This window comes from Molossus molossus, unplaced genomic scaffold, assembly GCF_014108415.1.
Source record: "Molossus molossus isolate mMolMol1 unplaced genomic scaffold, mMolMol1.p scaffold_m16_p_1, whole genome shotgun sequence".
Taxonomy (NCBI): domain Eukaryota; kingdom Metazoa; phylum Chordata; class Mammalia; order Chiroptera; family Molossidae; genus Molossus; species Molossus molossus.
The window spans coordinates 194,172,580-194,316,758 of NW_023425344.1; the positions used below are offsets into that span (position 1 = coordinate 194,172,580).

Consider the following 144,179-nt stretch of genomic DNA (forward strand, 5'->3'; position numbering starts at 1 on the left):
ATAAAGAAAGGATATTGATTTATTTTCAATAAATTGTGTTGGAAAATTTAAGACAGCCACATACAAAATAATGTAACAACCATTATCTTACACCATACACAAAAATGAACTCAAAATGAATTAAAGACTTGAATGTAAGACCTGAAACCATAAAATTAGGTAAGCTCCTTGACATTGATTTTGGTGATGATATTTTTTTCTATTTGAAACCAAAAGCAGAGGCAACAAAAGTAAATATTAATAAGTGGGAATACACCAAACTAAAGAGTTTCTGCACGGCAAAGGAAACCATCATATGAAAAGGCAACTTACTGAGTAGAAGATATTTGCAAGCAACATGTATGATAAGAGATTAATTTCCAAAATATATAACGAATTCATACAAGTCAACAGCAAAAGACAATCAAAATAATCCCTAAACATTTCAATTAGACTATCCTCAATAAATCAACAAACAAGTGCTGGCAAGGATGTGGAGAAAAGGGAACCCTAGTGTACTGTTGTTGGAAATGTAGACTGGTGCAGCCACTGTGGAAAATGGTATGGCGTTACCTCAAACATTAAAATGGAACTGCGTTTTGACCCAGTGATTCCACTTCTGGGAATAGATTTATAGAAACTGAAATACCCTATGTTCATTGCAGTGTTATGTACTAGAGCCAAGATTTGGAAGCAGCCCAAGTCCCCATGAGTAGATGATTTAAAAAAACTAGTACACTTACACAATGGAATACTCAACTGTTAAAAAAAAAAAAAGGAAATCATACCTTTTGCAACAGCATGGATAGACCTGGATATTAGTATGCTAAGCAAAGTAAGCCAGTGTGAGAAAGGTAAGTACCATGTGATCTCATTTACTTGTGGAATCTAATGAACAAAATAAACTGATGAACAAAACAGAAACAGAGGCATGGATACATGAAACAGACTGTCAAAGGGAAGGGATGTTGTAAGGTTGGAAGAAAGAAGGTAAAAGGATTAAGCAATATATATAAAATCTCTCTCACACACACATAGATAAAAACAGTGTGGTGATGGCCAGAGGAAGTGAGGTGGGGGTAGGCGGAGGTGGGCAAAGGAGGGGAAAATGGCAATGTAAAGAGACTCTGCTTGGGGTGATGGGCGCACAATGTAGTGAGCAGAGGATGTTTTCTTGAGTTGTACACTTGAAACCTGTATGATTTTGTGAACTAGTATCACTCCAATAAATTCAATTAAAAATGAGGAAGATTTGAAAAGAGAGATTTTTCCGAAGAAGATATAGGAACGGCCAAAAGGTACATGAAAAGATGCTAAACATCCCAAATCATGGAAATGCAAATTAAAACCCCCATATAAGCTCACGCATTAGAATAGCTATTACCAAAAAGACAAGAAATAACAGGTGTTGGTGAGGACGCAGAGAAAAGGGAACCCATGTGCTCTATTTGTGGAAATGTACATTAATGCAGCTGCTATGGAAAACAGTATGGCAGTTCCTCAAGAAATTAAAAACAGAACTACCAGCTCAGTTGGTTGGAGTGTAGCCTCATGTACCGAAAGAGGTTGTGGGTTCGCTTCCCAGTCAGGGCACATACCTAGGTTGTGTGTTTGATCCCTTCTCTCTCTCTCCAAAATTAAAAACATATCTTTGGGTGAGGATTAAAGAAAACAGAGCTACCACATGATCCAACAATTCCAATTCTGGGTACTTATCTGAGAAAAAAAAAAAAAAAAACCAGAATTTTCTGCTCCATTTTTGGAAAAGTCATATGATCCCAGATACACCTGGAGCATTTTCTGGAAACCAAAATCCATGGTCACTTCTGTGATCATCAGTTATCAGGCGATTAACATCTGCAGCTATAGTTTCATTTATATTTTGATTCAATAATCTTCATAATGATGACACCCTATATAATCAAAGAAGGCTAAATTATGCTTAGTATATTCTTTTAAATAATGAAAGTGATTTAATATTTAACAAGCAATTGTAAATTACCTTTAGCGCACTGGCTGGTCTTGCTCAGTGGTCAGAGGGGTCTTGAGTTCGATTACCAGTCAAGAGCACGTACCTGGGTTGCAGGTTCAATCCCAGGCCCCAGTTGGGGTCATGTGGGAGGCAACCAACTGATGTGTCTCTTTCACATCAATGTTTCTCTCTCTCCCTCCCTCCCTTCCACTCTATCCAAAAATCAATGGAAATATATCCTGGGGTGAGGATTAACAACAACAAAAAAGTTACCTTTAGCGAACTATAAAAGCAATTTCACCCAGGATAACTCGCCCTTGATGTTGTCATCGTTGTTGATGCAGATATGTTTAATTTTTTACAAGATGATGTGAATGAAGTATCTTTCAATTTATAGTTTTTAAGTTGAAAATTAAACATTGCCATGACTTTTAAAAATCTGACTATTCATTTTGTCTGCATGGATCTACATGTGCTTCAGTTAAAAGAAAAAAAAAAAAACACAAAAAAAATAAGTGTTTCATTTCTTTGCTGAAAAACAAGTCTTAGTGTTACAGTAATCTAGTAAAATGAAATACTTGCAATCCTTTTTTAGTGCCTATATATAATACAAAAGTCCTGTTTCATTGAAGTCAGTAGGAGTGATTGTTATTGGAGTAATATTTTGAGGAAACAAAAATGACTGTGTCAAGCATGGAGTAAAAAAACGACATTACAGAAGACTACAAAAATGTAATGATGTTAACACTTCTACAATTATTATGTAAAGTATATCTTTAAATTATATGCTGTCTTGAGTGTATAAAAAAGATGTTGTACATATACACAATGGAGAACTATGCAGCTGTAAGAAAGAAAGATCTCTTATCCTTTGAGACAACATGGAGGGACCTGGAAAATATTATCCTAAGTGAAACAAGCCAAGCAAAAAAAGACAAATACCACATGATCTCACTTATATATGGAATATAATGAATATAACAGTCTGAGGAATAGGGTAGACCCAGAAACATGGAAGTAGGGTACAGACTGACAACCCTCAGAAGAGGGGGTAGTGGGGGGTGGGAATAGATAAACCACAGAACTTATATGCATGTATGCATGACCAATGGACATGGACAACAAAGCCAGGGTTGGGGAGGAGGGTGTAAAAAAGGAGAAACATATGTAACAAAAATAAAATTAAAAAATGAAATTGAAAAAAAAAATTATATGCTGTCTTTACTATTAAAAAATTATTATCAAATCCCTCCTCCTGAGGTAAAATTTCTCAATTCCCACTAAAAAAGATCAGTAGGTCCTTTTCTGTAGGTTAGGAAGTCTTCCATTCCATATACACACAATCACTGCATAAATAATAAAACAAACTATAATTGTTCCATCAATGGGAGGGTTATTTTTTTAAAAATTTATTTTAAAAAGCAACATTCAATATAAATACTGAGAACTACAGGTATAACAGAATATAACTTTAGAATCAGATCAAATTGATTTCAAATCTTTGTAACCTTAGACAAATATTGCCGAGATATTTGATGCCCTCATCATTTTACTTCTAGCAAAAACAAGATAACTCATATCTTGTCAGTTCCTTTAAAAAAATGTTTAGAATAGTTCTTAAAATTTTGTATAAGGTGAAACAATTTTCAATTTCTTTTCTAAAACATTGGAGAAAGGCAGAGGAAGAAATAAATAAATATGGCATTTAAATTATCAATGTAAATTAAAGTACATCCCACAAAATCAATTAATGTCACTGAACTACATTTTTAATCTATCATAATTCTATTACTAGATAACAAGGAATTGCCCTGGCCGGTTTGGCTCAGCAGTAGAGCGTCAGCCCATGGACCAGTGAGTCACAGGTTCGATTCCGGCCAAGGGCACGTGCCTCGGTTGTGGTTCATTCCTGGCCTTGGTCAGGGTTATGTGGGAGGCAACCTGTCGATGTGTCCCTCTCATGTCAATGTTTCTCTCTCCTTCCCTTTCTCTCACTCTCTCCCTCCCACTCTGTCTGAAGATAGAGAGAAATATTCTCGGGTGAGGATGAAAAAAAAAAAAAATAGATAACAAGGAATCATAACATATTAAGGCACTAGTCATTAGTTGGTTCTTAGGCAAGTAGTCACTAAAGTGCATTACCAGCTTCATAATCATATCAAGGGAGTCTAAACACTCCAAAGCAGGCAAACTACAGTTCATGGTCCAAATTTAGCCAACATTCTGTGGTTTTTTTTTTAAAAAATGAAGTTTACCGAAACACAAATAGACTATTATTTACATATTATCTACAGTTGCTTTCATGCAACAAGGTAAACTTGAATACCTGTGACCACATGGCCCACAATCAAGCCCCGTAACAGAAAGTCTGTAGTTTAGGAAGTTCCACTGTTCTAAAGCACTGCTACTTAAAGGTTTGATTTACATACCTGAACTGTTTGTTCCTGATCAGAAATGACAAGGATATTGTGTGAGACTATAAACCGATTATGTTACCAAGTACAAGGTCTATTTCAACTGTTTTTGTTTTCATTACCAGACTTTCTCAATAAGGACTTAGTCTGGTGCAGGTTTCTTTTCTCATAGTGGATAGGTATAAACAGTTCACTGATCAGCTACTTTGAATACTACTACTCTTAAGGTATATAGAGACTGGAGAAGCTCAAAAGGGTGTATTATAGTGTTACTGAGAGACTTATTTTGGCAAAGTGCTCTAGGATTTTGTAGCATAGGCTTGGCAACTAATTGAATGTTTTCTACTCCTTGCTCTTCTAAGATTTAAATTATTCCCCAAATCTTTTCTGCTATATAGAGTTATATTTCAATAATGTGAAGGGTGACAGCTAATAGGTCCATTTCTACTTATTTTTTCTTGGGAGCTGAAAAGAAGAAAATATTTGTAGCCCCCTACTCAAATATTAAAGAACATAAGTTGAAAATATATTTTGCGTATTTAGCCCCTTTAATGTACTGAACAGGTAGAAAACTATAACATCCAATTATTTCTCTTGAAATGAAAGGATTTAGAAAACAAATATATTCTCTGTAAATATTAGCATAGCAGTATTTTCCCTTATATGTTAAGTACTAATTTAAAATATATCATACATCAATTAAAGAATACAGAATAAAATCCTACCACTAACTTTAACATGAAATTTCCTTGAACAAATAGTTTCTAAAGGTGCCAAAAGTAATCTGACTCAGTTTTCTGAAAAATAAAATTATTCAGGGACAGATTTTTATTGCAAATATTTACTCAAAAACTCCTATATACAGCAGAATTTTAATAGACATTTAAAACATTTAATATTCAGTGAAACGAAATTTAAGAATTCAAAGCACATTTTAAGAAGTAAAAATGTAGCATTTTAAATAAAAGTTTATTAGTACTTCAAAGCAAACTACTGTTATTCATTTTATTCATTTCTAGATCTATTATTTTCTAGATGATAAAAAACAACTGAAAAATCAATTTAGCAGCCATCTGATAGATAAATTAGACTAAATATCCCAAACCAATTTTTTACATCACTGCTTTCGGTCCCATTTGAAGTTCCTATTTTACAATTAAAGAAAAAGTCACTTAAACATGGCTGAATTCATGCCAGGACATGTTTTCAGTGTACTGCTTTACAATATCTACATTATACCATACTTTGGTTTGGTTTCCAGACCATTTTTATGGGTCTACTTCTAAAGATCATTAAAATAATATTAAAAGCATAATAGCTACAAGAGTTTTAACAACGAGTTTCTACTTTATACAACTAGTACATCAAGGGATTTCTGCACAGCTCACACTGACAAAAAACACAAATATAAATTTATATTTTAATAATTTCACTTTCACTGAAAGTTTTATTAAGATAAGCTTACAGCCTGGCAGGCTAACACTTGTATGGAGGTACACAGATTCAAATATTCTGTTTACATGCTTCTGACAGTCTGGAATGTTATATTAAATCCAAAATTAAGTTTATGTTTATCAAAATTCTCAATAGATTCATCAATTTCACACTCTAAGCATTTACCAGCGTCATACCCCAAATAAAGCTTTCCTTAACAATGCCAATTAGCCTTTATTTTAAAATTCCAAACAGGGCCCAGCTGGTGTGGCTCAGGAGATTGAGCTTCATCCCATGGACTGAGAGGTCCCGATTTGATTCCCAGTCAGGGCACATGCCTGGGTTGCGGGCATGCAGGAGGCAGCCGATCAAAGTCTCTCTCTTACATCAATGTTTCTCGCTCTCAAAAAAAAAAAAATCAATAAAAACATATTAAAAATTCCCAAAAGGTATATGATTTCCAAATTTCTTCCTTTAAGTTAATTGAGAAGAATATATTGGTAATAAGGATTTTTGGCTTAGAACTGATGCAAGTTTCAATGCTTTATAAATATAACTAATATTTTAATAATCAATTCATATTGGCAACCAAGTTCCATTTCCTTGAGAACTGTTAAATTAAGCTTTTCTATTGTAAGCTTACCTTTCATTAAAATCCTATTCATGTTTTAAAACCTCTTGGAAAGCCATACTAATCATATTATTGAATTGATTTCTGTAATAACCTAGGTTGAACATACAGATGAAGTGCATGAATGACCTCCCTCATATTTTTCTATTTCTGAACTCCACAACAGCACTGCTGAGCTCACCTGATAGCACTGTTGCAAATGCTCTTACTGTTGGTACACTAAAACTGAGAATGACTTAACTAATCTCAACTTCTTTCTTTTTCATCTGCCAGGTCTACTGTTGTCTCTGTTGTGCTAGGGCTATCTCTAGGAACATCATCTGTTTGATCAGACGCTATTTCATCGGACTTGGCTGAAGGATCACCACTACCTTTCTGAAGAATCTCTGTGGCTTCATACTCAAGTACCTCCGATGGAGTCAAAGGTTCCAGATGAACACTGCCTTGCTCACTAACATCAGAACTAACAGATTCAGGTTCATCTCTTTTTCTCAAAAACTGATCAATGCTAACATCACCAGATGTTAACCTCAAATCCTTAATATTCTTTGAAGAAGACCTAGCTTCACTGGAGTTTTGATCTTTAATCTGAACACATGAAATTATGTTTTCTGAACTTTGGCACATCTTCAACTCCGTTTCCTGATAACTGTGCTCTAGTTGTTTTTCCTTTTCCACTTTATCTTCACCAATATTTGAATCACAACTGGAGATATTCTTTGAGTCAGTTTCCTTGTCTTCAAGACAGGTATTATTTTCTTTATCTGAAACTATTGTGCTTTCTTCACTTTTTGTTGCTGATGATCCTTCAAATGAATTTGTATCACACCCACTTTTTTCTTCTGAAGTTTTATCAGGTGTACTGAAAAAAATAAAGCCATTTATTTACTGCTTCATAATACAAAGTTTTTGAACATTATAAAAATAAAGACATGCTCTAAAAAAATTTTTTAAAGCCAAAGCTCACTTGCCCCCAATAACAAAAAAAAAAAAAAGAAACAAGTCATTAAGTCCTTGACATAATGTTACAATTTAGAAGACAGCCCTTTTCTTAGGCAAGAAAGTGAAAAACTCCAGAATCACATATTAAAAGTAGACCTGTAGAGTCTATCAGCTCGTTTTAGTCCTGGTTATCATTTTCATCTGTTAACATCCTTGCCTGTTTTTAGTTAAAAGTTAAGCTTTATTAATTTCTGAGAGTAGTTTAAACAAGGAATTAATACATATGAAAAAAAACATTTTTCTTTTATGACTCATATATCCTCTTACGGTTACAGTGTCTTTCCCTATGCAAAATCAGATAAGCATTCACAAATATTTCCCTAATTTTTAATAGCCTAATTTAAGAAAACACAAAAACATGCCTGAAAAAAATATGTAAATATACATACATATATACATAGGTGTGTGTCTGTGTGTTTATCCTTACCCTGATATGTTAACAGAAACTATTTAGTGAATAATAAAACATTAGAAACACAAGACTTCTAAGAGGATTTCCAGCCCTTTATCTAGATATAAAAGTGCTTATTTTAGCAAAAATTAATTTAATGATAACACATGTCTTATTTCTTACATTAATCTACCTGGAACTGAGACTTTTTCAACGGACAAATATCAAGGCAATGGTATCAAATATTTATTATTTAACTAACTTATATTTATAAGGTCATTTCTCTGCTATGTATTCTGTTCTGTCTTTACACAAGTCTTGAGCCAGTACCACACAGTCTAAACAATTATAGATTAACAATGTACTTTATTATCTAATAGAACAAACTGCCTACATTATACTACTCTTCTCCCTAAATTTAATCATTTAGAAATGTACAAGATATTTGTACAAGGATGTTCATTAAAATAATGTTTCAGTAGTGAATACAGAAACAACCTAAAATCTAGCAACAGGGCAATAATTAAATAAATTATGGTATTAATAAATAAAAATATATGAATCTTAAACTTTGTCAATTTCCAAACCAAATGCCATTGAAATTTTCAACTAAATGTTCATTAAACCCATAAAACAATTTTGAAAATGGCCTATCATGCAAGTTAGTAATATATTATTTTCTACCTTAGTAAATTTTTGTTTTTCATTTAGATCTTACACATTGCTCATTTTTGTTAATAATGTAAATTAACTCTTTTGTCCATTGTATTTTGTAATCATGTTACTGGTATAGAAAAAAAATTCTTAGCTCATTTACTTAGATCTTATAGGTCAAATACATTATCTGAAGAATATTGTATTTTCCGCATTTAAATTTGTATAATTGTTATTTCTGTTCAGCTCTTATTAAATTAACTTCAAATTACAGAAAATGTTAAATAATACAGATATAACTAATTTGCTTTTTCCTTTAGTTGAATTTTAGTAACTTCTTTCCCCTTCCCTCCAGGATTCTAGTTAAAATGCTAAGTTAAGTCTAAGAACTTCATAAAGCCTTATTCCATAATTTGCTTTTTAAGGGCAATAGATTAATTAATTGCATGAAATTAACAAATAATCTACTGTAAAATATACAGTATAAAAATAGAAATGGAGAAATCACTTAATTTAAAAGGCAAAATAAAATTACCTTTATCTGGAAAAAGTTCTAATTAGAATGTTGGAATTATTTTCTAAAAGATTGTGAAAGGTCTTGTGTTCTTTAGTATTCTACCTGACCATTATATTTTTAAAAATCAATTCTTAAATTTTGAAACTTTTAAGTTGAGATGCCACATAAGTAGCTTTACAGCTTTTTGAAAATATATATTTAAAAAAAGATTTTAAAATTATATATTTGCAGTAATTGTCCACATGTTGTAACCTGTAGCATATTGTAACTGTTTTCATTTAATAGAGGCAATCAAAATCTGTTACCATTTTACTTACTAGTAAGTACTTCAAAAAAATTTAACAACTTTATACTTTACATTTATAAAAGGACTTCAAAACTAAGGACCTGTAGTATATTCTTGCTGTATTAAAATTTCAAATCTTATTTTAATTAAAAGCCATTACTAAAAACACTATCATATACAAACATTTCAATAGTCCTTTATAGATTTAATTAAATAACACAACTCAAGTATCACTTTATATACATACTTGGATTTGAGATTCAGTTTTTCCTTATATTTACCTCTCAGAATTTGATCTTTCTGTTTCTCCTTCAGCCATATTAGGTCTTGCAATTTCCTGAAATGATGAATAATTTTCTTTTATATTTGTGGATAAGGTTAAACTAGTTTTATTATACTAAACCTTCTGGATAAAAGAAATTTAAGTGTGCAACCTTATATACTAAGGAACTACAAAAATTTCTTAATCAAAAATATGTACTAGAATAGTTCATTATCAAAAGTATGATTTTAACAATTCTTTTTAAAGAAACCTCTAAGAGAAATTCTTTGTACTACAAGTTTCTGACAAGGTCATGAAACAGTTACCCAGTTATAATACCTGGTTTCCTTAGATTCTGTTTCAAATATGGGCCATAATTACAATCACAGTTCCTTGAACACAGGTTTGAACTGTGCGAGTCCACTTTTATGCAGATTTTATACAGTTGGCACTCTGTATCCCTGTGTTTCGTTTCCGTGTATTCAACCAAAACAGTATTTTCAATCTGCGGTTGGGAATCCATGGATGTGGAAGTCCAACTGTATGCAATATTTTATGCCATTTTATATAAGGGGCTTGAATATCCATGGACTTTGGTATCCTTTGGGGTGGGAGTGAGGTCCTGGAATCAATCCCCTGCAGATACTTAGAAACAACTGTACTATAGCTAAACTTTGACTAAGTCTAAAGTTATACATGAATTTTCAACTGTGTGGGGGTCAGTGCCCCTAGTCCCCAGGCTGTTCAAAGATAAACTTTACTTGAATAGAAAATGAGTTAAACACAACTTAAATTTGAACAAATTGCATTACTAGTACTTTATACAAATATATTAAGTACCTAAACAAAGACATTTCTGCCCTGACTGGTTTGGCTCAGCAGTTAAGAGCATGGGCTTGTGGACTGGTCACAGGTTCAATTCCTGGTCAAGGGCACGTACCTCCGTTGCGGGTTTGATCCCCAGCCCCAGTTGGGGTCGTGTGGGAGGCAACCAATAAATGTATCTTTCTCATATCAATTTCTCACTCTCTCTCTCCCCCTCCACCCCTCCATCCCTTCCATTCTAACTAAAAGTCAATGGAAAAATATCCTCAGGTGAGGATTAACAACAACAACAAAGACATATCTGAAATTATCATTTCACATTTGGAGTCAGTTTCACTGTAACCCTTCCACTGTCAAACTACGTAACAGTAAATAATAGACATATTAATTTGCTTACTTCAAATTGTCTATGTGTAAGGAATATAATAAAAACTCTTTGCCAGAGGCCAGCATAACAGTTTATAACAATTACCAATTATTGAGGGCATATGATGCATGTAGTACGTGAAGAACTTTGCATTCACTACCTTATGTAATTCTCATATTAGATATCATAAACCCCATTTTTACAAATGAAAAATAAGACTGCATAGGTTAAGTAGAGAACCTAAAGCAATGCCACAGTAAGTGGTAAAGATTCAAATCCAGATCTAGCTGTTAACAAACTTTTAAATGGAAAGTGGCTGGAGGAGTGGAAACTGACATCACAGTGTGGAAGAAGTTGCAATAAAACATCCAAGTGGGAAGTGTAAGAAGAGAATCAGTCTGCCCAAGCAACCCAAGAAATCCGGAATTTGGAGGAATTCAGTACAATATTCAGTACATTCAAGGTAAAAATGAAGCACAGAGACTGTTGAGAAACCTAAATTTTCTACAACTCATACAACAGACACCTAGTCTTACCCTACCACAGGGACTAAAGGTTAACTCTGGAGACAATGTAAAGTTGTGAACACCAGGAACAGCAAAGGGCAGGCATGAAATACTGAGAGGAAAACAATAAATTAGTAAAATATCCATACATATATATTTTTTTAACTTATCTTTATTGTTGAATGTATTACAGATGTTCCTCATTTTTCCCCCATTGTCCCCCTCCTCCCCATTCCCGCCCCTCTCCTGCCTTTTCCCACAATGGTGTCTGTGTCCATTCATTATGCATATATACATATAAGTTCTTTGGTTTACTTCTTCCCACCAACACCCATTCCCTTAGAGGTTTGTCAGTCTAACAACTAATTTGTACTTCTTAATCCCTTCACCTTTTCCACCCATTCCCCCAACCCCCATCCCATCTGGCAACCAAAAATATTTCTCTGTATCTATGAGAATGTTTCTGTTCTGCTTCTTCATTTTGTTTGTAGATTCAATTGTTGATAGATATATATTCACTGTCATTTTATTTGTTCATAAATTTTATATTTTTTTCCAAGAAGACCCTTCAACATTTTATATATAATGGTTTGGTGGTGATGAACTCCTTTAGCTTTTCCTTGTCTGGGAAACTCTTTATATGGCCTTCGATGCTAAATGACAGCTTTGCAGAATAGAGTAACCTTGGTTGTAGGTTCCTGCTTTTCATCACTCTGAATATCTCTTGCCACTCCCTTCTAGACTGCAAAGTTTCTTTTGAGAAATCAGCTGACAGTCTAATGGGAACTCCCTTGTAGGTAACTAACTGCTTTTCTCTTGCTGCTTTGAAGATTGTCTTGAACCTTTTGCATTTTGATGATGCTGTGTCTTGGTGTGGGTCTCTTGGGGTTCATCTTGTTTGGGACTCTCTGTGCTTCCTGGACTTGTATGTATGTTTCCTTCACCAAGTTAAGGAATTGTTTCAAATAGGTTTTCGATTTCTTGTTCTTTCTCTTCTCCTTCTGGCACCCCCAAGATGCGAATGTTGGCATACTTCAAGTTGTCTCAGAAGCTCCTTACACTATCTTTTTGGACTTTTTTCTTTTTGCTGTTCTGTATGGGTGTTTTTTTGCTTCCTGATATTCCAAATCGATGGTATGCTTCTTGGCTTTACCTACTATAATACTGAATCTGACTGTTCCTTTTGTATGCTCTTGAGGCCCTCACTAAATTCACTGAGGTTCTCACTAAGTCCATTGAGCATCCTTATAAGCAGTGTTTTGAACTCAGCATTTGTTAGGTTGCTTATCGCCATTCTGCTTAGTTCTTTTCCTGGGGTTTTGTTCTGTTCTTTCATTTGGGGCCTGTTTCTTTGTCTCCTCATTTTGGCTGCCTCCCTGTGTTTGTTTCTATGTATTACTTAATGAGCGGTATGGGGCTCGCTGAGACCAGATGCTGCTTGTTTGAAAGAATTTAGGAAAATCTCAAGCAGGATCCAAGACAAGCCAATCCTATGGTTAAGCAAGTGGCAATAGCTTGGGTGGGCCTGAAAGTTGGGTGGGGCAGGGCCTCGGGGAATCACCAGGGTGGGGCTACCAGTGTGAGCCAGGTTGCTGGAGTCCCAGATATGGCGGCTGTCTGCCACCCCAGGGAAGGGCTCACCAAAGGAATAAAGGTCTCTGACAGCATGTCTGTCCAGGAGAAAGCCCCCTCTCCAGCCCTCACTCCAATGCCAAACAACTCAGTTCTTCCCCATATGACTCTGGTGCCTTTCAAGCTGCCTCCCCCACACTGGAGCCTGGAGGGTGTAAGTCCAAATAAGTCCAGGCATAGGCCCTTTAAGAGGAGCGGCCTGTGGTTCCAGCCGCCTCAGCCTCAGTTCCCACTGGTTTTTCCAGCCAGAAGTTATGGGGACTTCTCTTCCTGGCACTGGAACCCTGAGCTGGGCACCTGGTGTGGGACGGGGACCCTTCACTCCTCAGGGAGGACCTTCCCAGCCGAGGGAGCCTCCTGATTTTTATCCGTCACATGTGGCTGTGGGACCAGCTCGTCGCGCCTCCGCCCCTCCTACTTCTCAATGCAGCTTTTTATTTAATTTTGTAGTTGTAGGACTTCGATTCAGCTTGATTTCAGATGTTTTTGAATGATGATTGTTCTGTAGTTTAGTTGTAACTTTGATGCGGTTGTGGCAAGACACGATACTGCACCGCGTCTACCTACACTGCGATCTTGACCGGAAGTCCAAAAAATCCATATACTGAGTAAAGGGGTCACAGTCCTTCTTCCTTCTGATCCCAGAATGCCAGCAGCCAGAGGAATCACTCTTCATCCTACAACCCCCAATAGGAATCTTCAGAGAAAAACACCAGCCCCAAAGAAAACATTTCCCATAATGATTTTGTGAGTATACTCTCCACCAAAGAACTAGTTGGCTGAGCACCAGATTTTCTTATGTTAATTTCTGAACAATTCCTGTGCAGGTTGTACAGTGAACCGATGCAGGAGGCAACCTTTACCTATATGAATCCATGTCAGCAGTGGTCCAAATGTGTTCACAGATACCTGGGGTCTACGAAACACTTTCAGGAGGCATGTGAGGTTAAAACAAAAGCAGTGGTGGGTAAATATGCTGGCATCTTAACACAAATCAAGGGAGTGGCACCAAATCAAAATTTTACTAGTAGTTATTATATTCTTTTTTTCTTTTTAAATCGTCATCCAAGGATACCTTTTCATTAATCTTCAGATACCGTGGGGGTGGGGGGAAGACAAAGAGAGAGAGAGAAAAACATTGACATGAAAGAGACCCAGTGATTAGTCACCTACCCCACAATCCCGAGCAGGGCTGGGACCAAACCACAACTGAGGTACATGCCCGTAACTGAAATCAAACCCTTGACTCTGGTCCATGGGCCGACACTCTTAACTGCTGGGCCACACCGGACAAGGTGTAATCATTATATTCTTTACCAGCACATACCAGTTGTAAATTTTATTCTATTTTATATAATTTTATTATATATCAATTCTTTAGTTTATGTCTTCCAAATATTCTGTGTGATGAAATAGAAAGTATGCATACAGCATTGCTATTGCATATTAAAAATACCTGATTGAGCTGCGAGATAAACCTATTTTAAAATAAACATTTTCCACTTAATATCACTTGAATGACTGTCAAACTATGAATATTTTAATTTGGCTGTTTAGTACACATTTTCTTGAAAACTGACAAAGTGAGCCTGTAACACCAAAGAAAACAACTGGCAGTATTTGTTGCCAATGAAATTCCAGCAAAATTTAAATTTTAAGAAAATTTGCCCTGGTCGGTTTAGCTCAGTGGTTAGAGTGTCTGCCCACAGACCAAAAAAATTGCAGGTTCAATTCCGATCAAGGGAAAGTACCTCAGTTGCAGTTCAGTACTTGCCCCATTCAGGGTCGTGTAGGAGGCAACCAGTCCATGTGTCTCTTTCACATTGATGTTTCTCTCCCTCCCTTCCTTTCTCTCCCCCCACCCTCCGGTCCCATCCCTCCCACTCTGTCTGAAAATAAATGGAAAAATGTCCTTGGGTGAGGATTCAAAAAAAATTTTTTTTATTTATTTTATTTTTTATCCTCACCCGAGGATATTTTTCCATTTTTTGTACAGATAGAGTGGGAGGGAGAGAGAGAGAGAAACATCGACATGAAGGGACACATCGAGTGGCTGCCACCCGCACGACCAACCAGGGCCGGGGACAAACTGCAACTGAAGTACGTGCCCTTAGCGGGAACCGAACCCGGGTCTCTCCGGACCGCAGGCCGATGCTCTAACCGCTGAGCAAAACTGGCCAGGGCCAAAAAAATTTTTTTTATTTTTTTTCATCCTCACCTGAGGACATTTTTCCATTTTTTTTACAGATAGAGTGGGAGGGAGAGAGAGGAAGAGAGAAAGAGAGAGAGAGAGAAACATCGATGTGAAAGGGACACATCGAGTGGCTGCCACCCGCACGACCAACCAGGGCCGGGGACAAACTGCAACCGAGGTACGTGCCCTTAGCGGAAACCGAACCCGGGTCTCTCCTGACCGCAGGCCGACGCTCTAACCGCTGAGCCAAACCGGCCAGGGCCAAAAAAAATTTTTTAAGGAACACTTGTATCTACCACTGATGAGATTAATGATACTTTGAATAAATGTGATAATTCTTATTACATAATGAAAAATGTCAACACTTGGAAGATTTAAAGTAACTCAGTGAACCAATATTTTCCAAATGACCAATGCCTGACATAAAATTATCCATGGAATAAAGATTCAATCAAAGTGTAAAACAGAATAATAGATTTTAATGTAACAAAATACAAAACGTTTAGTTATATGGAGTAATATTCCACACTGTAGTAAATCTTTCAGAAAACCTCCACTTTTCTACTTTTGATGTAATTGCAAAGGAGAATAATCAGAATTATTTGAAAAAAATTTTAAAGTACTGGATGAGTACTTTAAATATGTATATTTAAATAAATATTTTTAAATATAAACAAATATATTCTTCATATATTTCAACCAAAACTATATATTACAACAAACTCAATGCAGAAACATGATAATTCAGTTTTCTTCTATTTAACAAGACATTAAAAAGATATGCAAAGGTGGAAAACAATGTCATTCTTTTAAATTTGTTTTGGGAAATAGTTATTTTTCAGAAAATGTATGTTATTTATGTTAACTTATGGAGGTTTATTATTTTTTAAGTAATAATACTTTGAAATAGCACAATTTTAGTTTCTAATATGGTAAATATCAATAAAGACTTTAGAGTGCTAGAACAGTGCCACCTGGAGCTGAGAGGAATACCTGTGTGCTACGCAAAACAGCCTTATCCCCATCCAAAACCACAGGTGTTCAAAAAACTTTTTAGTGTTTCACTCTTTAATATGTATGAACAGCTAAGGATTACCACACAAATGACGACATCCTTTAATATCAGAAAGATCAAAATCAAAGAAAAGGATTAAAACAGGGGGCTTGGAGACAACAGAGACATTGCTGAGAACAAAAATATACAATATATAATTAATACATATTTAATACCCCCAGAGAGGTATGAGATGTCATTACATTCATTAAACTATAAAAACAGAATAATTAAAGAACAAATAAAAAACTCAAAGAGTTCTTCAAGTTTAAATATATGGCAACTAATATAATTAATTTTATTTAATATTTTTCAGTTCCTAGTGGGAACTGAACCTGGGACTCTCTGGTCCACAGGCCAATGCTCCAACCATTGAGCAAAACTGGCCAGGGCAATATAATTAATTTTAGAAAATATTTTTTAGAAGACTGAACTAAAAAGACCAAAGATAAAAAGCAAAAAGAAAATATCATACAATTAGAGGAGTTGATGCAGTAAGTACAGTATCAAATCAATAGGAGTTTACAAAATAAAAAAAAAGGAAGAACAGAGAAAATGACAGTGAAAATTTACCAAAAAAATTTAACCCCTAAACAGAAATATCCCAATTATAAAAGCTTGTCTAATGCCTACCATAATGAATGAAAAACAGGTGATGGGTAAACATATCACTATGAAATTTCAAAATATCAGAGATAGAGATAATTATTCAAGTTGTCAGAAAGAACAAAATAACCTAAACACAAATTGAAGCAAGAATGGCATGAGACTTACCAAAAACAATACTTTGAAAACTACACTGTAAAAATGTTTTCTATATATGTCAGCCAAATTATCATTGAAGTAAACAAAGTTTTAGACAGGTAAGGAGTGAAAAATGATATATCCCTTTTGAGATGTGCAGTTCATCAAAATAAAAACTAACCCCAGAAAAGAATTTATGGATTCAGGAAACAGAACACCTAACACAAGAAAGTAAGGAAAATACTAACAACAAAAGTAACTAGTTTAAATTAAAGCAGGCCTGAGAGGAGATCTACAGACATAGCAACTTTTTTGGGGGGGGGGGGGTATGTCAACATTTGGAAAGAATACTTCCAAAACATTTGCAGAAAATCACAGCATTTTAAACAACAGCATTAGGTGCACATTAAACTAACAAATGAATAAAAATATATGTTTAACTCCAGAAATATAAAATGAGACATAGATAAGAAAAACATACCATAATATACTTCCTGGCTCAAAATATGTTATAGTTGAGTTTAATGCTATGACAAATCATACTGTATCCCTATACACAAGTTATTGTATTTATTTTCTTTTTTCTGTTGTGGTAAAAAAATACATACAACACAAAATTTACCATCTTAACCATTTTTAAATGTATAGTTCAGTGGTATTAAATATAGTCATACTGTTGTGTAACCATCACACCACCAACCATTCCTATAACTTTTTTCATCTTGTAAAATTGAAACTCTATCCTTTAAACAATACCCCCCCCACACCACTATACTCTGTCTTTATGATTTTAACTACCCTAAGTACCTTATATAAGTGGAATTATACCATATTTGTCTTTTAGTGCTTGATTTATTTAACTTTGCATAATGTCCTCAAGGTTCATCCATGTTGTAGCATACTGCTGAATTTCCTTCCTTTATAATAAGGGTGAACATTCCATTGTATGTATTTACCACATTTTGCTTATCCATTCATCCACTGATAGACCCATGGTTAATTCCATGTTTCAGCTACTGTTAATACTACTGCTATAAAAATGGGTGTACAAATATTTTTTTCTGGATTTATACCCAGGATTCAAATTGCTAGATTATATAATTTTTTGAGGAACTGCCACACTGTTTTCCACAATGGCTGTACCATTTTACATTTTCACTAACAGTACATAAGGGTTAGCTTCTCAACATCCTCAATACCTATCAGTTTCTCTCTCTCTTTTTTTAATAGTAGCCAGCCTAATGACGTGAGGTGTTATGTCATTGTAGTTCTGATTTGCATTTCCCTGATGATTAGTAATCTTGTGCCTGTTTTCATGTGTTTATCGACCATTTGCATATCTTCTTTGGAGGAATTTCTATTTGAATCCTTTAGCCATTTTTTTTTAATTAAAAAAATTTCAATTACAGTTTACATTCAATATTATTTTGTATTAGGTTTAGGTGTACAGCATAGTGACTAGACAATCATATACTTTTTACAAAGCGTCTCCCTGATATTTCTAGTAAACCAGGTTTTTTTGTTATTGAGTTTTAGGAGTTCTCTATAATTCTGGATCTTAATCCCTTAGCAGATATAAGATTTGGAAATATTTTGTTCCATTCCTTGAGTTGCCTTTTTATTCTAAAAAAAAGGGCATTTTGATATATAAAATTTTTAAATTTTCATTAAGTCAAATTTGTCTATTTTCCTTTTTTTAACATAATCCCAAGGTTTTATTGTCACATAATAAAATATGAAGCTAAGAACTAGATCACCTGGCCCTTTTTCTTATCTCTTCCCAGTTCAAAATGCATGCATCTCTTAATAGCCAGCATTCTCTTAGGTCTGCATCTGGACTCAACACATTCAAGCCTCAGCACAATCTTCTTTGTAGTTTTAGCCTTTTGTGGAAAATTGGCTTAGTCTGTCCACCTGAGCCACTTTGCTTCCTGTCATTACATTGCTTTCTCTGCACAAAAGAGAATCCTTGCTCTTCGTTACTTTGTGGGGCTGACACTTGCCACACTTCATTTGTGAGTGCTAACTAGCACAGAAAGGCAATTTGTCTATTTTTCTTTTGTTACCTGTACCATTGGTGTGATATGCAAAAAATCATTGACATATCTCATGCTGTTTTTTTTTTTAATCCTCACCCGAGGATATATTTCCATTTTTTGTTCAGATAGAGTGGGAGGGGGAGAGAGAGAAACATCGACGTGAAAGGGACACATCAAGTGGTTTCCACCCGCACGACCCAACCAGGGCCGGAGACAAACTGCAACCGAGGTACATGCCCTTAGCGGGAACCGAACCCAGGTCTCTCTGGACTGCAGGCTGATGCTCTAACTGCTGAGCCAAACCAGCCGGGACTCATGCTATTAAGTGTTTGACTTATATTTTCTTCTAAGAGTTTTATTGATTTAGGTCTTATATTTAGGTCCTTGATCCATTTTGAGTTAATATTTATATAGGGTGTTAAGTAACTGTCCAAATTAATTCTTTTGCATGTAAATAGCCAGTTTTCCCAGTACCTTAGCTTAAAAGTTGGTCTTGGCTCCCTTGTTAAAAATCATTTGACCATATATGTGACAGTTTATTTCTGGGCTCTTTATTCTGTTGCATTGTTCTATGTGTGTGTCTATGCCAACAGCACACTATCTTGACTACTATAGCTTTGTAATAAACTTTGAAATGTGAAAGTGTGAGTACTCCAGTTTTCTCTTTCAAAAAGTTTTGGCTATTTGAGCTCGAGTTTCCAAATAATTTTTAGAATGAGTTTTCCTATTTCTGCAAAACATTATCCCATAAGTTTTAGTATGTTGTGTTTCGTTTTCCTTTTTATTATTTTAATTATTTGTTTTTGTTAACAGATGTTTCTCATTTTCTCCCCATTCGTTTTCATTCTTATCTAAGTATTTCCTAATTTCTCATGTGATTTCTTCTTTGATCCAATGGTTGTTTTAAAGTCTGCTCATTTTAAAAAATGTTTTTACTGACTTTTCAGGGAGTGACAGAAATATTGATGAGTGAAACATCAATCAGCTGCCTCCTGCACGTCCCTGCCTGAGGATGGAGCCTGCAACCCGGCCATGTACCTTGAATGGGAATCGAACTGGGACCTCTCAGTCCATGGGACAACACTCAATCCACTAAGCCACAATCTTGTAAATTTTCCAGTTTTTCTTTTGTTGTTGATTTCTAATTTCATCTTGAGGTGGTCAGAGAAGCTAGTTTGCATGATATCTATCTTATTAAATCTTCTGAGACTTTATTTGTGGCTTAAAATATGGTCTACTCTTGAAAATGTCCCATTTGCAGTTGAGAGGAATGTGTATTCTGTTGTTGCTGGGCACAGTGTTCTAAGTCTGTTAGATCTCATTGGTCTATTGTGTTAAGTCTTCTATTTCTTAGGTCTGATTGCTTTTTCCACTATTATTGAAGTCTCCAACTATTGTTATAGAACAATATATTTTCCCCTTCAATACTGTCAGTTTTTGCTTCATAAACATTGGTGGTCTGCCATTAAGGTTTGTGTTTGTCACATACATCTTCTTGCTGTACTGAACCTTTTGTTAATACAGGGGTTTGCAAACGTAGGTTTAGAATTTTAAGTATGTGAAAGAGGTTATTCATTTTTTGTTTTTTTTTTTAAATCCTCACCCAAGGATATTTTCCCACTGATTTCTAGATAGAGTGGAAGGAAGAGAGGGAGAAAGAGAGAGAGAAATTTCGATGTGAGAGAGACACAGTGATTGGCTGTCTCCCGTTTGACCTTACTGGGGCCAGGGATCAAACCCATGATTCTGGTCTGTGGGCCAATGCTCTGAGACAAACAGGCCAGGGCCAGAGTTTATTCTTGCATTATTAGTTATCTATTATTTCTACTACAACTGTAAACCTACCTTTGCCCATCCCTGTATATAACGTCCTTTTACTTGTCTTGTAAACTTTCTCTGATTTAACTTCTATTTGGTCTGATATTAATAGTCATGTTCTCTTTTGGTTATTCACATAAAATATTTTTCATTCTTTCACTTTCAACTTTTGTCTTTAGATTTCAAATGAGTTTCCTGTAGACATTATGTATTTTGAGCCTGTGGTTTCCCCCCGCGCCAACCTGTCTTTTAATTGGAGACTTTTATCCAATAACATTTAAATTAATTACTGATAAGACGGCACTTATTTCTGTCACTGTGCTGTTTGTTTTCTATATGCCTTAGAACCTTAGAACTTTTTTGGCTTTCATTTCCTGAATTACTGACTTCTATTGTGGTGAGTCGATTTTTTTTTTTAGAGTGATATTTTAAAATTCCTTTCCCCTCCCATTTGTGTAGATTGTATAGCAATTTTCTTTGTGGTTACCATAATGTGATTTTAACATCCTAACATTATTTGAACTTATACCAGCTTACTCTCAATAACATATAAAAACTGCTTCTTTACAGCTCCATCCCCAACCCTTTCAATTGTTGATGTCATAAAATTACAGCTTTATACATTATGTGCCTCAAAACAGACTAATAATTCTTTAAAACGCATTAGTTTCCTAAATTATGTACAAAACAAAACCTGGAGATAAAAACCAAAGTTACAGTAAAACCAGCTTTGACACTAATTTTTTTTCTTTAAATGTATTCATATTTTAACCATTTGGAAAACAAAAAATACAGTTACAAACCATTGTTTCCATAATACCAGCTTTTATATTTGCCCATGTACTTACCTTATTGAGATCTTTATTTCTCCACAGAGCTTTGAGTTAATGTGTAGTGTCCTTTCACTTCAACTTGCAATTTCTCCTTTGAGCATTTCTTACAGGGCAGGTCTACTGATCATAAACTCTCTCAGGTTTTGTTTATATGAGACTGTCTTATTTTATCCCTCACTTCTGAAGTACAGTCTTGCCAAAAATAGGATTCTTGACTGAGTTTTTTTTTTTTTAATTATGCTAAATATATTGGCCAACTGCCTTTTGATCTGTTTCTGATGAGACATCTGCTGAAAATCTTATTTAGGATCTAGTGTATGTGATGATTCATTTCTCTTTCACTGCTTTCAAGATTCTTTTTTTTAAATCCTCACCCGAGGACATTTTCCATTTTTTGTTCAGATAGAGTAGAAGGGAGGGAGGGGGGGTGGAGAGGGAGAGAGATAGAGGGAGGGGGGAGAGGGAGGGAGGGAGAGAGAGAGAGAGAGAGAGAGAGAGAGAGAGAGAAAGAAACATCGACATGAAAGGGACACATCGAGTGGCTGCAACCTGCATGACCAACCAGGGCCAGGGACAAACCCCAACCGAGGTACGCGCCCTTAGTGGGAACTGAACCCGGGTCTCTCTGGACCGCAGGCCGACACTCTAACCGCTGAGCCAAACCGGCCAGGGCTGAAGATTCTTAATCTTTGGAAAGTCTGATTATAATATGCCTCAATGTTGGTCTCTTTGAGTTCATCTTACTTGAAGTTGGTTGTGCTTGTTGGATGTTTATTTTCATTTCTTTCATCAACTTTGGAAAGTTTTCAGTCATTTCTTCAAATATGCTCCTGGCCCATTTCTCTCTTCTCCCTCTGGGCCTCCCATGATGTGTACATTGATTTGCTTGATGGTGTCTCACAGTTCCCTTAAGCTCTGTTCAAGTTTCTTCAATCTGTTTTCTTTCTGTTCCTCAAAATCAGTAATTTCCATTGTCCTATCTTCAAATTCACTGAGTCATTCTTCTGTCTGCTCAAATTTGCTTTTGAATCCCTTTAGTGCAATTTTCATTTGCAGTTGTTGTACTTTTCAGTTCCAGATTTTTTTTCTGGTTTCTTTTGAAGTATTCTCTTTATTGAGGTCTCCATTTTGTTCATACACAGTTTTATTGACTTTTCCCACATATTCCTTTAGTTCTTTGGGCATCCTTAAGACAGTTGTTTTAATTTCTTTGTCTAGTATACTTAACATTAGGATTTTTTAAGGAAGTTCCTGTTGCATTTTTTTTACCCTTTGAATGGGCCATACCTACCTATTTGCCTTGTGATTTTTTATGGAACATTGGACATTTGAATCCAATAATGTGGGAACTCTGGGAATCAGATTCTCATTATTCCCCAGCATTTGCTATTCTTGTTCTTATTTACTGTTCCATTGTTGTTGTTGTTATAGGCTGTCTCTACCCACAGGATCAGCTTTAGTGTTATCACTAAGGTCTTCTCAGTTTTTTTGTGAGCATTTCTCTGGGTACATGAGATCACGTTCTAATTTTCCCCATATATGAATAGTTTTTGAATGTCCTAGTCTTTAATGGCTCCTGAAAGGGGAAAAGACTAAAAATAAAGAAGGGGAGGAATGCTGTTCCTTTAAATCCCATGAAAGTCACTTCAACTGAATGGGGAGGGACAAGCAGCAATGGGTAGGTGCAACAATGACTGTCTACCTTTCTTGGTCTGCAATTCCATGATAAGCAGCAATCAACATCTCCTTCAGTTTCTTTATTAATGACTTATAGAATTCGGTGTATAGATCTTTTACCACCTTGGTCAAATATATTTCTAAATATTTTATTCTTTTTGAGGCAATTGTATGTAAATGAGAAGCTTTTCCTAATTTTTGATAGTTTATTATTAGCATATAGAAACAATGTATTTTTGATTTTGACTTTAAAAATACTTAAATTTTTAAAAAGCATCAAGATGAAATATGAAATTTTGTTTTTACAAATTCTGTTCATATTTTTCCAATCTTTGAAACCATTTCTTGAGTTGCAAATATTGGACTCTGTTGTATTATTCCTTAAAAGTATGTACGGAAAACAAAATAAAAATAAGAATTCCTTGGGATAAATGAGCCAATCACAATAAATCAACTTACCATTAGAATTTTACAAACAAATATTTTTTAAATTGATTTTTCAGAGAGAAAGGAAAGGAGAGATAGAAACATCGATGTGAGAGAGAAACATCAATCAGATGCCTCCTGCACGACCCCCACTGGAGATTGAGCCCACAACCCAGGCACGTGCGCTAGCCCAGGATCGAACCAGGACCTCTCAGTCCATGGGCCACTGCTCAATCCACTGAGCCACACTGGCCAAGCACCATTAGGCTATTTTTTAAAAAGACATATCATTTGGAAATCTTTGCCTCATGTGACACAGAGACTCTAAAATCTATCTCGTCACTGGGTAGGCTATGCTCCATTAAAATCATTTTTATTTGATCAGAAATAGGTGGCCATAATAAAAAAATATTAAAATTTATTTCCTTGCTCATGCTTATATTCACTTGCTTCTGAAATTTCTAATTTCAGTTTCTTTACTTTTTTTCCCTCACAATTAGAATAAAATTCTTTATTTAATTCTGAATTTTATAGTATCTATCCTAATAGTATCAGTTGGAGACATCATCATTTTAAGTAGCTAGAATACTGTGTTTTTCTAGACAAATTTGTTACTGTTCCATATAATTTTGACCAAGTTCTGCCTGCATTTTTATTCTTAACAATGCACCACTGGCTTCATGGGTGTCATGTTTGTTCTTAAGAATTCTTAGTATAAATTTTAAATATATTGATTTTTAATCAATACCTATTTAAATATACTGACCATTTAATTAATCTATATGAATTATGTAAATTATGGATTTACATAGTTCATGTAAATTATAATACTTGACAAAATAGATGTACATAAAAATTTTATTAAAAAATACAAAAATAATAATTACAAACTACAGAAAATTATATACCAGATTTTCAGACAAATTTGGTAAAAAATAAAAAGAAGTAGTGGAAATTAATTTTTTTAATATAAGGAAGTGAAAAACAGTAAACTACAATGGTTTTAGGTGAAGAAAGTAAAATTTCCTGGTATAAACAATTTTTTGGAAAAATATGACAACTGATCAAATTTCATTTGTGAAAGATCAATTATGTTAACAAATAAATTTGTATTACTTACCTTGGTGCTCTTAATACTATAAAAAGTCATACAGAACAATGACAAAAAAAGCCCTGGCCAGTTTGGCTCAACAGTTAGAGAGTCAGTCCACGGACCAAAGGTCAGGAGTTTGATTCCTGGTCAAGGGCATATACTGGGTTGCAGGTTTAATCCCCAGTCCTGGTCAGGGTTGTACAGGAGGCAACCAATCAATGCGTCTCTCTCACATTAATGTCTCTCCGCACCCCACCCCCCACCCACCCCTTCCCTTCCACTCTATCTAAAAATCAATGGAAAAATATCCTTGGGTGAGGATTAACAACAACAAAAAAAGTAAATAAAAAAGTCATACAAACATGTATATGTAATTAAATGAAACTTGCTTTTGCTTAGCAGTACTATGGATTACAGCTACAAACAGTGAAGACAATTTGTCAACTTCCCTCATAACTGAACAAGGACCATCAGAAAAAATGGTCACCTTGAAGGGACTCCTAGTATACCCTATACCTGAGATACTTGGAATATAGTAGGAGTCTCTTCAAGGTGATTTTATTATGATTTTCTTAATTATTTTCTTAATGTTTGTCTCTCAATTCAAACATACACATACATTCTTACCAGAGTATAATTCTCTCATATCTAATTGTCCTCTTAGATTCTGACCACCTTGAGGACAGGGAAATAATTTTATTAATCTTTATTTACCAATACAAAGATTCCTGGAACATCCTATCAAGTGTCCCTAATAGCTAAGGAAGGAAGTAACGAAAAAAAAAGGCATCTGTACCTACTTACCTCTTCTCTCTTACCTCCTACTTAGTTACAATGAAACTAACCAACCATCAGACTGGAGTGGAAGAGTCATGATATATAGAGTTAAGAAATGAAAGCGGTACAATACTGCAGTGTATAGAATTTGATATAAAGAGTAGCAGAAAAGGGGCTATTTTAGAAGCCACTGTATAATATAAATTCTAAGTACTACCTAGCATATGAAAGAAATTAATTACTAAAGAGGAAATGGAAAACTACACAAATTAAATAGTGATAACATTAAAATATTACCAGGGCATGACAACATTGATTCCACTACAATGCACCTGATAAAAACCTTGAAGATTAACTCAAGCTACCAACATATCACATGTATACTTAAGCACCTGGATCTACTGAAGGGACTACCCACATCACACACACACACACACACACACACACACACAAGAAATACCTAGACTAACAATGTTTAATATGGCCTTCCATTCAATATTGCTTCCTTTAACATAAGCTGTTTTTCTTTTAACAAAAAATAAACTTAAGAAATTTGGTTTAAGTATGAAATGGTTGGTTTTACTTGACACAGATAAAACACAGCAATAAAAGAAAATAAGAGTTTGATGATTTATTCTAGTCAAGTATGAATGCCTCAGGACACAATCAATGGATGATGTTATGAAATTATGGATATATATTTTTTCTTCATGTTCATGGCTTTACATATTTGTAAAAAAGAGAGGCAAAACCTGTCACCCCCTGGGCACAAGGACTGACTGTGGCTGTGTATAGAAAAAAAAAATCCTACTTCAAGACCCAGAGACACTGAGCCATCTTTCAGGTGAAGCTAAACCAGAACTGAGAACATCACCTATTCCCACTACCCACCATCAGGCTAGCAAACATCAAATAACAAGCAAGGGCACTATTGCTGGAAGAAAGGCAAGAGTGTAGGTAGAGAAAGAGATCCTCTGAAGTTCAGTCTCACGGGAAAAGATTAACTGAGTGTGGAGCAAAGAACATTTATTTTAAAAACCTCCAACAGCCCTGGCCGGTTTGGCTCAGCAGTTAGAGCTTCGGCCTGCGGTCCAGAGAGACTCGGGTTCAGTTTCCGCTAAGGGCGCGTACCTCAGCTGGGGTTTGTCCCCGGTCCTGGTTAGTCATGCAGGTGGCAGCCACTCCAGGTGTCCCTTTCACGACGATGTTTCTTTCTCTCTCTCTCTCTCTCTCTCTCTCTCTCTCTCTCTCTCTCTCTTCCTCTCTCTCCCTCAGGTGAGAATTAAATAAATATATGAATAAATAAATACCTCCAACAATATAACTCTCACTCCAACGACAAATAAATACTAGAGGAAATGAACTTCATGGTACACTGAGGGTAACCATTGCAACAAGAAAATAAAAATCCAGATCCACTCACTACTACATGAACCTGAGCCTCACACTAATGACCTAACATAAGAAAAGCTATGCCCATTTTCAGATATAAATACTTTTATCTGAGTCCTACATATAATGTCTTGCTTTCAAACACATAGAAAAGCGAGTGGAGAAATGCACTATCAGGAGACAAAGCAATTGGCAGAAACAGACTAAGATATGACCCAGATGTTAGAACTATAGGGTGGAAAATTTTAAATTATTATGATTAGCATGTTAAATGCTTTGGTAGAAAAAGGAGGACAACGTGCATGACTATAATGGGAATTTTAGCAGAGGGTCAGAAACTGTAAGAATCAATGCAAATGCTAGAAAAAAAAAAACAAAAAAAACCACAATGACAGATGAAAAATGCCTTTGATGGACGCATCAGCAGACTTGAAACAAATGAAAAATAAATCAATAGGTCAATAGATAGAACGTACCCAAATTGAAATACAAAGAAAAGAATGTGTATGTGCTGGGGAGTGGGACATAGAAATCAGAACAGGCATTTAAGAACAGGGACTAACATCAACTGATATAACACATGTCAAATTGGAACCCCAGGAATTGAAGATACAAAACAGCTCAGAGAACACCAATCAAGACAAATGCAAAAAATAAATACAAAATATAGATAAAGATATAAATAAACAAATGAACAAACCAAACTTAGTCATATCATGTTCAAACTAATGGAGATTAAAGACAAAATAAAGATAAAATATTGAGGATAACCAAGGAAAAATGACATATTACATATATACATACAAAGATAAAAATTACAGTAAGACATCGCATCAGAATATATACAATCCAAGAGACAACACGATGACTTCCTTAAACTGCTGAAAGAAAAGAAACAAAACTGTCAACCCTTCTATACTCACAAAAAGTATCATTCAAAAATGGAAAAAGAATTTAATTTAAAAAAGCATGGAAGAATTATCAGTAGACCTATATGTAACAAGATATAGGGATTAATTGTAAATCTGTAACAAAGTTCTTTAGGCCCAAGGAATATGATACTAGACAGAAAAGAAGAGTTAAAAGTTTTTAATTGTTCTAAAAAATAACTGACTAAAGCAAAAACAGTGACATTGTATTCTGTCTCTGTAAGTTCTGTAAAGTACATGACAAAAAAAAAAGAAAAAGGACACAAAAACTATCAATGTCAGGAATGAAAAGAGGATTAATCACTGCAGAACCCACAGGCATTTAAAGGAATAAGGGAGTACTACAAACAACTCTATACACATAAATTCAACATCTCAGAGTAAATGTACCAATTCCTTGAAAATCACGAACTACCAAAACTACTCAAGAACAAATAACCACAATATCCTATATATCTATTAAAGAAATGTATTTGTAGTTAAAAACCTTTCATACAAAAGAAAGCTTTCTGTGGTAACATAAAAAGCCATTTGGAGGAAGGCGGCTACTCTGTCTAGGTTTTCTTATTCAGTGTACAAGACAGAAGTGCTGTTCAAAAGATAAATGTTAAATCTGCCTCACTTCATTACATTCTGAAAAAACAATAATATTAATTAATATTTTAAAAAATTAACATCAAGAAAGGAAGTACTTGAGCAAAATTATTTCCAGCTTTAGAAATTAGAAATTTCTCATCAGACTGCCCAGTAAATACCATTTATATGACAACCCTGAATGTTATATTCACAGTGCCTGTTTTTAGATAGTTAAAGCATAATTACTATATATCCAAAATATTTCTACTTAAAAAATTACTTACATCTCTGACAGTCTAAATTCATCTTGAAAGATTTATCATCTTGAAAGATTCATTTTCCAATATACCAAATGTTAGAGGTTTTACTGATTTGGGGATTTTTAAATCATAAATTTGTTTTCATTACTCACTAGTTGAAACAGTCAAATAAAATATATAATGTCTTTATCAAAATAAAACCAATTTGCAATTTTACTTAGGATTAGATATTTTTATATCTAATGAAAAAAAAATCTCCATTTTTTCCCCCCGAAAACATGCCAATAATTGTTATTGATGTATGCACATTGAATTAAAATGTTTGTAAAAAAACCATACCAACAATACTTTCTAATGTCTAAATCTTTAAGGTATAAAATAAGACAAAATTTACCTCAGACACAGGTTTTTGTTCCTTAGTGGGAGCTTCAGTTTTTAATCTTGAAAACAAAATAAGTATTGAGATTTTTATAATTACAATGAAAAAACATAAAACAGTTCTTTTTGCATGCTTAAAATAATTAAAATGTAAATCTAAACTAATGTACAATTTATACTATAATAGTAAATTACCTCAGAAAATACTTTAAGAAAAAAATAAAATGTATTTTATAAAAAAATAAACAGCAGACTCAACAAATGTGCTAAACAAATGAATAGACATGTATTTTCTTCTTTAAAAATATGAGCACTTAAGAAATTTTCTCTATGCCAAGTACAATTTAAAAGAAACAACATAACACATTAGTAAAACAGTTTAAAAATAATTTACTCTAAAAAAATAAAAGTAGGCTATATGGTTAATATATATTATATGCATTAGTATTGACTATTATAGGACTTAAATAGCGGAGAATATATTTTTTATCCATGGTGAAATTCAATACAATAATGCCATTTCAGTATTTATTACAATTAACTTACTCTAGAGATGATAAAATCATAGAGATTTAGAATTTTGGAGGATATATTCTCTTAAAAATCTTTGTAAGCATAGCTCAAATATTAACTATACATTTTTAAAACTTCTTGATTTCAAAAACTACTATTTGTAACTTATTACAATAACAAAGGCATATGGCACCTATAAAATCTTTTAAAATAATCAATATAAAAGCTAACTTTTCCAAAATATTGTTTCAGAAAATGTTCACTAAATATTTGCTGATATTATATATTAAAATTTGCATAATTAGGGTGCCCCCCCCGATCTGAAATGCCATTAATACAGAGTTGAGTATTTCATAACTTTATGAAGGCTTAATAGCTATATATAATATATTTAACATTAGCAACAACTATACAAATTTCATGAACACAAATGAAGACATCTAGTAGGACAGAATGTGAACCATGCTAAAAGCTACTCTCATGTTTAGTATTTGAAATATGGAATTGGCAAACACTCCTCTTCTTTATCTAATCTCTGAGGGTTTTTTAAAAAAAAATTAGGACTATAAAATGCTAATGCCTTACTAGATCATAATAATTTAACTGTGTACAATTACTTATCTATATTTTAGTTATATGAAATTGCAAACAATTTCAAAGAGAGCATATCTTTTTTTTGCATAAGCACTATATTGGTGGTATATTAGAATAATTAGAAGTAACTTACTAAACAAAAGTAAACGAGTAAAACGTGCACAAAAAATGAACAAAATGCGTAACTGTCAATCGTTTTCAGGTCAAAGATTTGTAATTCTCTCAAGTATTTAATTGTGAACAAGAATATGCATCAAAATGAAATAACATCAAGTATACAGTGTAACTTCACTGCTTTAATGACTGTATATGGGAAAATAATAGTTTTAAGAATAACATGTATAAAGAGTAAGAAAACATGAAAATTAATCTGATGAAACAAAAAAGTAGGTATTGGAATAATGAAGTGTTGAAATAAATTTGTAAACTACAACTGATCTTTATTTTTAAGTATTTAATAATCTTAAACTCAGTTTGAAAAATTGAAACAAATTGGTTACAAAGCAGTTTTAAAATATTTTATTAAAGCCTTTTCCTTTTCAGCCTACTGTTGAAAATGTTATCAAAGACCTTGTATTCTTAAGAAAGAGGTATTATCACGCTAACCATTTTCACATATGGCTATTGTAATAAATTCACTTTATGCAGCAATTAAAATGAAAGCTATTAAGCATGTGTTACTATTATTGCATTTCAACTGGGGACATTGAGTACTGTAATATTTCTGCAAGGGAGGTTGGTAACAGGTGTTTATTACTCTTCATTTTACTGGCTAAGAAACCAATGAGAACAAAATTATTAAAATAACTACCACTAACAGGCTTATCAAAATTGGGATGACAATTTTGTTTGGGCTTTAAACACTGGTATTCTGTTTAAGAAACAAAACTGTAATTACCAGTAAAAACATTTAGAAAAAAAATTTTTTTAAATTAGAAAAGTACACTATTCAAAATCTCATTGAGTGATCACATTCATTACTAAGATGTATACTACATTTTAATAACTATAAAGGCATACTTTAAGAGTAACAAATTATAATATAATATGAATACATCATTAACATTTTTGAAAAGAAAATAAGTTTTTACCTGTAATTCTTATTCACTAAAGATACCTGCTGAAATAGTCATCATGAGATATTCAATTGCTTGGTAGAAGACAGTGAAATTTGCTAAGCTCAAAGTTCTCAGCTAATGACCTACTATTACATAATTACACTTTTTACCTGTGAATATTACAATACTTTTTTAACAGAAAAACAAAGGATAGCATAGAAAACAAACACTATTTAAGACTTCAATGTAACAAGAACAGGAGGACTGACTGATGATCAATTTCAATAACAAATCATTAGAGGTCAAGATTGCAAATAAGTAATGTTTCTTCTGTATATAAACCTGCTGAAATAGATCTTTCTGATATATTTCTCAAGGGCAATCCTTTCCCTCTGAAGTTTAAAATGAAATAAATGTCCCTATTTGCATTTTTCTGCAAGTAAGATGACCAATTCAAGGCTACATGTAAAATGAGTATTTTGGATGAGTTACATTAGTGTGTTCTTTTGACGTTTCATTCACACTATAGACATACCATGGGAACAGGGAAGGAACTATAAGAGGGAAAATGTCCAAATTTATTTCAGCCTGACCACATTCTTTCTTTCCAATAACATTTAAAAGCCAAAAAATTCAATGGTGATTTTCAAAATTTAATCTTCAATTTAAGAATACCTATAAGCATACTATAAAAATGCTGAAAAGAGGATATACAACTAGCCAGTAGTAAAGTCAACCAATTCTCAATACCCTCCATTTAGACATTCAATTTAAATTTAAGATATTAGTCATCATACTAATAAATAACAGTAAAACATCTAGTGCAGCATTTCTGATCATTTGTTCCAAGAGGTATTAATAGATATTATGTATGGAAAGAGTAACTGAGCTAAACGTGTTACCAGGTTGCACATATATCAGGTATTGTGCTCAGAATTTCAGTCCAAAGTTAAGACACAGTCCTCCTTTCAAGAAGTTCACTGTCAAGGAAACATACTGAAGCAAATGTTTACAGAATTGTAAAAAGTGCTAGAAAAGAGACATCTATACGACTCAGTGGCTGTATAAAGAAAGGACTAAGCTACTGTGAAGGTGAAAGAGGCAAGGAAGCAGTGAAGACACTACAGTGAACTTGGTTTGCAGCAAGAGCAAAGACTTGGCCAATGTGGCTCAGTTGGTTAGTGTCATCCCACACACCGAAAGGTCGGGTCTTCGATTCCAGGTCAGGGCACATAGATTGTGGGTTCAATCCTGGGTCGGAGCACAATACGAGATGCAACCCACTGATTTTTCTCTCTCTTTTCCCCTCCCTTACTCCCTCTTCTCTCTAAAAATCAATGAATATGTCCTTGGGTGAGGATTAAAAAAAAAAAAAAGTTAGCAAAATAGGGGAAAGAAATTCAAGGTAGAGTAAAGGCAAAGAAATATAATATAAAACAAAATGGCAAAAATGTGAGCTCCTGAGTGATCTTATATGATTGGTATGTATGGGTAAAAGAAGAATAACTTGAAGATGCAAGTGAAGAGATAGCAAGGGCCACTTCAGGAAAAGGCCTGATTGTCATGCTAAAGTGTTTATGGTAAGAAACTTTATTCTAAGGTTAATAGGAAAGTATGATCAGATTTGTGCAACAAAAAGAGAAAAGGCAGTGTTAGAAGAGGGTAGGCTCTAGTCAGCGCATCCATGTAAGAGACAGTTAATGACTGGCTTAGGTACAGCAGGAGAGAGATCATGGAGAAGATGTTTAGGTAGATGATAAACAAAGTAAATCCAACAGAATATAAGTACCAACTGGATAAATGTAAATGAGAAGAACAAATATGAGCCCCCAATTGTCTGCCTTGAGTCACAAGAGAATGGTAATGCCATTAACCAAAACAGAAAATTCAAGGGAGGAAAAGCATATTTTACAGAAAAAAGTGAATTCCGTTTTGGATATACTGAATTTGTGGTGCCTGCAGAACATTCATATGGAAGTATTTACCATTTAGACCTGCTCAGTCTTGTATACCTCATCCTTAGGCACAATTCAAACCATCACTTCTATACAAATAAGCCCCAAATCATCATCCAGAACATGATCCCTCCAAGGTGAAATAAATATTCTCTTAGATATTCACAGGCCCAAAAAATTCCATATTAAAGAATCTATTTGCCCTGGCCGGTTTGGCTCAGCGGTTAGAGCGTCCGCCTGCAGTCCGGAGAGACCCGGGTTCGGTTCCCGCTAAGGGCATGTACCTCAGTTGCAGTTTGTCTGTCCCCAGCCCTGGTTGGTCGTGCGGGTGGCAGCCACTCGATGTGTCCCTTTCACATCGATGTTTCCCTCTCTCTCTCTTCCTCTCTCTCCCTCCCACTCTGTCTGTACAAAAAATGGAAAAATGTCCTCGGATGAGGATAAAAAAAAAAAAAAGAATCTTTTTAACTTTAACTTGCATTTCCTAAACTTATTTGACCATGGAAACATTTTCTTTCCCCTAGACAATTTATAAATGACTGGCATTAGTTCTACAAAACAGAGTTTGGAAAATACTGACCTAGATACCTTCTTTTATAGAATGTAAGAGAATTACTTTTATAAGAGTATACATAGAAAGTTAAGTATGCTAAGGAACAATGTGAACAATTTAATTTTCTCAAAGTTAAAAAGCATCCTTGTTTCTGCTATTGGGGATAAGGCTATGTGGCATTCTGAATTCTTCTTCTCAAAAAGAACAAATTATGACATGTAGGTATAACCAATACTGAATAACAGAATCTCAGAACTCCAGAACAAGTCAGCACTCACATTTACAAATAGGGAACCAAGGCTCCAAGGGTACAACCATTCCCTTGGTTTCCCTCCCATGTCACTAGCCACTCTTTCAGTTTCCTTTAACAATTCTTCCTCATCCTCCTAATCTTTTGTCAGGTTCCCCAGGGCTCAGTCTGTAGACCTTGCCCTCTCTCTCTCTACTCTATCCCTTGGTGATCTCTTACAGTCCATGACTTTTTTATTGAACTTTTTTTAAATTTTGGGACAAGTGTATATGCACATGCAGCTGTAAGAAATAATAAAGATTAAAAGGTCTGAGCCAGCGGGAGATCACATCCATAGCACAAGGCCAATGTAGAGCAAAATGGCTTTATTGCATGCGCCTGGGTACAGGCAGGCTGAGCCAAGAAGGGTTGAGCTTCAAATCAGGGTTGGGTTGTCAGTTATATACTCTACTTTTAGCTTCCGGCAGTTCCTGCTGATGTACCTTGTCTGGCTCATTGTCCACTTTGCCATAGGACTGGTGTGGTATCTCATCTGGCATCTGCTGGGTTATCCGTTATATTGCAGATAATCCAGATAATCCTTATCCGTACTCAGCAAAGGCTGAGCAAAGGTCATGCAAGCAACACAATTTCCACAGTTTCCACGTTTTGCAAACTTTTACCTTTACCCTTTAAAACATTACTGACCCTTTCAAAGTTTCCGTGTACCTTTTATACAGTTTCCCCCAATGATAACATCTTACAAAATTATAGTACAATATCATAAGCAGGATATTGACAGTGACTCAATACACCCATTTTATTCATATTTTAGCTTAACTTATATCATTCCCATGACATTTGAAAATGCTGCCCTGGCCGGTTTGGCTCAGCGGTTAGTGTCGGCCTGCGGTACAGAGAGACCTGGGTTCGGTTCCCGCTAAGGGCATGTACCTCGGTTGCAGTTTGTCCCCGGCCCTGGTTGGTCGTGCGGGTGGCAGCCACTCGATGTGTCCCTTCACAACGATGTTTCTTTCTCTCTCTCCCTCCTGCTCTATCTGAACAAAAAATGGAAAAATGTCCTCAGGTGAGGATAAAGAAAAAAAAAAAAAAGAAAATGCTAAGTAATTCTTACAGCCTAGAACACTCTCCTAAACTCATATAGGTTAATGACAATGACTCCTCCACTTGATTTCTAATAGATATCTCAAATTAAAACATGTGGCAGATCAAAATTCTCATCTTCCCTCCCAAATCTATTTCTCCAAGACTTTCCCATCTTCTTTAATATCAATGCCATGTTTCCAGTTGATCAGATCATTAAGTGTAGAATAATTCTCAATACTTTCTCTCATACTTCACATCCAAATCACCAACAAATCCAAAATCAAGCCTCGGATGGCCCACATTGCTAGCAGCTTAGCCCAAGACCCCACCATCTTCTACCTGGATTATTACAACAAGCCCACTAACTAATCTCTTTGATTCTGCCGTTGGTCTTCTACAATTAATTGTGAAGACAGTGGCTAGAGTAATATAAACACTTTTCTGTATTTAAGGTTTTACTGAGGTATAAAACACTCCTCTATTCAGAATCCTTTAATGGCTTCTTATCGCAGAGTAAAAGCCAAATGCCTTACAATGGTTAAGGTCCTGTACAACACAGCCCACTTACTTTGCAGGCCCCATCTCCTACTAGACTCCCTCTTATTCAATCAATGGCAGCCAAACCAGTTTCTTTGCAATTCCTCCAGGTCTTTACCCAAAGATCACCTCTCAGTAAGGCCTTCCCGGACCACCAAATTTTATTTATTTATTTTTAATATTTATTTATTTATTTGGAGAGAGAGCTAGAAACATCGATATGAGAAACATTGATTGGCTGCCTCCTGCTTGCCTCTACTCAATCCAGGCATCATCTGCCCTGATCAGGGATCAAACTGGGACCTCTGTCCATAGGACGATGCTCAATCCACTGGCGATGCTCAATCCACTGGCCACATCGGCCTGGCTGACCACCAAATTTTAAATGGCAGCCTACAAACTCTCACACTGCCCTCCTTATCCCCTTTCCCTAACTTCATTTTTCTTCATAGTATTGACCACCATTTAACATACCATATCTTTTAATTACTTTTTATTATCTGTCTTTCACCACTAAGTCATAAGCTTCATGAGGACAGAGATTTCAGTCAATTTCTCTAGCACCTAAAACAGAGCCCGACACAAAGTAGATGCTCAAGAAATATTCACAGAATAAAAAATCAGGCCCAAAGAGCTGAGGCATTTTTACCAAAATGTGACAAAATAGGGCAAGAATCCATGTCTCTGTGGTTTAGGAGTCACTTTTTCTAAGAATGGTGACAGACCAAACTGATCCAATCTCACTTTTTATTCAAGTGGTAACCAAAAGCACACATGCATAAAATAGCTATATCTGATCAGGTGAATAAACTATTTAGAATAACTTGATTATAGACTCAAGCTAGAATTCATTAGCACCAAATTAAAATGCAACCAACTGTCTAAAATAAGCAAGTGTCGTACTAAGCACCTAAAGTGTTTAAACTTTTTTCTTTTTTTAAAAAACGATATAGATGACAACTTTAAGAGTTTAAACAATGAACTTGATAATACTATAAAATAAAGTCCTATGGAAGAACATAAAGCAGTACTCCTATACTGTTATATTAAGTATATAGTTTATCCTATTTTTGAACTAGAACCAAGGCAGAACAACTATCTGTAAACGAAAAAAGAAACTTATGTTAACTAACAATAGAAAGATACTGTTTCTGGGAAAATTATAAAATATTTTTTGAATTGTATATAAAGGTGATTAACAAAACTTTTCTAGAGACAGATACGGAAATAAAGACCAGTATATCACCAAGTCCATCTAAAAACCACTTTTGAAGCTTTTGGAAAATCACTGATTTACAGTAGAAATTAGTTTGGAAGCTTAAAATTAATGGATTCATTTTTTAAAAAATTAATTGCAAGGGAACACATTACATAGTAAGTAGTCATCTAAATTAGCTTTGAATCTCTTTCAAAGTAAAACGGTTCTAGTGTTAGAATAAAAAATCACAACTGAGTCATACTTTCAGAATCTGCCTATCCTTATGGCAACTAAGATCACAAAAGGTGTTTTGCTTGTCTTTAAAATTCAAGAAATTGGTATAGTACAAATAGTGACCTTTTGATTGTGCTGGAGGGAAAAATATAAGATGTACTAAGTAGATAGTTTTTAGTCGTGGGTCAAATCGTACGGTTTACCTAAAAACAAAGCAATTCACCTATTTATATAATAAAATCTGTAGCACATGTATGAAACTATTTCTCAGGCATTTAAACAATACTATGTTCAATTAAAAGAAAACAGTAACTTCAAACTGTTTAGATCTTAATGCAATGTATCTAAAACAAATATCAATTTTTAAAATATACATGTATGTGTAGAAAAAATACATGAAAGAAACAAGTGCATTATTAGCCCTCATATTTTTTTCTATTTTTAAAAATTCTCACCTGAGGATATGTTTATTGATTTTAGAGAAGGGGGGGAGGGGATCGATCGACCGGTTACCTCCTGTAGGTACCCCAACAAGCGATGGAACCTGAGACCTAAATATGTGCCCTGATCGGAAATCGAACACACAACCTTTTTTAGTGTACAGGATGATGCTCCAACAAACTGAGCTACCCTGCCTGGGCAATCCCATATTTTTTAATGTTACCTTTACCCAAAGGAATTACATTAATGGTTAAGTGGATACTGTGTGTTGCTCAGAGACAAATACTTAACTTTAAAACTTATTTTAAGACCTGCAAGATGTTTTATTATTTCTTTACACCTTGAATTCATAGTTATTAAGATAATTTTAATAATAATAATCCAAAAATAAGACACAGGATATAGTAATGTCTAATGATCTGAATAGCCAAATTAAAAAGCTCTAACTAGGCACTATAGAGAATCTTTAAACAATTATAGGTAATCTCTTGGAAGTCTTAGCAAAACAAAGCAAACATTAAACAGTTTTAAAGAATAGAAAAGAATATAAAAATAGACAACATAAAAGCAGTAAATCTGTAGAACATAAAACAAACTCTCAAAATTAAATTATTAAAAATAAAAAAGTTGAGAATTACTATTGTTAAAAAACTATAGAGTTAGAACTGGGTAACATATTTTAAATGACAGTAAAAATAACTACAATTTTGGAACATAATTGTAGAGACCTGTTGTTCCAAGGACATGAAAATAACCATGGCTTCCTAACAACCAGAGCTTTTATATTCCTTAGACTGCATTCATGCTAGAGGAAGCTTAAAGGGCAGCAGCCAAAATGACTAAACTTCAAGTTGGATGTTGAAGCACTGATTTGATGAGCTTTTTTTGGCCAGAAGTGACCCACAAGCTTAAGATCAAGAGCCAAAGTCCCCAATGGAAATTTGTGCTCAATTTGGTGGGCTCTGAGACCATCTCTGGCTAAATTAGCATCAACCTTATGGGAGGCCAGCCATGAAGTAAGGGAGTCTCCCCAAGATCTGATCTCTTGAGACCACAACCTAGAGCAGGTCCCACTGTAAAATTATTCACATTCCTTGGAAAGAGAGAACAGGCATCAGTTGTGTCCATCGAAGGGGGACACTGTCCAGGTGTACCCTGGACATTTTTTGAAATCTCTGGGCTGCTTCTGCATCTGAAAAATAAGAAAAATAGCACAATGACAGACAACGAATGAGGAAAAAGACAATCATTGGGCCTAAACACTTAAGACTTTAAGAAATTAAAAAAGCAGACAAAACAGACAAAAAGACAAACAGCCATATCATTTGAAATGTATTATTCTGAGGGCAAGTACAGCAGAGAAAAACACAAATTATTTTAAGCAAAGTAAGAAAATGACTATAGCAACAAAAGTTATTTTGGAAAGGGCCAACTGGAGAAAACAACTTATGCTAAGATATGTCAACCTGACACAAAGATAAGGTGGAATAAAGAATCTAGTCCCATTTGAAGCTGAAAAAAGCTGAATAATGAGAACTAGTGTCATGAAGTTGGCTGCTTAACTGCCTTTGTGTAAGAAAACATCTCAGAACTTTGAACTTAGGAAATTCCAACTTGTCTTGCACCAGGTCACGAGCTCCATAGAGCAGGAACCTATTTCAACAAGCAGCTTTAAAAAAAAACAAAACAAAATACTTTAATATTTTTCATTTCTATTAACGATACATTTAAAAATGCAATAGTGCTAAAATCCATCAAAGTAAAATGCTCTGAATAAAAATTAAACTTACTCAGAAAGATGTTCAGAAGTTGGGATACGAACAAAAGCTGAAATTCGAAAAAAAGTTTAAATTTAAAATAGCATATGAAATATGATGAGTGAGAATAACAATTTCATAAAGAACCTATATTGTGGCTGACCAAAAATACGAAAATAAATATCAAAAATCCAAAGTAACATAATTATATATACACATACCTTTGTCTACTACAACTTGGCAAGTATGAGTTTCATGCTGACTCAAGTGCGTAGCCATATTATCTAAGCCAGAAACATCAGCTAGGAAATCACAATTAAGGCACACTAGAGTAATGCCCCTATAAAAAAAAAAAAAAAAAAAAAAAGCACATAGTAGAAAAGAAAATTTTTTTTATAATCTTTTATGAAAATCCATATATTAAGTTCAATGATTATTGTTTCATAATTTGCTTTTTGTGTCTGTCAATCCTATTTTTGTTATACAAACTTGATATAACAAAAATTACTGTCTAGAAAATGGTATAGCCATATCCAAATTATGCTATCATTTATTTACAGAAACTATTCTTTTTTAAAATAAACTTTTACTTCTCAGACCAGTTGCTGAAAAGCTTGGAGTCAAGAGATCTAAAGCCCAGTGTTGTTTCCACTAACAACTTGTGTCACTTTAACAAGTCACAAAGTACCCGTGTCTCTGCCCTTCTGAATGCAAGGGTACAGTAATCATTCAATCAATACATATTTACAGGGAATACTATGCAGCTCTAAGAACGAAAGATCTCTTATCCTTTGAGACAACATGGAGAAACCTCGAGAGTATTATGCTAAGTGAAATAAGCCAGTCAGAGAAAGACAAATACCACACGATCTCACTTATTTGTGGAATATAATGAACAAGGTGGGCTGATGAACGAAATAGACCCAGAGACATAGAAAGCAGTATGGTTCAGACTGACAAATCTCAGAGGAGGGGGAGTTGGGGGGATGGATGAGATGAACCAAAGAACTTATATGCATGTATGCATAACCAGTGGACATAGACAACGATGCTAGGGGTGTGGGGGAAGCAGGATGGGGAGGAGGGTGTCTATGGAAGAAACAGGAAAAACATCTGTAACAAAAATAAGTTAATAAAAATTGGAAAAAATATATATATATTTACTAAGACTGTCTTCTCACATTATGAATATGAATGGAAAAAAAATACAGTCTGCACTCTAACAAAGCTTACAATGTAATGTTTTATTTAGGTAAGAATAAATTAGAAGAGCAATGTTGCCCTGGCTGGTTTGGCTCAGCCGTTAGAGCATCAGCCTGTGGAACGTAGAGACCTGAGTTCGGTTCCCACTAAGGGCATGTACCTTGGTTGCAGTTTGTCCCCACCCTGGTTGGGGTTGGATGGGTAGCAACCAGTTGATGCGTCTCTCTCACATCAATGTTTCTCTCTCTCTTCCCCCTCTTTCCCTCCTGCTCTATCTGAAGATAAATGCAAAAAATGTCCTTGGGTGAAGATTAAAAAAAAAAAAAGAGCAATGTTAAGGCTTTAAATACATAGATCAAGTGTAACTGCCATCAATTGTGTACTATATGTGAAAGGTTTTTCCATATACTGATTCTCATCACAACTAACCAAGTTTGGTATTATTCTCAACTAATATTTGATTAATTAAAGTAGTTAATTCACTACTGAAGTCCAAAGCTTGAGCTCCTCAGCATCCTTGCACTGTGAACTGGCCCACTTGCTGGAGCCTGAACTACTCATTTCCCTACCAAACACTGAGTAGCTCTGAAATGAAATATGTAAGGATTATAAATTTTCAAAAAGCCTAAGAAACAATTCCCACAATGTGTTGCGTTCGCTATTTGAAATACTTAAACATAACTGGCATAGTACAGTATGTGACATTGGCCTTAAGATTCTCATTTAAAAAGTTTAAACTTTTGACTTTTAGTTGAGATATTTAAAAATATTATTAAGCCTTCAAAAAGTATGTAAATGTTTCAGAAAACTTAAAAACCCACTATATAATTAATTTATATGAGTTAAAAACTTGGGAGCTTGTTGAGTCAAGCACCTGAAGTGTTATTTAAAAAGAAAAGAAAGCCCTGGCCGGTTTGGTTCAGCAGTTAGAGCGTCGGCCTGCGGTCCTGAGAGACCCGGGTTCGGTTCCCACTAAGGGCATGTACATCGGTTGCAGTTTGTCCCCGGCCCTGGTCGGTTGTGCGGGTGGCAGCCACTCAATGTGTTCCTTTCACATCGATGTTTCTCTCTCTCTCTCTGTTCCTCTCTCTCCCTCCCACTCTACCTGAACAAAAAATGGAAAAATGTCCTCGGGTGAGGATAAAAAAAAAAAAAGAAAAGAAAATATTAACTGTATAAAGATGTTAAGTTGTTTAAAGGAACCTGAATTGCAAATGGGACTTGTTTAAAAAACTTAGTCTGTTCAACTTAAATGAACCTTTTCAAACATTAATTAATGGCCCTCTCAAAAGTGATTATCAAAATGTACTTGATTTCTAAATGCTATTCTTTTATTTTTTTCCAATCCTCACCGGAGGAAATTTTTCCACTGATTTTCAGATAGAGTAGGAGGAAGGAAGGGAGAGAGATAAGAAGATCAATGTGAAAGAGACACATCGACTGGTTGCCTCCCCCACGACCCTGGACCAGAATCGAACCTGAGACTTTTTGTCTGCGGGCTGATGCTCTAACTACTGAGCAAAACCGGCCAGTGCTAAATGCAGTATTTTTAAGTTCAACTTAAAAGCTCAAGGAAAGTTAAGATTTAAATACTTAACTTTAAAGACTAATTAAAGACTAACTACATAGTCTTTTCTATTAACAAACTGCCCTCACAGACACTAAAAGTGGTCTCAACGGTAAGTAGTAGCTCAGTGCCTATTCCACTGGATATAGTTTTGTAATTGGGGTTTTCAATAAAATTTCTTGTACTGGGAAAATGTGTGTGGCTGGGAATACTACATGTGGGTCATCAAGAGAGAGTGCTAGTCTACACAAAGTAAGGAGAATAAAACCCAAATCTAGAGAAAATAATAAAGACCAGATCACCCTGCCTCAGCAGGCTAGACCAGAGAGAAGCCATATCAGTTAGTGAAGGCTTTGTTTCCCTTTTTGTTCTGGTTGTTCCTTTTCCTCTTAGGGGTCCATGAGATTGTTTAGAATCCTGCTAATATATTATTTTTGCTTAGGTAAAAAAAAGATCATGTAATGCTATCATTGTTATTGTCAATTTAACAAAGCATAAAATACACTTTTGAAATTCACCACATACTTTAAACATTTAAGCATTTTACCAATACACAAATACAAACAAATAACATACCATAGACTGACTTTTCCCCTGAAGCTCTAGTCTAACAATCTGCTGTGTATTTTTAAAAAAATTTTTTTTCCTTTACTGATTTTAGAGAGAGAGGAAGGGAGAGGGAGAGAGACATAGAAACGTCGATGAGAGAGAACATCGACCGGCCGCCTCCTGCATGCCCCCGACTGGGGATAGGGCCCACAACCTGGGTATGTGTCCTGATGCTCCACCACCGAGCCACTCTGGCCAGACTGTGTATTAATACCTACATGTCACACTGGCACATCAAAACTGACCATAACACTAAAGTCATGTATTTCCTCCCCAAATCAACTCCTCCTTTCTTAAGATGCCATTTCCTCTAACAATAAAGCCTAAACTATAGTTATCGCTGTATCTTCTTCCTTAAAATAGTTAGTATGTCAAGCATTTTACAATATTAAAAATTTATTGAGTACTTAATCTGTGCCAGGCTAATAAATTTAGACATACCATCTCATCTAAATCTTACAACAACCCAAAGTATGTGTTATAATTCATTAGCTTTTCATAGAGGAGAGTTAGCTCAGTATTCTACCAAGGACAGGAATGGTAAAGGTCGGGACCAGGTTTTAAATTGAGCGCTTTGATTCCAGAACCCAAATTCTTAATGATACAATACCACCTCATCATTTTAACTCAAGTCCTTACTAAATCATTCAAAACTATTACAATAGTCCTAATCTATAGGATTCATGCATCTATTATTCACCCTACTGTTGAAGGTGAGAAGGGTATCTTCGATTCAACCTTCCTTTGATATTACTTGATTCTATATGAAACATCAAAGGTTCTCCAGTGCCCTCCAAAATTAAACCCAAACTCCTTAGCCTTATTTTCAATGCTTTCGCTGGCTCTAAACTAAAAATTACTGTCCCAGACTTCACACTTACTATATGAAGTTAATGCTTCATTTATTTGCTACCAGCTATTTCATGTGTATGCCTTCTACGTTTTCCATTTCTGCATCTTTATTCATGCTATTTCTTCCCACTTGAATGCTGCTGTGCCTCTTCTATCAATATACATAATATATTCTTCAGAGCACAGTATAACTAACACCTATCCAGATTATTCCAAGTAATCTCTCTCCCCTGTGAAATAAATAACCTTCATTGCACTTATTAAAATCTTCCTTTCATTATTAATTATTTATGTTCATCTATATCTCCCACTCAATAAGCTGTATATTCTCTGAAGACTGGTTCTAAGACATCACTTTCTTTACAGGAGCTGTACATTATGTATATGATAAATGCATAATAAATAGCTAAAGAATGAATATTCCATTCCAATAAAGGAGTAATTACAAAAATTATTGTTCTACACAATTATAAGTATGCTATACTCCCTTCACAGGAACTGACCAATTTTCAATTTGATAACTATTCAAATGGAGAGAAAAAAAGCCCAGATCTTTAAAATAATATAGTTCATTTAAAAACAACTTACATCTAAGCTTGACAACAGTGATAAAAATCAAACTTAAATTTCATCTTTTAAATGATTCAAAACTCTTTCAATTCTTATAAAAATTTTCAGGAAAGGCAACATCTAATATAACTTAATCTATTTCATCAAACTCAGTAAATGTTCTAAAATTAGCATTACCATACTTTTTAAAATGAATCAAATTTTATTTCCTATGAGCTACTGCTCCAACATCATGGATGAAACCTACTGTCCACACAATTATTTTCAACATATACTTTAGTTTATTCAACAAATATTTACTGAATGCACTAATCAATGCCTGGCACAGACAAAAATTCAGAACACACAGATTCTAGTAAGACACTGAAAATAAACAAAAAAAGTAAAGTATACAGTATATCAGATGACGAAAAATGATCTAGAGAAAAATTAAGCAAAAAAAAAAAAACAGGTAGGGAGTGCTGGAGTCAAGCACAGGGAAGAGAATACAATTTAAAATTTTTGTTCTCATTTTATAACCTAAATGCATGATGATTTCATCTTGATACCACTTGTCACCACTGAAACAAATTTAGCAAGAGAATACAGGTTAGTCATACCTTAAGTCTAAGAATATAACAGATGGAACTATGTAATATCCAGTATCAATCATTTAGATTTCCAAATTGGGCATCCTACCATCAGGTTAAAAAAATATATTATTATAACAAAAACCACAATGAGTTACCACTTTACACCCACTAGGGTAGCTATAATAAAAAAGATAATAACAAATGTAGGCAAAGATGTGGAGAAACTGGAACCATCATATGCTGCTGGTGGGAATGTAAAATAGTTGAGGTACTTTGTAAAACAGTCTAGCAGATTCTCAAAGGCTCAACAGTTACCATATAACCCAGAAATTCCAATCCCAGATATATACTAAAGAGAAATGAAAAGTCATGCCCAGACAAAAACTTGTACACAATTGTTCACAGCAGCATTATTTATTATGGCTTCAAAGTTAAAATATACTAAATGGATAAACCAACTGTGGCATAACTATATAACAATATTATTTAGCAACAAAAACTGAAGTACTAATTTACACAGATGAATATGATAACATTCTAAATGAAAGACGCCAATCACAAAGAATCACATATTGTATTATTCTATTTATATGAAATGTCCAGAATAGGCAAATCTATACAGGCAGATAGAAGTTTAGTGGTTACTCAGGGATTGTTGGAGTTGGAAGAAAATGAGGATAAGCATAATGGGTACAGAGTTTCTCTTTAGAGTGATAAAAATGTACTAATATTAACTGTGGTGATGGCTGCACAACTCGGTGAATATACTAAAAACTATTAATTGTACAATTTAAGTGTGTGAATTGCATGGTATATGAACTATATCTCATTAAGGATACTATGTAACAAAATTTAAGTCATAAAATTTTTCAACAGAAAGAATTATAAAAAAAATAGTTACCTGAGATTTTCTGAATGCTTCTTAAACATACAAAACCTTTTACTTGGATGATTACTGTGAAAGCTGGAGAGACAAAACAGATTTTATTAAATTTATTCTACAGTAATCATATTAACTTATAGTTACATTTCAAGTCTATACTTAAGTTTCTAGTTTTGAGTAAAAGATCATGATGTAAATAAAATGTTTATCAGCCCTGTGTAACTCAATATTTTATCTTACATTCCTTTTTACCTATTTATTTTCTAATGACACAAATTTCCCTAAGCATTTGCTTATATGATCAGTACCTTCATCATTACAAAAAAGAAAATATTCACGTTTCTTTAAAAGGTAAAACAATTTTTTAATTTGTTAGAGTGGAAAATAATTTTAATTTTTTGCTAATGTTTTTAATATAATATAAATGGTTATCAAGAATAATTATTATTTTTTAAATCATTTTCTAATCTTAACATCCTCGTGTTGGGAAGGGGCAGATTCTAACTGATCTTGGGAATAAATAGTACTCAAGGTAAATGCCAGTTTACCATTTATAATATCAAATATTTAGAGAGTTCTTTGTAGTTACTAGCAAGGGTTTAAAAAGAAAAATAAAGCAGAACTCATGAGCTAAAACAATACTTCCCCTGAGCACAGAAGAGAAAACCACTAAACAAGCTTTATAATCAATTATAGCTTTTTTTTATATCCTCACATGAGAATTTTTTTTTTTTTTTTGCATTTATCTTCAGATAGAGCGGGAAGGGGAGAGGAAGGGAAAGAGAAACATCAATGTGAGAGAGACACACCAAGTGACTGCCACCCACATGACCCCAGTAGGGCCGGGGACAAACTGCAACCAAGGTACGTACCCTTAGCGAAAACTGAACCCGGGACACTCTGGTCCGCAGGCCGACGTTCTAATCGCTGAGCCAAACCAGCCAGGGCTCAATTATAGCTTTTATATACCTTTTTAAATCTGACACAGAAAGCTTCCCTGTACTAGACAGACAGGATTAGTTTAACACAATATAAAAAAGGTGGAGTCATCACCTGGGAGCTCACTGAGAACAGCAAAGTCTAATGTATCCCCACAAACCTATGAATTAATCTCTGGCAGTGGGGCTCAGGAATGTATTTGAACAAGCTTTTTCAGTAATGCTTATGTAAGCTAAAATTTCACAGGCAGTAGCCCTAGCTTGCACTGTTAGCCTCCCCCACCTCCACCAAGTAAGCCAACTAACCAGGTCATTCTCAGATACAAGGTAACTAACGCCGGCACAGCATGTATGTATGAGAAAAGAAATACTGACTAGCTATAATCCCTACTAAATATGCTCAGATTTCTAATAGTCATTTCTTCAATCTGGGGATAATTACTATTAAAGAGTTTACAGCCCAGTTAGTGTGGTTCAGTGGATTGAGCATCGTCCCATGGACTGAGAAGTCCTGGTTCGATTCCCAGTCAGGACACATGCCCAGGTTGCAGGCTCAATTCCTAGTAGGGGGCGTGCGGAAAGCAGTCGACCAATGTTTCTCTCTCTCATCGATGTTTCTCTCTCTCTCTTCCTTCCTCTCTCTCCAAAAAATAAATAAAAACGTATAAAGAGTTTACAAATTCAAGACATCACAAAAATAATAGTATTTTTAGAAGAAAACATCACGGGTTTGGTAAACACTGAAATTATATGCAAAAATTTGTGTTTCCTCAAAGAAATGAGTCCAAACTTGTATCTGACTGCCAAAGAATGTGAACCAAAATGTTATCTTAAAAAAAAAACCCACACACAATGATTTCTTCTTTCTCAAATTCAAACAGACTGTTTTGGTTTACTTATCTATTTAGCAAGAGAAGGGGGAAAAAATTACATTTTAGGGCCTTTATGATGTCTTCTATTTCTGTCTATGGCTTGTACCTTAAAACACTGGTACTTTTAAATTTTCAGTTTTCTGAATCCAGTTCCTTATCTATAAAAAAAGACATACTGCCTCTTTATTTGTATTTACTACACAAACTGCATAAAGTTTTATGTATAACATGAATGAATCTCTAGGTAACAAATAAAAACTACATTCTTTCAATTAGATCTGCATAAAGCCAGGATTTTTATTATAATATAGTAAAAACATAATGTTAAAGTCTAGGTTTTAAAAATTCACCACCTGGTTATATGACTATATAATTATCAAAACTCACTAAGCTATTCTCTAAAAATACTTAGATTTTTTTTTTTTTTAATTCCTCACCCAAGGGCACTTTTCCATTTTTGTTCAGATAGAGTGGGAGGGAGAGAGAGGAAGAGGGAAAGAGAGAGAGAAACACTGACGTGAAAGGGACACATTGAGTGGCTGCCTCCCGCAGGACCCCAACCAGGGCCGGGGACAAGGACAAATACAATGGAGGTACGCGCCCTTAGCGGAACCAATCCAGGGTCTCTGGACCGCAGGCCAATGCTCCAACCGCTGAGTCAAACCGGCCAGGGTATCTTCTTAATAATCTCGACTCAGTATAAGTAACGACTTTACTTCCCAAGAAATACAAAAGGAACAATTTCCTAAACATCCAACAATATTGATGGTATGCTTACTATATTTAAGACACCAGACTAGAGGTAAATGATACAATAGGAAAGAAGGCAAACTGTCTGTCTGCCTTAGAGTTGGGGGTTGGGGTGAGGAGGTGGGGGGGTGGATCAAACAGCAGGTGGCACAGAATAAATGTCTAATAAATATCCATTAAATGAGTGAATATATCTGGCCGAGTAGCTCAGTCAGTTAGAATGTCATCCCAATACACCAAGGTTGCAGGTTCGATCCCTGATCAGGGCACATATAAGAATCAACCAGTAAATGCATAAATAAGTGGAAAACAAATTGATGTTTCTCTCTTCCCTTTCCTCTCTCTCTCTAAAATCAACCACTCACTAAATCAATAAATAAAAAGAAGGTCCCAACTGTCTCACTTCAGGCAAAGCAAAGAGCAACACAGAGAGGAATTTTCAAGAAAGTAAGAGCTGAAGGAGCTGAAAAAGTAGTTAGAAATTAGATAATAAAAGGTCTTATATTCTTCAGAAAATTTGAACTTCATTCTATTAATGTTAGGAAGGCAAAGGATTTTAGGCCAAAAAGTGACCTGGCCAAATATGCCTACTCTAGAAACATAAGAAAAAAAGACTGGAAAAAGGGGTTGGGGGTGGGAGGGTGGAGACCAGCTATGATGCTATCACAATTATCCAACTGCTCTTCTAATGATTATTATTTAGAGTCAATAAATATATATAAAATATGTAATAAACCCAACCATATCTTATAAAAATTCAGTACTGTGTTATCTATTATACAAGAACAAATTATTATACATACATTCTTTTTTGTTGGAAAATTTTTAAATCACCTTTCAAAGCCTAAGTGAAATATCATTTATAGTACACCTTCCCTTACTTCTTCTTTAAAGAATCCATTCTTACCTGCTCTGTGTCCTCATGGTCGTTTGTTTATCACATTAAGCTAGGTAAATATATCTCACCTACTAACTTGTGAAAATCAAGGGCAAGGACTTTATCCACAACACCTAATATTGACAACTTAGAAAAAATAATAGCTATAATTATGTGAATAACTCCTAAGAGCAAATCATATTATTAAGCACTTTAATTTTACATTTTCTTTAATAATCACAGTAAGTTTCTTATGAAGAAAAGAAAACAAGGAGTCAGGTAATTTGCCCAAAGTCACAAAGGTAATTAATAAATAAATGGTGAAGCTTAGATTAAAATACAGATTTGTCTGATTCACCATAAGCTTCCTATACTTCTTTGCAAAACAGCAAACAGAAAGAGATATTAAAATACCTATGTCTATTAACTTAATTCTACTATATGTAGAGATAAAGCCTTCTTATACATCATGTGGAGGGAAAATACCAATATTATATAGCAATTTGTTTGGATTTGTTTTTTTAGGAGACTCCTATTGCTACCTAAAAGCTGTAAGTAAGTAAGGTACAATAAAAGGCATCAAACCAAAATAATGCTCTTTAAAAAATTACTTAAAAATTATTTAATGATGCTTTTCTTTGAAAGCATTTTATTCCAAAAAATGCCCCAATTACATCACTGTTTTTTAATACCCTCTTTTGAGATTTTATTTACAGCCTTTTATAATTACAACAAATAATGACTATCACTTGCTGTTTGTGGTAGGTATAATGTGGTAGGTGACATAGTAAGTACAAAGAGCCCCTTGTTTCAAGGAGATATACAGACACAAACAAATAAAATAAAAGGCAGAATCAATGAATGGTACAAACTCAAAGTAAGGAATCATCCTTGTGAGTGGTTGTAGTGATCAAACACTTCAAAGAAGGTCAATTGAAAAGAAGGACAGGGACATTCCAGGAAGTAACAAAAAATAAAGAAAGCCACGGTCAAAAATGAGTACAGGAAGGAATTTTACCCAGAAGACTCCCCAACAGGGATGGGAAACCTTTTTTCTGCCAAAGGCCATTTGGATATTTATAACATCATTCCTGGGCCATACAAAATTATCAACTTAAAAATTAGTCTGATATATTTGGTCAGGTTAATTTGGTAAGGTGTGTGAAGTTAGCTGGTATTGATTTTGTGGGCCAGACGTTCCCCACCCCTGAAGCAAGCACTACTAAATCGGGGTGGGAGTCTTTATAGAATGACTGGGACAGATATAAGACCAGAGGGGAAAAAGACTATTGGAGAATACAGAGGTGCTATGGATAGGAATTAAAGGCACTCATCCTCTGGAGAAAATGAAACTTCTGTATATACAGAACTCCAGCTTATAATAAGAATCCAAACTGGGCAGAGGTATTGGTGGACCATTCAATGGGCGATACCAAAGGCAGTGAGACAGGAGTTCCAGTGAAGCAGAGAAAAAGGAAAAGGAGTCTACCACACCCTTAGAGTAGCAATGGAAGCTTGCATTCCATATGAAGCTAACAATGAGTAGAGCTAATCGTGTGTATGATGACAATAAAATGCAAGGTTGGGACTCACTTGGGGAACTGGGAAAAGGGTATGGAGGGAGTCAGGCTAACTGGAAATGTTTTGGAGTAAAATGGATTTGGAGGTTGTATAGGATAAGTGGGAAGGCTATGATAAACGGGAGTTGGAAGGGTGGAATGACCCTTGGTTTAAAAAAACCAAGTATTTTCAAATTTGATCCCCTATAAATTAAGGCAGAATTATAGCCCCATTTTGGGCAGCAGTGAATTTGTCACAGAGTAAGAGATATTCCACACAGAAGTACACTGGGAGAAGTACACTGGGGGCCTGGTTTAGAGGAAATGGGATATAGGTGTAGACTGCTGCAACAGTTTGGAGGCAGAGTGGCAAAATGCATAAGGTGTGGTGTCAGGAAGCCACGTAAAGTGGCAGATCAAGATAATTTCATGAGCTTAAGAAACTTGGGGCAGTGAATTATTTCCGGCTGGTGCGCCAGTCACACAAATGATGCCCCGAAAGAGTATCTGGGTGGTAACTGTGTGACTTCTGCAGGTTATAAAATGTTTGGCTTATTTGTGTCCCTTTTAGATGCCAGTGAGTCAAAGGTAAAAATATCTATAAAACAATTAGAAATATACAGTTGGATCTCAGAACAACTAAGGACTGAGTAGAAAGATTTAAAGTTGAAAGGTAAAAGTGACAGTGGTTAAGTTACCAACAAAGGAAATGTAAAAAGGGAAGAATTGTTGAAGGAAGAAAAGACAATGAAATAGAGCAGCCGCCAAAAAGGAAGAAAAATGGTGGTAACAGTTTAACAGAAGCTGAGGAGAACAGTTTCAAAAGTGAGTGACAACAATGTCAAAAACTCTGAAGTGAAGGAGTAATAAGAGTTTTAAAAAGTAAATAAATGTGGTACATGAGTACATGACATAATCTTTTTAAATTTTATCCTCACCCGAGGACATTTTTGCATTTATCTTCAGATAGAACGGGAGGGAAAGGGGGAGGAAGAGAGAGAGAAACATCAACGTGAGAGAGGCTGCCACCCACTTGACCCGAACTGGGGCCAGGGACAAACTGCAACCGAGGTATGTGCCCTTAGTGTGAACCGAACCCAGGTTCTCTGGTCCGTGGACCCACGCTCTAACCGGTGAGCCAAACCGGCCAGGGTGACATAATCTTTAAAGAGGCAGGGTTAGTTGGGCAGGTGGGGATGATACTCAAATTTAAGGCCAAAAAATAAATCACAAGTTAGTAACAAACACTTTACAAATGTAAAACAGTAAGAGAAAGTAAAGAAATAAAGAAGTAGGCAGTAAGGACAAATCTCCCTAATCTTAAAAAACAAAAAAGCACCTCAAAATGTCTGTAAGCAAAAGGAACCTGGTTGAGAAAAGAGATGAAGTAGCAAGTTAACGGAATAACATTGTGGAAGAACTAGAGGAGATAAGGGACAGGGTTAACTTTGTAGAAGTGAAACATCATTGATTTCAGAGATCAATGTCTGGATGAAGGTAAAAGGAAAAAAAAATGTTCAGATATAAACTAGTTAGGTAAAGAATTCTAGAACAAAATCAAAGCAGTAATCAAAACAGATGACCCTGCCCTGGCCATCTTGGCTCAAGGATTAGAGCGTTAGCCCATGGACGGAAGGGTCTCGGGTTTGATTCCCAGTCTGGGTTGCAGGTTCGATCCCCAGCACCGGTTGGGGTTGTGTGGGAGGCAGCTAAATGATGTGTCTCTCTCACATCAATGCTTTTTTCTCTCTCTCCACTCTATCTAAAAATTAATAGACAAATATCCAGGCGCAAGGATTAAAAAACAAACAAATTAAAACCAGATGACCCTGAGGGTGAGGTTGACTATAAAGTTAGATGAGTGTTGCTGGACTTTGGAAAAAGGAGTCAAAGCCCTAAAAGTGATAGGGAAATAGGAATGCAAAAGAAATACTCTGTGTATATAAGATTAAAATGGCACATGGTAAGAAAGGAGGTACAATAACTTAAAAGTTGATGTGAAGTGCTGACACTAAAGAAGTAAGGGTACCACAAGGTTAGGCCAATCAATGGGGAGGAAACTAGCAGAGAGGTGCTGAAGCCATCAAGAAAGGTGGCAGAATTCTTGAAAGGAGCAGCTGATAATGACCAGAAAATTACTTTTATTATACTTTAATTCTAACTTAAAAAAACAAACAAAGAAAACAACCTAACTAGTTTATATCTGAACAATTGTTTACTGTTTTTTAAATATAAAAATCCACCCTGAAAGACGTCTCTACTAATGTGATACAAGTGAAAGTAATGTGGGCTGTGAAGGCTTTATCTGCACAGAGTAAGTACTAGGTACTCAAATAATCTAAGCTGAAAGAATTAATGAAAAATATTCCAACAATGGCATCATAACTAGAATAGTCTCTTATTTTACTGACAGAATTCAAGGATAGATAGCCTGATAGGTGGATAGATGGATTAAACAGAGAGAGAGAGAGAGAGACAGAGACAGAGAGAGACAGAGAGAGAGAGAGAAACGGATTCAATCAAGTTCCTAGCACCACTGAAAATCCTAGAGTCTCAAAGTGAGACTGCTTTGAAGAGAATAGCACTCATGAGATTACATGTATTAGTAAAACATTAAAATTTTTATCTTTAAAAATAACCATTTTTGAAAGTCCTACAGGGAAAACAAATTCCTATAGAAAATCTATTTCTCTAAAGAACCGAACTTAATTTCATTAGTCTAAATATTCTTACAATTTTAGCCCTGGCTGGTTTGGCTCAGTGGTTGGAGCGGTCCGGAGAGACCCGGGTTCAGTTCCCGCTAAGGGCACGTACCTCGGTTGCAGTTTGTCCCCGGCCCTGGTTGGTCGTGCGGGTGGCAACCACTCGATGTGTCCCTTTCACATTGATGTTTCCCTCTCTCTCTCTTCCTCTCTCTCCCTCCCACTCTATCTGTACAAAAAATGGAAAAATGTCCTCGGGTGAGGATAAAAATAAATAAATAAATATTCTTACAATTTTAGTTACAGTAATTTTATGAGTTTTTATGCTGGAAAACAGTACCAGGCATTATTATAAAAATTTTCCACTGCTAGATGTTTTTAGCTCCTTGAAGAGAAAAGTTGTTTTCTAAAAGGATAACTGTTTTCAAAAACCAAACTTGCTGAATTATAATTCAATTAATAATTACAGATGTTTAACTCATCTTACCTCATCATATGATTTACATAGGCTTTGCTACAGCTAGTGTTGTATCTGCAAAAACTACAGTGGACATATGTAGGAAAGTGGTTTGCAAATTCTTTTACTTCGGAACAACACTCAATGCACTTGTGACCTCCCCGACGATACCTTATGGAGATATAAAGAAAATAATAAAAAGATATTTTAAAACAAAATAATGAGAGGTTTATTAATGTTCTTTTAATTTAAGCCAAGCTGTTTAAATTAACATATTTAAACATATTTAAACACACTTATAACTTGAAAATTTGCTATGGAACAACAGGTAGAATAAGTGTAAACAATCTAACATCAGTTACTGTTTGTCACCGGAATAAAAGGAATTAATCAATTCAAATGTCATAAGATATAAGCACAACATATAATAATACCAATGTAATAGATAAGTATTATAGAAAAAATATATAGTAGTTATTAACAACAGTTGCAAAAAAATACTTTATTTGCTTGGCGTTTATGCCATTAAGTGATAGCATATGAATGTATGACAGTTGTGTAATAGGGTACATTTATATTAGATAAAAATTTTATTCTTATAGTTAAGATTAAATTAGTATTGTATATCAGGAATAAAAGATTACCTTAAGTTCCTCAATGCTGTATTGACTTTACTTTTTCTATTGCTACTAGCCAAACTGCTTTGTTTTTTTTGCATATTAGAGAATTTTGATTTTAATTTAGATTTATTTCCATTAGGCTTACTTGCATTAGGTTTACTTGCATTAGATTTAGTTGGATTAAGTTTACTTGTGTTAGATTTGGTGGGATTTTTAGCAGTTATACTTTTTGTCCTTGGAGGTGAAACCTGTAGGGTAGAAGTGTTTGCACTAATGGAAGGTGTAGTTGAAGATCCTGATTGAAGAGGTCCAACTGAAGCTCGAATAGTAACCTACAAAAATAAAGATAATATTTACTTTAGAAAATTAATCCTTGCATTAGTATTTAAATATCACCATATAGCAAAAAGTTAAATATCATGTATTTTAAAAAGAGTAAATATTAACTATAATTGGATGTCTTCCATTTATTTAAAATGTTTAAATAAAATTATATTTGTTACTTATTTATTTCTATTATATATTTGTATTGATATCAGTTATATGTTGTTATTAATGGATAATTAGAAATTATATGAATATTAAAGAGCACATTCCATAGCTATTTTTATGCTCTGATATAACTAAAACATTCACATAGCAGTCAAAATTTAAATCTTGAAGCTTGAAAAATAACTCTAGAAAGGCCTGCATTACCCTTTGCCCTGCATTACTCACACACAGTAAATGTGACTTCTTACCAGGGGATCAATTAGCAGAATTTATTATTATAAAGGTTATGGGAGGGGCTATATCAATTCAATATACTTCATGGAGAGTTTAATAATATTAAGTATTTCCTTAAAGAGAACTAATATAAAGCTTATGATTTAGTATTCAAAAAACATATTAATTGGTTGACAATGGACAACACAGATGCCTACCAACAGTCTCTTTAATCTTGACTATTCTCCCCTCATGTATATTAGGATTAGCCTACGAGGAAGTCCTATAAAGCATGTTTTGGTATCATATAAAAACATCAGACTAGGAATGAAAAAAAACTTGAAGTTAAATCTCATACTACTCCTTTACTAGCCATGTGGCCTAGAATAAATAATTTAGGCTCTCTAAGCTTCTTTACCTATAGTATGGGGCAATACCTGCCTTGTCTACCTCATCAGATTGCTGTATGAATTAAATAACAGAACCTATGAAAAAGCATACTGAAAGCCTAATTCTAAGGTGCTATAAAAACATTTAGTATCGTTATTATTATTACTGCTATTATCATTAATAAGGGAAAATATGAGAGAGGACTGCACCGCTTACATTCGTGTTATGCATGTCTAGTCCCAGCATGGAATGAATGGATTGCAGGGAAGGATGCTGGATAGCTTCTCTTGCTCTAGGTCTTCAGAGCATGGCTTTATATTGTTTAGTTAATTCAAATAACAGACATACCCACATTCAAAGGTAAGTACCCAAAGCCAAATATAAATGTTTTGGGGATTATTTCACTTTGGATTATCCATGCCTCTGTTTCCCTCCACTGGAGCAAATATTCAAGAGCTGACTGTATATAAAGAAGTCAGAAAAAACAGAGGAATATAAGGCAAAAGGGGAAAGGTAAATTACAATCATCAGTATGCAGTCAGACATGTGTTTGCTCACTTAAAACACACTGCTATCCAGCAGCAGAATTTGCTTCTCTGAGAACAGACTCAGTAACAACAACTTCAATAAACATCTAAAGTGGCATTCAAAGTACTATACTAAATGCGGAGGACACAAAAATAAATAAATCATGATTCCTGATCTCAAATAGTTTAGCAGATAAAACCAATGCACATACTGCCAACAATAGCTCAAAAATAGGCTATATAATATTGAAACAACCCACTGATCCAGGAAACACAATATCTAGTTGTACTTTTAACAAAGAAATACCATTCTAACATAGCATATACCACCAAAAAAACAATGGTTAGGTTTTTTTAAACATAAGAATAAAACTTGAAATTAGAGCATTAATAAAAACCAGAAATCATTTTTTTTAAGTATTAAATTCAATAGATAAAACCAGGCAGGAGTTAATTTCTATTATCATACCATATGTTAAAATACAACATATTTTAACTCACTTTTGTTCCAGGAGGTAATCCTTCTAGCTGCTTAGGTTTTATAAATGTTCGATGATGCTGAGTCTTGTGATCCATTTTCTCTTTGCATGTCAAAAATTGCAGTCTGCATTTTGTACAACGATGTATTCCTTTTTTCTATTTAGAAAACATTAAAAAGGAAAATAATTTCTATAGCCACAAATTGTGTGTCCTGTAACTGCTCTGGTTTAACTTTAATGATACCTAAATAATTATTTAAGTAGTATTTTATATCTCTCATCATAAATATTAGCAAAGTATTATTTCACTTTTTAAAAAACACTCTTTGCTTTAGTATTTGAGATTCAAAAATATCTGTTACTGTACAGAAGTTGAACATGAAAGCTTATCAAAGGTTCTAATGAAAGTTCTCTCAAAAGTGGTATGAAAGTTCCTTTACTTACAAAGTATTTAGACACAGGATACTGTGAAAATGAGCTATACTATGTTTTTATCCCAGAAAAATATAAATTCTAATTTTTGCTCTTTCCATTCGATTAAAAAGTTGGTAAAAGAAATTCAAATATCTAACCAGACATTTGAAGAAAGTTGTTATAGAAATGCTTGTATAAACACTGCTATCTAATAAAACTTGCTTCAGTGATAAAAATGTTTTAGAGCTGCACTGTCCTGTATGGGAGCCATTTGTCACACATGTAGTTACTGAGTACCTGAAATGTGCCAAGTATCTCTGAGGAATTGGATTTTTAACTTATTTCATTTTAAATAGTCACACATGATTAGTGGCAACTACAATGAACAGTGTGAATATGGGGGTATAAATCAGAACTATTCCCAATATACTTACTAAATGAGACACTTTGAAAGAATCTCCTCAAAATCAATCCTGTCATTAATTCTATAGACGGGAAACAGGACCCTAAAAACTCTAAATAATTTCCCCATAGCTAGTTAGTAATATTGCCAGACTCCTGATCCAGTGTTATTTCTATAACATAATCTCAAGTATAATCTTCACCTCTATGCTCTCATTAATTTGAAATTTTATATATATAAAATTATGTAAGTATATACATACATACATACATATAAACTTAAACAGAATACAAAAGAATGTTTTCTCTAAAGTTGCAATCTGCCAAATAAATCATTATTACTATTTAAATACAATCAATTATTTATAAAATTCAAATAAGGTAATATACTGGGAAGTACCTAGCACAGTTACTGGTACACAACAAGTATTTCATAAGTTCTTTACAAAGTTCAAAGCAATATAATAATATAATGTGATTGTATTACTATTCTAGCTGTATTTTAAGACTATTTTAGAAGGGTGGTGCATTGGAATATATAATAGTTACAGGCAACTTAAAGAAATTCACTATATTTGGCTCAAAGAAGAGGAGGAAAAAGAGAAAAGTTGGGCAATAAACAGATACCAAGACAATATGTCAAAAAGAAAGTTCTCCAGAATCTAGTTCCCAGAAATTTTTCTATATCTATAATTACTGCTTAGGTTCCCTCATCCAGTTTCATGGCTTTAATACCATCTATACAACTGCTTACTTGACATCACTATTTGATGTCTAATATACATCTCAAATCAACATGGACAAAATTGAATTCTGGATTTCTTCCCTATATCCCTGTCCCCCAAATTTGTTCTTTCCTTAGTCTTCCCCATATGACAGTATGTAAAAACTCCATTCTTAGGACAAAAAAATTGATTACTCTCTCTCTCATACCCCATACCCAACTCATTAACAAAATCTGTAGGCTTCACCTTCAAAAACTTTCATAGTCTTTCCACTTCTCATTACCTCTAACCACTGCTACCGTATCGTTCAAGTTACCCACCTGGGCTACTATAATAATTTCCTATCTTCTCCTTGTGATATTCTTTCCTCCCTAAAGTCTGTTCTTCCCATAGCTGCCAATGATATTAAAACATGGCAGACCTTTCACATGTGTATAATGCTCTGAGGGCTTTCTAAAGTCCTGATTCTGGTTTACAAGGCTCTACATGAACTGGCCTGCCTTCTATTGCTACAATCTTATCTCCTACTATTCCTCTTATTAGTTTACTCTGCTCTAGCCACAACTGGCCTCTTTTGATGGTCTCTGGGTATTCCAAGTATACATTCACTTCACTGCCTACATTTTACCTCTCCCAGATTTCCACATGGCTTACTCCTCTAGTTCCTTCAAAGAGGCCCTTTTTTGACCACTATATACAAAACAGCAACCACTCCTCCATTTCCAACACCCCCCCATCCTTGGCACTCCCTATCTTCCACATTTCCTTCCACAGTAACTATCACCAGCTAGCATCCAAAATATAAACACACATATATTTCTCTTTCTCCGTTATAATACAAATTCCAGAGAGTACAAACTTTGTTTTGTTCATTGCTATAAAATAAATAAAACAGCACCTGGCACATGGTAAAGCAACCAATAAATATTTGTTGAAGCAAAAAGCAAGAGAATAACAGTCAGAATGCTTATGAGCAGCAGGTACAATTTCATTATTTTATTTCAAAATGTCTGCTATTTCATTCAATGAACATTTGCCCAGAGCCCTGAGATAGAATACATTAATCTATCATTCCCTAATTGAACACAGACTTGAACATCTCTCGTGTATGCATGCATTTCAATGTGTTATGGCTGATAAAGATACAGCACATATTTTAATAAGGTGATATTTAGTCAACAAAAGAAATAGTGATCATTCCAAAGGTAGATAAATAATTTTCTATGCTGAACTTTTTGACAAGCATACTACATTGTCTGAGAGACATGAGGGATTTAAGGGTAATTCTGACTATATGTAACTTCTCCCCTTATGCACTTAGTATCAATGTGAAATCTGACTCTGTGGTGGAGCAACAAAAGGTTGGGCTCTGAAGTTAAATTTAACTCCCCTTTCTATTAGGTAATGTGACACTGGGCAAGTTACTTTCTCTAACTTTGTTTCCTTATCTATAACTTAAAAATAATAATATACATAGGGTGATTATAAGGATACAACAAGATAATGCATGTAAAACACCAGTTGCTGCCATCAAAGGCTGTATATCTTAATTGCTTATTGTTTTTATTAAAGATCTAATGAGCATATTTACCACATCCAAATAGCTCTATCTTAAGTCATACAAACTAGGCTGTCAGCCCTAAAATCACTCAAGACTTAATAATAGAACCTCCTTAAGAAAAGTTACAACCAAAAGACAATATAATGAGCCACAGAGGCAACAATTCTTATTGTCTAATACCTCAGTAATAATGTGTAATATCTCAATTACAAGTTTATAATCCTGCTCAGCTAAGGTTTTCCGGTCTTTTGTAAATAATTATATAAATTATACATACTTTGAAGGATGCCTAATTATCCTTTTTTTTTTTTAATCCTCACTTGAGGACATTTTCCCATTTTTTTGTTCAGTTAAAGTCGGGGGGCGGGGGAGACAGAGAGAGAAACATCGACATGAAAGGGACACATCGAGTGGCTGCCACCCGCATGACCCAACCAGGACCGGGGACAAACTGCAACCGAGGTACATGCCCTTAGTGGGAACCAAACCCAGGTCTCTCGGGACCACAGGCCAACGTTCTAACCACTGAGCAAAACTGGCCAGTGCCTAATTATCCTTCTTATTAATAAATTTTCCCCCTCTCTACTGTTGGTTATCTACCTCCTATGTACTCCAAACAAACAAAAAATTGGGAACCTAAGGCAAGTTAAAACATAAAACTAAGGGTATAAAATTGATGATAAATCACACATTTCTTTCATAATTATCATTCTTCCCACATCTACATCTTACTCTGGAGCTTAGCAAAGCATAAGGAAAAAATTCTGTGAAAGGCCAAATAATGAAACTATCTTTTATCTCATTTTCCCTTTCAAAATTAAAGGCCTAACATGAAATAGAGTACCAAGAATAGTGTTTCCCAAACTCTGTTCCTCAACAGTTAATAGGTATTCTTCAAATAAAAGATTCTGTGACCAGCCCTAGCCAGTTTGGCTCAGCAGTTAAGAGCGTCGGCCTGCGGTCCAGAGAGACCCGGGTTCAGTTCCCGCTAAGGGCATGTATCTCGGTTGCAGTTTGTCCCCGGCCCTGGTTGGGTGGCAACCACTCGATATGTCTCTTGTTTCTTTCACATTGATGTCTCTCTCTCTCTCTTCCTCTCTCTCCCTCCCACTCTATCTGAACAAAAAAACAAAAAAATGTCCTGGGTGAGGATTAAAAAAAAGATTCTGTGACCAAATAAGTTTGGAGAATACATACTTATATCCCTTACTTGGAGATTTATAATGTTTTAGCATATTAAAAGCTCTGAAAAGTCCTATTTTAAAAAACTATTTAATTTTATAAATCTAGGCATTTACCAAATTTATTTACCAGTAACATTTTGGGGGAAAACATGTATTAACACCTGATGGGACACTGTTAAGGAAACCCAGATCAGGAAAATCTTGAAAAAAAACAAAATTTCAGACACCATAAGCAGCAGAATTTTCACTGATACATCACTTGAGGCAACAGAAACAAAGGAGAAAATGAACACATGGGACTACATCAAACTAAAAAGCTTCTGCACAGCAAAAGATACAATCATCAAAATGGAAAGGCAACCCATTGTATGGGAGAGCATAATTGCTAATGATATATCAGATAAGGGGTTAATTTCCAATATATAGAGAGTGCTCATACAACTCAACAAAAGGAAGACAAAGAACCCAATAAAAAAATGGGCAGAGGAACTAAATAGACACCTCTCCAAACAGGACATACAAATGGCCAAGAGACATATGAAGAAATGCTCAACATCACTAATCATCAGAGAGATGCAAATTAAAAAACAATGAGGTATCACCTTACACCTGTCAGAATGGCCGCCATCAACAAATCATCAAATAACAAGTGTTGGCGAAGATGTGGAGAAAAGGGGACTAATGTACTCTGCTGGTGGGAATGCAGACTGGTGCAGCCACTATGGAAAACACTATGATGTTACCTCAAAAAATTAAAAATTGAACTGCCATTTGACCCAGTGATCCCACTTCTAGGAACATACCCTAAGAAGCCTGAAACACCAATCAGAAAGAATATATGTACCCCCATGTTCATAGCAGCACTATTTATAATAGCTAAGAGCAGGAAACAGCCCAAATGTCCATCAGTAGACAAATGGATAAAAAAGCAGTGGTACATATACACAATGGAGTACTATGCAACTGTAAGAAAGAAAGATCTCTTATCCTTTGAGACGACATGGAAGGACCTGGAAAGTATTATCCTAAGCAAATCAAGCCAAATAGAGAAAGACAAGTTTCATATGATCTCACTTATCTGTGGAATATAACGAACATAACAGTCTGAGGAATGGGGTAGTCCCAGAAACGTGGAAGTGGGGTACAGACTGACAATCCCCAGAAGAGGGGGTAGTGGGGGAGAGATAAACCACAGAACTTATATGCATGTATGCATGAACAGTGGACATGGACAACAAAGCTGGGGACAGAGCGGGGAGGGAGGGGAATGGGGAATCAGTGGGGAAAAAAGGAGAAACATCTATAACAAAAATAAATTAATTAAGAAGAAAAAAAGAAAGGAGAAAAATCTTGAAAGAAATCAAGGATGGGTAGCATCCAGTCACAACATTGGTAATTCCAAATTCATTTGGAAATTCTACTTTTATAATCTTTCCCAATTAAAAACCATAGGTTTAGCCCTGGCCGGTTTGGATCAGCAGTTAGAGTGTCAGCCTGAGGTCCAGAGAGACCCGGGTTCGCTGAGGGCATGTACCTCCATTGCAGTTTGTCCCCAGCCCTGGCTGGGTTATGCGGGTGGCAGCCACTTGATGTGTCCCTTTCACGTCAATGTTTCTCTCTCTCTCTCTTCCTCTCCCTCCCTCCCACTCTATCTGAACAAAAAATGGAAAAATGTCTTCGGGTGAGGAAAAAAAAAATACAGGTCTATTTTTTCTTTAATCCTCATCCGAGGACATTTTTCCATTTATCTTCAGACAGAGTGGGGGAAAGGAGAGAGAAACATTGATAGGAGAGAGATACATCGACTGGTTGCCTCACACATGACCCCAACCAGGTCTGGGGACTGAACCACAACCGAGGCATGTGCCCTTGACTAGAATCAAACCCGTGACTCTTTGGTACACAGGCAGACGCTCAAACTGCTGAGCCAAACAGGCCAGGACAATCACAGGTCTATTTTATGATTATCTAATAACTGAAATGGAAAGCAAAGTGAGCAACCGATGCTGAATAAATTGGCATGCCAATTTAATCAATAATAAAAAAATGTAATGAGTTGATTAGTGAGGTGTCAAAACTTGGTTAAATGATCAGATTCAGTAAATCCATTAACTTCTGAGTTTGGCAAAGGCACTAGTTCCCTTTCAAGCACTAAAGAACAGATTCAGTGTTGCATCCAAGTTTTCAGCCCAAACAAAGGATAGTTTAATTGCTTCAGGAAAAGAACCAGTAAGCAAAAAATGAGAATTCAAGAGAGGGGTATAAGCACTAATTCTGGGTCCCAAAAATTACATAGCAGAACTGGCAGAAGTCATCCACAAAACAAGATATGACCTAAATATAGTTCTTTGGCAGTGTTCTTATATCCAGCAATAAGTGTCATTCCTGTTTCCTTTGTAATTGGCACCTATAAAAAACAACTCCTGGTCAATGACACCATGCCTTCTCATAATAAGGGGGCTAAAAAGTAGAAATAATGTAGTAAGAGAAAGAGGTAAATAAAATTATAAGTCCCCAATCTTTTCTTTCTCCATTCCAATTCATCTTTTCCCCTGATCCTGTTATCTACCTTCAAAATCCCATACCTACTCTTAGACCCTGAAATATCTGATCTTTAGAATATTTCACTCACCTTCCCTTTCTTTTCCTTCAAACCTTAGGTTTCCTATTTCTAGTTATCTTTCTGAATTTTCATTTATGAGCCACAACATCACCAAAGAGGAAACAAAGTAAAGTGGAAGTTTCACAAGTAATTCAACAAAAACTGCAAATTAGTAGTGTCATTTGGAACGTTACTTCCCTTGTAAAACAAATCTAACCACATTTCCAAGCCATTATCTATCTTTTGCTAAAACATGAAGAAATAATCTCACCTGATGCTTCATATAATGATGCATATAGGGTGTCGCAATTTTAATAACTTTGAGGCAAAATGGACACAGCAAGTTCTTAGTGTTTTCATGGGACGCTCTAAAATGAGTTTCTACATCAGAAAACGATGATGATCTATAATTGCAAACCTACAAATAAAAGGTGTTTAGGTTAACTTGAAAATTTTTATGATATACAATTACCAATTAACAGTAAGTCATTTGTTTAGAAGAACAGCATGTATGATTAGTTCAGCTCTGGTGCCTACACAATCAAGAATCCCATAATGCAAGCACTAGAAGATAATCTTTGAGACAGAAAAGTTATTTTTCAAAGTTTAGGAACATTTCCCAAAATGTAACTAGAGTTTCTTTATTAGATGTTTTTATCTATCACTGCCTATCCTGACTTGAATTTTCAAGCTCTGACACCTCTTGTCCTATAAAGTTTTTTCTACTACATAAAACATCCTCCTTTAGATTATAAACTGCCTCCAGGATATGGCAATGGCAATTTAGTTTTATCTTGCTTTCCTATTCCTTCAAATTATGGAAAAATACTAGTCCCAGAGCACTTTGTAGTACCCTCTGAATCTAAAATCATTTCATATTTCCCTTGTATACTTATATTCTTCCCTATATGGGAAGATAAGTCCATATGTTTATCTTTTTCCTATAGGGCTTTTCTTTGTCCAGTATAGAAGTGAGTAAACAAAGGTTTGTGGGCCAATTCCAACTCTCTGCTGACCCTACATACATGAATCATATCACAGGACTTTCTGCTAATAAATTATTTACAAGAGGGATTTTACTTTTAATAACAAATTTTACCTAAATGTTTATAAAAGTAAAAGAATGTATTTTATGATGCAAGGAAATTATATAAAATTCAAATTTCAGTGTCCATAAATAAAGCTTTATTGAAACCCAGCCATATCCATTCATTTACTATTGTCTATGGCTGCTTTTGTTCTGTAATGGCAGAGTTGATTAGTTGCAACAGAGACGGTATGACCCTTAAAGCCTGAACATTTACTATCTGCCCCTTTACAGAAAAAAACTTGCTGACTCCTGGCCAGTAGGGTTAAATCTGGTAACCAAAACAACAGAAAACAAACACATCAAATAAACACTAAGTATACAATAAAATAGGAGTATACCTGGCAAACATATGGCATTTCACCGGGTTTATGATTGTCCTTCATATGTTGTAAAAGAACATGCTCTGTTTCAAATGATAATTCACAGATTTTGCAAATGGCTAAAAGTATGGGAGGGAAAGACATTATATCATTTCAAGATATACACACACACACACACACACACACACACACACTTTAAATCATCATGTTGTACATCTGAAACTAATTTAATGTTATATGTCAATTATACTTGAAAATATTTTATTTTTTTATAATTTTCAATTAAAGTATCTTCCTGAGGCAAAGATATATATTATTCATTTTATGCATCGATAAACAAGAATAATAATAACAGCAGAACTGGTGGTGGTGGTGAACAGTTAGTTATACAGTTAACTATGTTCTGAGCTCTTTATTTACATTAACTCACTTAATTCTTGTTACATTATGGAGCAGGTATTTCTATTATTCCCTTTATTCAAATATTAAGAGTAACTTACCTGAAATCAGATAGCTATATTAAGAGGAAGATCTGGGATCTGAACCTATGTGGTCTAGCTCCAAAATCTATGATCTTTAACTACCATTGTAGTTACTTATTCAAGTTTAAATAAAGGGCATTAATTTCACGTTTGAAAACTATGATCTGAGGCTTCTAATTTAGCCCCCAACATATAATGCTCAGGTTACTTACCTTAATTATTTACAAGAATGACTTTAACTTTTGTAATTAATTTTATTTAAAAGTTTATATTAGTTGAAATGTAACTTTTTCAATTTTACCCTCAAATTCCAAAGACTTTTTCTTACTCTTATTTTTCTAACAAGCTTAAGGTTTTCTCAGAATTAGTATCGACAAAAATCAATACTATACAATACTTAAGTGAAACTGTAACTTACTAGAAAATTCATGGGGGGTGTGTGTGCTCTCAATGTGACACTGCAACTGAAATGGTGTGGGAAACTGACGGTAGCAGTGCTGGCAGGTGGTGTGGTTTTCCCAGCTTTCACTGCTCTGCTTCTCAAGTTCCAAATGGTGTTTCATGTGGTTCATAAACCTATAAATGATTGTCAACAGGTGCAAAATTCAGATTTAAAAACAAAAATCGCACAAATAAGTATATAGAATATAGATGTATCACTCAAAAGCAAATCTCAAAAGCCTTAAATTCCTCTAGAAAAGTGTGCACTTTTAAATAAAATACTGAAAGGAAGAAAACCCTACCACCCAAAGCAGCCACAGAGTCGTGAGTAATCTTTTAAGGTCGTGAAGATATACAATAGATTCCAGTTGCTTAAAAGACAAATTACTGGTATTTTTTCTTGTGTCTTGGTTTCTAAATGCATATAATAGCAATTTTAATGCCTACAATTACAAGGACTTTTTGTTTTATTTAATGATACTGCTTTACTGTTGGCACAGACTGTTCATTTTGACTTGCAGACTGTACCCTTTGTAGGCAAAGTCCATTTTTCAGTTTTATATTCTGCTATTTCAGCTTCTCTAAAAGGCTTCTTATGAGCAGGAACTATGACCTTCAATAGAACAGAGTGCAATATACAAGGGAATACCTATTTAAAAGAGCTTACTGAAGCTTTTTGCTGTAGTTGAAAGGAAAGTTATTCAATCAAAATAACAATTTTTAGACTGGGTCAACTATTAACAATTATTCACTTTGAGCCCCTAAAGGAAGTAATCTTAAAAAGAAGTGATAATGTCATCAATTTGAATAGCAATCATCATGAAGGTTATAACATTTATCTTTTTTTCACATATCTGCAACACTACTTCTCGTTAGAAGAGGTTATGACACACCTTGAAATATTTTTTTGTCTTCCTTTGGTTTTTACTATCAGCTCTACAAACACCTATAAAAAATCCTAGTGTTGGCTAAATATTTATTTACACATAGAGAAAAGCGAGCCATTACCATTTCAACTTATCATTTTAACCAATTAAAGTTTATCTATATAAAATAATGTCTTACCTAGCAAGCTTTCTCTCAATTATTATATGAGCCCCCATCAGGAGCTCATACTGCTTAAAACAACATATTTGGAAATGAAGGAAACAAACAAACAAAAAAATCCCAACTTCTTGCAAGGATGTTCACAGAATAAAATAAACCTAAGTGTTTTTGGTGATACTCAATGTAGGGGGAAAAAAAATAACAAACCACAATATGTTCATAAGGCAGAGAGTACAAACCTAGATCTATCAGTTTCTAACCCTTCTCTACAAATATCAATTTGCCTTTCCATTTTTTTACTATTAAGGTAAAATATTATTTAACATATATAAATCCTTTGATTATCAAGTGTTTCATTAGGATTACATTTACTAAGCAATCAGTATTTCCAAAAAAATGCTCAACTATATTCTGATGTTCTAGATATATGTAACTAGTCTTCTGAAACAATAACAAAAAAATAAATGTTTTATTTTCATGTTTAAGACTAAATGGCCTAATCTCAAAGGAAAAACCAAAAAACTGTATTTATTATATTCACTAACATATCTTTTCTGGTGTATTCTACTATTAAAATGGTAAGAATATGGTGACATAGTTTTATTGTAATATTGTTTGAGTGTTATATCACCAAGTACAATATCTCTTCTGGTTAAATGACTAGGACCACTATCTATTGATGGCTATTAAAAATCGATAAAAGGAGATAAATGTGAAAACTCATATAAAATAATAGTTGTGAAAGAATTTTAAAAACTAAAACACTATCATAAACAAAGCACTAATAATTGCTATAGAATTATGGCAACAGTGTATTTCAGGATTTTTCTGTTTCTTTTTGAACCCAAGAGAAATGACAGGAAAACTAAAAAACACTGGGTACAAAAGTTACCTGATGCCTAAAAATGCAAAATACAAATAATAGTTATCAAGGGTAAACATAAAAAGGCATACTTTTATATGTTTGTACACATATACACACACACCTAACCTAAGGAAAGTACAGTAATGTTTACAACTTACTTTGAAATGCGCACACACAAAAAATATAGTTCGAAGAGAGGATAAAAAGATATCGGATAAAGAATACAATAAAAATGTTAATGATAGAATCAAGGTGATAAGTATATAGGTGTCCACTGTAAAATTCTAAAAACATTGCTGAATGTTTGAAAACATTTTATAATTGTGAAAAAACAACCTTACGTGTAAAGCTATAAAACTATATAACCAATGAACAGTATCAATCAATATGTCTTGTTTCTTTCTTCTTGTTAGTAACTCATTTATAAGAATGACAGCTACTAGTTTGCCATGTAACTCAAAAGTTACAAAGTAGTAAGTTCTTAACATTTAAAGTATACATGTATAAAATGTTCAAAATGCCACTGGAATTAAATCTCTAATTTTTAAAGGGGTTAAATTTTAAAATAAAGCAGACATTTTTCCTAGAATTGGTACTTCTCTAAAGAAGGTCACTTTTTCTGAAAGGTAAATGTTCTAAAAAGTATAAATATAAATTGAAAAATTTGAGCATTAAATGAAATTAGCATGGAGAAAGTAAAACTGGACAAAACATAAAGAAGTGGTTCTTATAAAGAAAAGTAAAATTCAAAAGCAACTAAAAACAGAAATTATCTCATGAAAATTCCTAGATCAGATGATATAGGGAAAAGCAGTTAATTTTGCTTTATTTTAAAATAATGTTCATCCTTTATTTTAAAGAAATACTCTAGAAATAAACTCTAATAAAACACAAAAAAGGACAAAAGCTTTTCAGTAAGAGAATCTGCCTCTGTTCTTAGTAGAAAGTGTTAAAATCTAGAATGGCAGAGAAAAAAATTAGATAAACACAAAATTTATATCCAGAGCATTTCAATTTTCAAATAGAAATACAAGTAAGTATTTACATACCTAATATTATTTTTAAGAATTTTCAAGCAACTGAAGCATTTAAAGGTTGTATGAGTCTTCTGTTCTTCCTGGATATCTCCTTCATGTTTTCCATAATAAAAGTCATTAACTAACATGATCAATTTTCCTTTCTCTGAATCAATAGCCTTATTTGTATTTGCTGTACTTGAAAATTCTGTTTTAGCCAGTCCCAAAAAGTTATTTATCATGTCTGGACAGCAGTACTGAAAGAGAAAAACAGAATCTTCATTTATCCTTGAAAAAAAAAATAACAAAAAAATTTTCTCTGTTTATATCTAAGGCTGACCATGTAAAACTATACTTGGTAATATATCTGGAAAAATATTCATCAAAAGTTTGTGGTATATATACATAATCTAAAAAAATTCAAATAAACATTTATTATGTTAATAAACAAAAAAAGAAAAACTTTAAAATTGGGACTTCCTATTGTTCTAAAAGTCTTTTCCTTGCAATTTACTGTTTCAGATGTATTTTTAAAATAACAATTTAAATACTTAAATTAACTAAACTAAAAATCATTCACTTCACATTCATGTCAAGATAGAGTATAGAAAGGAACTGTAGTTTTACGTGCTGTAATGTATATGATAATTATCAAGTGACACAGTAAATTTAATAGTATCTGGTTGGAACTGTATATTGAACATAGCTAACCTGCATTCCCCATACTCAGGATGGTACAAAATGTATGAGGAAAAAAGAAACATCAAGACATAAGTCTTGAAAACTTAAACAGTTACATCTTGATAACAGTTACATCTTGGTTAAATATTTGAAGGGGAAATTTAGTTCCTCCTCAGTAAAATCAAGATGTTACATAAACTGGTTTTAATGCAGAACACTTTCATACAAGAGCTTTTTTCCCCAACAAGATATAACTAAATCATTTATCTATATAATTTTTATGTGTAGAATTTCTCTATGGCAAATTTTCTCAGAGGAAGACCTGCAATAGAAAACCGGAAGTGCTTGTCAAAATGCTAATTCCTGGGCCAACTTCAGACCAACAACCGTAATGTCAAGAGGTAGACCCCAAAAATCTGTATTTTTTAACAGCCATCCAGGTAATTATTTTACAACATAAACAAACTGACTTAAACTCTTCCTAAATGTGTTTTTTAGTACATTAGTAGCAACATCAGAAAGTTTGAAAATCTAAAAGCAACTCCATTCATTTTCTAAGATAACAACATCCACCTCGTCTCCTGTCACAATGAAGTATTAAATCATCGGTGAAACTTTCTGTGTCACATGAGAAGCTAGGCCTTTGATCCAAAACAGACCTATAGCATTTCCTTCAACTGCACTTATTTTGTTCACTTGTCAATTTAGAAACCTATAAAGCAAAAAACACCAAAAAACCCCAACAAAATTTAAAATACATTGAAAAGAGAGGGGAAAAATACTGAATAAAATGAGCCCCCCAAAAGGGACATTTGTGTTTTAGGTTTAAGGTTGTACCCATAAATTAAATCAGGATAACCACATTAGTTTTCTAATACAATATGATCCTCTGTAGTCTACCAAGATTAAATACAATTAAAGTGAAACCACAACAAAAAGAGAAAAATGAGAAAGCTTTTTCTATATGTTCCTAGATTCTTCTTGAAACATAATATTTAAGAGTGCAAACTTAGGAAGGTAAAACTATTTTATTTTTATCCTCACCCGAGGACATTTTTGCATTCATCTTCAGATAGAGCGGGAAGGAGAGAGGGAGGAAGAGAGAGAGAGAAATATCAATGTGAGAGAGTCACATTGAGTGGTTGCCACCCACACGACTCCAATCGGGGCCAGGGACAAACTGCAATCGAGATATGTGCCCTTAGTGGGAACCAAACCCAGGTCTCTCTGGTACGCGGGCTGATGCTCTAACTGCTGAGCTAAACCAGCCAGGGCTTCACAGTGTCTTTTAAACAAAGTTTCATATTCCTATAAAATCGGTGAATTGATAAAACCATTAACAACTAAGTTAAAGGATTTAATAACTGAGAAGACAGCAAAATATCCTAAGTAAAATATTCAAAAGGCAAGACAGCAACTGAAGAGATGATAGTCTTAGATTTCAGGTGTTTTTATTTAAACCCTCATCGGAGGATACTTTTCCATTTATCTTCAGATAGAGTGGGAGGCAGGGAAAGAGAGAGAGAGGGAGGGAGGGAGGGAGAGAGAGAGAGAGAGAAACATCAATGCGAGAGAGACAGACACATCAACTGGTTGCCTCCTGCATGACTCCAACCAGGGCCAGGACTGAACCAAAACTGAGGTAGGTGCCCTTGACCAGAATCAAACCCACGACTTTTTAGTCTGCAGGCTGATGCTCTAACAGCTGAGCCAAACCAGCCAGGGCAGATTTAAGGTTTTAATGGAGGACATGTAGATGGCATGGCTGACCTATAGTCCAAGAAAAACAGGTCATTTTTATTAAGCCCTAGCCCTTCAATACTATTCCATGTTTATCCCTTCTTTTCCTGGGTCAGACATTCTGCAATACTAACAACTTTATTGCCATATACTGTAATTTGATAAATAGCAAACACCATCCAAACACCATTCTCATTTTCATTCCTCCCAGTTGATAGACCATATTCTGTTGCTTTGTTAGGACCACAAAGTTTAGGTAGGATTTTCAAAGCAAAGAAGATGGATACCATTTCTAAACGGTAAAATAGAACTTCCCCCACATGATCATCCTATATAAGTCAACATGTTCCCCTTCTCTTTCTGGGATTCATCAAAAGAGACAACCAAATTCTAAAAATTTTATTTTCATTGAAACTAAGCACCAGATAAAATCTAGACTGCACAACATATGAAAGCACTACTCAAAGCAGACAAGTTTAGATAGAAGACATGCAGTTGAAGTAGATTAGAGCAGTCAAAAACACCTAATAGTAATAGATCTTAGAAAGCCTCAGCAAAAAGATACATTCTAAGTCCCCCATCTCATTTGGTACAGAGAAGCAGAAAAGGCCATGAAAACTACAAATAAAATCAGACACGCAAAATCACACTTTCAGGAAGGCTTTTGTCCAGCAAAGAGTAGTAGGCTGTGAGATTATCCTGGCAAGTTATTCTTCCCCAAAGGAGCCTTGCACAAAATAGCTAGCCCTAGAAATTCCAAACTTGTTCAATGACAGAAACTTATATCTAAACAAAAATAAGATAAAAAGAAGGAAAATGTAAAATTCTGACAAAAACTACGCAGCAGATGCATGCAGATGATAATAGGATAAAATTTCTGCCACAATTTGTAAAAACCTTAATAAAGCAATTGTGTCTATTTGGAAGATCACACAGGCAAGAAGAGATGGCAAGACAAAAAGAAGACATAAAAAAGAGTGGCACACCCAGCCGGTGTAGCTCAGTGGATTGAGATGCATCCCATAGACTGAGAGGTTTGAGTACTGGTCAGGGCACATGCCCAGGTTGCGGGCTCGATCCCCAGTAGGGAGCTTTCAAAAAGCAGCCAATCGATGCTTCTTTCTCACATCAATGTTTCTTTTTTTTGGTACGCGCCCCTAGCAGGAACCGAATCTGATCTGAAGGCCGACGCTCCAACTGCTGAGCCAAACCAGCCAGGGCTCTCACATCAATGTTTCTATCTCTCTCCCCCTTCCTCTCTCTCTAAAAAAAATCACTAAAAACAGTTTTTTTTACAAGAGTGGCAAAATTGAGGTAAAAAATCAAATTAGATAAAGACAAATTAGAATGAAATACAATGGTGAATAGACACTGAAAAATAAACTATGCAATACAGGCTAGTAATGAGAAAAGCAAATAATTTTTTTAAAAGAAAGAGTTAAAACTATTAGAAAGAGATCACTTCCAATACAGATGGCGGCGTAGGTAAACGAAGTACTTGCCTCCTCCCATGACCACAATAAAATTACAACTAAACTACAGAACAACCATCATTCAAAACTGCCTGAAATCAAGCTGAATGGAAGTCCTACAACTATGAAATTAAAGAAGCAGCCACACTGAGACTGTTGGAGGGCCCGAGGCCTGGATGGCCTGGTCCCACACCCACATGTGGTGGATAAAAATCAGGAGGGTACCTCAGCTGTAAAGGTCTTCCCTGAGGAGTGAGGGGTCCCCATCCCACACCAGGCCCCCCAACCCAGGGTTCCAGGGACAGGAAGAGAAGTCCTAGTAACTTCTGGCTGTAAAAACCAGCAGGAACTGAGGCTGAGGCTGCTGGAGCCCCAGGTAGCTCCTCTTCAAGGGCCTGTGCATACTTACTTGAATCACACCCTCCAGGCTCCAGTGTGGGGGAGGCAGCTTGAAAGGCACCAGAGACATGTGGGGAAGAACTGAGTTGTTTGGCATTGGAGCAAGGGCTGGAGAGGCGGCTTTCTCCTGGACAGACCTGCTGGCAGCCATTATTCCTTTGGTGAGCCCTTCCCCGCCAGGGCAGGCAGCCGACTGCCATATCTGGGACTCCAGCAAACTGGCTCATACTGTTTCAACTTGGCTCCTGTTTCAGATTTTCCCAAATTCTCTCAAAAAGGCAGCATCTGGCCTCAGTGAACTCCATTCCTCCCACTAAGTGGCGGCCCTAGGCTTGGCACTAGGAGCAGCCAGCCTTGGTTCACAGCTTGGCTTTGCCTGGGTACCTCCAGGCCCAGCACAAGAAGCAGCCATCTGCAGATTGTTTTATAGCTTATGCCTGGTGGCCCTAGGTAAAACACAGGCAGTGGCTGACCTTGCCCCAGAGCCAGAATACCCAGTGGACAGCTTCAGACCACAGCAAAGCACCACCACCACCCAACCACCTGCACAAGTGACACACTTAAGGAGTAGACTCAGTGGGTACCAGATCCCTGCTGAAGTAAGTCTTTCTCTGTGTAGTGGACCCCTGCACAGCTGGTCCTCCCAGGTAGTCAGAGGTCAGTGGTCAGTGGGCACAGCCTGTCCTTGCAGCTGATCAGATTGAGTAAATCCCTCCCATTGACATGCCAACTGCAATCAAGAATCAATTACAACAGAAGGGTGTACAGTCCACACAAGGGGTGCACCTTGAGGGCACAGCTGAGGTGATCGGGGAGGCCATGCCACTGGACCCTGCAGGACACCTACTAAAATAAGACATCCTAGGAAGCCTAGGAGACACAGAAACTCTACCTAATACACAGAAACAAACACAAGGCAGCCAAAATTGAAAGACAGAACAAAACTCTAGGAAAAGAACTAAACGAAACAGAGATAAGCAATGTAACAGATGCAGAGTTCAAAACACTGCTTATACGGATGCTCGGTGAACTTAGTGAGGGCCTCAAAAGCATAAAAAAGGACCAGTCAGAAATGATGAATGCACAGTCAGAAATGAAGGAGGCACTAACTGAAATAAAGAATAATTTACACAGATTCAATAGTAGAGTAGGTAAAACCAAGAAGCAAGCCATGGATTTGGTATATAAGGAAGCAAAACACACCCAATCGGAACAGAAAAAAGTATCCAAAAAAATGAGGATAGTGTAAGGAGCCTGTGGGACAACTTCAAGAATACCAACATTTGCATTATGGGGGTGCCATAAGGAGAAAAGAAAGAGTAAGAAACTGAAAACCTGTTTGAAAAAATAATGACAGAAAACTTTCCTAATTTGATAAAGGAAACAGACATACAAATCTAGGAAGCACAGAGAGTCCCCAACAAGATGAACCCAAAGAGGCCCACACCAAGACACATCATCATCAAAATGCCAAAGGTTAAATACAAAGAGAGAATCTTAAAAGCAGCAAGAGAAAAGCAGTTTGTAACCTACAAAGGAGCTTCCATAAGGCTGTCAGCTGATGTCTCAAAAGAAACTTTGCAGGCCAGAAAAGAGTGGCAAGAGATATTCAAGGTGATGAAAATCAACAACCTACAACCAAGATTACTCTATCCTGCAAAGTTATCATTTAGAATCGATGGACATATAGAGTTTCCCAGTCAAGAAAAAGCTAAAGGAGTCCATCACCACCAAACCAATATTATATGAAATGTTAAAGGGTCTTCTTGAAGAAAAAAATAAAAAATATAAATGGCAATAAGTACTTATCAACAACTGGATCTATAAATAAAATGAATAAGCAGAACAGAAACAGACTCATAGATACAGAGAATATTTTGTTGGTTGCCAGACAGGGAAATGGGTGAAAAAGGTGAAGGAATTAAGAAGTACAAATTGGCCCTGGCTGGTTTGGCTCAGCAGTTAGCACATCAGCCGGCAGACCAGAGAGTCCTGGGTTCGGTTCCAGCTAAGGGCACGTACCTCAGTTGTGGTTCGTTCCCGGACCCAGTTGGGGTTGTGCAGGTGACAGCCAGTTAATGTGTCTCTCTCACACTGATGTTTCTCTCTCTCTCTCTCTCTCTCTCTCTCTCTCTCTCTCCCCTTCCCTCTCCCCCTCCCGCTCTATCTGAAGATAAATGCAAAAATGTCCTCGGGTGAGGATTAAAAGAAAAAACGAAGTACAAATTGTTAGACTGACAAACCTCAAAAGGGAAAGGGGTGGGGGCAGGAAGAGACAAACCAAAGAACTTATATGTATAACCAGTGGACACAGACAACAGTGCGGGGGAAGCAGGAGGGGGTGGGAGTGGGGTAGACAGAGTCAATAGGGGAAAAAGGAGGCAAATCTGTAATATATTCAACAATAAAGATAACTTAAAAAAAGAAAAAACTATTAGAAAGAAAATTACAGATATGCCAGACAAAAAACACTGAACAAATATGCTGGACAACATCCTCCTCCTACCCCCATACCAAAAAGCAAAACAACATTATGGAATAAATATTTAAAAATACAAATCAAGAAAAGTGCATTAAAATAAAGGAAGACACCAGTATACAAGATGAAAAAACACGATGTATGTCAGAGAAGATTGACCCAAAATTCCCAGCACCAAATCAGGTTACTATAAAATTATCAGTCTTCCAAATTAAAAAACCAACCCTGGCCGGTTTGGCTCAGCAGTTAAAGCATTGGCCCACAGACCAGAGAGACCCAGGTTTGGTTTCCACTAAGGGCACGTACCTCGGTTGCAGTTTGTCTCCAGTACCAGTTGGGGTTGTGTGGGTGGCAACCAGTTGGTGTATCTCTCTCACATCGATGTGTCTGTCTGTTTCTCTCCTACCCTCTCTCCCTCCCACTCTATCTGAATATAAATGCAAAAATGTCCTCGAATAAGGATTAAAAAAATAAAAAATAATAAAAAAAATAAAAAACCCTGTGAACAGCAAGGCCAAAACATCAAATCACTTATAAAGGGGAAAATAATTCAGGCTTATCCCAGATTTCTCAACAGCAACATTCACTATTGTAAAACAAGGACTACCACCAAGATCCTCTCGTTGGGATCAAACTTATTTTATATCTGGTAAAACTGTTTTACAAGAATGTACTACAGTGAAAATGAGAGAAGTCAAAGAATGCTGTTCACAGGACGTTCCTCAGGAATTTACTAGAGAATGAACTACAAACAAACAGGAAATAACTAAAGAAACTATGACAGTCTGACCAGTGTCGCTCAGCAGTTAAGCGTCAACCCATATACCAAGAAGTCACCAGTTAGATTCCCAGTCAGAACATATGCCCAGGTTGTGGGCCCAATCTGCAGTGGGGGGCCTGCAGGAAGCAGCCAATTGATGTTCTCTCTCATCAATGTGTCTCTCTCTCCCTCTCACTTCCCCTCTAAAATCAATAAAGGAAAAAACAAATTAAAAAAGAAAGTATGACAAAAAGACTGATGATGAACACAGAATATATTTTCTTAAAAAGGGATTAAGACAAACGTGGAAATAAGAAAATCTAATGCAAATGGCATATACCCTGACAATAGAAACATGATACATCCAACACATAAAAATGGGGAGGGGGTAAATGGACAATGAATATGAAGCTGAGATAGTTCAGAGAGTGCCACATATATGCCAGCAGCAAGCATATCAAGGAATATCATTTAGAGCTATCAAATAAAGTAGTATAGTAATGAGCCTTTTTTTTTTTTTTTGGTAATGAGTATTTTTAATACAAAAGTAAACAGGTAAAATCAGGTAGGAGAGAAAAAGAATAGGTGGATTAAGAATAGAAAATTGGCCCTGGCCGGTTTGGCTCAGCGGTTAGAGCGTTGGCCTGCGGTCCAGAGAGACTCGGGTTCGGTTCCCGCTAAGGGCACGTACTTCAGTTGCAGTTTGTCCCGGCCCTGGTTGGTCGTGCGGGTGGCAGCCACTCGATGTGTCGATGTTTCTCTCTCTCTCTCTCCCTCTCTCTCCCTCCCACTCTATCAGTACAAAAATTGGAAAAATGTCCTCGGGTGAGGATATAAAAAAAAAAAAAAAGAATAGGAAATTGTATGCTACTTTAAATAATTTTAATAACAGAGAAAGGCCAAAGGAATAGAGGACTACTGGAATGATAGTAACATTATAATTATGAGGATAAACAGGAGAACAAAAACACAACTTCCCTAAAAATCCAAACTACATTTACACATACAAAGCAACCATAGAGTAAAAGCTTTTTTTTTAAAAGATAACAAAAAAACTGTGACAGAACCAAGACCAAATAAATTATCATATCAAAGAATAGGTTTAATAAATAAATTTAACTCAACTATTAAAACAAAAGATTGTCATATAAGATCACAAAGGAAAAAACAAATCTGTTGAAAGTATGAGATATATTTAAAACAAAGTGATTCAGAAGTGTTGAAAATAAAAAGCTCAAGAAAGAATGTATCATGCAAATGGAAACTATAAGAAAACAAGGGCCCTGGCCGGTTTGGCTCAGCGGTTGGAGCGTAGGCCTGCGTTCCTGAGAGACCCGGGTTCGGTTCCCACTAGGGGCACATAACTCAGTTGCAGTTTGTCCCCGGCCCTGGTAGGGTCGTTTGGGTGGCAGCTACTCGACGTGTCCCTTTCGCGTCGATGTTTCTCTCTCTCTCTCTCTCTCTCTCCCCCTCCCACACTCTATCTGAACAAAAAATAGGAAAAAAGAAAAAAGAAAACAAGGGTTGTAAACCTAAAAGGCATTAAAACTTACAACAAAAAAGGACATTTATAAACATGTTAACAGATGCATTTACAACACAGTTTAAGAGTTAGATTCTATATTGCAAATAACAGCAACAATCTTAAAATAAAAGTACAATATATCAAAGACAATACTGGTAATCAAAGACGTAGACTAAGATGTGTTTCTCAATCCAAGACATTTCAAGCAGACGAAAAATAAGTAAAGATATGAAAATATAAATAATGTAATTAAAAAGCTAAATCTGACTGATAAATACAAAATTTCATACCATAAAAAAGAAATATATATATATTATGTATATAGTATACCTATTTTTTAGTTTCCATATAATATTAAATAGCCCATATACCTTTCAAAAAGGAAAAATAGTTATTTGTGAGAACCTGAACTTTTACCATTAAATGTCTGAAAGGAATCTATGCTGATTAATGCCTATCTCAAAAAACTTTCTAAGAATTAAATAGTGTATTTAAAGCTTAGTAGTCTGGCATGTGGTCTTAGATAAGTACATTGTTGTTATTACTGTAGAATATTTGACTTGTGTTTTATATATTTTCCATTAAAAAAACAAACATTGCCCTGGCTGGTTTGGCTCAGTGGTAAACAGCGCTAGCCCACAGAACAAAGAGTCGCAGGTTTGATTCTGGTCAAGGGCACCACACCTGGGTTCCTGTTAGGTCCCCAGCCCTGATTGGGGTCATGCAGGAGGCAACCAATTGATGTGTCTCTCTCAGGTCGATGTCTTTCTCTCTCTCTTTCTCTCCCTCTGCTCCCCTCACCCCACTCTATCTGAAGATAAATGGAAAAAAGTATCCTCAGGTAAGGATTTAAAGGTGTGTGTGTGGGTGGGTGTGTATGTGTATAAAATTAATTTAAAAAAAAAACAAAAAACCTTATTTCTGTGGTACAGCAAAAACCATTTACAAATAATCTAAAAATCATTTTTTCAAAATGGAAATTATTTTTTTATTTTTATTTATTTATTTATTTTTTCTTTATTGATTTTTTTTTTTAGAGAGAGAAGGGAGAGGGAGAGAGACAGACAGAAACACTGATAAGAGAGAACATCGATTGGCTGCCTCCTGCATGCCCCCACACTGGGGATCAGGCCCAAACCTGAGTATGTGCCCTGACCGGGAATAGAACTGGCGACCTCTTGGTGCATGGGTTGACACTCAAACACTGAGCCATACAGGCGGGGCTAATTTTTATTTATTGATTTGAGAGAGGGAGGGAGGGAGAAAGAAAGGGTGGGGAGAAACATCAATTTGTTGTACCCTTTCTTTTTTATTTCCATCCAAAATGCAAAACATTAAAAAATCAGGTATCTCATCAAAATATTATATAGCTAGGAAAACTGAAAGCACCTGTACAGGTTAATTTTCATACAAGAATAAAGCACAAAGTACAGTTATCAGGAGCTGGAAGTACTGACAGTCAAAATACAGCTTTGTATAGGAATAGATTGTATTTATGATTATAAGAATGTTACCTTTTTCTATTTTTTGTAATAAGTTAAATTTCAATAAAAAATTGTCAATCTCTGAAATCGTGAGCAAGAACTTTTCCTTAGTTATTTCTTTGCCATTGCACCCTTCCTCCTTTCTTTTCTTCATATAATCTACACTGCCTTTTTTTTTATCTCTCTCTTTTTCCCCTTCCTGACATTTATACTGGACATGCAAGGAGAATACAGGCTATCTTTACACAGACAGAGCAGAATACTATAACATCTACTCAAATATTTACGCGAAGTGTTATCTAAACCGCATATTTCATTTGTACTTTGAAATTTCTTAAAATCTAATTTTAAGTCCTTCCTGTACCAATAAAAAAGCTCAAATTATTTTAAAACAATTACATGAACAGTATTCTGGACTGAGTTAAAACAATTATTTCATGTGAAATGCTCCACCATTTGGATTTTATGTTTGAGTGTTGAAAATTAAACACAAAACTCTAATTTTCATTGTGACATGTACATGTTAGCAAGGACACAAAAAAAACTGAAGAAACTGTTAAGTTATATAAATTGTTAAATATAATAAAATGAAGTTTGAAGCATGGCATAATCTAGTAAATAAAATAATCTGATTAATGCATCATTTTCATTTAAAATGAGAACAGAGCCATCGGCCCACAGACCAAAGAGCCACAGGTTCGATTCCGGTCAAGAGCATATGCCTCATTTGCAGTTCAGTCCCCGGCCCAGGTCAGGGTCATGCAGGAGGCAACCAATCGAAGTGTCTCTCTAACATTGATGTTTTTCTTTCTCTCTCTCTCCCCCCTCCCCTCCCGCCCTCTCTCCCTCCCTCCCACTCAGTCTGAAAATAAGTGAAAAAATATCCTCCGGTGAGGATTTAAAAAGAAAAATAAATTAAATTAGAATACAATAAGCAAACATTATAATGTACATGAACTTAATTTTTTTTAATCCTCACCTGAGGATATTTTTTCTGTTTATCTTCAGACAGAGTAGGAGGGAGAGAGAAACATACAAGTGAGAGGGACACATGACTGGCTGCCTCCCACATGACCCTGACCAGGGCAGGGGACGAACTGCAACTGAGGTACACCCTTGGCCAGAATCAAACCTGCGACTCATTGGTCCGCAGGCCAACGCTCTACCGCTAAGCCAAACCAGCCAGGACTGAACTTAATTTTTTAAATTTAATGATTCAGAAGGAATTTTAAAATCTTCTATGAAGATAATCATTCTGAATATAAATTTTCACCTGTTATATGGAAATATCAACATGAGATTTCTTACCTAAATAGCTATAACATTATTTACTACAAATCAATATTATTTCTAGGGACTTACAAACCTTTTAAAACCAAATTCTGAAAAAATTTTACCTTCATGTGATTTTTCAAAGGATCCAAAAGATTGAAATGAATATTGCACTTTGGGCAAGCTCTTGGAAAAGGTGTTCCATTTTTAGATTGATTTGATAAGGCATTTGTACCTAAAATAAATTCAAAACATGATTCAAAATGCATCACTTTTAAACCTTAAATAACCACTAATAGTTTGTAAATGTACTACAATCTCTAAATTGTATGTATACATTTCTTTTTCATATGCCACATTGTATATTTACCTTTTGATGGCATAGCCTGGGGAGATGTCACTGAAAGAGATTTAGCTGAAGGAAATATAGCTGAGGAATTTGCTCCAGAAACACTTTCACTGGGCTTAGGTTTTTTTGGATTAACACTGTTTACTTCAGAAGTAGAAGGACGTTTTGATAAAAATGGACTTTCATTCACACCTACAATAATTTAAACAATGGAAAAAATATTTTTAAACACTTTAGAATATTGCTTACAACTAAATTAGAAATTCTCTGCAGCTAAACTAAAGGTATTACCATTGAATTATCATATTACAAATGACAATACATGATAAAAATTGATGTGCTCAAGTCAGGAGATGTAGACAAATTTTGCAACATCTATTATGGATTCAAATAATTCATAAAATAATCATTCTATGCAAGAAAATACTAAATATGGCTTCAAATAAATATATAAACAACTATGTAGGAAAAAAAAAAGCCAGACCAAACTATCCCAAGCAAAAATAAATAAATTATGCACAGGGAATACTCTGAACTAAGATAAATGAATTAATTATCTTTAGAGGTTAAGGACATTAAAACTTATTTTTTAAAAACAAGAATAAAAAGACCTGGCCGGTTTCGCTCAGCGGTTAGAGCGTCGGCCTGCGGTCCGGAGAGACCCGGGTTCGGTTCCCGCTAAGGGCGCGTACCTCGGTTGCAGTTTGTCCCCGGCCTTGGTCGGTCGTGCGGGTGGCAGCCACTCGAGGTGTTCCTTTCACATCGATGTTTCTCTCTCTCTCTCTGTTCCTCTCTCTCCCTCCCACTCTACCTGAACAAAAAGTGGAAAAATGTCCTCGGGTGAGGATAAAAAAAAAAGAATAAAAAAAAAATATATATATATATAGTCTGAAAAACCCGTGATAGAGTGAAGCTGCGAAAAGTCAAAGCACGAAGTAGGGAGGGACAACTGTATAAAGAAAGAATCCTACTTCGCAGAAATTCATTTATCGCGATAGAGTCTGGAACTGATTAACTGCAATAAATGAGGGCCGACTGTATATATGTATTCTAAAAATTTAGAGATCCCCCTTTACAAGCTTTTTATTTAACAATTTAAAACGTTTAATGGAAAGTTTGTTCTTTTCCCACCTAACAAAGAAGTGGTCTATTCATTATATTGCCCATTTGGAAACAACTAATCTTGAATGATAATATCTCATTTATTCAAACAAAAGAGCTCATAATGGAAGGAGTCAGGTTTTCACTGGCTTTTCTTAGGGACTACTGGACACGTCTGAGAGAGAAACTGTCCTGTTATATTTTGTTAGACTGTTACATAAAATTTGTTGTACAAAGATTTCATTCCTAAAAAGAGTTTTTAGTTTAAAAACCATCAACTTAAATCTAAAAGATATTAGTCTTATTCAGAGTATTAGCAAGAGAAATGGAGATTTTTAAGCTATACCTAGGCCAGGCAAGTCCTTTCTGAAAATAACACACAAATGTACTTGGTAATAAGAATTCAACACCTGCACATCATATTTTAATGCTCCCAACTGTATACTAAAAGTAAAATCAATAAAGTAAATATATTAGAAATATTCCAGGCTTGTTCCCATGAGACTTTCAGCTGATTTCACAACAGAAACTTTGCAGGCCAGAAGGGATTGGCAAGAAATATACCAAGTGAGGAAAAGCAAAAACCTACACCAAGATAACTCTACCCAGTAAAGCTATCATTTAGAATCAAAAGACAGATAAAGAGGTTCCCAGACAACAAAAAGGTAAAGGAGTTCATCACCACCAAAATGAGTCTTAAAAGAAAAAGAAGAAAAAAATAAGGATAAAAAAACATGAACAATAAAATGGCAATAAATACATAAATTGATATCAACAATTGACTCTCAAAACCAAAATAAACGAACAAGCAAAACAGAAACAGATTCAAGATACAGAGAACATTTTGATGGTTGCCAGATTGAAGGGGTTTAGGGGAAAGGGTGAAAAAGATGAAGGGATTAAAAAGTAAAAATTGGTTGTTACAGAATAGTCATGGGAATATAAAGTACAGCATAGGAAATATAGTCAATAACAGTCTAATAACTATGTATGGTGTCAGATTTATCAGGATGATCACTTAGTAAGTTATGTAACATCTAATCCCTGGGGTGTACACCTGAAACTAATATCATAATATATGTCAACTATAATTAGAAAACAAAAATGATTTTAAAATGGAAAAAAAAAATATTCCAGGCTTTGAAGTCAAACAGGCTAAGTTCAAATATACTCTCTGTCACTGCCTAACTACGTAGTCTTGGCTTATTTAACTTCTGAGTCTGTTTCTTCTTTTGTTACACCTTGTTTTACAAAGCTGTTTTAAGATCAAATAAGATAGTGCATTTAAAGCACCCCAAAAGGGGGTCAATGGGAAAAAAGTGGGAGGAGATCTGTAATACTTTCAACAATAAAGATAAAAATAAAGCACCCAACACAACATCTGTCACATAGAAAGCATTCAAAAATAAATGACAGACATAATCATTAGTAACAAAATATTTTATATCTTAACTTACTTTATAAGAAAAATATTATTCCAATAGATTCACCTGTCAGCTTTTAATAAGGGGAAACATGTCAAAAAAGTAAGTCATCACATTAACTGGCTCCTCTGTTTCATCTTTTGAGATAACATAAAAATGATTTTTTTTTTCCATCTTCAAAGCATATGATTACTGATGGCTATACTACAGGGACCTGGGAAAGATTTTGCGAAATCACAGTAGCATTCTTGTAAGATGTTCAGGTTACTTGAAAAGACAATGAGTTCTAGTTATTTTGGATTAAGCATCTAATTATATAACAGGCTGGACAATAGAAATAAACTTTTACTTCAACATTTTTTAACATAATAAATAAAACCCCTCTGCATTTAAGAGTTTTAAATTCTAACCGTTTAACTTATTTCTGTTGTCTTTGGTTTATGTGGTTTCTTATACTCAATAGCTCTTTCTCTGCCACTAAAAATCCTGTTATCATTCAAGATCAAGCTCAAATCTAATCTCCAGCACTCATGATCACTTGACAGTAGTCAGTTAATCATGCTACTGAACACAGAGCACATATTATCATTCATAACAACTATTTATTGTCAAGTCCTTTAAAGTTCATAATGCATTTCCATATTTTATCTTATTTGGACTTCAAAAAGCTCCAACTAAAATAGAGCAAGAATTAAATTTTTTTTCCAAATGGCTGATTCCAGGTCTGGAGAATGAATACATTAAATAAGAAATATAAAAATTCCATTTTAATAATATGAGAAAACTGAAGTGTAAAGAGTTGCTAAAGACTACAAAAATCAACAGTAACATTTCAAATCTACATCTTCTAAATCATCGTACTTATCACTCAGGCTGAAGTCTTTCTGCAGTAGGAAATTTAAAAAGCACTGTCCTTACTCAAAGAAGTTTCAAGAATTCAGACCTTTCCTGTGAACAAAGTCCATGTGTTTTATAAAACCAGACTCAAGACAACTATTGTTCTCTCCTTGTTTTTTTTTTTTTTGGTTCCTACCTATTTTTATTTTTATTGATTGATTGGTTTTAGAGAGTGAGAAAGGGAGGTGGAGAGAGGAAGAGAGAGAGCAAGAGGAAGAGAGAGAGACAATGGTTTGTTGTTCCACTTATTTATACACTCATTGGTTTATTCTTGTAGGTGCCCTGACCAGGGGTCGAACCTGCAACCTTGGTGTATCAGGAGGACACTCTAACCAACTGAGTACCCAGCCAGGGCTAGTTCCTACTTATTTTAAAAACTAGATTTTTACAAGTTTCTCAAGTAAGTGGCATCCAAAGAAGTGAATATCAACTAAGTATCACCTAAATAGAAAAACATTTTAAGCATGAATATTACTATTAAAAATTTGGGGTAGGTTTGGTAAATTCTCTATATTGATTTGTTAGAAAATAATTTTAAAAAGTCCCAAAAATCTTATGCATCTCTATCTAGTCAATATTTGAAATATTTCAAAATTGCTAATATACAAAGCATAGGTAATTTTCAATTAGATAAAATTTTTTCATACCACACTATTTTACTGTAGGTTAAATGAAGACCTTTGTTATGGTATAAAATCAAAGAACTTTAACTCTTCTTCAATAGGGAAATTTCATTACTCTTTCAAGGGTATTTAGTGAGTAATGACTATATATAAATTTATTATAGTCACTTTATAATAGCACTCAATAATCATATTTAACTATTATAGGTAAATGATTAAACAGAAATACACTAAGCTAATTAAGAAATCATACATTGTCACACTCATCATCATAGAAGCTAATTAATACTTCTTTTAACAGAGTATTCAGGTTATCAGAGGACTTCTCTAACTTACAGAATATTTTCATATTTTTCAACCCATGTTTATTTAGTGCAAGAGAAAACAATCTCAAAGTCAATTAGCCGACTTAATTAAAATTAATAAAATATTCTATTATTACGTAAGATTTTAAATTACCCAAGAAAGTCATTCAAGATTAGCACCATTCCACTTTATTATATAAAAAAATTAAGATGAATACAAGGACTTCAAAATAGAAAGTCAATTCAATCTGCATATTTATAAAGTTTCTTTTTATAGTTTTTGAACAAATACTAAAACCAACCTGCTATAGAAAGTGTTGGTCCCCCTTGGTAATGTGATAATCCTGTATCCTGGGTCAAGTCAAACAGTAACTCTGTAGTATTACTAGATGCACCTCGTGATGAGTTTGTTATGTAACCCTGTTAAAAGATTTCAAAGGAAGAGTTTTACATTTATTCAACACAGTTATAATCATTTTGTTTCATAAACTTTTATAAAAGTAAACTTAACTGTGTGCAATATTATAAGAATATCTTTGATGACTCAATTACCAAGAATGTATAAAACACTAAGGTAATTATTACTATCTGCCAAAATTATCATTACTAAATCTGAAAGCAAACAGAACTAGCCTATTCCTGACTAGCTAAAGTGGAGGCCAAGTTCTAGCATAATATTTTCAAGGTTAAAAAAACATACAAACCCATTTTAAGTCAATAAATTACTATACTTTATAAAGATACTAAAAATTTAGTATTCCCATCAAAAAGCAAATAATAGAACTTAGAAAAATCTTTGGGTAAATGCAAGAAAAAATAGTGAAAACATACAAATTTAATATTTCCATACCTCTATAAACCCCACAGACAAATAACAGGGCAAACAAACTGGGAATCAATCTGTAGTATTACGCATAGGGGTTAGGGATGACCATATCACATGGTATAAGTTTTAGAATCATCTTTATTAGAAAGATTTATAAGTTAAAGGTAAGGAAGAGAAAGAATGGATGCCCCCCACCATTCCACTTACGGAGCAAATATAAAAGCTGCCTGATTGGCAAAGTGAACAAATAAGAAAGTCAGGCAGACAGAGTTTAGAATGGAAGCTGTTTACAGGATTGATCTAGGCCAGCTGGAGGCCTTAAGGGCTCAAGAGAAGTTTCAGCCCTTCCATCAGGATGGTCCCAGCTAGCAGAATGATCTCAAGAAGAGCAAAAAGTGTCAGATGAATTATAATGCGGTCACATATAAAGCAGTATAAATTTACATTAACATACATATGTTTAGTATAAATAATTATGAAAAGTGTGGTCAATATCATTTAGGGACATATACTCCAATACTATTATATATTAAACATACTGATACACACAAAATATATTCCAATGCTATTTATAAAAGACCATCATTGAGGAGAGTAAGCTCTTGGTGACTTCTGGATTATTCTATATATCATAATATATTACATGCAAAAGCTTTAAGAGTAACAATGCTTAAAAATTAAAAGGGAAAAAGTCACTTTAAGAGAAGGTGCAAAGGACATAAACTGAAACACTTCAAAAGCAAAATACAAATGACCAACACATAACAAAAACTTTTACCAACTTACTAGTCAAAGAAATGCAAATAAAGGCAATGGCAATTTTTAACTACTGAATTGGCATGGTTTTAAAGATGATAATATCTAAAACAAAATAACTGGCCACTCCTCTTAAAAGTATCAAGGTCATGAAAGATAACCAGCAAACACTAGGAGACAAAGAAGAAATGACTAACTGGAATAACTACGGTGATCCTGAATAAGACTCTGGGAATGAAAATGACATTAATGGAAAAACTGGTAAAATCTGAATAAGGTCTGCAGATGAGTTAATGTTAACTACCTGATTATGATAACTGAGATGTTAGGATTAGGGTAAACTGGGTTAGGGGTTTATGGAACTCTTTGCATTATGTTCCCTGTTTTAAATCAATATTCATTTGAAATCAATTTAACATTTAAAAATTAAAAAGTAAAAAGTAACTGCCCTGTCTGGCTTGCTCAGTGGTTAGAGCATCAGCCCTTGGACCGAATGGTCTCAGGTTCAATTCTGGTCAAGGGCACCATACCTGGGTTGCAGGTTCAATCCCCGTCCCTGGTCGGGTCATGCGGGAGGCAGCCAGTCAATACATCATTTCTCTCTCTCTCTCTCTCTCTCTCTATATATATATATATATATATATCTCTCTCTCTCCCTCCCTCCTATCTAAAAAAAAAAAAAGAAAAAGAGGAAAAATGTCTTCAGGTGAGGAGTAAAAAGAAAGTAATTGTAACATTCACTATTGGCAAAGTAAATGAGGTTGTGGTACAACTTTCCTGAGTGAAAATTCTGGCAGTAGCTATCAAAGGCTTTGTATAAATACAGATCCTTTGGTCCAACTATCCCATTTAAAAAAAAATTTTTTTTTTTAATCCTCACCCAAGGACACTTTCCCATTTTTTGTTCAGATAGAGTGGGGGGGGGGGGAGGAGGAGAGAGAGAGAGAGAGAGAGAGAGAGAAACAACGTGAAAGGGACACATCGAGTGGCTGCCACCCACACGACCAACCAGGGCAGGGGACAAACTGCAACCGAGGTACATGCCCTTAGCGGGAACTGAACCCGGGTCTCTCTGGACTGCAGGCTGACGCTCTAATCACTGAGCAAAACCGGCCAGGGCCCACTTTAAAAATTTATGGTAAGAAAATGCGAATGTTTAATGGAGAATTTTTAATAGCAAAATAATTAAAATACGTATGTCTAACAATGGAAGAATGGTTAAGTAAATTAAATAGTAAACTATCATGCAACCACTAAGTTCATATTTTTTAGAAAAACCCAAAGAATATTCAAAGTAGAATGTTCAATGAAAAAAAGATGAATACGTATCTATGTATAGAGTATCTATGTATAGAGTATGGTTCTGATTTAATATATTCTATATTATCTGCAGGGGGGAGAAAAGTAAAAAAATATGTACTCTTCTGTCTCTTTCTAAACTTTATACAAAATACACACTATTATAAAGTAAAAACATCAAGGTTTTGTTTGTTTTGTGCTAATAAATTGAGGAATAATTAATTTTTAAATATTTTGTTTTGCTACTAACTTTTCTATTAACATGGCTTTATTAAAAAATTATGAAAACAGAGGTAAAAGGAGTCACAGGCAAAAAATTCTAGTCATAAAACAAGTAAGTCAATGAGAAGTAATGTACAGCATTGTGACTACAGTTAAAAAATATTATATATTGCATATTTGAAAGTTGCTAAGATATTAGCATTTTTTATTTAAAAAATTCTGTACATATGGTTACAGATGTTACATAGACTTACTTTGGTGATTATTTTGCAACATATACAAATATCAAATCTTTATGCTATATACTTGAAATTCATATATTATGTTAATTATACCTCAATAAAAGTAATTACAAGAAAGATAACGGCCTTCCTCACCACAGCCTGTACAAACTGCAGATCTGTGCCTAAACAAATGAATGGTTGTTGTTAACAAGAAAAAAGTTATGGAAACAGGTACTGAGGTAACCCAAACCACTGCTAATATTTGAGGCCTAATAGGAAGATACCTGCAGCTTAGCCTTAACATGTAATATTAAAAAGTTATTAATGCCATAGTCATATGACTCAATTGTAACCAAGTGCAATCTTATTTTAAGATAAATATTTTCTCCAAATATCTGTCCTTCAAAAATTGGAAAAGATTCATTTGCATTTTCCAAAATAGTACTTTAACAGAAATATAAAGTCAACACTAATAACACTTTCCTAGGAAACATCTCTGGTTAATTACCACACTTTCAGAAGTCAAGTACAAATTATTCAACATTAATGAAAATAATTCTGCAATAGGAAATTTTAATGTCTTATAAAACAGTTTGGAAAGATATCAAATACAATAGTAAGGCACTAACCTGGGATTCAGAAGACTAGCACATTTATTTAACTATGTAACTGGGCAAGTTACTTCTGAGCTTCAAGTTATTCACCTTTCAAACTTAAATGTACAGTAAAATATATGTAAAATGGACTAATTCGGGTGAGAGGGTGTCCGTTAAAGCTGAAAATCCATTATATAATAACATGTTTTCCAAATGCATGCTCAAAACGTGACAAATTAGCCCTGGCCAGTTTGGCTCAATGGTTAGAGTGTCAGCCTATGGACCAGACAGTCCTGGGTTCAGTTCCCACTAAGGGTATGTACCTTGGTTGGGGTTTGTCCCTGGCCCCGGGTGGGGTCATGTGTGTGGCAAACACTCAATGTTTCTCTCTCTTCGTCCCTCTCTCCTTCCCGCTCTATCTCAAGATAAACGCAAAAATGTCCTCGGGTGAGGATGAAAAAAAAAAGGGGGGGGGGGGCGTGACAAATTAGTTTACCTGTTTCTACTTATGTAGACACATTTGTGTAATTAAAATGAAATATGCATGAAAAGTTTAATTTCACAGGAAAGTTTTCTATATGGATTACTGTAATTTTAAATTTATAATGAATAGGTCTAGTAAATAAATGAGTTCATCAGTCACCACGAATAAACACATACACCTGTCTGGGGCGTGCCTTAGTGCACGTTGGAACATCAGCCTGCACGCATTAAAACTGCTGCAGAAAGTCACACCTTAGGACAGCAGAACCAATTACTGAGGGAGATGCGGTGTGATCAAGTGCTAATCATTTGTTAATCATTTGCCAAACATTGTTCACTATGAGTGACTCCTGGATTTAAATATGTAGACTATAGCTGTAGATATGTAATATTTTTTCTTTATTGATTTTAGAGCAGGCGAGAGAGATAGAAACATCAATGAGAAAGAACATCAATTGACTGTCTCCTGCATGACCCCCACTGGGGATCAGGCCAACAACCTGGGCATATGTCCTGACTGGGAATCAAACCGACGACCTCTTGGTGCATGGGTTGATGCTCAACCACTGAGCCACACCAGCCGGACTGCAATATTAATTTATATCAGTGAAATTACTAGTGTTTTTTCCAACATATGGCCTATTCACTAAAATAGGTTAAAAATAATAGTGAATTAATAACAAAAAAATAACCTGTTAATTGAATTGTAAGCAAATCTTGGTTAAAAGCATTTTTAAATTAATGGGGTGTTAATTTTCATATATGACATACGGACCAGAAATTTTGTTTGTTAAATTTGAAGTCCATTAAATCAAGGGTTTACTGTACTTGCACTTTAAATATATTTGCACTACACAGTACATGTATGGTCAAATATATCTGCACAACACAGTACATGTATGAATTGAATTAAGTAGTTGTCACAACAGCACTAATAAGGACCAAATATTATACCCCATTCTATACATTTATAGACTGGGTATAGTTACATAAGGTTCCAAACAGAACTTCTTACTGGAGGAGCTCTATTTAGAACCCAGGTCAGATTACAAAGTTTATGCCCTAAGGCTATATCACACTGACTTTATCAGTGATAACAAATCCCTGCTACCTAAAAGAGCAATGAAGTACAGAGATATTCCATGAAAAACACACACACACAAAACATGACATAAAATGAAAAACTATAATGGTAATTTATTAAAAACAGTGGCTTCCAATATTCAGAATAAATTCCCTTAAACTGAATTCTCAATTCATTCCAGAATACATCTATCATTCTTAATTTTAACTGTTTATTAGAATCACTTGGAAAGTTTTTTTTAAATGTATCATTTCAGGACCCACCCAGCCCAATTGGTAAATCTCTCCTTTTAAAAACTCCCCAAGCCCTGGCAAGTCTGGTTCAGTGGTTAGAGTGTGGGCCTGCGGACCAGAGGCCTTGGTTCGGTTCCCGCTAAGGGTGTGTACCTCGACTGCAGTTTGTCCCCAGGCCCGGTTGGGGTCGTGTGGGTGGCAACCACTTGATGTGTCTCTCTCTCACATCAACGTTTCTCTCTCTTTCTACCTCCCACTCTCCCTCCCGCTCTATCTGAAGATAAATGCAAAAAAAAAAAATGTTTCCAAGATTGGGAAACGCCAATGGAGGTGCTTCGATTTAAAAATGATGCCCAAGGAAATAAAATACAGTAATTTAGAAAACTCTAGTTTCAAACTTTTTAACACTGAGGATACCATCCCTCACTTTATTTTTTCTCTCTGACCAATGCTGAAAAGATTTTTCTCTATCAAACTGGATTAAATAATAAAGTTTCTTTTTCTGGTTTGCTATCCTCCATATGCCTTAACAGCTTACAATAAGCATTAGAAAACCACAGACTCAATGTGATTCCAATTAAAAGCAAAGAAATCTTTAGGTAGCTTTCCATCTTCTGTAGCATCAGATATAGCCTATGAAACCTTAGAATCCAAGATTGAGTCAGTATTCTAGGTAAAACCTCTCATTTTAGAAATAAAGAAAATGAGGCTCAAAGAGGTTTTGATGATGGTTAAAAGCAAGGCAGAATCAGCATTCGAGTCTCTTGCTTCAATCTAAGTTTTTAAATACTACTCTTGGGCTCATATCACTAATACTCATTATTTCAGAATGCTGAAATTGCAGAAAAGAATTTGGAAGTGGGTAAAGTTGGTGAGGAGTAGGTGTTTGCCCAAAGATATCCTTATTTTTTATGATATATAACACCTTCAAAATATAAGTAGAAGTTGAGTTTATTTAGCCAGAGATTTAAAAGGCTCTATAGTCTTCCTTTTCATTTTTATGTGAATTAAAATTAAATTTAATAATTCTTCTATGAAAGATACCACCTCAAAATATCAATTTTTAGTATTAACAGGTATATTACCTTATAGTAGTAAGATATGAAATACAGAAAAAATAAACTATTCATACTAAAAATATTTAGATTAAATTCTGATATTAAACCTGATTATTTACAAAAAATTTATAGGTGCTTTGGTAGTCCCCTTATCTTTGTTCAGATAGAGTGGAAAGGAGAGAGAGGATGAGCGAGAGAGAGAGAGAGAGAGAGAAACATCGACAAGAAAGGGACACATCGAGTGGCTGCCTCCCGCACGACCCAACCAAGGCCAGGGACAAGCTGCAACTGAGGTACGTGCCCTTAGTGGGAACAGAACCAGGGTCTCTCTGGACCGCAGGCCGACGCTCTAACCGCTGAGCAAAACCGGCCAGGGCAGAATTTACTATTTCTCTAAGGCCAATGTCAAACAGCTTATTATCAACATGAAAAACAAACAAAAAACATAACAAAACACTGAGTTAATCTGATTATAACTAACAGCAAAGACTCTTTATATTTTGGGTAAATTTTTGTTTCAGTATTCTAACTTCTTCGTTTCAACACCCCTTTACACATTTAAAAATTACTAAAGACCCAAAATAGTTTTTACGCAGGTGATATATTATCATATTAGAATTAAAACAGGCCCTGGCCTGTTTGGCTCAGCGGTTAGAGTATAGGCCTGCAGACTGAGGGATCTTGAGTTTGATTCCCAGTCAAGGGCACATACTTGTGTTGCAGGTTAGATCCCTGGCCCCAGTCGGGGTTGTGCAGCAGGCAACCAATTGACGTGTCTCTCTCACATTGATGTTTCTCTCTCCCCCTCCCATTTTCTCCCTTCCAATCAATCTAAAAAGTAATGGAAAAATATCCTCGGGTAAGGATTAACAAAAAAAGAGAGAGAGAAATTAAAACAAATTTTTAAAATATTTATTAATTTTATTTTAAATAACAATTATAGATTAACATAAGTAATTTTTATGAAAAATGACTATCTTGCAAAAACAAAAATTTAAGAGTAGCACTATTTTACATTTCTGCAAATCTCTTTAATGTCTAGGTTAATCAAAAACTGCTACTGTCTCATATCTGCTTCTGCTTTTAAACTGTTGGGAAATGTTGTTTGGGTGAAAAATACAAAGAAAATCTGGCTTTATAAATATATATAGTTGAAATAGCAATTTAGGACAACTATAAATGTACTTCTTTGATACTACACCAAAACTCAACAGCTGGGATTTTCTTCAAGGTTTGTTGGAATGTGAAATCGTACTCCTTATCACTAAAGTTCTTGTACTTTGTTATACTAAAATCTATTAGTCTAGCCCAGCTGGTGTGGCTTAGTGGACTGAGCAGTGTCCCATGGACTGAAAGGTCCTGGTTTGATTCCCAGTCAGGGCACATGCCTGGGTTGTGAGCTCGATCCCCAGTAGGGAGCATGCGGGAGACAGCCAATCGATGTTTCTCTCTCACATCAGTGTTTCTATCTCTCTCTCCCTTCCTCTCTCTCTCTAAAAAAGCAATAAAAACATACTTTAAAAAAGTTTATTCATTTATCTTATGCTTTGAATGGATCTTCCTTTCATGCATGATTTTGCAACACTGTGCATTGGTTATATGGAAAATACTGGTTTCTTTGAATTATACTGATCTTCCAAATCTTGACAGAGTTCATTATACAATATAAAAAAATCAAAATTATTAATACCACCACCACAGAAAAGTTTTTAAGGACTGGAAAACTGTCAAGATCATGGTCGCAGATATAAATTTTCCAAAATTCTAATTTTTGCTTGAAAGCTTGAATTTTACCCTTCACAAGAGATACTATCAGCTGTTTTCCTTTAAGTGACAGGTACCCTTTTCAATTTTGCAGAAATGTTTGCCAAAAAACCAAGATTATAACTCACTGTGTATGGTAAAAAAGACTCAAAAGTGGCCTCCATGACCCCACCCTCTGGTATTCATGTCCTGTGTGATTCCATTCGAGTGTGAGCAAGACATGTAACTTGCTTCTAACCAAAAGACAGCAAAGGTGACGGGATATACATGACTTTGTGTATGTGATCACATTACATAAGATGTTTAACGCCACTCTGCTAAGGATTCTCTTTCTCTTGTGGGTTTTGAGAAAGCAAAAAGCCATGTTGGGAAGACCCACGTGAAAAGGAGCCAGCCAAAAGCCAGTAAAACACTGAGACTCTCAGCCTGACAACTCTTAAGGATTCAAATGCTGCCAATACCACGATAACTGCAAAACAGATACTTCCCCAGTTGAGCTTCGGATGAGACTGCAACCTCAAAGCCCACACCTTGAATGTAGCCTTGTGAGATCTTGAAGCAGAGGCTCCAGCTAAGCCATGACCTGACTCCTAACCCATAAAAACCACGAGATAAAACGTGTGTGGTTTTAAACCACAAGTTTGCAGTAACACTGATACACAGATATGAATACTACACCATACTTTGTCAGTCATTCTTTCAAGTAAAAATGGTCTTGTTTTTAAAAAGTGGGTAGTGTAGTTCATGATTCAATACACAAGTGGTTTTCCTCAAGATACATCATACTTCAGACACGGAAGTGCTTTATGCATACTACCCATTTCACCACACACAATATTTTTAAAAGACACATATTCAAAAGTAGAGAGCTAACAAAATTAATAACATTTCAATACTTCCTCAAGAAAACTGAGTATGACTGTATTTTTTTTACTGTGAATGCATGATGGTGACTAATACAAAAACTACTAGCACAGCTTAGTACCACTGTCTTGAGGCACCAGCAGTTTACTCACCATTGCTTTTGCATCATCAGTGCAAATGTCAACATGGTGAAAAAGGCAAATAATGTCTTTGTATTACTATGACAATAGTATTGACTCTCAAACGCATGAAAGAGTCTCAGGAGAAACTCAGGGGCCTGAAAATTGCACTTTGAAAACTGTCACACTAAGGCAATGCTCCCATTTTTCTTAGGTATACATTTATACATAACATACATGTATGTATGCAAATACATACGAACTATGGGTTAGTCTGGATTGAAATTCCAAATCTATCATTTTCCAGCTGTGTGGTGCTGAGTAAATTATTTAACCTCTATGAGCTTCAGTTTCCTCAAATATAAAACAGGGATAATAATAGTGCCTACTTCACAGGGACATTTAAGAATAAAATTAGATTTATATATATATAGCATTTAGCACAAAGCCTTACATATATTAACAGTTCAATAAATATTAACTATTACCATTAACTTGTAATTTTTGTTGAGTTTTTTATACTAACTATGAAGGTACATTTTCAGAATGAAAAGCTACAATAGCCTCTCAACAATTTTCCCAATTAAAAACTAAAAACACTTGGCGAAGTTTATAATCTTTAACAGTTTGCCATTATGCAATGTTCATTACTGATTGTACTTTTATTCATGTTTTGATTGCACAGTTTTTAATACTGTACCTATTTAATTTAAGCATATTACTAATTTAGAAACAGGTTGGGTAGTTAGTTTCTATAGTTATTATTTGGGTACTGGTTGAGCTATCATAAAGATGGTGACATTTTCTGATGCTAATTATGCTTCTATTGAATGACTACCGATTAGAGTCCAGAATTTTAGCTGGGTATTGTTGACATTGAAAAATAATATCCAATGTATGCCTGAGCTGACTGTGTAGTTTCAGAAACACTTACAGGTTTAGACAAAGGCTGAACAATAACAGAACTATCTGAAGATCTAGATTCAGGATGAAAATTTACTGGCGAGGCAGCCACTGGATTTGATGTTGGGTTCGTGTAGTGTTGACTTGTAGGCTTGAATGCAGCAGTAATACCTGTATTTCAAAATTACACAATATATTGAATATATTTCTATATAGTCAATAATATCAAAATACTTCACTTTAAAATTAAAATGATAGTAAAATGATACTGTACCTCGACTGAGTGCGCCATTCTTTATTCCCCTTGAATATGAGCTGGGATTTACTCTATTCAAAATATCTATAAAAAAATTATATTTATTTTGAAATTCATTTGTTTGAATGAAAGATATATTAAGGTAATTGAAAACAAACAGATTCCTGGAAGGAGTTTATAAGTTGCCTGATTTTAAAATAAAATTAATTTAAACATATATATTTAACTACTAAAGCAGCGGTTCTCAACCTGTGACCCCTTTGGGGGTTGAATGATCCTTTCACAGGGGTCACCTAAGACATAACAGTAGCAAAATTATAGTTATGAAGTAGTAACGAAAATAATTTTACAGTTGTGGGGTCACCACAATATGAGGAACTGTATTAAAGGGTCATGGCATTAGGAAGGTTGAAACCACTGCTACTAAGGAACAGATTACAAGCTTTAATTGTTTCATATAATTAGAACAACTATAACTCAAAATACAAATACCAGAAGTAAAAGATTGATAAGTCAAACCTTCTACATGGCAAAGAAATGGTCCACGAAATTAGTACAACTTTTCCAAAAGTACATTCATATACAATCTATAATTGAAGTATATATCTTTCTTTGAGTGATGATAGGACTGTATATACACTCAGGTTCCTATTACTCAAAATTAAACCCTTGTCCACCCTCTATATCCCACTCACATCCGTAAAAGCCTTTAAGTGTCCTTATATGGCATCTCATTGGATTATCTGCACCATTACTCTTGAGTTCTGAAAGGGAAACTATCAGAAACTACAGACTAAAATGAACCTACATTTTACCAGAGTATCTTATAACTTAAGAGTTTCAAATCTACCACTATAGCAGAAGTCAATGTGAGCCTAATATGACTTTCAGGATCACTTTAATCCTAATTCTTGTATGCATGTGAACTCAGTTAACACCTAGGTTACTCAATAATCAAACTAAAATTTGTAAGAGTGGGGCCGTTTCCCTAAAATTGTGGTTAGAAAAGGTAAAAGCACAAACACATCAAACATGATTAAAATTTCCTTTTCTTCCCTCACAGTAAAAAAGAACCAGATCCCATAAAGTAATTCTATAAAGGCCCAGCTGGTGTGGCAACATGGGCACAAACCCATGTTGTGGGCCAAATCCCCAGTGGGGAGACATTCAAGAGGCAGCCGATCAATGTTTCTCTCATCGATGTTTCTCTCTCTCTCTCTCCCTTCCTCTCACTCTAAAACAGTGGTTCTCAACCTGAGGGTCAAACAACCCTTTCACAGGGGTCGCCTAAGACATAACAGTAGCAAAATTACAGTTATGAAATAGCAACAAAAATAATTTTATGGTTGGGGGTCACCACAACATGAGGAACTGCATTAGGAAGGTTAAGAACCAGTGCTCTAAAAAGATCAATGAAAACATATTTAAAAAAAAATTCTGGTCCTGCCCTGGCCCGTTTTTCTCAGTGGTTAGAGCGTCGACCTGTGGTCTGGAAAGACCCGGGTTCAGTTCCAGCTAGGGGCGTGTACCTCTGTTGCAATTTGTCCCTGGCCCGGGCTGGTCGTGTGGGTGGCAGCCCCTCGATGTACGATGTATCCCTTTCACATTGATGTTTCTCTCTCTCTCTCTCTCTCTCTCTCTCTCTCCCCCTCCCTCCCTCCCTCTCTATCTGAACAAAAAATGGAAAAATGTCCTTGGGTGAGGATTAAAAAAAATTCTGGCCCTGGCTGGTTTGGCTCAGCAGTTAGAGCATTGGCCCATGGACCAAAGAGTCCTGGGTTCGATTCTGGCCAAGGGCACATACATCAGTTGCAGTTCTTCCCCAGCCCCAGTTGGGGTTGTGCAGGAGGCAACCAAAAGATGTATCCCTCTCACATTGATGTTACTCTCTCTCTCTCTCTCTTCCCCCTTCTCTCCCCTCCCCTGCTCTATCTGAAGATAAACGGAAAAATATCCTAGGTGAGGATTAAAAAAATTCTACTGCAACAACTTAATACCATTTTCATTAAAAATTTCACAATTAAGCCCTAGCTAGTTTGGCTCAGTGATTAGAGGGTTGGTCTGAGGTTCAGAGAGTCCTGAGTTTGGTTCCCATGAAGGGCACGTACCTCGGTTGCAGTTTGTCCCCGGCCACTGTTGGGGTCGTGTAGGTGGCAACCACTCGATGTGTCTCTCTAACATCGATGTTTCTCTCTCTCTCTCTCTCTCTCTCTCTCTCTCTCTCTCTCTCTCTCTCTCCCCCCCACCTCTCTCCCTTCCACTCTATCTAAAGATACATGCAAAAATGTCCTCAGGTGAGGACAAAAAAAAATTTCACGATTAAGCCCTGGCTGGTGTTGCTAAGTGGTTATAGCCTTGGCCCGTGGTTGGAGGGTCTTGGTCTCAATTCTCAGTCAAGGGCACGCATCTGGGTCGTAGGTTGATCCCTGGCTCTGGTCTGGGTGCAAGCGGGAGGCAACCAATAGATGTGTCTCTCTCACATCCAGGTTTCTCTCTCCCTTTCTCCCCTTTCCCTTCTACTCTCTCTGAAAAAAATCAATGGGAAAAGTATCCTCAGGTGATTAAAATAAAAAAAGACAATTAAGTTTTTACCCAAAAAATCAAAAAACTATTGCTAAAGTACTTTTTGATGGTTGTATTCTACAAAACACAAGATTCTACCCTTCTTTCTGGCAATTCTATATAAACATTCAACCTATATTCCATGTTAACATATTTTATAGCCTACACACAACCAACAATAATGCCATTTAAATTCTGTATCTTAAGAAATTCTACTGGGGTCAATCTCCTTTGGACATAATTATTTTAAAACTAATATACATTGTTCTAGTTGAACACTGTTAAATCATCTACAATCAGTGTAAATTGAACTTGAATCTTAACTGTCATGTTTTCAATAAGAGAATTTCAATAACAATTTTGCAATATGGTAATATTCCAGTATAAAATAATCACAATGACTAGAAACAAGAATTAAAGAGAATATATAGTTATATTCTACTATCATCAACAAGCATTATTCAATTTATAATCAAAGTGGCACTCCACTTAGAACCTCCATGAGAGATTATCAATCTGTCAAAGGAAATGACATTGAGAATTCAATTGTTAAGTTATTCTCCTTCTGATAAAACTGAATAAAAGTGCTCTTACAAGTTTAGGGCAACAGGAAAAAAATAGCAGACTTTCCGAAAATTTTAAAGTAGACTCTTAGCCCTGGCCGGTTTGGCTCAGCGGTTAGAGCGTCGGCCTGCGGTACAGAGAGACCCGGGTTCAGTTCCCGCTAAGGGCATGTACCTCGGTTGCAGTTTGTCCCCGGCCCTGGTTGGTCGTGCGGGTGGCAGCCACTCGATGTGACCCTTCACATCGATGTTTCTCTCTCTCTCTTCCTCTCTCTCCCTCCCTGAACAAAAAATGGAAAAATGTCCTCGGGTGAGGATAAAAATAAATAAATAAAAATAAATAAAATAAATAAATAAATAAATAAAGTAGACTCTTAATCACACTGTTAAGCACTGCCTTGGTAAGAAAGCTTAAAACTTATACATTATTTCTCTACACTTCTACATATTTTTCAGCAGACATTTTAACGGGTGTCATTGCTCTTGCTTTAACATTATTATAACAATGTCAAATCCAATTCCTCTGAAATCTATTATCTACAAAGGTACACGGTGTTCTGCTAAAATTCCACAAAGATTTAAGTTTTAACTAACTGCTATGTCATCCAAGTATAGTAGCTGAGCACAGTGTCGTTCTCTTCATGAATATAAATGCAAGTTGCTGGAAAATGGGTGTGATCAGAAGCACCTGTTGGCATACAGGCCAGAAACTTTGCAATCATTCATTGCCTATAATTTATAACTGTGAATGGATGACACTGCAATGAGGAGTTACCTAGATTTAAGAACCTCTATCTGAGACTAACACAAAATTATTTAGTATACTCTGACATTTTAGACAAAGTATGCTAAACCATGTTTTCCCTCTAATTCTGAGTTTAAATGAAAAAAATAATAAATGAACACATATATAAATAGGAAATTTGGTTTCTCTAAAGATTATGATTTCTAATAACAAAAGACCTCCAATGTTACCAGCTAATCTTAGTCCATTTCTTTTTCTCAGATCTGATATTTTAACCTCTTACCTCTATCTTCAAGTACCCAATCACATCTCCACCCTGTTTCTAAAATTCATACTAATATTCCATTCAATCTTCCATCCCAAACTCTTTACAGAGGAACAAAAACATAAGTACCTCTAAGCCAGTTCATAATTTTCTTTCCATTAGAAACAATATCTTTTAAAAACTGGCTTCACTAAAAGTAAATGCTTACTTGAAATTGCCGGTTTTGAACTTGATATCTCTCCAACAAATATGGGCTCATCATCATCATCATCCTCAACCTCTTTTACTTTCTTCTGCCAGGGTTCCAACTCTTCTTCTTCACATTCCATAAAGAGTTCTGCCATTTTTGAGTTATCTAATTTTCAAAATGAAAGCAAACCTTATTTAAAAAAATAATAAATATAATTTTGTAATACATAGTATATTTAACATCAACTTTAATAATTCTAATAGCAATTTCTGAATTGTTATTTGCAGTTAGTACATGGTAGCAACAGTTAGAAACTCAGAACTCACTCTTAGATGATAGATAGATAGATAGATAGATAATAGTTGACAGTACTTATTTACAGTAGATAGAAAATTTAGGTACAGTCCAAGTGAATTTTAGTCATATGCCTGGAATATGATAATATCTACAAATATGATTTCACTTAACCATTATCTAAAAAAAAGTATTAACAAAAAGTAGATAAACCAAGAATAAGAGGCAATAGGTGGGGCTCTCCCTCTCGGGAGCATGTATGCACCTTTCCCATACCCTCTCCTTCCACCACCAGGCACATTATCTTTACCTTTCTCTCTTTCTCCTAACCTCCAAGGGCCATTCTTTTGCCTCTGTAATTTGTTTCCTGAACCCATTTCTTCTACGGCTCACTTCTTCTACCTCTGTAACTTTCTAAATAAACTGTTGCTTATAGAGTGAAAAAAAAAGAGAGAGGGGCAATAGGTGAGAGATTTACTACAAAAACAGAAATAAATTCAGGAATACCAAGCATAGAGCAAAGCAAGAATGAGGTTCAAGACAAAAACAGGGAACAAAATGAGGCTTATTCCTTCCATTCAGGACAAATTCTTACCTGAAGATACAGGCCAAAGAGTATACAGTAAGTACCATCATCCTAGATGTTCTGACCAAACACATAGCTCTCAGAAAGCATTTTAGTGCTTCCCTCTTAAATATGGATGGACAACCAATAAGAACCAGTAATTTCAGAAAAATCTCCTGTCTTTCAGACCAAAATAAATAAAACAGATAAAAGAATCCTAAGGAAAAGAGGCAATGCAAAGAGCAAGAAAAATATTTTTTTAAATATAATTAGCATCGTTAGAGATATAAGACAAGAAAGACTGTCATAACACTCAGGCCCTGGCCAGTATTGCTCAGTGGTAAGAGCGTCACCTGCGGACCAAAGAGTCCTGGGTTCAATTCCGGCCAGGGGCACATACCTCAGTTGTAGTTCGTCCCCAGCCCCAGTTGGGATTGTGTGGGTGGCAACCCATCAATGTGTCTCTCTCACATCGATGTTTTTCTCTCTCTCCCTCTCTCTCTCTCTCTCTCTCTGTCTTCCTCCCCCTCTTCCTCCAGCTCTATCTGAAGATCAATGTAAAAATATCCTTGGGTAAGGATTAATAATAATAATAATACTCAGAAAACAAAATATAGGCTTAAAAATATGATAGTCAAAATTTTTCAACTCAGTTTTTAAAATATTGAAATATCTCCAGTTGTAGAACTGAGAGAAAAAAAATAGAACACACACACACATACACACTCTAAATAGAGAAGACACAAGGTTGTTAAAAAATCAATTTCAAAGATACAATATTCACCTAATAAAAGTAATAGAAAGAAAACAGAGAAGTAGTAGGCAATAAGTAATAAATAATACAAGAAAATTTCCTAGATCATAAAATATAAATCTGTGTTGAAAGTCTCCACTAGTACCCAAAACAACAATCAAGAAAAAAGTTATATCAAGACATACATCATGAAGGGTGGGGGAGATAAACCACAGAACTTATATGCAAGTATGTATAACCAATGGATATAAACAACAAAGCTGGGGACAGGGGTGGGGGGGATGAGGAGGAGGGTGTCAATAGGAGAAAAAGAAAAAATATCTGTAACAAAAATAATTTAAAATAATAAAATAGATCAATTGGCCTAGCCAAAAAAAAAAAAAAAAGACATACATCATAAAATTTCAGAACAAAAGAGTTAAACAGAATATCCTCTGCAGGGTTGGGGTCTGAACAGAAACAGATATATAACAGATAAAAAATAATAAGAATAAGAACAACAGCTAAATGACAATACTTTAAAAATTCTTACCAAAAATTATTTTTCAATGCAGAATTCTATACCCAGTAAAACTTTTCATCAAGTGTGAGAGTACAGACTAGCAACAACACCAAGGTAGCCAAAGCATCCCTTTTCAGGAAGCTACTATAGAATCCAGCAAAACATGAATCTTAATCAAGAAAGAGGAAGACACAGAGGCAGAAAACATGGCATTCAACACAAAGTTGCAGGACAATATAAGTTCTGAAAGCCTACAGAACAACCAGTCCAGGTTAGATCCGAGAAAAGTACTTCAGGCAGACATCTCTGGGAGATAAAAAAAAAAAAAAAAAGATGATTAAAATGTAAATTTTCAGATTATCTGCCAAGTTTTACTGTGTAAAAAACTGATTTAAGAGGCTACTAAAGGATATGAGATAGAAACATCGACAAGAGAGAACATCTATTGGCCGCCTCCTGAATGCCCCCTACTAGGGATCAAGTCCACAACCTGGGCATGAGCTCTGACCGGGAATTGAACCGGTGACCTCCTGGTGCATGGGTCAATGCTCAACCACTGAGCCACAATGGCTGGGTTAGTTTTATTTTTTAAATAAGGGAGAATATGGCCCAGCCAGTATGACTCAGTGGATTAAGCGTTGCCCCATGGACTAAGACGTTCAATTTCCAGGTCAGGCCTGGCTCATGCACGGGTTGCAGGCTCAATCCCCAGTGTGGGGCATGCAGGAGGCAACCTATCAATGTTTCTCTCTCACATCTATGTTTCTATCTCTCTTCCTTCCTCTCGCTCTTAAAAAAAAAAAAAAAAATCAATACATATATTTTTTTAAATAAGGGAAAACGTTTGTGTGTGTGTTTACTTTTTAAATAAATCAGAAACTTCAAATGTCATTTTTTAAAAAGATTATACATTCAGGAATCTTTTTTTTTTTAAATCCTCACCCGAGGATATTTTTTCCATTTTTTTTGTACAGATAGAGTGGGAGGGAGAGAGAGGAAGGGAGAGAGAGAGAGAGAGAAACATCGATGTGAAGGGACACATCGAGTGGCTGCCACCCACACGACCAACCAGGGCCGGGGACAAACTGCAACCGAAGTACGTGCCCTTAGCGGGAACCGAACCCGGGTCTCTCTGGACCGCAGGCCGACGCTCTAACCGCTGAGCCAAACTGGCCAGGGCCATTCAGGAATCTTAACGGGCAAACAGAGAAGGATTGGGACTCAGCCTTGAAAAAAGTGGCTACAAATGAAATCAGAACTAGGATAGAAAAAAACCCAGATCCTAAAAGAAAATGCCCTAGCTATTTCCAAGATTAAGGCTCAATTCTCCTGTCCATCACACTAACTTCAAGAAAAAACTTCTCAAGGTAGGTATTCAAAGAATCACCACGTTATTCTCTGAAATTAGGAGAAATCCAGATGAATTCCTTAAAGCCTGAAGGGGAGGATCACAACATGCCGCCCCAAAATATGTCACTTTGGCATAAGGACTGTTTTGAGCTAAAGGTAATTGAAAAAAACAGCAAGAGCCCTGGCTGGTTTGGCTCAGCAGTTAGAGCGTCGGTCTGTGGTCCAGAGAGATCTGGGTTCGGTTTCCGCTAAGGGTATGTACCTCGGTTGCATTTTGTCCCCGGCCCTGGTTGGTCATGCGCGTGGCAGCCACTCGATGTGTCCCTTTCACGTCAATGTTTCTCTCTCTCTCTCTCTTCCTCTCTCTCCCTCCCACTCAGTCTGAACAAGAAATGGAAAAATGTTCTTGGGTGAAGATAAAAAAAAATGATAAGTAAAAAAAATAAAATAAAATGAATAAATAAATTAAAAAACAAGAGCTCTCTGCCCTCTCTAAAACCAGGACAAAAATTTTCCTGTTGTGAAGGTTTTGCCCCTCCCCTCTCCCATACAAGGAGAAAAACTACCATTATCACTAGAAACAAAAAGTCAGCACCAAAATGGGTCCTCACAAATAAATCTCACTAAAATAATCCTAATCGTCCATAAGTTCCCTTCCTTCAAATTACCACTCCTAACATGCCCTAACCCCTTTTCCTCTGTCCTGCCACTTCTGCACAAATTATCATCCTTTGCTAAAATGGTACACAGAAGTCTCAGTGTCTAAACTTACCTCGTTGTGTCTTTTTGTCTATGAAGACCTCCATGAACATAAAAATTAAAATACTGATATTAAATAAAATTTGTCTACCTTTAATCCTAAAAGGATTAAGGAAAAGGTTTTTTTCCCTCTAATAAAGGCGAAACATTCCTCAAATTAGTGAGCTCAATCAAATTTTCTAAAGAAAATAAAAATACTTCATACTATAAACAATTAAGACTTAAAAAAAATAATATACTCAATCCTTTTCTGTCTAACACAAGGCGCAATCCTCCATGCTACATAGAATATTAAAAGTCCTTACCTCAAGATACTAGTAGGAGGATTATGATAAATACATAAGTATCATACAAAACAGGGCACGTCAGATGTAATAATAAAACCGTCAGTGCTGTAGCAGAAGTTCTTGACAGGGTGTTAAGGGAACCACAGAAATAAGAAATGTGCAAAATTTTGTGCACACTTGTATATTTTCTGAGAGCATCAAATTCTCATGAGGGTCTATGAGCCAAAAAGGCTAAGAATCTCTAGGTTAGGGAGTTAAAAAAAAAAAATCACATCTAGCTGGTGGATTTGGATATGTTTCACATGGAAGAAACATACACATTAATCTTTAAAGGAAAGATGTTTTTGCTTTTTTTTTTTAAGTAAAAATGTTCACTGAAAATGATTCAAACATTCAAAAGTATATGGAGTAAAAAGTATGAATCCTTTTGCCCACTCCTGAAATGAGACACTACTGTTTAACTGAAGTGAACTTTTCTAAAGACTGAGACTGGTTTAATGACAGGATGGTCTATCAGCCCAACTTCTGGAATGTGAAACTTCCAGGGAGGTTTCAGAGGGCAGGATTCAGAATGAGCCCCTAGATGAGTGTCTGTGATGTGAAGACTGTTTTGAGCTAAAGGCAACTTTAGCTGCAGGCTCAAGAGAAACTTCTGCCCCTCCCTTTAACTACCTAGAAGAACCTGAATTAAGGGTCATGCCCGTAAGAGATTATCAGAGATAACTTCTTCTGAACTATCTATAAATGCAGGGCAAACTTCTATTTACTGAATGTCTATTCTTATCATCATGCTATGACCCTTTGAAGCCCCAGGGTGCATTATTACCTCATCCCTATCTAGCCCAGGATGTCATATGTGCTTCAATTCCACTATCTTCAACCTCTCCTGCAAGTGGGGTCTCTGACTCTCTCATGTATGTAGGGCTTCCATAGATATGTAGCAAATTTAGTTATTTTCTTTTGATAAAAATAAAAAAGCATGCTCTGGTTGGTATGCTTCAGTTGGCTGAGTGTTGTCCCATGCACCAGAGGATCATTAGTTTGATTCCCAGTCAAGGCACATGCCCAGACTGTGGTCTTGATCCCCGGTAGGGAGCATGAAGAAGGCAGTCGATGGATGTTTCTCTCTCCCTCTCCTTTCCTCTTTCTCTCTAAAATCAATACAAACACATTTTAAAAAATAAAGAAGTATCAATTTTTTTTTTCCTTTACTGATTTTAGAGAGAGAAGAAGTGAGAGGGAGAGAGAGATAGAAACATCGATGAGAGAGAACATCGACTGGCTGCCTCCTACATGTCCCTCACTAGGGATGTGTCCTGACTAGAAATTGAACCAGCAACCTCTTGGTGCATGGGTCGACACTCAACCACTGAGCCACACCAGCCAGACTAAGTATGAATCTTATTCCTTCCCCTGCCCTACCCCCAATCCTGCTCATCAAAGTTTGGTGAGTGATGCAATGGATAATAGTGACTGAAGATACAGTTCAGGTCATAGTTCAGGGATAAAAAGGGCATTCCAATGCCTTATGTCTTAACAAAGGGCAATATTCATAGCAATGATCTGGACAAAGACCAAACTGTGCACAGATTAAATTTACAGAAGAGTCAATAGTCTAGTGCATGTTAAATAACAAACAAGGCTTTCAAAAGTTCTCAACAAGCTAGAATGAATGAATTGTAAAGACTAAAATTCTGTATTTGCTCAAAAACTAAAAATTTACAAAAATATAAATGGAAGATGTACTAGTTATCAGTCTTGGTTACCAAAGATCCAATGAGTCAGTACTATGTGTGAGACAGGTATACAATGTTGATCAAAAATTAAGACGGGTGCTTATGTTGTAGAGACGGGGACAAACACTCATACAAAGATAAGTAAATTGACAGTGGAAGTGCTATGAAGGCTATGGACATAGAATTTAAAAACTATCAGAGTAAGGAAATTAGGTCTGGTTAACATAATCAAAACTGGATTCCTTAAGAAAGTAATGATTAAGTTGTTATTTGAAGAAAGAGTTGGAAAATAGGAAAGGGAAGCATTCCAGGCAGGAAATAGCATGTACAAAAGATCTATGGCACAGCAAACATGGGAAGCTTCAAAGAAATCAGTGTGATTGGAAAAGAGAAGCAATGGGGTATATGATAGGAGGTAAGATAGGAATTAAGCAAAGCTGTACCTTGGAAACCACATTAAGGAATTCTGACCTTATCTTAACAGCAATGGAAAGCCACTGAAGTAATTTTTTTGTTTTAATCTTCACTCAAGGATATGTTTTTATTGATTTTTAGACAGAGAGAGAAAGACATGGATGTGAGAGAGAAACACCTAATGGTTGTCTCCAGTATGTGAGCCCCAACCTAGGTATGTTCCCTGACTAGAAATCAAACTCACAACCTTTTGGTGCGTAAGATGCCCCAACCAACTGATGAGCAACTTGGCCAGGGTCCTACCTCCTCCTTTAAAAAAAATTGTTTTTATTGATTTTAGAGAGAGAGGGAGAGAGAGATAGAAACATCAATGAGAGAGAACATCAACTGGCCACCTCCTGCATGTCCCCCACTGGGGGTTTGGCCCACAACCTGAGCATGTGCCCTGACCAGGAATCGAACCAGCAACCTCTTGGTGTGTGGGCCAATGTGCAACCATTGAGCCACACAGGCAGGGTGCCCACCTCCTCCTTTTAAACTCTAGAGATTCTCTATATTCTCTTTCTCCTTAAATAATGTAAAATCTGGTTTTCCATAAAGTTTAGACCTCAGCCCTACACAATTTGTTTCCTAAAAGACAAATCTAATAATAAATTCCATAAATTTAGCTATTAGTTCTCAGTAGCGGTCTATCATCATATATTAAACTCAAACGATAACTTCTCAATTAATTCTCAGTCTTCTTAACTGCTGAAAACTGCTATATAGATATTTAAACTTATCTCAAAATTAGTTCTACATTATTATACGTAAATGCTACTGAACTGTATACTTTAAACTGGTAAATTTTGTTATGAGAATCTTCAATTTAAAAAATTTAGTTCTACCTTTGCACTTCTCTTTTTCTACATATTGAATTGTCATCCTTCTGATCTTAAGTACTTGGAGTTTTGTTTTTTTTGAATGTCTCCTTTTACTCATCATATCGAATCAATTCCCTAGTCTTATAGAGTCTTCCTTCAAAATATTTCCCACAATTACCCTTGACTTTTCATTCACTAAGTACTTGTTCAGGCCCTAACCTCACACCTATTGTAACAGATTTACTTTATAAAATTCACTTTATACCTGGTCTGTCCGCATCCAGATCTATATGCTTTCATCCATGCAATACAGAACCACCAAATTATCAATTTCTTTTAGGAAGCATGCTTTCATTGTGTCACTTATCAATTCCAAACTCTTCAATAAGTCCTCACCAGTCCATGCAGTGCTGGCTTTTCCTAAGCTATAAGTTTCCAGAATGCATTGAGGTAGAGAGTAGGTCAAAGGCTCTAGGAGCTGGTGCTGCCAGGATGCAAAGTTAGTCCTGCACTATTTAGCCCAAGGAAAAAGAACATGTAATCCCAAAATAGAAAGGCAGAGGAAGTTAAAGTGAGAAAAGACCAAGGCATTACATCTTACAAAATGAATACATAGCATCTGGCACCAAGTATTACAATAAATGAAAACTTAGTTTCTGAGACTCAATTTCCTCATTTATAAAGAATGGATGATGATATTACCCATCTCAACTAAGTATTTTTTGTTTTTTATGAACTATAATAACTGTGAAAACACTTTATAATCTCTAAAATACTACAATAAAATATTAGAAAGGTATCTCTTATGTTTGAACTTCTCAAATTAACACAATACTAACAATGTAGTGTCAAAACAGTAGTGCTAATATTCTATTTACATTTTTCTATTCAATAAAGTTGGAAGATCTAATACTTATTTTTCCCCATGTAACTTTAAAAAGACATTTCCATGTTGTATTTTGTTTATGAGGGACTCTCTCTCAGCAGTCGCAATCCTAAAGAGTTGAAAATCAAATCATCTATACCTTGAATAGGAAAAGTAAACTGAGTGAGTAAACAAAGCAGGAGATAGGGAACATCAGAATATACCTAAAACCCCCAGACCCCTCTCTCAAAGCCTCTCAACCCTCTTAAGGTTTTGCATCTCAAACTTGCCAAAGGTAACAATTACCCACAAAATAAAGAAAACACAGGGATAGAGCCTAGAAGCAAGGAGCAAATTATTTCATAGACTAATGATCCTTACTTTGGTTAATAACCCTCAACTGAAAGGCATTCAGGAAGTTGTCATACTGAAGAAATATTAAACCTGGCAAAAAAAAAAAAAAAAAAGGTGTGTTTGACTGACTTCTAAGGATGGAATCTTCCTTGAGCCCACAAACCCCAATCCAAGAAATTTAAGAAATATACACCGATTTACTTTAAAATGACTAGAATAAACCCATTTAATATTAGTGTATTTTTATGAAAAATAAACTACATTTTCCAAAACAAAAATTTAGAGTAGTATTGCTTTACATTTTTACAAATCTCATTAACATCTGTTTTAATAAAGACAGCTGGATTCTCTTCTTTGCTTCTGCATTCAGTCTGTTGCACTACATTGCTCTGAAGAAAATTCAACCTCACAAGATAGGTAGGTGGTAAAGCAAAAAACTTGCAGAACCCTTGAAAGTATCTCAAGTCCCCAGACCACACTTAGAGAACTGCTACATTAGATAAACTAAAGCAAAGCCTTGTTTAAAAATCAGGTTTAAACTACTATAGTGGCAATGTTGGCTAGTCAAAAAATTTGGATATACCAATCCAAAGAGTAAAGCAATAATTTTAACATTAGGGAATATTCAGTTTATGAGCACAACACTAAGAAAAAGCACTTATTAAGCAGTAGTTATGTATAAGGCACTGTATTGTTTTAAAACACAAAGAAGCAAAACCAACATCATTCCAAAAATCACATATTGTTTATTATGGTGTACTAAACCAGAAAAACAGAATGTTCACAGTGAAAATAACTGAAATAAAAAATATTTTTGGTTTAATCCAATTCACCAAAAAGCCTAAATATTATACCCCAATCCTACAGGGTTCAATTTAATCAGTTTTTACTATCAAGAATGTCTGAAGGTAAAGTCTGAAAGGAAGGGAAGATAAAAATGTTAACAACAAAAAAATTTGGAACAGAGATGTAGAACAAAAGGCTGACAAACCTATCAAGATAGTAAGACAGGCAGACAAGTATAAGGTGTGTATTGGAAAAGGGTGAACCTCCATATCTCATTGTCCAAATTATCTATTAACCTTCAGGATACTATCAGAGTACATAGGAACAATTTGTTTTTTGTTTTCTTTCTTGAGTAGTTCTAGTTGTAAAGATTGACATTTTATTACTTTTACTGTTTTCTCAGATCTTCAAACAGCAAAGAAAAAATTATTTTTAAATAGAGTAAAACTCATTCTGTCTTACAATTACTATGAGTTTACAGAATCCTTTTATAAACCTAAGACACATTATGGGATCTTAGTGATTTCAGTTTTCCTACATCTTGAAATATTTTGCTAATTCTATCATCTTAGATTTCACCATTGTACAATTATTCCCAACCATGCTTAAAAACAAAACAAAACTAAAGTAATAAGAAAATAGAAGAGCTCTGGCCAGTTAGGCTCAGCGGTTAGAGCAGAGTCACAGGTTCGATTCCTAGTCAAGGGCATGTACCTTGGTTGTGGGTTTGATCCCCAGCCCCAGTGCTCCAGGGTCATGCGGGAGGCAACCAAACAAAGTGTCTCTCTCACATCAATGTTTCTCTCTCCTTCTTTCTCTCCCCATCCCTCCAACTCTATCATAAATAAATAAATAAATAAATAAATAAATAAATAGAAAAATATCCTCAGGTGAGGATTAAATACATAGAGGAATAATTTAGTTGCCTAGGATAATCCAAGAATAAAATAAATCATCACTAATACATTATCCTTCAATTTCTTATCTTTTTTACAGTTTATTATATCACCTTTTAAAAAGGTATGGAAGATTGACAACATCGTCTTTGTGTTTTGTGTTAAGAAGAAAAAACTTTACTTCTACCCTTTTAGGGTACATGCAGTAGCTAGAGACCTTTGATTTACACTAACAAAAGACAGAGAATGCACACAATTTGTATTAATATTTACATACACGTGAATTCACTGAAAAGAAGTAAAACTCAAAGCAGCAGTTAGGCTCAAGGGTTTATATACCACTTTAGGAAAGGGATTTGAGCTTTGAGAGACAATAAATAATAGGGAAGTAACTAAGAAATATATGAAATATAATGAAAGATAAGGGTTATTTTAGTTAGGTCTGTTTATGAAAACTCATCTCAGTATCAACTCTCCATCTCAGGTGATAAGAGTCCCTCTTTCCTTCTAGGTATGGGGAGATGGTGGGAAGGGTATGGCACAAAAGGAACTGTATGTCCTACTTTAGGCAGAGAATGGGAGGGCAGAAAACTCTTCCTACATTTGCTGATTCTCAATTGCCTTCTGCTCAAAATAATCCTTATGTCAAAGTGGCATATTTTTGAATGGCATATCCTAACCCTCTTCATCTGCTTTTAGTTTTCACTGAATACACTTAAGAACTCAGAACTTTTTATTTTCTACCCAAATAGGACAGAAGAAAATGGACAGAGGAGTCATTTCACAATTACTAGATGAACCTGAAAACCAAAGCAAAGATGGATAGCAAGCACTTCAGACTCTAATGACAAAGAAATTTGGGAAATCTCAGAGTCTTCAGATGAAATATTCAAGACAAATTTTCTCAAACTCAACAATCAATGAGTTAACAAATTATTTCTAAAAACTAAAAGTAAACAGGTATTCTCATTTAGCAGGAAGGACTTCATAATGCAATATTTTTACAAGAATGCAGACCATGTTCTTTTGCTAAAAGGATCTGTGACCATTTATCCTCCGTGTGTTCTAAAATTCAACTTGACACAGTTTATAAGTGAACAAGTGTTGAATGCAGGTATATACAATGGGACTAGAAGGATATAGATGACAGAAATATTTTCAATTCATTGGGTTGATTATTATAACTGGTGTCTATAAATCTAAAGCTGAAAATATCTTGCAATTATTAAGCAAAGATGTCTACCTTCTCTTCTACAAAATTATGAACCATCAAAGGTTTCAAAAAATTCAAGTATTTGCATTGATTATGTACAAGCAAAACGAAGACCACCCCCCCCATGCAAAATGATAAGCTAGAACTTATGAGGAAGTATTTGATCCATCGAGTCAGTATTTACAAGATAAGTATGGTCCAGGTTCATATAGGATAGCTGATGATGTGTTAACTGCACTCAGACGATGGTGCCCATTTCAGAACTGGAAAAATGCAGAATAAAAATCTAGACAAGTGACAATAAAACATCATAAGATTAAGAGATGCACATCTACAGAGATTCAGAAAAAAGTGAAAGCCAAACCAAGAATAGTATAAAAATTACAAAAGTGACAGAAGAATATTAAAGTTCTGTCAGAAATACAACTTGTGACAACATTTTTATAAGTTTAGAATTGGCTTACTATTATCCAGCAAGGAACTTTCCTTTGTTGGCAATAAAAGGTAGAACAGGATTGAACTTCTATGAAATTTCACAAGTAGAAAGCAAGATAAGTCAATTGTACATAATCTGGATTTCAAACATATTTGCTGATTCTTACTGTTCTAAGAAAAACTAGTTACTTTTCCCAGCACATTCTCAAGCATCAATGAATTTTATTCTTTTTATTTTTTTGTTAATCCTCACCAGGAGATATTTTTCTATTGATTTTTAGAGAGAGTAGAAGGGAGAGAGGGAGGGAGGGGGAGAGACAGAGAAACATCGAAGCAAGACACATCAATGGGTTGCCTTCCACACAGCCCCAACCAGGGCTGGGGACCAAACCTGCAACCCAAGTATGTGCCCTTCCTTGAACAGAAATTGAACCCAGGACCCTCGGTCTGAGGGCCAATGCTTTAACCGTTGGGACAAAGCAGCTAGGGCAGCATTAATTCATTTGAAAACCCCCGAAAAAATTAACTGGAAGTGAGCTGTAATACAAAAAGACTAAAGGAGAGGTAGATATATACTCAGTAAGAGGGTCATAACCTGTACTTGCAAAATGACTCGAAGATGATAGTCTATGATTGGTGTTAGCACAGAAAATGCTTTCATTGTATGGAAAAAACTTCAAATACAAAACATTAAGTTACAAAGAAGAATATTCTTCTTACAACTAGATAAAGAACCTATGGGAACTAATTAGAGAGTTTTGTCTTGCCCTCTAAACAAAATGTTCTTTTGCAGGGGTCTCAAAGTGGAATGAATAAAGGAAGATATTCTTTATGTAGATAAAGTTTTTAAAGAAGTGCTACATTGTGCCCTGGCTGGTTTGGCTCAGCGGTTAGAGCATTGGCCTGCGGTCCAGAGAGACCGGGGTTCGGTTCCCACTAAGGGCATGTACCTTGGTTGCAGTTTGTCCCCGGCCATGGTTGGGTTGTGCGGGTGGCAGCCACTCGATGTGTCCCTTTCACGTCGATGTTTCTCCCCTCCCTCCCACTCTGTCTGAACAAAAAAAAAAGAGGTGCTACATTGTAATAAAAATGTTCGCCAAGAACATTCAAATATGACACATATTCATCGTAGGCTTGGTATGTAATTAGATGCATAAGATGTTTTTTGCTTTTCATTTTTCTAAGTGTATACAAAGAGATTTGCTATGTTTAAATTCTTATTAAAACCTCTAGGTCCGCTCTGGCAGTTTTGCTCAGCGGTTAGAGCACAGGCCCATGGACCAGAGTCCTGAGTTTGGCTCCCTCTAAGGGCACATACCTCGGTTGCAGTTTGTCTCCAGCCACCACTGGGGTCGAGTGGGTGGCAACCAGTCAATGTGTCTCTCTAACATCAATGTTTCTCTCTCTCTCTTCTCCCCTCTCTCCCTCCCGTTCTATCTGAAGGTAAATGCAAAAATGTCCTCGGATGAGGATTAAAAATAACAAAAACTCTAGGCCCTAGACAGGTAGCTCAGTTGGTTACAGCATCATCCCAATATGCCAAGGTTGCAGGTTTGATCCCAGGTCAGGACACGTACAAGCAATCAATGAATGCATATATAAGTGGAACAACAAACTGATGTCTGTCTCTCTCTCTCTCTCCCCCCTTTCCCCTCTCACTAAAAATTAATCAATTTTATTTTAGTTTAAAAGCTCTAATTGTCTGACATTATCCCCTTACTCTTTTTTTTTAATTTTTTTTATAATCCTCACCCGAGGACATTTTTCCATTTTTTGTTCAGATAGAGCGGGAGGGAGAGAGAGGCAGAGAGAGAGAGAGAAACATCGATGTGAAGGGACACATCGATTGGCTGCCACCCACATGACCAACCAGGGCCGGGGACAAACTGCAACCGAGGTACGTGCCCTTAGCGGGAACCGAACCCGGGTCTCTCTGTACCGCAGGCCAACGCTCCAACCGCTGAGCCAAACTGGCCAGGGCATCCCCTTATTCTTATATAAATCATATGAAATAAGGTATATGATATAAAATTATATAAAACAATTTAAAATGTTAAAAAAAAATAAAATGAACCCTGGTTGTTTGCTCAGTGGTTGGCGCATCATCTTGTACACCCAAAGGTTGCAGGTTCGACCCTCAGCCAGGGCACATTATGAAAGGCAACCTATCCTCGCCTTGGCCAGTTTGGCCCAGTGTTTAGAGCATTGGCCCATGGACCAAAGAGCTGCAGGTTCAATTCTAGTCAAGGACACGTGCCTTGGTTGTGGTTCAATCCCTGCCCCTGGTTAGGGATGTGCAGGAGACAATCAATCGATATGTCTCTCTCACGTTGCTGTTTCTCTCTCTCCCACCCTCCTTCCCTCCCTCTTATTATCTGAAAATCAATGGAAAAATATCCTCAGGTGAGAATTTAAAACATAAATGGCTCAATGGATTGAGCATCATCCCATGGACTGAGAGATCTCGGTTTGATGTGTTGCAGGCTCGATCCCCAATAGGGGACGTGCAGGAGGCAGCTGATCGATGTTTCTCACATTGATGTTTCTCTCTAAAAAAAATCAATTTTAAAAAACCATAAAAAATAATAACGAAATAATTCCCTTCAGTCCTGATGATAAATAGTGATAACTATTTTTTCTCATATACTGAGAGCTAAAAGAATCCTTAAAATTGCTTTGTACAAATGAATAAAAATTCCAAACATTTTTCATAGTTGCCGAATAAATCAAGTCATTATTTATATCTTTACGACAACCTGACTGAAAAATCAAATACTTTTGAGTCCTCTGAAACAGGAAAAGATAAACTATTCTATATGGACCCTAAACAAATTTTCAATGGAAGAAGTCTTTCTGATATCTAATTTCTGCCTCTCACCTAACCAGCCTAGACTTTGATGCAACAATTCCAAGTTCTCTAAACTAGATAAGTTAGTACTATCCTCCAAAATTGTTCCCTCTTTACCTCGAAACACCCATTTCTAAAGGACTGCTCCCAATGTCATATCAGATTACTGAAGATAAATTTATACCAAATAGTAAGGCCTAAATATTACCCCATAGATATAGATTACAGATGCTTCTAACTTACAATGGGGTTATGTCACAATAAACCCACCATAAATTGAAAATATCCTAAGTCAAAAACCCATTTAGTACACCTACCCTACCAAACATCTTAGTTTAACTTAGCCTACCTTAAATGTGCTCAGAACACTTATGCCACTAGGCTGTCCTCCAGACTCTAATGTGGCTCAATACCTAAACTACCTCAGGAGTTATGCTTGCTTCCAAGAACTAAAAAGTATTGCCCAACACAAAATGAAGAGGGCCCAGCACAAAAACAAAATGATGATGGGACATCGTGTGCAAAAAGGGCCATGTTCAAAAGTGCTGAGTGCAACAGAATAATCATGCATGCCTAAAAGAATTTAATCACCACAGCCTGTAAATATAAAAGGCTCCTTCCAGTGCTGTTAGAGCATAAGCTCACCCTTCACCATTCCTTCACCAAATAAAGTTTTTGCTTTGCTTTAGGGAACTGAGTCTTGTTCTATTAGCATGAACTGGAACTTGGTTTGGGTTCCTGATCTGTAAAGGTTGGTAACACATTCGCCCACACTTAGGCAAAATTATCTGGCTGCTGCTGTCCATTATCATGAGAAAATATCATACCACCTATCACCAACCCAGGAAAAGGTGAAAATTTAAAATTCGAAGTACAGTTTCTACTGAATGCATATTGCTTTTGCACCATGGTAAAGTTGAAAATATCGTTAAGTTGAATCACCCTAGGTCATGCACCATCTGTACTCCATAACTGCAAAAGGAAATTCTTACAATGGAGAGGCTATCACCACCTTATCCAAGAGCTCAAATTTAAGATTACTAATAGGATAACTTTACTTTATGTCTTCTGATGTATAATGTGAAATATACTGTATGACTTATGAAGTTATCCTGCCAAAAATATGCCTGATCTACTCAAGGAATACAGGCAATTGAGGGTACAATGTAAACCCAAAGAGAAGGGAAGTGTTAATAAAATATAGAACGTGAATTATTCTGCAAGATCACTGACCTAGCCTTTTCAAACAGTGGATGTCATCACCAGATAAAAAAAAGGGCAGGGGGTCAATAAATTAAAAGAAACTAACACAAACAAATCCATGATTGAATACTGATAAACGATTAAAAAGGACATCTGGGAAACCACAGGGAAAATGTGAATACTACATACATAAAACAGATTGTAGGAATCATTCTTAACTTTAAGTTTGATTGTGGTATTGTGATTATATAGAAAACTGTCCTTAATCTTATGATATACATACCGACACACATACAGTACTTCAGTGTGAATTGTCATGATATTTGCACTGGGCTTTGAGAATTTTCACCAAAAAAGAATGTGAAATGGGTAGAGAAAGCAAATGTGGCAAAATGGTAATAACTATTAAAACTACAAGATAGATATGTGTTCAAGCTATTCCTCAACTTTTTAGCGTTTGGGGAAAAAATAACATGAAAAATAAAAAAAGCTGAAAGGTTCAGCAATTCTTTTTTTTTTTTTTTATCCTCACCTGAGAATATTTTTCCATTTTTTGTACAGATAGAGTGGGAGGGAGAGAGAGGAAGGGAGAGAGAGAGAAACATCGACGTGAAGGGACACATCGAGCGGCCGCCACCCGCACGACCATCCAGGGCCGGGGACAAACGTGCCCTTAGCGGGAACCGAACCCGGGTCTCTCCGGACCGCAGGCTGACGCTCTAACCGCTGAGCCAAACTGGCCAGGGCGGGTTCAGCAATTCTTAAAAACAATGTTCAAAAGAAAGGGCAACTGAGTAGTATTTCTTCAATTTTACAGGTGAGCCTCCTTGCCTCGTCTCACTTAACCATACTCTCTTAAAAAATAAAGCATATATGTCCAGTTGGTGTGGCTCAGTGGTTGAGCATCGATCGACCCATGCATCAAGAGGTCATGGATTGGATTGCCGGTCAGGACACATGCCCAGGTTGTGGGCCAAATCCCCACTGGGGGACATGCAGGAGGTGGCCCACCGATGTTCTCTCTCATTGATGTTTCTATCTCTCCCTCCCTCTCATTTCTTTTTTCTCTAAAATATCAATAAAGAAAAAAAAATTTTTTTTATATGTTTTTTTATCCTCACCCGAGGACAATTTTTGCATTTATCTTCAGATAGAGCAGGAGGGAAAAAGGGAGGGAGAGAGAGAGAGAAACATTGACATGAGAGAGAGAGACATCAAGTGGTTGCCATCCACATGACGCCAACCAGGGCGGGGGACAAATTGCAAGCGAGGTACGTGCCCTTAGCGGGAACAAAACCTGGGCCTCTCTGGTCCACCGGCCCACGCTCTAACCGCCGAGACAAATCCGCCAGGGCAAGAAAAAATATTTTTTTAATAAGTAAAACATAATATAGTGAACTGAGCACTGAATGAGGAATCAGAAGACCTAAGGTTCTAGAAATGTGTCTATTACTTCTCAGCCATGACCTCATTAAAGAACTCTCCTGGAGGCTCTTTCCTCACCTTTTTGCAGTACAAATCAGTGGGTATCAATGACAGATACAAATGCTAGATACACTTGCAAGGATATTAGCACTGATGTTTGGAAACATCCAGTGCACACAGCCCGAACTTAATTTCTAAGCAAACCAGGGCCCTCGCAGGCACGGTAAGTTTCTGCTGAGACAGCTTGAGTTGGCACAGTCATCCCCCATGCAGGACGCCTCACAAATGCCCAGAGGCGGCTTTTGTGCTTAAAAACTCGCCTACCTTTCAATGCACTGTTTAAAGGCATTAAATGATGTTAAATTTGTAAGACACAGTCCAAACTTGAAAACCACAAACATAAATAAATAAATAAATAAATAAATCGTAAGTGCGCAGAATTAAAAAAAAAAAAAAAAAACTAAAAAAGTATTTGCAACACAAAGAGAACCCCTTGGACCAAGATCTTGCAGACGCGGGTTCACTTTGCCATCTCCCTTCTCTAGCAGATCTCTCTTTAATGCGTGAAAACTTGAGACAAGTTGGGAGGAACTCCTTCCATCTCTAGGGCAGGATACAAAAACCTCAGAGTGAGATCATTCTTTCCGTCTCACGAAGAAGTGAAGCCTAAAAGCTCAATGTGAAAACTGTCTCCCCAAGCCCACGTCTTCCCTCGGGGCCCTGTTTCTGGAGACAATACCACGGGACGCCCGCGGCAGAGCAGGGCAGTCCCTGGAAGAGGAGGAGGGTGTGAGCGTGCAAGGACCGGTCCCGCGGGGCCCTGGGCCCTCCGACCGGGTCGCACCGCCGGTGGTCTCTGCCTACGCCGGAGGAGCCCGGGGAGGGCCGCTGTGAGAGGAGCACGGTGTGCGCCAAACATCCGCACAAAATGCTGGCAAGACCGAGGGGAGTCGGTTCCAGGGAGAACAGCCCAAACCAGGCTGGACACACGGGCGCACGGGCCTCGGGCGAGAGGAAGAGGAGGCGGAGGAGGAACGCAGGCGGCGGCCTGTGCGGCCCCAGCCCGCCGCCCCAGCCGGTGCCGCGTCGCGCCCGGGTCCCTCCCACGCTGGGGCCAGCGCAAGATGGCGGGCCGGCCGCCGTCGCGCAGCCAGTCCCCTTCCCCGCTCCCTGGGTGCCCTCGGCAACCCGCGTGGCCTCGACACCCGCAGCCCAGCGCCCCGGAATGAGGCAGCGCAGGCCGCGCGGGAGGGCCTCTGGCTGCTGCGGCGCGGGGCGGGCGGGGGCGGGGGGCGCTTACCGTGAACGGAGCGGATCGGCCTGACTGGGGCCCTGAGGAGGAGGAGAAAGAGGAGGAGGAAAAGGAGGAGCACGAAACACTACACGGCGACGGCGGCGGCTCCCATTGCGGAGTAGGCAGCTGAGCCGCGGGAAGGAGGGCGGGGGGTTTTCGTGGAGCCCGCGCGCTGCCTCATGGGTAGGCTCCGGGTCCGTCTCCGCGCGTCCAGGTTCCCTTTCTTCTCTCCCGCCGGGAGCCGGGTTGGGCATGTGCGCCGTGTCGCAGGCCCACGAAGGTCCGGGCGAGCGAGGCCCTGGGCCAGGGCCCGGGGCGACTGTGGGTGCCTGCCTGTCAGTCTGCAGGCCAGCCCGCAGGGGCTGCAATCCCAAATCCGGCCTCCCGAGGTGTATCAGCTAGTTTGCCCCGAGGTGTATCCGCTAGTTTGCCGCAGGCTTGGACGTGAGTCCAGGGAAAGAGGCACCACTATAAAGAAGTGCGGTGCCCAAGATGTGAAGACGTAAACCAGATCAGAAAAAAGAAGTGAAGTCAAGTTCTTTTAATAATTGGCTAATTTTGCCAAATTTGTTTCAAACAAATAATTTTGCTCGTGTCTCCTTTCATTCCTAACACTGCCATATAGATGCCTGTAATACCGGGGGAGGGGGGGGAGTGTTAAGATAAATGCATTTACGAGAACACTTGCCAAGATCATGTTTTCATATATACTCAATAAACACTGTATTCTCACCGATAATAAGGAAAGTTTCCTTTCTGCCATTCGCTTCACAATAGCAATGGCAGTAGTGGTCCAGCTCTCAAGAGTGGCCTGGATTTGAAATCTTGCTTTTTCTTAGATCTTACCACACATACCATCACTGCACCCAACATTCAGTCACTGAATACTTCTATTCTAATGCCTATTTGAATTAGTTTCTCCTGCTTCATTATGACTGCTCTAAACTCTTCTCTACTGTTTATCGTTCTAGTTGCTTCCTTGCTGATTACTGTTCCCAGATCAATCTTCCCCAAAGGCCACCCGCATCTCCCCTAGAGGCCTGATACGGCTACAAATATCCATGACATCTTTTCTCAACTGGGCCAAGGATAGCCTAACCAGCTTTCCCTTTCTTGCTTGCCTTGAAAACAAGTTTTATAGAAAAAGACATAGAATAATCAAAATAACAAACATGAAAGCTAACCGTTCAAAACTCTTGACGCATTCTTAAGTCATTATATTTCAAATATAGCTCCTAATGGTTAGCAAAGCATGTTAGAGTATGAGAGTGAACTTAAGAAGATTTCACTCTGTGTTCTAGAACTTGGTCATAATTTTAAGAGACAAAAACTTAAAGTTGTTAGCCTCCAGAGCTAGTTTAAATCCAGGGGGATGAGTCATGCCAATCAAATTTACTAGAGACTGATATATAAACCAAAATTCCAATTTATTCCTTTTTTTTTTTTCTTTTATGAAAAACATCACTGCCATAAAGACCAGAAAACTCTGGTCAACATGTTTTCATTCAAAAGGAACATTTACATGAGAATCCAAATTATAAAGCATATCTGGTAACTATGAAATCAACACACAGGAAATAATTTGGGTGATTTAACTATTCTATCCTTTCAGTTCCTCACTTGGCTTCTATAACATGACTGTTGGTTCTCTTGACTTACTATACACACTTTCCCATCATTTTTTAGGAGCTTCTCTTCCTTTGACTTCTATTTCCTGCCCCTTTGCATTCTGTACAGTCTTAGTCTCCTCACAGTACTCATTCTCCCTAAGTGAGATCACGCTCTCTGGCTATAATAGATATAGGTTATTTCCCAGCTTCCATTGCACAACTCTCTCTTGTGTTCACTCATGCAATTTGAGTGAACCACCCCCACCCCCAACTCCAAAAATGATCCCACCAGCATAAAAATATCAGAATCACCCTCTCCTCCCTTCAACCAGTTTTTGTCTCAAAAGCCAATCAGAGTGAAGCACAGGATTTTTGTATGGACAAGAGAGAAGTATTTTTTTTCTTTCTTTGGATGATAAGGTGTTCAAATGTGACTACTGGAAGAGCTACATACTTTTTTTTTTCCTACTTAGGAGAGCCAACTGACAATAAGACTAACATGTGGAGGAGGGACAGCTGGGCACAGCAATCACAGGGAAAGGAAGTGAATCCCTGAGATCATCATAAACTTTCAAGTCAAACCCAACCTGAACCCATGCTACCTCTAGACTTCTTTGTTTTATGAGTCAATAAATTCCCTTTCTGTTAAAGCTGAAGGAGTCCAGAATAAGCCACTGTAGCATAAAAAATATTTTTAGCTGAAGGCATTTGAATTCCTGAAATCCCTTATCTGCCTTAAAGGCAGAGCCTCCCACAAAAACCTCAATTATCATAAATCTTCTCCCAGGGAGCAACCAGGAAACATTGATTCATATCACTAGAGACCTGAGAATTGTCACCACACCTAAATAGACATTGTCACAAAACTATCATATCTCCAATCTATTCTCCTAAGGGCCCATTTATCTTTCCTAAATTACTTGTTTTCCCATATCTGCCCTTACCCCCTACCCTCCACCTTCTAAAAAGTGCTTTGTTTTCACATAAGTGTCCTTTTACCTCTACCCTTCACCTATTGAAAGGATATATAAACCCCAAATTCTAATTACCCCTGTGAATCACTTTTCTTTGTGAACTCCCCTACACAGTATGTGATTAAAATAGCTTTTCTCTTGCTAGCCTGTCTTTAGTCAGTTTAATTTATAAGCTCCCAAAAACTAAATCTAAGAGGATAGAGAAAGATTTTTCTTCCTGACAAAGCCTGTTTGAGTTGGGTTTTCTATTATCTGCAACTGAAAGCAACTGTGGTAGAGATGATGATTAATATTTACCATTCTTATTTTATTCTTGTGTACCCAGGAAATTCACACTTCCTAGCTCCCTTACTTCTATATTGGGCCATGTGCCCATTTCTAGCCAGTGGAATGTAGACAGAAGCAATGATTGCCCAATGTAAGCCTGACCCATAAAACTTCCAGGGATTTATAGTTCCTTTTTGTTGTTTACACATCAATCTGCCAGATACAGAAAACTCTTGAGGCTGAGGAGCTAAAGGATGGCAGCAACATGAGATGGAAGGACACTGGGACTCTCTTTTTTTTAATCCTCACCTGAGGATATGCTTTCATTACCTTTAGAGAAAGGAAGGGAGAGGGAGGGAGGGAGGAAGGAAGCGAGAGAGAGAGGAAGAGGAAGAGAGAGAAAAATATCGATGTGAGAGAGAACTACTGATGGGTTGCATCCCACACGCACCTCGACCAGGACATTAAGACTCTTAATAATTGGCATGAGTACATCCACACATTGATGGACTGATTAGAGCAAAACATAAACCTTTATTAGGTTATGACTCTGACACTTGAGGGTTATGTCAACATGAGAAACATTCGAACCTGTAGAAATATTTTATAAGAGCTTATTTGAGCCAAGCTGACATATGCTGGGGAACAAGATCTCAAATTCTCCACAGAATAACAGTTTTGCAGCTTCTTTTATGCATTTGAAATTTAGGAGGGAACATATGGAAGATTGCATGGAGGTAGGCAAAAGCAAGGTAGGGACTGGATTTCATGTTAGTTAGGATTATGTGCTGTCTTGAGGGTAGTTATTTCAAAGGTGTGTTAACCTAGATGCACAGAAACAATGGACATTTGCTTAGGCCAAATATGAACATTTTACTAAAGAAGTTATATGCCAGTTTTCAAGATGGTGTTGAAGTGGATTTTTTTTGCACCTCCTCCCAAAACCAAACTGGAAATAAAACGAAATTGTAGTACATTTACTCTGAATTACCAACTGAAGACTAGCTGAAGAGGAGACTTTTAACAAGGAAGGGCAGAAAGCAACTCGAGACTGGTAGGAAGGGAGGGGTTGCTAGAGGGACTGGCTCAGCTCCCATGGTTGGAAGGCTGAGGGTGAGGAGGGATATCTCACTGCTGGAGGGTTTTCCGTGAAAGGAGTGAGGCCTGGACCCCATGCGGGGCTCCCCAGCCCAGAGCACTAGAGCTGAGAACAGTTGCCCACATTACATCCGGTAGTGAAAGGTGGCAGGGCTTCCATCTGCCAGGGAGAGGAGGAGTCTGTCAGAGACAAAGCCACTTTTTTTTTAAACCATAGCACAGGATTTTCATTTGCAGCCATTCACCCAAGGCTTCAGTGCAGGGAGGGCAGTGCAGAGTAGAGTCACCTGAGGAGAGGCTGGGGTGGGAGGCACAGGGGGAGAAGTGGAAAAGTGGCAGCTGGGAGACCTATGCTCAGTCATTCCCCCTCCCCGCCTCCACTGCAGCAGCCATTTTTCCTGAGAGTTGCAAGCCCCTCCCAGCAGCAGTAGCCTGTGGAAAGGATGTAGTTTGCCCCACCCTCAGGAATCCCACTTGCCCCACCTTGCATCTGAACCCCTGCTGTGGAGGCAGCAGCAAAGGCCAAGCCTACAGGTTGGGACAGTTTCCGGGGACATCAGCGACTAGCTCTGGGGTAGAGCCATTCCCCCCCAATATTCCAGGAACCTGACTGTTCCCCCTCATGGAACAGCTGATAGAAACTACCAGCTTCCAGCAGCCCCTACCAGACAGCCTACTGCTAAGGTCAGGGAAATATTCTGAGACAGACTCAGATGTGTGGCTCTGGGATGGGGGAAACATCCACCACCTTCCCTGAAATCTAAACAGCACCTCCTCCTCACAGGAGACCCAGAGGTCTCATCCTCCCAATTCCCCCAAAAGCCCTTTCAGAAATAACCTTTTCAGTGACTAAGTCTGGCAGCTGGGTGCTGCATGGAGGTGGGTGGAGATGAATCCCCAGATGCCTTGGTACATTTGCTGCCGGCCCCTGGGCCCAGTGCTGCTAACTAGCAGGGCCTAAAGCACAGCTTGGCCCCTCCCACGCACAGCCAAGCCCTATGGGGTCAGCCACAAACTGTGGGCCGCTTGAACCTTCAAACAAGTTGCCAAGAGCGAAACGTGGACAGTTTCTGACAGTGGCTGGAATCAAAGTACCTCCTGGGAGGCCCAGAAATGGCATACAAACAGTCAGCCTCAGTCAACATTAGAGCAAGATGCACAGGTAGCTCCCATGTGGCATTAAACTCTGCTTGCATGAGCTCCACATTGTGTTTTGCATTATTTTTTTCTTTTTTATTGCTTTATTATTGTTTTTGTCTCTCTTGTATCTTTCATAGCTTTTATTTTTCTCTTTCTTTTTCTTACTCTATTTTATTGTCCTTTTTCTTTCTCTTATTTTTTCTCTTTCTTCTTTCATTTTTTTACCTCTTTATAATTCTTCCTTCCTTTTTTTTTTATAAGCCTCACCTGAGGGTATTTTCTTCTTTTTTTTTTTTTTATCCTCACCGCAGGACATTTTTCCATTTATCTTCAGTTAGAGTGGGAGGGGGACAGGGGGAAAGAGAGAGAAAGAAATATCGATGTGAGAGAGACACATCAAGTGGCTGACACCCACACGATCCCAAATGGGGCCGGGGACAAACTGCAACCAAGGTACGTGCCCTTAGTGGAAACCGAACCCGGGACTCTTTGGTCCGCGGACCGACGCTCTAACCGCTGAGCAAAACTGGCCAAGGCTTTCCCACCTTTTTTTTTTCTTTTTTTGTGAGCATTTTTAATTTATTTTTTAATCCTTCATGAAAGGATTTTTTTCCATTGGGTTTCAGATAGGGAGGGTGGGGGGGGGGGAGAGTGAGAGAGAGAAACCAAAAGGGTTAGTCATGTTTTAAAGGGTAAAGGTAAAAGCTTGCAAAAGGTGGAAACTGTAGAAACTGTGTTGCTTGCATGACCTTAGCTCAGCCTTTTGTTGAGTACAGATAAGGATTATCTGGATTATCTGCAAGGCAACGGATAACCTGGATAACCCAGCAGATGCCAGACGAGATAGCAAACCAGTCCTACTGCAAGGTGGACAATAGGCCAAAGTACATCAGCAGAAACTGCTAGAAGCTAAAAGTAGAGTATATAACCGACACTCCAACCCTTATTCTAGGCTGAACCCTTCTTGGCTCAGCCCACCCACATCCAGGCACATGCAATAAAGCCATTTTGCTCTACATTGGCCTTGTGTTGTGGATGTGATCTCCTGCCGGCACAGACCTTATTTATTTATTTATGTATGTATGTATTTATTTATTATTGTTTTTTTCTTTTTATTGATTTTTAGCGAGAGAGGAAGGGGGGGGAGAGATAGAAACATCAATGAGAACATCGACTGGCTGCTTTTTGCATGCCCACCACTGGGGATCAGGCCCACACCTGGGCATGTGCCCTGACCGGGAACCAAACCAGCAACCTCTTGGTGCATAGGTCAATACTCAACCACTGAGCCACACCAGTCAGGCAAGCCCAGACTTTTTAGAAACATGGATGTGAGAAAGACACATCAATTTGTTGCCTCTCGCAGGACCCTGACCAGGGTTGGGGATGGAAATGCAACCAGGTTCGTGCTCTTGACTGGGAATTGAACCCAAGACTCTTTGGTCTGTGGGCTGATGCTCAACTGGCTGAGCCATACCAGCCAGGGCTTTCCTTCCTTTTTTAATACCACTTTCTTTTTCCAGTTCTTTATTCTTATTTTTCTTTCCTTTCATATTCTCTTTTCTTCCACTTTTTTTTCTTTTCCTTTCTGACGTTATTCTTATCATCTTTTCTCTTTCCTAATTCTCTTTTCTTTTGTGGTTGTTTTTGTTGTTGTAGGGTTCTTTTGTACGTTTATTTTTTGTTTCTTGTTTTGTTTTGTTCTGTCACCACTTGCACAACAGCTCATATAATGTGGTTGTTCAGCCAGCCTGTGGGGAGAACCCACCCACATATGGGACAGCAAAAATCAAGGCCCAATTACATAAGGAAAGCCCAAATAACGCACACTAAGGACATTCCTAGAGCATTCAGTTCAGGAGATCAAAGAGTCTGTACCACCGGGTCCCACAGGACACTTACTTCATAGGGCCACCCCATGAAGACTGGGAAGCATAGCAATTCTATCTAATAAACAGAAACAAGTGCAAAGAAACCACAAAAATTGGGAGACAAAGAAACAACCACCAAATGAAAGAAAAAGGAAGAAGCTCCAGAAAAAAAGCTAAATGAAATGGAGACAAACAATTTATCAAATATATAGTTCAAAGTAGTGGTTATAAGAATGCTCAATGAACTTAGAACTACAAGGAACTTAGTGGGAACAACAGCATGAAAAATAAAATAGAAACTATGAATAAGAACCAGTCAGAAATGAAGAATACCATATCTGACATCAAGAATACACTAGAAGAGCCCTCGCTGGTTTGGCTTAGTGGTTAGAGTGTCAGCCTGCGGTCCAGAGAAACCCGGGTTCGGTTCCTGCTAAGGGCGCGTACCTCGGTTGCAGTTTGTCCCCGGCCCTGGTTGGTCATGTGGGTGGCAGCCACTCGATGTGTCCCTTTCACGTCAATGTTTCTTTCTCTCTCTCTCTTCCCCTCTCTCCCTCCCACTCTATCTGAACAAAAAAAATGGAAAAATGTCCTCGGGTGAGGATAAAAAAAAAAAAAGAATACACTAGAAGGAATTAAAACTAAATTGAATGAAGCAGAGGATTGAATAAGTGATATAGATGACAGGTAGAAAAAAAAACACCCATTCAGAGCAGCAGAAAGAAAAAAAAAAAAGCAGGAGGACAGCACTGGCCAGTTTGGCTCAGTGGTTGAGCATCGGACCACAGACCAATGAGTCGCAGGTTTGATTCTGGTCAAGGGCATGTACTTCAGTTACGGTTCTTCCTCAGTCCTGGTTGGGGTAGTGCAAGAGGCAGCCAGTAGATGTGTCTCTCTCACATTGATATTTGTCCCTCTCTCTCCCTCTCTTTCCTTCCCTCCCACTCTATCTGAAAATAAATAGAAAAATATCCTTCGGTGAGGATTTAAAACAATAATAAGTCCCCGCTCAGAGCCACCAACGCTGCCTGGCTGGATGTAGCTCTGCCACAGGGACAGGTGCAGAGGGGCTCCTGGTCTGGCCACCGCCATTGCCCCACTGTTGGCCGGGGCTCCCCCTAGTGCCACTGCGGCTCAAGGAGGGCGAAGGAGCGGGGCTGAGAGCCTGCAGGCTCAAGCGCAGGATAGAGGGACAAGAATGGAGCCACCAGCACTGGTCGAAGGTACTTTAACATGGGGAATCTTCTTAAAGTTTTGATATGCACAGACCTTGAGCAGGGGCCAAATTTTTTCATTGATTTTGAAAATGCCCAGCCTACAGATCTGAGGAGGAGATTTATAATCAGGTCAATGTAGTATTAAAAGATGCAGAAGGCATCTGAGAAGACTTACGGTCATATAGAGGAGCTGGCCATGAAATACGAGAGGCCATCCAGTATCCAGCAGATGAAAAGTTACAAGAGAAGGCATGGGGTGCTATTGTCCCACTAGTAAGCAAATTAAAGAAATTTTATGAATTTTCTCAGAGGTTAGAAGCAGCATTGACAGGGCTTCTGAGAGCCTTGACAAGCACTTTATACTCCCCTACCCAGCACCTCAAGCGAGAGCAAGATCTGCCAAATAGTTCGCAGAGATCCTTCACTTCACACTCCGCTTTGATGAGCTCAAGATGACAAATCCTACCATACAGAATGATTTCAGCTATCACAGAAGACCATTGATCCATATGAGGACTAATAATGTCCCAGCAGAAGGAGAAAATGAAGTAAGTAATGAACTGGCAGATTGAATGTCTTTGTTTTATGCCGACGCAACCCTGATGCTGAAAACCTTAAGTGATGCCACAACAACATTCGTATCAGAGAATAAAAATTTACTGATAGAAAACACCACATGGCTAAGCACCACGGCCAGTGTGTGCAGAGTCATGCTAAAAACACCAGAATACAGAAGCAGGTTTACAAACGAAGAGACAGTGTCATTCTGCTTGAGGGTAATGGTGGGCGTCATCATACTCTATGACCATGTACATCCAGTGGGAGCATTTGCCAAAACCTCAAAAATCTATATGAAAGGTTGTATCAAAGTTCTTAAGTACCAGTCTCCTAATAGTGTAGAAGGTGCTCTCAATGCTCTCAGATACACAACAAAGCATTTAAATGATGAGACTACCTCCAAGCAGATTAAGTCATGCTGCAATGACACCTGGAGCAGCCACCTGCGCTGCAGGAGACAGTCTGCAGGACAAGCTTCCAGTGACCGCATCACTTCTAATTTACTCTCGCTTTTTTTTCTCCCTCTGTTCTTCTGCCCTCTTTTTTAATCATGTTCTTGTTCTTAAGACTTCTTTTCTGTGCCAAAATCAGTCAAGTTATCTTCTGAAGGGACATTGTCCTTTCAACAGGCCGACTAAGGCAGCAAATTATGCATTGCATTGGGGTCTCAACTGAGAGAAATTCTGTGACTTGAAATAAATATTTTTAAATGTGGATTTTTTTTGAAAACTAATATGTAATATTGCTTCTCCTGCTTAGCAAAACTGCCTATTCTGCTATTTAAAACCCTTGATGACTTTATTTTCTACTGCTGCTTTTTCACGTGCAGCCAATGGAAATGTTAAATTAACTGTGTTGTACAGATGGTACCCAACACATTTTTTTTTTAAATTAGTAAGACTTTTGTTCAAAGTTTTAAGTTTGCATTTTGACTTTTTTTGTAAAGATGCATGTTGTGTATTTAACCTTTATTAACTAATGTTAAAAACTGTGATGTTGCCCTGGCCGGTTTGGCTCAGTGGTTAGAGCGTCCGCCTGCGGACCAGAGAGACCCGGGTTCGGTTCCCGCTAAAGGCGTGTGCCTCAGTTGCAGTTTGTCCTCGGCCCTGGATGCGACCGTGCGGGTGGCAGCCACTAGATGTGTCCCTTTCGCATCGATGTTTCTCTCTCTCTTTTTTCATCTCTCTCCATCCACTCCTAATGTACAACAATGGAAAAGAGGTCCCTCGGTGAGGATGAAAAAAAAAACAACTGTAATGTATGTGTAGAGTATTATGTATGCATGTTCCTGTTTAAAGAATGGCTGTTAATAATACAATAAAAATCAGTTTTAATGAACATTTAAAAAATAATAATAATAATAAAAAGCAGGAGGATAGTTTAAAGTCACTTTTAGACAATATGAAATGTCACAACATCTATATCATAGGGGTACCAGAAAAGAAGAATGTGAACAAGGAATAAGGAACCTGTTTAAAGAAATAATGACAGAACACTTCCCTAACCTGATGAAGGAAAAAAATCACACAAGATCAGGAAACACAGAGGGTCCCCATCAAGATAAAACCAAAGAGGCCCACACCAAAATATATCATAATTAAACTGACAAATGCTAAAGACAAAAAAATCTTAAAGACAGCGAGAGACAGAAAGTTACCAACAAAGTAGTTCCCATTAGAGTGTCAGCTGATTTCTCAAGAAACACTTCAGGCCAGAAGGGATTGTCATAAAGTATTCAAAGTAATGAAAAGCGAGGACATGAATTCAAGACTACTCTAACAAAACTATCATTTAAAGTTAAAGGGGAGCCTGGCTGGTGTGGCTCAGTGGTTGAGCATCAACCCATGCACCAAGAAGCCGCCAGTTCAATTCCCGGTCAGGGCACAAGCACATGCTCAGGTTGTAGGCCGGATCCCCAGTGGAGGGCATACAGGATGCAGCCAATCAATGTTCTCTCTCACTGATGTTTCTATCTCTCTATCCCTCTCCCTTTCTATCTCTCTATCCCTCTCCCTTCCTCTCTCTCTAAAATCAATAAAGAAGAAACATAAATAAATAAAACTGTAGAGAAAATAAAGAGCTTCACAGAAAAAAAAAATGGCTAAAGGAGTACATTACCACCAAACCAGCATTGCAAGAAATGTTAATAAGACTGCTTTAAAAAGAAAAAAAATCAAGAGAAAGAGGATAAGAAAATATGACCTATGTATAAGATGTCTACATCAATCAGAACAAAAGATTAACATAGACTGAAAGTGAAGGGATGGAAAAAATATTCCATGCAAATGGAAACAAACAAACAAAAATAGCTGTGATAGTAATAGTCATATCTGACAAAATAGATTTTAAAACCAAGGCCAGAACAAGAGACCAAAAAAGTCACTAGATAATACTTAAAGAATTGAGCCAATAAGAAAATATAACCCTTATAAACATATATGCACCAAAGATAGGAGCACCTAAATAAGTAATACTAAATAAATAGATAGATACATAAATAAATAAATAAATAAATAAATAAATAAATAAATAAATAATAAAAAGAGGTTGCCATTCAATTCCCAGTCAGGATACATGCCTAGATTGTGGGCCCCATCCTGTTTCTATCTCTTTCTCCCTTTCACTTCCCCTCTCTCTAAAAATCAATAAAGGGGAAAAAAAACAAAAAAAACTCTTGGTGAACTTTAAGGGAGAGATCAATAGCAATACAGTCATAGTAGGGGACTTTAACACCCCACTGACATTACTGGATAGATCTTCCAGACAAAAAAATCAACATGGAACAGCAACCTTAAATGACACACTAGATCAGATGGATTTAATTGATATTTACAGAATATTTCATCCCAAAGTGGCATAATATACATTTTTCTCAAGTGCACATGAAAATTCTCAAAGAAAGACCACATGTTAGGACACAAGATAAGTCTTAACAAATCCAAGAAGATTAAAATCACATCAAGCATTTTCTTGGATCACAATGCAAGAAACTAGAAAATAACTACAGTAAAAATACTCAAAAACATGGAGGCTAAATAGCATGTTATTAAACAATGAATGGGTTACCAATGAGATCAAGGAAGAAATCAAAATCTTTCTGGAAACAAATGAAAATGATTACAAAACAATCCAAAATCTATGGGGCAGTCCTGAGAGTGAAGTTCATAGCATTACTGGTCTACCTCAAGAAACAGAAAAGGCTCAAATAAACAATCTAACCCTACAACTAAAAGGATTAGAAAGAGAACAATATTAAAAGCCCAGAGGAAGTAGAAGGAAGGAAATAATAAAGATCAGAGCAGAAATAATGGCATAGAAACTTAAAAAAAAAACAAAACAAACAAACAAACAAAAAAAAACGATCAATGAACCCAAGAGCTGGTTCTTTGAAAAGATAAGATTGGTGAACCTTTTGCTATACTCATCAAGAAACATAGAGAAGACACAAATAAATAAAATCAGAAATGAAAGAGGTGTCATCACAGAAATACAAAATATTGTAAGAAAACACTATGAATAACTATATGCCAACACACTGGACAACCTAGGCAAAATGGACAAATTCCTAGAAACATACAATCTTCCAAAACTCAATCTGGAAGAATAAGAAAACCTGAATAGGCTAATAACAACTAATAAGATTGAAGCAGTAAAAAAAAAAAAAAAAAAAAAAAGACTCCAATAATACAGAAGTCTTGGACTGGATGGCTTTACAGGTGAGTTTTACCAAGCATTCATAAAAGAAGTAACAGCTATCCTCCTCAAACTATTCCAAAAAATTCAAGAGGAAAGAAGATTTCCAAACTTGTTTTGTGAGGCCAGCATTATCCTAACCCCAAAACCAAATAAAGACACTTAAAAAAGGAAAATTATTGGCCAATATCCCTGATGAACATGCATGCTAAAATCCTCAATAAAATATTAGCAAATCAAATTCAGCAATACATTAAAAAGATTATGCATCATGACCAGTGGGATTTACTCTGGGGATGCAAGGTTGGTTCAATATTTGCTAATCAACAAACATGACGCATCATATAAACAAAATGAAGAATAAAAATCACATGATCATATCAATAGATGCAGAAAAGGCATTTGACAAAATCCATCACCCATTTATGATAAAAATGCTCAGCAAAGTGGGAATAAAAGGATCATAAATCAACATGATAAAGGCCATATGTGACAAACCTACAGCCAACATCATACTCAATGGGCAAAAATCTAGAAGCATTTTCCTTAAATTCAGGAACAAGACAAGGATTTCCACTTTCACCACTCTTATTCAACATAGTACTGGAAGTCCTAGCCACAGCGACCAGAGAAGAAAAAATAAAAGGCATCCAAATTGGAAAGGAGGAAGTAAAACTGTCATTATTCACAGATTACATGATATGTACATAGAAAACCTAAAGACTCCACCAAAAACTGCTAGGTTTATAAATCAATTTGGCAAAGTAGTAGGATACATAGTTAACATCCAGAAATCAATGGCATTTTAACATACCAATAAGGAACTCTTGGAAAGAGAAACTTTAAAAAAATTCCATTTACTAGTGCAATTAAAAAAAAAAAAAAGATGTCTGGGAATAAACCAAGAGGTAAAAGACCTGTTCCCAGAAGACTATGGGACATTGAAAAAAAAAAAAAAAAATAGAGGAAGATACAAATAAGTAGAAACCTATACCAAGGTGTTTATGGATCGGAAGTATTACTATCATTAAAATTTCCATACTGTCCTAAGCAATCCACAGATTCAATGCAATCTATTAAAATACCAATGGCATATTTCACAGATCTAGAACATATATTCCAAAAATGTGTATGGAACCTAAAAAGGACCCAAAAAGCCTCACAATCTTGAAAAATAATAAAGTTGCAGGGATCGCAATAATGGATATCAAACTACACTACAAAGCCATATTGATTAACACAGCCTGTTACTGGCACAAGAACAGACATATAGGCCAAAGGAACAGAACAGAGACCCCAGAAATTGATCCACACTAATATGGTCATTAATATTTGACAAAGAAGGTAAAAGCATACAATGGAGTAAAGATCATCTCTTTAATTAATAGTGTTGGGAAAATTGGATAGGTACATGCAAAAAAATGAAATTAGGCCACAGAGCTACACCAAACAAAAGAATACACTCAAAATGGATAAAACAGTTAAATGTAAACTGTTTATAGTCACAAAACTATAAAAATCATAGAAAACATAGGCAATAAAATCTCAGACATATCACATAGCCATATTTTCACTGATATATCTCCTAGTGCAAGGGAAACAAAGTAAAAAATAAAAAAATGGGACTACATCAGACTAAAAAGCTTCTTCATAGCAAGAGAAACCACCAGCAAAATGAAAATAGAACCAACTGTATGGGAGAATATATTTGCTAATGATATATCTGATAAGGGGTTAATTTCCAGAATATATGAGAACTCATACAACTCAATACCAGAAAGACACACAATCCAATTAAAAAATGGACAAAGGCGGATTCCAAAATGGCACCAGAGTAAATGGAAGCTACACAGACCATCTCCCAGGACCAAACTGGAATTACAAGTAAAATAAAGACAAATTGTTGGGAAAAAGCAACAGAAAAGTAGCTGGAGAGGACCCATATAACCAAGGATAGGAAAAAAAGACACTGAATCGAGCCTGGTAGGTTTGCAGAGGCATGAGAGGGTGGGCTGGGAGCCCATGGACAGCAGCTGTTTTAGCTGTGAGCAGCTCCCTTGGGTTTAAAATTCCTAGCCGGCCACACAGCCACTAAATTAGCTACAGCCACTCACCCTGGGCTTCAGTAGAGGGAGGGCAGACTGGACTGAAACTGTGTGGGGACACTCAGGATTTGGAGGGCACTGAGAGTTTTTGCTGAGTCACACCCTCCTGGAACAGTGGACATCTTGCTCGAGGAGCCCTTTCTCAGAGCCCTCGGGAAAAGCAGCAGTTCCTCCCTTGGATATTTAACCCCACCCAGCTGGGCCAGAGAAATGCAAAATAAGGCTCATTAACAACCAGCATCTGTCCCACCCTCTGGAAATCCTCTTATCCCGAACACCTGAGGGAGTTTTTCATTCAGTTGAGGGCTACAACCCAAGGCTCATCAAGTAACTGAGACTAATAGCCTCCAGGCAAAAAGCTAGAGGATAACTGAACCTTTCCTGGACTTGCAAATCTATCGAGAAAAGTAAGACTTGACAGTGGTGTTTAAAGTGGGACTGCCCACACTCATCAAAATTCAGTAGAGGGAACCACAAACAGCAGAACATCAACACCCACAGGGAAAATTTGGCAGGCTCCAAAACCCACTGAGATAGCCAAAATGATGAAAGAAAGAAACAAATTCCAAATGAAAGAAGACACCTCTTCGAAATCTAAGCGAAATGGACAAATTTCTAGAAACACATAGTCTCCCAAAACTGGATCAGGAAGAGACAGAAAACTTGAATAGACCAATAACAACAGAAGAAATTGTAGATGTAATCAAGACCCTCCCAGCAAACAAAAGCCCAGGCCCAGATGGCTTCACGGGGGAGTTTTATCGAACATTCAAAGAAGAACTAATACCCATTCTCCTCAAACTATTTCAAAAAATTTAAGAAGAAGGAAGACTTCCAAACTCGTTTTATGAAGCCAGCATAATTCTAATTCCCAAACCAGAAAAAGACACAACAAAGAAAGAAAACTACAGGCCAATATCCCTGATGAACATAGATGCCAAAATCCTGAACAAAATACTAGCAAATTGAATCCAGCAATACACCAAAAAAATTACCCACCATGACCAAGTGGGATTCATCCCAGGGATGCAAGGCTGGTACAATATTCGCAAATCCATAAATGTGATACACCACATAAATAAAATGAAGAATAAAAACCACATGATAATATCAATAGATGCTGAAAAAGCCTTCAACAAAATCCAGCATCCATTTCTGATAAAAATGCTCAGCAGTGTGGGAATAGAGGGATCATATCTAGACATAATAAAGGCCATATATGAAAGACCTACAGCCAACATCATACTCAATGAGCAAAAACTAAAAGCATTTCCATTAAGAACAGGAACAAGGCAAGGATGCCCACTTTCGCCACTGCTATTTAACATAGCACTGGAAGTCTTAGCCACAGCAATCAGACAGGAAGAAAAAATAAAAGGGATCCAAATTGGAAAGGAGGAAGTGAAACTGTCATTATTTGCAGATGACATGATACTGTACATAGAAAACCCCAAAGACTCCACCAAAAGTTTACTAGACTTAATAAATGAATTTGGCAAAGTAGCAGGATACAAAATTAAGGTCAAGAAATCGATGGCATTCTTATACACCAATGATGAACTCACAGAAAGAGAAACTAAGCAAACAATCCCATTTACCATTGCAGCAAAAAAATTAAGATACCTAGGAATAAACTTAACCAAAGATAAAGGACCTATTCGCAGAAAACTATAGGTCATTGAAAAAAGAAATACAGCAAGATATAAAAAAGTGGAAGCACATACACTGTTCATGGATTGGGAGAATTAACATCATTAAAATGTCCATATTACTCAAAGCAATATATAGATTCAACACAATCCCCATCAAAATACCAACGGCATACTTCACAGAATTAGAACAATTACTTCAAAAGTTCATATGGAACCAAAAAAGGCCTCGAATAACCACAGCAGTCTTGAAAAGGAAGAACAAAGTTGGAGGGATCACAATACCAGATTTCAGGTTATACTACAAAGCCACTATAATCAAAACAGCCTGGTCCTGGCACAAGAACAGGTATATAGACCAGTGGAACAGAATAGAGAACCCAGAAATGGACCCAAGGCAATATGCTCAATTAATATTTGACAAAGGTGGCAAAAGCATACAGTAAGGACAGCATCTTTAATAAATGGTGCTGGGAAAATTAGACAGCTACTTGCAGAAAAATGAAACTAGACCATCAACTTACACCCTACACCAGAATAAACTCAAAATGGATAAAAGACTTAAATGTAACTCATGAATCCGTAAAAATCCTAGAAGAGACTGTGGGCAACAAAATTTCAGACATCATACGCAGCAGAATTTTTACTGACACATCACCTAAGGCAATAGAAACAAAGGAGAAAATGAACACATGGGACTACATCAAACTCAAAAGCTTCTGCACAGCGAAAGATACAATCATCAAAACGGAAAGGCTACCCACTGTATGGGAGAGCATAATTGCCAATGATATATCAGATAAGGGGTTAATTTCCAACTCATATAGAGTGCTCATACAACTCCACAAAAGGAAGACAAAGAATCCAATTAAAAAATGGGCAGAGGAACTAAATAGACACCTCTCCAAACAGGACATACAAATGGCTAAGAAACATATGAGGAAATGCTCATCATCACTAATCATCAGAGAGATGCAAATGAAAACAACAATGAGGTATCACCTCGCACCTGTCAGAATGGCCGCCATCAACAAATCGTCAAACAACAAGTGTTGACGAGGGTGTGGAGAAAAGGGGACTCTAGTGCACTGCTGGTGGGAATGCAGACTGGTGCAGCCACTACAGAAAACAATATGGTGTTACCTCAAAAAATTAAAAATTGATCTTCCATTTGACCCAGTGATCCCACTTCTAGGAATATACCATAAGAAGCCTGAAACACCAATCAGAAAGAATATATGTACCCCCATGTTTGTAGCAGCACTATTCACAATAGCTAAGATCTGGAAACAGCCCAAGTGTCCATCAGTAGACGAATGGATAAAAAAGCTGTGGTACATATACACAATGGAGTACTCTGCAGCTGTAAGAAAGAAAGATCTCTTATCCTTTGAGACTACATGGAGGGACCTTGAAAGTATCATCCTAAGTGAAACAAGCCAAACAGAGAAAGACAAGTTTCATATGATCTCACTTATTTGTTGAATATAATGAACATAACAGTTTGAGGAATGGGGTAGTCCCAGAGATGCAGAAGTGGGGTACAGACTGACAATCCCCTAAGGAGTGGGGAGGTGGGGGAGGAATGAACCACAGAACTTATACGCATGTATGCATGAACAGTGGACATGGACAACAATCTGGGGAAGGGGCAGGGAAGGAGGGGGAGGGGGGAATCAGTGGGGGGAAAAGGAGAAACATCTGTAACAAAAATTAATCAATAAAAAATAAATAAACAACAACAACAAAAAAAAGAAGACACCTCTACCAAAAATGAGATAAATGAAATGCAGTTAAGCAAGTTATCAGAGGTAGAGTTCAGATCAATGATCTTGAGGAAGCTCAACAGCATGAATAGGGAGCTCAACACTATGAGTAAAGATATAGAAACATTGAAAACCAACCAAGTGGAAATGAAGAATGACATAGCAAAAATAAAGAATACATTGGACAGGATAACCAGCAGAATAGAGGAAGCTGAGGACCAGATCAGTGAATGAGAAGACAGGGTAGAAAAAAAATCAACCAATAAGAAAACCAAAAGGAAAAAACAATAAAAAATAAAAACAAAAACAGGAAGACAGCTTAAGAGAACTGTGGGACAACTGAAAATATAACAACATTCACATCATAGGCGTTCCAGAAGAAGAAAATGAGCAAAGGTTAGAGAATATATTTGAAGAATAGTGACAGAAAACTTTCCTTACTTGGTGAAGAAAGAAGGCATTTAAGTTCAAGAAGCACAGAGAGCCCCAAGTAAGAAGAACCTAAACATGCCCACACCCAGACACATAGTAATTAAAATGCCAAAAATTAAAGACAAAAAGAAAATCCTAAAGGCAGGAAGAGATAAGCAAGAGGTTACCTACAAAGGAACCACCATAAGACTATCAGTTGACTTTTCAACAGAAACACTACAGGCCAGAAGGGAATAGCATGAGGTAATCAAGGTCATGAAAAACAAGGAACTGAATCCAAGACTACTCTACCTAGCAAGGCTATCATTCAAAATAGAAGGTGAAATAAAGAGCTCCCCAGACCAAAAAAAAGGCTAAGAGAATATATTAGCACTAGCACTGCAAGAAATCTTAAAAGGACTGCTGGAATTAGTAGAAGAAATAAGAAGAAAAATATTACCGCAATAAAAAAAAAGGCAATAAATAAGTACATATCAATAATCACCTTAAATGTAAATGGATTGAGTGCTCTGATCAAAAGACACAAAGTAGCTGATTAGATGAGAAAGGATGACTCATATATATGTTGTTTACAAGAGACTTACCTCACAACAAGACTCACATAGGTTGAAAATGGAAAATGAAGGGATGGCAAAAAATCTTCCAAGCAAATGAAATGGAAAAAAGAGCTAGAGTAGCAATTCTCATATCTGATAAAGTAGATTTCAAAATTAATCTCATAACTAGAGACAAAAAAGGCCACTACTTAATATTGAAAGGATATATCCAATAAGAAGACATAACCTTGGTAAACATATATACATCTAATATAGGAGCATCAAAATATATTAAAAATCTTCTGGAGGACTTCAAAGGAGAAATTGACAGCAATACAATCATAGCAGGGGACTTCAACATTTCACAGACATCACTGGACAGATCCTTTAAACAAAAAATTGACAAGGAAACAGAGCCTCTAAAAGATGCACTAGATCAAATAGATTTAGTAGATATCTACAGAGAATTACACCCCAAAACTGCATAATTCACAGTCTTCTCAAGAGCATATGGGATATTCTCAAAGATAGAGCACATGTTAAGTCTCTACAAGTTTAAGAAGATTGAAATCATATCAAGCATCTTCTCAGATCACAATGGCATGAAACTAGAAATCAATTACAACAAAAACATGCAAAGACATTTGAACACATGGAGGTTAAATAGCATGTTATTAAACATTGAATGGGTTACCATGGACATCAAGAAAGAAATTAAAAACTTCCTGGAAACCAATAAAAATGAACACACAACAACACAAAATCTATGTGACACAGTGAAAGCAGTCCTGAGAGGGAAGTTCATAGCACTACAGGCTTACCTCAAGAAACAAGAAAAATCTCTAATAGACTATCTAACCTCACAGCTTAAAGAACTAGAAAGTAAACAAAAAGAAACCCCCAGAGCAAGTAGAAGGAAGAAAACAGTAAAGATCACAGCAGAAATAAATGACATAGAGACCAAAAAAAAAAAAAAAAACAATTCAAAAGATCAATGAAACAAACAGCTGATTCTTTGAAAAGATAAACAAGATTGATGGACCCTTAGCTAGACTCACCAAAAAACAAAGAGAGAGAACCAAATACACAAAATCAGAAATGAAAGAGGAGAAGTAACTGACACCACAGAAGTACAAAAGATCATTAACAAATACTATGAACAATTATATGGCAACAAAATTGGACAATCTAAGCAAAATGGAAACACATAGTCTCTCAAAACTGAACAGGGAAGAGATAGAAAACTTGAAGAGACCAATAACAACTAAGGAAATTGAAGAAGTATTCAAGACTCTCCCAGCAAACAAAAGCCCAGGCCCAGATGGCTTCATGGGGGAGTTTTACCAAACATTCAAAGAAGAACTAATACCCATTCTCCTCAAACTATTCCAAAAAATTCAAGAAGAAGGAAAACTTCCAAATTTGTTTCATGAGGCCAGCATAATTTTAATTTCAAAACCAGATAAAGACACTACAAAGAAAGAAAACTATAGGCTAATATCCCTGATGAACATAGATGCCAAAATCCTGAACAAAATGCTAGCAAATCAAATCCAGCAATACATTAAAAAAATTATTCACCATGATCAAGTGGGATTCATTCCAGGGATGCAAGGCTGGTACAATATTTGCAAATCAATAAATGTGATACATCACACAAACAAAATGAAAGATAAAAACCATATGATTATATCAATAGATGCTGAAAAGCATTCAACAAAATTCAGTACCCATTTCTGTTAAAAACACTCAGCAATATGGCGATAGAGGGATCGTATCTCAGCATAATAAAGGCCATATATGAAAAACCTACAGCCAACATCATACTCAATGGACAAAAACTAAAAGCATTTTCCTTAAGACCAGGAACAAGACAGGGATGCCCACTTTTGCCACCCTTATTTAACATAGTACTGGAAGTCTTAGCCACAGCAATCAGACAGGAAGAAAAAATAAAAGGGATCCAGATTGGAAACGAGGAAATGGAACTGTCATTATTTGCAGATGACATGATATTATACATAGAAAATCCTAAATACTCCATAAAAAATCTGCTATATTTAATAAACAAATTTGGCAAGGTAGCAGGATACAAAATTAACATCAAGAAATCAATGGTGCCTTGGCCAGTTTGGCTCAGCAGTTAGAGCATCGGCCTGCGGTCCAGAGTGACCCATGTTTGGTTCCTGCTAAGGGCGTGTACCTCCGTTCCTGTTTGGCCCTGGCCTTGGTTGGGTCTTGTGGGTGGCAGCCACTCAATGTGTCCCTTTCACGTCGGTATTTCTCTCTCTCTCTCTCTCTCTCTCTCTCTCTCTCTCTCTCTCTCTCTCCCCCTCCCTCCCTTCCTCCCTCCCACTCTATTTGAATAAAAAAATGGAAAAATGTCTTTAGGTGAGGATAAAAATAAAAAAATTAATGGCATTCTTATACACCAATAATGAACTCAGAGAAAGAGAATCTAAAAAAGCAATCCCATTTATCATTGAGGCAAAAAAATTAAGATACCTAGGAATAAACTTAACCAAATAAATAAAGGGCCTATTTGGAGAAAACTAAAGGACATTGAAAAAAGAAATAGAGGAAGATATAAAAAACTGGAAACACATACCCTGTTCATGGATTGGAAGAATCAACACCATTAAAATGTCCATACTTCCCAAAGCAATCTATAGATTCAATGCAATCCCCATCAAAATACCAATGACATATTTCATAGAACTAGAACAAATAATTCAAAAGTTCAGACAGAACCAAAAAGACCCCGAATAGCCACAGTAATCTTGAAAAAGAAGAACAAAGTAGGTAGGATCACAATACCAGATATCAGGCTATAGAACAAAGCCACTGTGATCAAAACAGCCTGGTACTGGCACAAGAACAGGCATATGAATCAATGGAACAGAACAGAGAACCCGGAAATTGACCCAAGATATTAGGCTCAATTAATATTTGACAAAGGTGGCAAGAGCATACAATGGAGTGAAGACAGCCTCTTTACTAAATGGTGATGGCAAAATTGGTCAGCCATATGCAAAAAAATAAAACTAGACCATCAACTTACATCATACACAAGAATAAACTCAAAATGGATAAAAGACTTAAATGTGACTTGTGAATCCATAAAAATTCTAGAAGAAAATGTAGGCAACAAAATTTCAGACATTATACACAGCAGAATTTTCACTGAAACATCACTTAAGGCAACAGAAACAAAGGAGAAAATGAACACATGGGACTACATCAAACTCAAAAGCTTCTGCACAGCAAAATAAACAACCACCAAAATGGAAAAGGAACCCACTGTATGGTAGAGCATAACTGCCAGTGATACATCAGATAAGGGGTTAATTTCTGAAATATGAAGAGTGCTCATACAACTCAACAAAAGAAGTCAAAGAACCCAATTAAAAAATGGGCAAAGGACCTAAATAGATACCTCTCCAAAAAGGACATACAAATGGCCAAGAGACACATGAAGAAATGCTCAACATCACTAATCATCAGAGAGATGCAAATTACAACAACAATGAGGTATCACCTCACACCTGTCAGAATGGCTGCCATCAACAAATCATCAAACAACAAGTGTTGGCGAGGGAGTGGAGAAAAGGGGACTCTAGTACACTGCTGGTGGGAATACAGACTGGTGCAACCACTATGGAAAACAATATGGTGTTTCCTCAAAAAATTAAAAATTGATCTGCCATTTGACCCAGTGATCCCACTTCTAGGAATATATTCTATGAAGCCTGAAACACCAATCAGAAAGAATATATGTACCCCCATGTTCATAGCAGCACCATTTACAATAGCTAAGATCTGGAAACAGCCCAAGTGTCTGTCAATAGATGAGTGGATAAAAAAGCAGTGGTACATATATACAGTGGAATACTATGCAGTGTAAGAAAGATCTCTTATCCTTTGAGACGACATGGACAGACCTTGAGAGTATTATGCTAAGTGAAATAAGCCAGAGAAAGACAAATACCACATGATTTCACTTATTTGTGGAATATAATTAACAAGGTGGGCTAATGAATGAAATAGACCCAGAGACTTGGAAAGGAGTATGGTTCATACTGACAAACCTGAGAAGGGGGTTGGGGGATGGGTCAGATGAACCAAAGAACTTTTATGCATGTATGCATAACCAAAGGACATAGACAACAATGCTTGGAGGGTGGGGAGGCGGGATGTGGAAGAGGGTGTCTAGGGGGGGAAAGGAGAAACATCTGTAACAAAAATAAGTTTTAAAAAATTGGAGGGAAAAATGGGCAAAGGACCCAAATAGATACTTCTCCAAAAAGGACATACAGATGGCCAATTGATGTAGGAAAAAATGGTCAGCATCACTAATCATTGGAGAGATTAAAACCTCAATGAGGTAGCATCTCACACCTGCAAGTGCTGCAAGGATGTGGAGAAAAGGGAACCCTAGTGCACTGCTGGTCGGAATGCAGACTGGTGCAGCCACTGTGGAAAACAGTATGGAGTTTCCTCAGAAAATGATTGGAACTGCCATTTGACCCAGTGCTCCCATTTCTGGGAATACATACTAAGAATCTCAGAACACCAATCAGAACACAATTCATAGCAGCATTATTCCAGCTAAGACCTGGAAACAGCCCAAGTGTCAATTAGAAGATAAGTGGATAAAAAAGTTGTGGTACATTTATACAGTGAAATATTACATGGCTATAACAAAGAAGGATCTCTTACCCGTTAATACAGCATGGATGGACCTAGAGATTATTATGTTAAGCAAAATAAACCAGTTAAGAGAAAGACAAATATCACATGATCTCACTTATATGTGAAATCTAATGAACAAAATAGGTCCAGAGGCATGGCTGCATGAAACAGAATGACAGATCTCAGAGGGGAGGAGGGTGGAAGGGATGGGAAGAGATTAACCAAAGAACATATATCCATATGTGCATAACCCATGGACACAGACAGTAGTGTGGGGAAAACCTTGGGTGGGGTGGGGGCTGGGTGGAGGGGGCAAAAGAAGGTGGTGGAAATGGGGTACATCTGTAATACTATCAATAATAAAAAAATTAATTTAAAAAATCATGTAAGAGAAGATATAAAAGAAGTTATATATCTTGACAGTGTCCACTCACCATGAACTGTGCCATTAGGAATTTATGATCTGATTACCCTGTGAGGTTATTTTCTATAGAATCCTTTTCCCCCTTCATCTAGTTACAATAGCTACGATCACTAACCCTGATTAGTAATAGAAATAGTGGTCTGTTATAACAAAAAAAAAATCTAAACTATGTGGCATTAGTTTAGCATAGCAGTTGTGTGGGAATTAAGGGACCATGTACTGGACTGGATAACTAAAGAGTCATATTAGGCAGTGGTTATACTGTTGCCTACAATACCTTAGAAGGCAGATCAGTACAAGTACATAATTTGCAATTCTAAGAGAAGAGTTCAGAAAGCAATATTAATAGTAGATGTTGCTGGGGTTTTTTAAAGATTTTTTACTGATTTTTTAGAGAGAGAGGAAGGAAGAGGAAGAGAGAGACACATCCATGGGAGAGCAAAACATCGATTGACTGCCTTCTGCCCACCCTCTACTGGGGATCAAGCCTGCAACCTGGGTGTGTGCCCTGACTGGAACTCAAACTGGCAACTTTTCTGTGCATGAGACAAAGCCCAATCCACTGAGTCACACTGGCCAGAGCTGTTGGTGATTTTTTTTACGTGGTTAGGAAGGCACTACCAGAAAGAGATTAGCAAAGAATCGAATTAACTGGCTTACAAACAGAAATGAAAGGGAATAGAGAAAGTCCCACATTTGGAGGCTTTGCAGGGTTGGAATACGCATTACTGTACTTTCAAAGAGAAAGAGAAATTTCTTTAAAAGGCTTTGAGCCCCAAAGCCCTAGTAGGATTTGAACACAATGACTCAGCTCTTCGATGAAGATCAGATTACAGATAGCACCTATTGTTTTAGATAGCCTCAAAGTAGCAGCTATTATTCCACCCACCTGCTTTATTGCTGTATAATGACCAAAACATTGATACACTTAAAGTGTACACCATGATTTGATACACATATCCATTGTGAAAGGATTACCACAGTCAGGTTAATTAGCACATCCATCACCTCACAGAGTTAAAGTGTGTGTTGTGAGAAAGCTTAAAATCTACTCTCTTAGCACATTTCAAGTATACAATATGGTATTATGCTGTGCATTTCCCCAAAGTAGCAGCTATTAAATTGACAGAGTTGGTAAAGAAAGTAGAGAAATAAGGCAGCTTTTAGAACTATGTCTCCAGAGGGAATATTATTGGTGCTTCAACCATTACTCCTGGATATTTATCCACCTTTTTGGGGTGCTCCCTTTTGCACCAAGTTTC

At 36.4% G+C, this 144,179-nt stretch overlaps 1 protein-coding gene and 1 pseudogene across 5 annotated transcripts; one reads left to right on the plus strand and one right to left on the minus strand.

The window, feature by feature from the left end:
- Positions 1-6,427: 6,427 nt before the first annotated feature.
- ZNF280D (zinc finger protein 280D) lies at positions 6,428-118,999 on the minus strand. 5 transcript variants are annotated; one of them, XM_036266054.1, is made up of 20 exons: positions 118,892-118,999; positions 100,061-100,207; positions 95,736-95,801; positions 95,493-95,632; positions 85,333-85,450; positions 80,702-80,872; positions 80,457-80,566; positions 68,553-68,776; positions 65,569-65,726; positions 64,687-64,787; positions 63,530-63,676; positions 56,393-56,527; positions 54,294-54,601; positions 53,680-53,820; positions 45,513-45,575; positions 39,460-39,578; positions 39,272-39,308; positions 29,079-29,124; positions 9,562-9,617; positions 6,432-7,292 (listed from the first exon to the last, which is right to left on the minus strand). In XM_036266054.1, exons 2-20 carry the CDS (start codon positions 100,194-100,196, stop codon positions 6,677-6,679), a joined length of 2,892 nt encoding a protein of 963 aa, XP_036121947.1. In that variant the 5' UTR covers positions 100,197-100,207; positions 118,892-118,999; the 3' UTR covers positions 6,432-6,676. The 5 variants fall into 5 exon arrangements, with proteins under 5 accessions (XP_036121952.1, XP_036121947.1, XP_036121946.1 ...); XM_036266053.1 differs by lacking the exon at positions 118,892-118,999 and adding an exon at positions 108,813-108,882; XM_036266058.1 differs by lacking the exon at positions 118,892-118,999 and adding an exon at positions 100,932-101,010.
- Positions 119,000-127,064: 8,065 nt separating this feature from the next.
- LOC118622947 lies at positions 127,065-128,168 on the plus strand (annotated as a pseudogene).
- Positions 128,169-144,179: the final 16,011 nt, after the last annotated feature.

Excerpts from the sequence above, each read along its gene's own strand:
- ZNF280D (XM_036266054.1), bottom strand. The coding sequence starts at position 100,196 with ATGGCAGAACTCTTTATGGAATGTGAAGAAGAAGAGTTGGAACCCTGG. Across the intron at positions 68,777-80,456 it reads CTTTGAAAAATCACATGAAG|TACTGCTGTCCAGACATGAT; the intron begins GTAAAATTTTTT and ends TTTCTCTTTCAG. Across the intron at positions 56,528-63,529 it reads ATCATTATATGAAGCATCAG|AAAAAAGGAATACATCGTTG; the intron begins GTGAGATTATTT and ends TTTTCTAAATAG.